Source organism: Manis javanica, chromosome 15, assembly GCF_040802235.1.
Source record: "Manis javanica isolate MJ-LG chromosome 15, MJ_LKY, whole genome shotgun sequence".
Classification (NCBI taxonomy): Eukaryota; Metazoa; Chordata; class Mammalia; order Pholidota; family Manidae; genus Manis; species Manis javanica.
Window position 1 is genome coordinate 22,141,156 of NC_133170.1, and position 144,179 is coordinate 22,285,334.

At 38.5% G+C, this 144,179-nt stretch overlaps 5 protein-coding genes and 1 pseudogene across 9 annotated transcripts in view; 4 read left to right on the plus strand and 2 right to left on the minus strand.

Annotated features, from left to right (window-relative positions):
- The window catches only part of LOC108383397 (NKG2-A/NKG2-B type II integral membrane protein-like), a 5,060-nt gene extending 383 nt beyond the window's left edge, over positions 1–4,677 (plus strand). The window contains exons 2-6 of the mRNA XM_017639866.3: positions 361–459; positions 911–967; positions 1,494–1,645; positions 3,648–3,748; positions 4,058–4,677. Of these exons, the coding sequence (XP_017495355.3) occupies positions 361–459; positions 911–967; positions 1,494–1,645; positions 3,648–3,748; positions 4,058–4,175 (527 nt within the window). The 3' untranslated portion in view covers positions 4,176–4,677. The remainder of the gene's footprint in view (positions 1–360; positions 460–910; positions 968–1,493; positions 1,646–3,647; positions 3,749–4,057) is intronic.
- A 17,142-nt stretch (positions 4,678–21,819) lies between these two features.
- Positions 21,820–34,955, plus strand: KLRK1 (killer cell lectin like receptor K1). Its single transcript, XM_073223436.1, has 7 exons — positions 21,820–22,161; positions 24,591–24,689; positions 28,987–29,079; positions 29,259–29,294; positions 29,672–29,823; positions 30,123–30,226; positions 34,838–34,955. Exons 2-7 carry the CDS (start codon positions 24,593–24,595, stop codon positions 34,953–34,955), a joined length of 600 nt encoding a protein of 199 aa, XP_073079537.1. The 5' UTR covers positions 21,820–22,161; positions 24,591–24,592.
- LOC118970607 (hepatoma-derived growth factor-related protein 3 pseudogene) lies at positions 28,005–32,326 on the minus strand (annotated as a pseudogene).
- On the minus strand, positions 32,229–96,505 carry LOC140846565 (uncharacterized). Of its 4 annotated transcripts, none has more exons than XM_073223434.1 (7): positions 95,500–96,503; positions 85,534–85,737; positions 49,174–49,283; positions 48,455–48,543; positions 46,809–46,922; positions 44,832–44,945; positions 32,229–32,485 (listed from the first exon to the last, which is right to left on the minus strand). In XM_073223434.1, exons 1-7 carry the CDS (start codon positions 95,724–95,726, stop codon positions 32,339–32,341), a joined length of 1,005 nt encoding a protein of 334 aa, XP_073079535.1. In that variant the 5' UTR covers positions 95,727–96,503; the 3' UTR covers positions 32,229–32,338. The 4 variants fall into 4 exon arrangements, with proteins under 4 accessions (XP_073079535.1, XP_073079536.1, XP_073079534.1 ...); XM_073223435.1 differs by lacking the exon at positions 32,229–32,485 and adding an exon at positions 39,151–40,305 and having other exon boundaries at positions 95,500–96,505; XM_073223433.1 differs by lacking the exon at positions 32,229–32,485 and adding an exon at positions 39,151–40,288 and having other exon boundaries at positions 85,534–85,734.
- LOC118972356 (lysine-specific demethylase 4D-like) lies at positions 51,569–73,431 on the plus strand. Its single transcript, XM_073223431.1, has 2 exons — positions 51,569–51,699; positions 71,362–73,431. Exon 2 carries the CDS (start codon positions 71,689–71,691, stop codon positions 73,258–73,260), a length of 1,572 nt encoding a protein of 523 aa, XP_073079532.1. The 5' UTR covers positions 51,569–51,699; positions 71,362–71,688; the 3' UTR covers positions 73,261–73,431.
- A 30,912-nt stretch (positions 96,506–127,417) lies between the features above and the next one.
- Positions 127,418–138,930, plus strand: LOC140846450 (killer cell lectin-like receptor subfamily F member 1). 2 transcript variants are annotated; one of them, XM_073222808.1, is made up of 6 exons: positions 127,418–127,599; positions 131,322–131,420; positions 132,132–132,287; positions 135,799–135,938; positions 136,331–136,443; positions 138,406–138,930. In XM_073222808.1, the coding sequence occupies exons 1-6, from the start codon at positions 127,515–127,517 to the stop codon at positions 138,512–138,514; spliced, it is 702 nt and encodes a 233-aa protein (XP_073078909.1). In that variant the 5' UTR covers positions 127,418–127,514; the 3' UTR covers positions 138,515–138,930. The 2 variants fall into 2 exon arrangements, with proteins under 2 accessions (XP_073078909.1, XP_073078910.1); XM_073222809.1 differs by lacking the exon at positions 131,322–131,420.
- Positions 138,931–144,179: the final 5,249 nt, after the last annotated feature.

A 144,179-nucleotide genomic window follows, 5' to 3' on the forward strand; every position in this document is an offset into this window, starting at 1 on the left:
TGCAATATAACTGTTCTGGGGTGGGCACTGGGGTGCAGAGGTGTGGGGAAAGAGTAGAGAATAAGCTCACGTATTTTTCATGTTTGAGGATCAGAGCTTGAGTTTGGGATACAGTATTCTAATAGGAAATCGGAGGACTAATTTGATTCAGCATTTGTTGGAAATTGTAGCCTTTAACCAACAACTCATGGAGCATCATAGGCACTGAAATAGTACTGGGATGTTCTCAGAAAAGATTACAACGGTAGAGTCTAAGCTTATGCATATGATTCCCTGTGCGTGTGGGTTCTTCTGTGAGGAACTGTCTAAACAATTGTCTCCTTCTGTCCTTTCTCAGTGTTTCCATTTGTCTCCCTGCAGATGTGCCATCATCTCCAGAGAAGGTCATTGCTGGGACTCTGGGAATTGTCTGCCTTGTCTTGATGTCCACTCTATTAACAATGATTGCTGTTACTTCCTGTAAGCAAATTTTTCAATGATTTAAGGGAACTTTTTACTTAATAATTGTCAATGCCTCTAAACATTTCATAATATTGCAGAATACAACTCCTATGTAAATGGATGCATTTTGGAATTTGTCCAGGTATAAATAACATGATTGTACAGAGTGTTATATGTATTTTCAGATTTCCTAACTCAAAGATAACTTTTGGGAGAGACCTTATGAGTGATACAAATTAATTCTTGAGATTGTCTAAACCAAATCTTGTGTAAGATGGAGAAATCTGGTCCTTTAGGCTTTTGAAATATTTTCCCCCTAATTCTCTATTAATTTTTCTTGGTAGTATCAAATTCATTGCAGATTATTCTAATCTTAAACCTTTATTAAATTTCACACTAAGAAACTAAAATTATTATGATTTATTTAGTCCATTATTAATGTTTTGTTGGTATTACTTTAATTTTCTAGCTACTACTGATATCCCGGAGCGGAACAGTTCAGCCCTGAAAACAAGGATCCAGACAGGTGCTTCCTGAGGCTCCAAGTTCTGATATTAGTACAGTTTCCATTTTGTCTCCATCTCATGCTGGGCAAAAACCTATGAGAGTAGATTTTTTTGTGGGGAAATGAATTACAAAATCTTGTAATATATGTTCATCTACAATGATTATAGGAGAGTGTTCCCTTTTATAAAACAATATGAAATAATGTTCTTTTAAAATCACCAAACCCATTGTTGCCATTGGCTACTTTTCTTCCTACTATAGTATGATTTCAGCTAAGTTTACCACTCTAAGTGGTTTTGTTCTGTAACTCTCAGGACATGTGCAGATGGATATTTTTGTTTGTGCGTTACTTTATGTGGGCACATAAATTAGGGGATGGGAAGCTGACCCTTCTCTGTCAGTGGGAGGGTGTGTTTGTTTTATATGTAGCAGCCTGTGAAGGTGCAGAGATGAGCATATATGCTTATAATGATGCAAATATGTAAGTTAAACCTCATTTTTTTATGCAAATTGTTTTAAGATAATGTCTCATAATTTCTCTTCAGCATCTCATTGTGGTCGTTGCCCAAAGGAGTGGTTAATATATTCGAGTAATTGCTATTACATTAGTATTGAAAGAAAAACATGGGAGGAGAGTTTGATGGCCTGTGCTTCTAAGAAATCTCACTTGCTTTATATAGATAATGAAGAAGAAATGGTAAGATTTTGAATGTTTTCTATACGTTATTAAAGGCTTATTTAGGTCAATATTATATTGTAGAATTCATCCCTATTTTGTTACATACTTGTAGTTTATTTTGAAGTCTGTTACTATTTCATTCTCTGACTCGGATACTTTATTAATATTCTCATTTGATAATTTCCAGTTCCTGCTTTTCACAGATAACCATGCTCTATAAGGGCTTTTTGTTTAAAATAAACATTGCTCTTAATTTTATTACATTCCAGGGAACTGAACACACCATGATTGTGCAGACTGATCCCAAGTGACTAGGACCATGTGCTTACATATCAGGTCACGGAGCGGGGTGCCCAGCCCAGCAGGGTGCTCCTGGGTTTGCTCTCATCTCTATGAGGGGACCTCTCTTCCCTCCTTTTCACCCACTGTCCTGACTTCTGATATTACAGAATCTCTGCTCGTTTTTGAACTTCATACACATGGAATCACACAGTGTACATTTTTGCTCCTGTCTTTTTTCAGACCCATATGATACGTTTGCAGGTCATCCATATTCTTGCTATTTTCTGTAGTTTGTTAGCCTTCACTGCTGAGCTATGTGAACATAACACTCAAAATTCACTCTAAACAATCAGAGTCTCCTGTGAGCTACGTGTCTCATGCCCTCAGGGACAAAAAGGCCTCCTGGTCCAGTACTTTAGTCCAGGAGTCCCCTTTGCTGTCCCATCTCCACCCCCATCCTGGTGTGTTTGGTGGGGGGAGGGGAATTACTGCCTCTGGCTGCTTATTGTCAGCAGGTTGCCTGAGGAATCACCCTTGCAAGGACTGCCTGGTGTTTCTGGACAGGCTCCCTCCACAGGGAGCAGGAATGGCTTAGCTGAGCCAGTTCCTATTGCTACTTGGGTGGTGGGAAGTGGCAGGCCCGGTCACTTTCTTCTGCTGGGTGGGGGACGTAAGAGGCCCTGTCACTCTGCTGTTCCCTAATGCTGAGATCCCAAGTCACTGCACCTTTCTCTTTCCACCTGTCAGAGTTCTCCTTTACTTGTGTCTGTCATTAGTTCCAGCATTTATAGTTGTACTTAGGGAGAAGCAGCAGAGAGAAGTGAGTCGATGACAGCTTGTCTAGACCACTGGATTCCCCCAATACAGAGACAGATCAACTAGGGTCTTCTAGTTAAAGACTGGGTCAGACCCAGAAAACCAAATGTTTGGCTTCCATGTCATTTATTTCCTCAACTGCAACCTCTTCATTTCCTTCTAAAACCCAAATTCTGAGAAACACAGTAGAAAAATTACACTGATTTAATCATAGTATCTAGAGAAATGCATGTCTGGAAACTTATTTAAATCCTTGCTGTTAGCTTTGTCAATGTCGTTAACAATTAAATTATGTGAACAGGATTTCTCCTTATTAACGTAAGAAAAATGGAACTACTAAGTATACATGTTTGAGTTAACTTCATATACATGTGAAAGTTTTTGGCAACCTGAAAACTTTATGTATCTTTAGTGTCAGATTAGTATCTAATAGTTTTATTACATCTGCAAATAAAGGTTCCTATAGAAGAATGCACTTCTTGCATTAAAAAAAATTTTTTTTATTACGGTATCATTGATATACAATTTTATGAATGTTTCACATGAGCAAAATTGTGGTTACTACATTTACCCATATTATCAAGTGCCCCCCACATCCCATTGCAGTCACTGTCCATGAGTGTAGTAAGATGCTATAGAGTCACTACTTGTCTTCTGTGTGGTACACTCACAAAGAATGTGACTCCCCTACATTATGTGTGTTAATCATAATGCCCCTTAATTCCCTTCTCCCTCCTCTCCCCCTCACCCTCCGCACCCCCTTCCCTTTGGTAACTGCTAGTCCCTTCTTGGTGTCCATAAGTTTGCTGCTGTTTTGTTCCTTCAGTTTTGCTTTGTTGTTATACTCCACAAATGTACACTACTTGCATTTTTAAAGAAAGATAAAAGCTTTCATAATGACTATTTCTTTATTTTGGTATAGAAATTAATGAATTCCTTATCACTTATATCGTGGATTGGAGTCTTTCGTAAAAGCAGTGATCATCCGTGGATGTCAATAAATGGCTCAACTTCCAAACTAAAGTAAGCCTTTTGAATTATGCTTAGAGGAAGAAAAATATAAAACAGAAAAATTTAGAATAATAATAATATTACTAAATTTGTTTTAGTTGAATTAGGGAAGTGAAGAATGGTGTTAAAAGTTTATGAAATGGTGATATAAATATTAAAGAATGGATACTTTTTTCCTAATAAGCAACTCTTCCTAATACTATATGAAAACATCATTATCCATTTTCGAAATATTCTTTTGCTTCAGTTACATGGAAAATGCTATTGTTTCATGTATTGCCCATGCAATGTAACAGAATTATGCATGTTTATCCATTATAGAATAAAAGAATCATCATCTGGGAGACATAAATGTGCTTTGTTACACTCACGTGGCCCTCAATCAGATATCTGTGCATCTCCAAATGCATATATTTGCAAGCAGAAGCTTCAGGATTAAAACATCTGATTTTGGATCCCGTTAGGCAACCTTCTATTTCATGAAATGGAAATAACCTCATGTTTGTATAACTCTTAAAATGAACTGTAGTACTTGTTCTAATAATGAACAGTTTTTGAAAAGAATTTATTGAAATACCATATACACACCAAAAATACAGATGTCATTGCTTTTCTGTCTGGCTTATTTTTTACTCAGTATTTTATCTGTGGAATTCAAGTTCTTTCAAAGAATGCATGTTGTGTGAGTCCATTTATATGAAGTAAGAAGCACAGGCTCATTACAGAGACAGAAGGTGGACAGTAGCTGCCACAGTCTGAGGGGAGGTGGGAAGAGGCCATGACGACTGATGGGTGTTCCTTTGGGGTGATGAATCTCTTAGATTATGATAGGAGTGATGGGTCGACTCTATGAATATACTAAAATCTACTGATTTGTACAACTTAAGTGCATGCATTTTATGCTGTCTAAATTCCACCTCAATAAAGCTAAAAAAGAAAAACTCCTCGGATTATGTTTAGGACTGCATTTAATCTTCATTTGTAAAGATTAGTCATCTTTATAGTATGTACTCTTCCAATCAATACCATGCTTTATCATTCCATTAACTAGGTTTGCCTTAACTTCTATTATAGTTTATATTTTTCTACAGACAAAATATGGGTATTTTTACCTTACAGAAATATGGGTACTAGGTTTTCTTTAATTTCTATTATATTTTGTGGTTTTTTTCTATTGAAGTCTTACAGATTTGTAGGTATTTCAATTATGTTTTGTAAATAGCCCTCTTAAAGTTTTAGTAATTTTGCTGCTGTAAGCAGAAATACAATTGATGTGTACATGTTGATCTTATACCTAATGACTTCACTCATTTTATGCATTGATTCTATCATTTCTATTCTGTCACATATATATATCCTTCTCATTTTTTTTATAAACACCTATTTCATCTGGAAATAATCACTATTTCTTCTTTCAAGATGAAACTACTTTTTTCTTGACTTATTTTCACTGGCCAACATTTTATTTCCAATGTTGAATACAAGTCACAGTACACGTTTTATATGAATCCTTCCCTCTTTTATAGGAAAATAGTTCATTATTTCATCTTTAAGAATGTGGTCTGTTTTAAGGTTTTTTCCATTGCACCTTTCTCATATTAAAGCAATTCCATAATATTCCTATTTTTAATAGATGGTATGATCAAATGATGTTACATTTTTATTGTATTTCCATCAATTGGAATAAGAAATGTTTTCTCTTCTAATGTTTATGAAATAAATTACCTTTATTTCTTTCAAATATAAGCCAATCTTGCATTTCTGAAATAAACTACAATGCTCATTCTATACTGTCCTTTTTGAAAAATCAGCACATATACTATATTTAGAGTAAAATGTTTTTCTTCATCATGCTCACAGGGGTTAGACTGAGTTTTCTATATAGCTATGTACTTGAGAAGCTGTTATTAAGGCTATATTGGGAAGCATTTCTCTTCTTCTGCTAGCTAGGAGCCTTTGCTAAAGGTACAGGCATGCCTTGTTTTATTGAGTTGCACTTTATTATGCTTCACAGATACAGTGCTTTTCTAAAGTTGAAGGTTTGGGGCAACCCTGCCTCGAGAAAGTCTATTGGTGCCATTTTCCAACAGCATTTGCCCACTTTGGTCTCTGTGTCATATTTTAGTAATCCTCACAACATCTCAACTCTTTCATTATTACCATACTGGTTATGGTGAATTGTGATCAGTGATCTTTGATGTTACTATTGTGATTGTTTTGGGGTGCCATGAATCACACACATGTAAGGCAGTGACCTTAATCGATAAGCATTGTATGCGATCTGACTGCTCTCTGACCCCCATTTCTCCCTGTCCTCAGTCCTTCCTAGTCCCTGAGATACACATGGTAAAATCAGACCAATTAGTGCCTCACTGCAGGCCTCTAAGCGTTCAGGTGAAGGGAAGAGTTAGCAGATGAGGCAACCTTCATTGTGGTCTTATTGCTTTGCTATATTTGATCCCTTGATTACTAGTACAAATACATATGTTAAAATGTGAAACTTTATCATTAATATTGTATCTGCTTAATATGCATTTATATCTATGTACACATAATTTATTTCCTTCTACTCTTCTTTCTGCAAATCCAAGTATTCCCTAGAATAAAGGTTTGTTGTTTAGAAGATCCTTAAATGTTTCCTTTAGGTAGTCAGTTGGTAATTAATTCTGTCTATTAAAAATAATTCTTAGGGAAAATGAATTCACTTTGCCATCAAATTAAAATGATATTTACACTTGTCATTAACTTCCAACTTATTCACCTCTCTTAAAGGATCACATCTCTCTTGAAGGTCACTTGCCCTTCAAGAATGTAGGTAAATTAAGACATTTTCAAAAACTACTAAAAACCTCCATCATCAGCAGGCTTATGGTGCAAGAAATGCTAATGGAAAGAAATTCTTTGGGTTTAGGGTCATAGGATCAGATGGAAAATTGGCTAGTTGTGAAGGAAAGGAGCACGAAATATTGTAAATATCTGGGTAATTACAAAAGACTATTTCTGTTAGTTTCTTTAGAATATGCATGACAATTCAAAGCAAAAATAACATTGTTTTCTTGTGTTTAAAATGCAGGTAAGATGTAATTAATACCTATGAATGATACAAAAATAGAAAGGGGAGGAGATAAATGAAGCTGTGTCGTACAGGTTTTCTTTAATTGTCCCAAATTAATTGTAACTAGACTGTGGAAAGTTAAGAGCCTATATTAAAGTCTTTAAAATAACCACTATAGAGAAAGGATTAAAGATGGCAGCATGAGAGGTGAGACAGAGGCCTCCTCCCAAAACCACATATAATATGAAAATACAATTAATACAACTAATCCTGAATGAGCAACAGGAAAGAAGGCTGTGCCAGACTGCATACATCTGAAGAAAAGAATAGACCTCACAGAACAGGGTAATGTAGCAAAGCCATGATCTGGTGGGACCCAAGCCCTTCCTCCACCTCAGCTCACCCACGGGAGGAAGAGAAACGGAGTGTGGAGGGAGTGGAGGCCTGGAACTGCTGAACACCCAGCCCTGGAGATCTGCTCTGGGAGCATGAACCTACATCGCATGATCCTCTGGTGATTAGTAGAGTTGGAAAGCTAAGACAGGCAGAACACTTGGAGAGACTGATATTCCAGTTGCTTGTAGAAAACAGGGATCCATATCTGGATGCTCCAGGACAAAAGAAAGGCAGTCTGAGAGATTTCCTAACAGCAAGAGGGCTGCTAAAGGGGCAAGAATCACACAGAAATTACTGCTCAGGAGAAAGGACAGGTGGACAAAATTGTCTGGGTGTACTCTGCCCAGCAGGTTGGGAACTTGCAGGAGCTTAAGCCGATCCATCCCCCTGATGGCTGTGCAGCTCCAAGGCCCCCCCACCATGATACACAGCCTGCTGCACCTTCCTCCTGGCCAGCCTGCATCTGGCTTGCAAAGCTGGCAGCCCCCGCTCTGGTGTCAGGTGAGTCAGCGGGAAGCCCCATCTATGACAGCTACAAACTCAAAGCATAGAGGCTTATACCTGTGTGTTCGGCCTACTGGTTCTGGCAGTAGAGACAGGCATAGCAGCCGGAAAGCAGGAAACAGCTCTTTCCTCCACCCAGGCATCAGCACTGCTCCCCTGAGACCCCCTGACATCACTGCAGGGGCTGAGCACCTTCAGAGAGTAGAGTTTCTGGGCTCTAGAGGGTGCCACATACAAAGATGAAACATCAAGGAATCTGGTTCAAACCAAAATCCCACGAACACCAGAAAAAGGGTCAACTGAAACTGAACTCATCAATATTCCTGAAAGAGATTTCAAAATAAAAATAATAAACATGCTCATGGAGGTACAGAAAAATATTCAAGAACTCAGAGACGAATTCTAGAAGGAAATCCAATCATTATGGAGTACAGTATCAGAAACAAAACATACAATGGAGGGATTTAAAGGTAGATTAGATATAGCACAGGAGATGGTAAATGGAATAGAAATTAGAGAAGAGGAATACAAAGAAGCTGAGGCACAGGGAGAAAAAAGGATCTCTAGGAATGAAAGAATATTGAGAGAACTGTGTGGCCAATCCAAGAGGAACAATATTTATATTATAGGGGTACCAGAAGAAGAAGAGAAAAAGAGATAGAAAGTGTCTTTGAGGAGGCAAATGTTGAAAACTACCCCAATCTGGGGAAGGACATAGTCTTTCAGACCACAGATGTGCACAGATCTCCCAACACAAGGGACCCAAGGAAGACAACACCAAGATATAAAATAATTAAAAGGGCAAAGATCAAGGATAAGAACAGACTATTACAACAGCCAGAGACAGAAAAAAGATCACATACAAAGGAAAACCCATCAGGCTATCATCAGACTTCTCAGCAGAAACCTTACAGGCCAGAAGGGAGTGGCATGATATATTTAATGCAATGAAGCAGAAGGGCCTTGAACCAAGAATACTCTTCTCGGAAAGATTATCATTTAGATTTGAAGGAGGGATTAAACAATTTCCAGATAAGCAAAAGCTGAGAGAATTTATCCCACAAACTGTCTCTACAGTGTATTTTGGAGGGACTGCTATAAATGGAAGTGTTCCTAAGGTTGAATAGCTGTCACCAGAGGTAATAAAACCACAGTAAAAAAGTAGAGCAGCTAATTACTAAGTAAATGCAAAATTAAATAAACTAACCCCAAAGTCAATCAAGGGATAGACAAAGAGTACAGAATATGAAATCTAATATATAAAAAATCAAGGAGGAAGTAAAAGGAGGAGAAAAAAAAAGAACTTTTAGATTGTGTTTGTAATAGTGTATTAAATGAATTAAGTTAGACTACTGGATAGTAAGGAAGTTACCCTTGAACCTTTGGTAACCATGAATCTAAAGCCTGCAATGGCAATAAGTACATATGTATCAATAATCACTCTAAATGTAAATGGTCTGAATGCACCAGTGAAAAGACATAGAGTCACTGAATGGATAAAAATACAAAACCCATCTATATGCTGCCTATAAGAGACTCACTTCAAACCCAAATACATACACAGACTAAAAGTGAAGGGATAAAAAAAGATATTTCATGCAACTAATAGGGAGAAAAAATCAGGAGTTGCAGTACTTGCACCAGACAAAATAGGCTTCAAAACAAAGAAAGTCACAAGAGACAAAGAAGGACATTACATAATGATAAAGGGGTCAATCCAACATGAAGATATAACCATTATAAATATCTATCCACCCAACACAGGAGCACCTACATATGTGAGACAAATACAAACAGACTTGAAAGGGAAAATAGAATACAATGCATTCATTCTAGGAGACTTCAACACTCCACTCACTCCCAAGTACAGATCAACCAGACAGAGACAAAGTAAGGAGACAGAGGCACTAAACAACACATTAGAACTGATGGGTCTAACAGATATCTACAGAACTTTACACCCTAAAGCGGCAGGATACACTTTCTTCTCAAGTGTACATGGAACATTTTCAAGAGTAGATCATATGCTAGGCCATAAAAAGAGCCTCAGTAAATTCAAAAAGACTGAAATTGTACCAACCAGCTTCTCAGACCACAAAGGTATGAAACTAGAAATAAATTTAGTGAAGAAAATGAAAAATACCACAAACACATGGGGGCTTCACAAAATGCTCCTAAATAACCAATGGATCAATGACCAAATCAAAACCAAGATCAAGCATATATGGAGATAAATGACAATAATAATTCAACACCGCAAAATCTGTGGGATGCAGTGAAGGCTGTGCTAAGAGGGAAGTATATTGCAATACAGGCCTACCTTAGGAAAGAAGAACAATCCCATATGAACAGTCTAAACTCACAACTAATGGAACTAGAAAAAGAACAAATGAGGCCCAAAGTCAGTAGAAGGAGAGACATAATAAAGATTAGAGCAGAAATAAATAAAATTGAGAAGAATAAAACAACAGAAAGTATGATGAAAGCAGGACCTGATTCTTCGAGAAAATAAACAAAATAGATAAACCCCTAGCCAGACTTATCAAGAGAAAAAGAGAGTCTACACACATAAACAGAATAAAAAATGAGAAAGGAAAAATCACTACAGACACCACAGAATACAAAGAATTAATAGAGAATACTATGAAAAATTATATGCCAACAAACTGGATAACCTAGAAGAAATGGACAACTTTCTAGAAAAATACAACCTTCCAAGGCTGACCCAGGAAGAAACAGAAAATCTGAATAGGCCAATTACCAGCAACAAAATTGAACTGGTAATCGAAAAACTACCCAAGAGCAAAACCCCAGGACCAGATGTCTTTATCCCTGAATTTCATCAAACATTTAGTGAAGACCTAATATCCATCTTCCTTAAAAGTTTCAAAAATGTAGAAGAGGAGGGAATACTTCCAAACTTGTTCTAAGGCCAGCATCACTCTAATACCAAAACCAGGCAAAGACACCACAAAAAAAGAAAATTACGGACCAATATCCCTGATGAACATACATGCAAAAATAGTCCACAAAATATTAGCAAGCCGAATTAAAAAATACATCAAAAAGATCATCCATCATAATCAAGTAGGATTTATTCCTGGGATGCAAGGATGGTACAATATTAGAAAATTCATCAACATCATCTACCACATCAACAAAAAGTAGGACAAAAAACACATGATCATCTCCATAGATGCCAAAAAAGCATTTAATAAAATTGAACATCCATTCATGATAAAAACTCTCAAAAAAATGGGTATAGAGGGCAAGTACCTCAACATAATAAAGGCCATATATATGACAAACCCACAGCCAACATCAGACTTAACAGCCAGAAGCTGAAAGCCTTTCCTTTAACATCGGGAACAAGACAAGGATGCCCACTTTCCCCACTTTTATTCAACATAGTACTGGAGGTCCAAGCCACAGCAATCAGACAACACAAATAAATAAAAGGCATCCAGATTGGTAAAGAAGAAGTTAGACTGTCACTGTTTGCAGATGACATGATACTGTACATAAAAAACCCTAAAGACTCCACTTCAAAACTACTAGATCTAATATCTGAATTCAGCAAAGTTGCAGGGTACAAAATTAATACACAGAAATCTGTTAAATTCCTATACACTAATGACGAACTAGCAGAAAGAGAAATCAGAAAAACAGTTCCATTCACAATTGCATCACAAAAAATAAAATATCTAAGAATAAATCTAATGAACAAAGTGAAAGACCTATACTGTGAAAACTACAAGACACTCATGAGATAAATTAAAGAAGATGCCAATAAATGGAAACACATCCCATGCTCTTGGATAGGAAGAATTAATATTGTTAAAATGGCCATCCTGCCTAAAGCAATCTACACATTCAATGCAGTCCCTATTAAAATACCAGCAGGATTCTTCAATGAACTAGACAAAATACTTCTGAAATTCAAATGGAACCACAAAAGACCCTGAATAGCCAAAGCAATCCTGAGAAGGAAGAATAACCTGGGGGATTATGCTCCCCAACTTCAAGCTCTACTACAAAGCCATAGTAATCAATACAATTTGGTACTAGCACAAGAACAGAATGATAGATAAATGGAACAGACTAGACAGTCCAGATATTAACCCAAGCATATAATGTCAATGAATATATGATAAAGGAGCCATGGACATACAACGGGGAAATGACAGCCTCTTCAACAACTGGTGTTGGAAAAACTAGACAGCTACATGCAAAAGAATGAAACCGGATTACTGTCTAATCCCATACACAAAAGTAAACTCTAAATGGATCAAAGATCTGAATGTAAGTCATGAAACCATAAAACTCTTAGAAGAAAACATAGGCAAAAATCTCCTGAATATAAACATGAGCAACTTTTTCCTGAACGCATCTTCTTGAGCAAGGGAAGCAAAAGCAAAAATGAACAAATGGGACTATATAAAGTTAAAAAGCTTCTGTACAGAAAAGGACACCATCAGTAGAACAAAAAGGCATCCTACAATATGGGAGAATATATTAGTAAACGACATATCTGACAGAACTCACATGCCTCAACAACCAAACAGCAAACAACCCAATTAAAAAATGGGTGAAAGATATGAATAGACAATTCTCCAAAGAGGAAATTCAGATGGCCAATGGGCACATGAAAAGATGCTCCACATCACTAATTATCAGGGAAATGCAAATAAAAACCACAATGATATCACCTCATACCAGTTAGGATGGCCATCATCAAAAAGACTAGCACAAATGCTGGTGAGGATTTGGAGAAAGGAGAACTCTCCTACATTGCTGTTGCGAATGTAAGCTAGTTCAACCATTGTGGAAAGCAATATGGAGGTTCCTCAAAAAACTAAAAATAGAAATACCATTTGACCCAGAAATTCCACTCCTAGGAATTTATCCAAAGAATACAAGTTCTCAGATTCAAAAAGACATGTGCACTTCTATGTTCATTGCAGAACTATTTACAATAGCAGTATGGAATAGCTGTAGTAGAGCAGATATGGAAGCAATCTAAGTGTCCATCAGTAGATGAATGGATAAAGAAGCTGTGGTACATATACACAATGGAACACTATTCAGTCATAAGAAAGAAACAAATCCTACCATTTGCAACAACACGGATGGAGCTGGATGATATGCTCAGTGAAATAAGCCAGGCAGAGAAAGCCAAGTACCAAATGATATCCCTCATTTGTGGAGTGTAACAATGAAGCAAAAGTGAAGGAACAAAACAGCAGCAGACTCAGACTCCCAAAAAGCAACTAGTGGTTACCAAAGTGGAGGGATGGGGGAGGGTGGGTGGAGAGGGAGGGAGAAAGGGATTGAGGGGTATTATGATTAGCACACATGGTGCTGGGGGGATTATGTGGAAGACAGTGTTGCACTGACACAGCAAATAGTGACTCTGTGCCATCTTACTACACTGATGGGCAGTGGCTGCAATGGGGTCTGGTAGGGGGACTTGATAATGTGGTGAATGTAATAACCACATGGGTTTTCATGTGATACCTTCATAAGAGTGTATATTTATAATTCCTTAATAAAAATAAACATCAAAAATAAGAAAAAGAAGTAAACCATTTCTCTAGTCGCCTTTGTAATTATTTTTAAAATCTATTGAAACAATCCTGTGTTAGGTATGTATGTTATCTCCAGTTTATCACTAAATGACCATGCCAATATTTAATACTGATAATATGAAAAACAGGGACAAACATCTCACACATATGGTTTTTATTTTTTCTTCATTACAATAATTTCCTTAAGGTAAATTCTGTGGAATTGGGAGTCTTGGGTTTAAAAAGATAATTATTGCTTTGACTTGTGTCATATTGCTAGTTGTCTTCCTACTGGTTTGTAAAAATTTCCATTGCTGCTAGATTAAGTGGCATTTTAATTTTTCTGGAGACTTTTGAGAATTGGATTTTATAAATTTTTGTTTTTATTGTTTCAACTTTTGTGTTTTTCAAGACTAATAAAATAGAGGATCTTTAAAAATTGAAAAAAGAAATTAAATTATAAATCAAAATAAAATTTAAAATTAGATTATACATAAAGTCATTTAAAGGGCAAATATAGAAAAAATAAAAACAGAAATAGGAAATATAAGATCAGCTTAAGTGGAGAACATAATCAGTGGTTCTGTAACATCTCCCTATGTTGACAGACAGTAACTGCACTAGTTGAGGTGAGGATTTAATAATGTGGGTAACTGCAGAATCACTGTGTTGAATATTTGAAGCCAATATAATATTGTATATCAAGTACTTCAATTTAAAAATACACGTAAAAAAAGATCAGCTTAAAGGTAACAAGTAATAAGTGGATTTGGTAGCTTAGGATCATTGTCAGCATGAAATTAAATACTTTCATTAAATTCTTTAATTTCTTCAAAGATCATTTAGGCTATGTGACCTTTGTTTGAACTTTGAAAAAATAAAAATCGATAGATTTTGCCCTGTTTTTATGACTCTGAGAGCAAGGAACTCTGGAATGTGATTTTTGGTACTGAAGATACCAGGTTGTATGCTAAGTGTGATGAAGACAGTATGTTCCCCAGTTATGACCACCTGCGGGAGTTATAGAAATCTCAGAAGGCAGAAAGTATCAGACCTACATACCCTGTCCAGCTACATGATTCCTCCCACAATTTCAATATTGCCAGATATAAGCTACTTCACAAGTTATCTGAATTAATTAAACAATTAATGAAAATGCTATTTTAAGATAGAAAAACATTGCTCGAATTTAAGCACCAACATTATATGAATAGACAAATAAGAATCACCATATTTTTGAAGGAAAATTGACCAATTCTGTGATTAGGAGAACTAAATCTAAACAGGAAATTAATTGATCAAAGATAAGATACCCAAATGAAAGTACTCAGACTTCTTGGGGTGATCTTGGAAAACAGTGGCTTTTGTGTATATGGTTAAATCTGTCTTCTTCTTAACTGTTACTACTCTAGCATAAAAACAACTAGAACATCTAGCTTGGTAATGATGAAGTATTTGATTCTGAATTCCTCTCTCCTGCAGAGATATTGAGTATATATAAATAACAAATAGAAAAATAAGAAACAGTGTTGAGGATGGGAAATATCCTTGAAACCATCAGGAAGATTTATATTTTGTGATGATTGAGGGCAAAATATAAATATGAAACTGTAAGTATAATATAATTATGAGCTATAAATAGAAAATAGAAACAAAAGAACTTTTGAGTCATTTAAATCAAAATCAGTGGAGTGGTTAGAAAATAGATTAGAATCATTTAGGGAGAAAATGAATTGAAAGAACTAATAGAAGAAAAGAGAAAAGGAGATAGAAAGTATAAAAGATATAAAGACATGAAGGCTAAAATTTCCAGATGGGAAAAGTAGCCAAAATAAGGATGTGCAACAATAGAAGCCCACAGCTGATTGTGTTCAGGATCAATGATGCTTTGATACTCAGGATCAAGTACAATTCATCGCTACCAGAAAAAATATTTTAATAAACATCTGGCTGCATCATAGTAAAACTTTCTAATCACAGTATCTTTAAATCTACCACAAATAGGATAATTGCCCCAATAACACAAGAGTATTCCCTATTTTGTAAATCCGGTAATCGTTTCATCTTACTTGAATTAGCAGCAGCATTAGATACAGTGGATTTGGCATTCCTCTGAGAAACTTTTTTTCATTTAGCACCCAAGGCAGTGCACTAGCCTGTGGTTTTTATTTCCTACCTGATCACTACTGGGCTTACACTATAATGCCCGCATTTTAGGCCATCATTCCCTTCCCTAAGCTGTTTACTCTTGTATCCTCTGGTTAGTGGTATCAGTATCATTTCATTCAGAAAAATCCAGAAACATGTACAACATTCTTATACTTTTCCTTTCCCTATAAGAATTAGAACACATTAAATAGATTAGAATAATTTCATCTACTATTGGATTAATGTCTTCAACTGTGTCAGTTTATCTCCTTAATTAGTGTGATCTTCACCATTCCTGACATCACAGTTCTAAGTAAAAACATCATTTGCCTGAAAAACCATTTGCTGACTGTCTGTGGCCTTTAACTATGGTGCTTGATTGTTCTTTATCTCCACTGATATAAAATCCATTGTCCTCTGAGCAGGTTAAATTGTCTATCCAACTCATGGAAATCTGGCCTGTTTTTTTTATTTTGAGCTAGTATCTATTGAGGGTCTCTTTTGTGTGGCCAGCATATTGTTTGACAATGAATATACATAGTTGAATGAATTATAAAGCAAAATCCCTGTCATCTGATTGTTCACAATCTAAGGCCTAGACATAAGCATCTGGTTTTTAAATTAATATATAATTTGCTGTGTTAACACAATTAACAGTTTTATAGAAGATAGAAACATGACAATTTTGCAATAGATTGCCTATATTGGTGATGAGAAAATGGTGTTAGGGAAGGTGATCTAGATTAGGTGAATTAGGGCAGAATATTTTTTTTAAACATGTTAGATATCATGATGAATGGGTTTAAAACACCAGGAACTGAAGACAGAAATGTCAAAGACATAGAAGAAAAGAACAATAAAACTAATAAAGAGAGTTATATGCAGTCCAGTACTGTTGGTTTTAGGTGGGGCTATTCATAGCTGAAGATGAGGATAAAGCTTGACACATTCTGGAATGACAAGTAATGGGTATGAGTAAGAAGACAAAGATTCATAATCTGAGCTACGTTGTTTAACACTCCTCAAAGGGATTTTATTAACTATGTGGTACTATTCAAGCAACGTAGTTTAAATTACGTCATATGTTTCTATCTTCTATAAAACCAGTAATTGTGTTAACCATTGCAAATTATGTATTAACATAAAACCAGATGTGTATGTCTAGCCTTTAGATTGTGAACAATCAGATGACAGGGGTTTTGGTTTATAACTTATTGAACTATGTATATTCATTGCCAAACAATATGCTGGCCACCCAGAAAAGATCCTCGGTAAATACTAACTCAAAAAAAAAAACCCCACAGAAAACAGTCTTTCTGAAAATATCAGCAATTTCCTGTTTATTTAATTATGCCCTTTTATTAATATATTTTGTTAATTTTGAGTAAAATAAGGGAGAGAAAATTAATGCAGCATAAAAAGGCTCCAGATGATTGGGTAAAAGCAGAGGAACATGTCAGTGGTTATTGTCATACTCTCCAAGAGAGTAATGCTAAGAATTGTAGTTTAAACTACATGCATTTTTTTATTCCTGTGTGTGTAAGTAAATCTACTGGGGATAAAGGAAGATGTTATAAGTCAGTTAGAATCTGAGCACTTGCTACTAGGTACATAATCATAAAAATAATAATAATAACAATAAAAAGATGTTTTTTATTTCTTTGGGAGACCTTGGTTCCCCCAGATCTGCAACTAATGAGCCTTTTTCCTTAGGAAAGGTGCTGTCTTATCCTTAGATCTCTTTTCCTAGGCACTCAGATTAAGTCCTGTCCAAATTTTATGGCATCTATAAAATTCTAGGATTCTTTAACACTTAAAGTATTAAAGTAAACACAAACTCCATTTGAATACAAGATGAAGAAGCTGTAAATGGCATCTTTTTCTCATAAATGTGGAGATTACCATTGTAGGAGAAAAATGTAAAGTTGAATGGCAAAGAAATAAGCAAAGAAAAATAACCAGGATTCTAATAGAAATACGAAGTCATCTGACTTGTAAATCATGCATATGATTTACTTGAGAGCAATTTTGAAAAGGGCTATTATTTACATGACTGTTTATTCCCAAATTCTAGGGTAATAGTAAAGGGAAAAAAAACTTTTCTGTTCTACTATATCATATAGATTGATTATAAAAAAACAAAAAAATGAAATCTCATGACTTGGGCCAAGTTAACATAGTGAAAATATTCCTTTGCGAAAGGAATGACATCTCAGAAGAACTGCTTATTTTGAGCATTATAGTAAGTTTCAACCGAGATGGAGGTCGTTTATCCATTATTAGCTTAGGAAACAGAACTAAGCAGTATTAGTTAGTTGCCAGAATGGGGAGCTGCTCCCCCTGTCCCCACTGAAGTGTGCGTTTATGAAACATCTTCCTTGTGTTCATCCGATGCCAGTGTACTATTTGACATGTGTGCCTCACCCAGCACATACTACCTGGATGAATGTTCTGGATAAATATTTCTTCAAGTCTATTTGTGGAGTTTTTACTTTTATATTGCTCACCATTTCCCTTCTGCTTCAATATGTCCATGCCTGTCTAGACTCAGCCCTGTTTCTCCTGTTCCTCTTACTTCCTCTCTTCTGTGAATTTTAGCATTTGTCTTTTTGACATGTCTTTTATCAATTCGAACACATTTATAGAATGTCAAGACTGCCGAAGTGTCACTTCATCATAACCGCACATCGTATGCTTTCATTTCTGGGCAACTGTCCAGTACACACCTCTGACCACATCCAGTTTTGAAGCTACAGCTTGAAGTGAGCATCCTGCCGAGAGGACTGTTTTTCACCACAGAGTCGCTTTGTGGCCCCACCACCGCCTCCCCTCTGGTACACCGTGGGAGCCAGCCTGCATCTCACGGGCCAAGACGGTCAGCGGATTGGGCTGTGGTGGTTACCCTCATTTAACAGAAGTAATTCCTAAATAGTGTGTGGAAGGGGTGGTGGTTGTTCTCAAACGACTTGAATCCAAGCTGTCGGCAAAGTACTGCAACTTCATTTCTCCAATAGTTTTAAGCGGTCACGTAAATACGTCCATATGAATACATGTATTTTTGTAGTCAAATTTTCACTTCTGCGTAAATTCATTTCTGTTGGTTTTATTCCATTTATTAGAAACATGTTTTCTGAAAATTATCACATCCTTTTGCAACTTCACGCATCACCAGGACATCAGTAGTGGTTACAAATCAGCAATAAATGTCCCATCATGACAGATGCAGAGTGACGGGTATGCTCAGCATGGAGAAAGACACTGGGATTTCTTAAACATATTATTTCTTTATAGAAGCTAGTATTTTTTTAACTCCTACTCCCTTTACTTTTTTAATGCGTTATCCTGGACTGATCTTAGAATTCGCCTCTTTAAGAACCTTTTCCTCACTCTGTTGGTTTATTTAGGAGTCCCTGTATATGATGCCGTAACTTCTTCCCATATGTAGCTTATAATGGTATTTATTTCAAGAAACGGTATTGCAGGTATGTTTTTATGACTTCCCCGCAGGGCTGTGAGTTCGTATTTGAAAAAAATGAGATGAGCAGAATATTCAGATGCTTTGTTTCTCCCTATTTCTTTCTCTTTTTCTCAATCTTAAATTTAAGACGCACAAAATCTCAATTAAATGTACAGCTACTAACACAAACATGACACTTCAGGCAAGTGTGATTTAGAAATCCTCATAAAGAGCCCACATTTAAGCATCCATTCATTTCCTTTTATAAGCCAAATTATTTATGAAAATGTGGTTGTAAGAAAATAATCAGCTCACATTTCTTGTACATAGGTCTAGTTTTACTATGTATAATAGTCAGTGGAAAATGGTGACTAGCTGAAAGGATATTGGTATAACAATGTCAGAAGGTAGCAGTATTCTTTTTTAATCTTCAATTTCTTTATAGTCACTTTTCTTGTTTATTCTTGAACTTGTTCATTTTCTAACACCTATACTAAAATGTAAACTCCATGAGGGCATGAAGTTTTGTCTGGACTTTTTACTTCAACATTCTAAAGGCCTGGAAAGCACTGAGCAAATAGTTGGCACTAAAAAAATGTGTGTTGAGTAAACTTCTTGATTGACCACTTGAAACGTAGGACCTTCTATAATTTGCTGTTTTTCTTTCCTTAGTTTAACTTTAAGAATTTTGAGTTTAGCTTCTGCACAGCAAAGGAAACCCTCAACAAAACAAAAAGGCAACCTACCTTATGGGAGAATATATTTGTAAAAGATAATACATCTGATATGGGGTTAATATCCAAAATGTATAAAGAACTCACATAACTCAACACCAAAAGACAAAAAATCCAATTAAAAAATGGGCAGAGTACCTGAATAGACATTTTACCAAAGACATACAGATGGCCAACAGAAACATGAAAAAATGCTCAACATCATTTATCATTAGGGAAATGTAAGTGAAAAACACAATGAGGTATCACCTCATAGTTAAAATGGCTACTAATTCAAAAGACAAGAAATAACAATCATTGGTGAGGATGTGGAGAAAAAGGAACCCCCTCCTGTACTGATGGTGGGAATGTAAATTGGTCCAGCCAGTGTGGAAAACAATATGGAGGTTCTTCAAAAACTAAAGATGAAAAGTACCATATGACCCAGCAAAGAACACAATATTACTAATTCAAAAAGATATATGCACACCTATGATCACTGCAGCATAATTTACAGTAGTTAAGATGTGGAAGCAACCCATGTGCCCATTGATAGAATGAATGAAGATGTGGTACATATACACAATGAAATATTATTCAGCTTTAATAAAGAAGGAAATCTTGCCTCTTGTGACAACATGGATGGACCTAGATGGTATCATACTAAGTGAAATAAACCAAGCAGAGAAAGACAAATGGCTTATGATTTCATTTATGTATGGAATCTAAAAACAAAACAAACAAAAACAGACCAATAAATACTGACAATAGATGGTTGATTACCATACGGAGGTGGGTGGGGGAATGGGTAAAATTGGTGAAGGGGATAAAAAGGCACAAACTGCAGATTGTAAAACAAGTTAATCATAGGAATGGCAGTATGACATGGGAAATATAACTAGTAATATTGTCACATCTTGGAATGGTGACAGGGGGCACCTATGTTACTATAGACCATCTAGTAATGTATATAATCATCAAGTCATTGTGTTGTACATCTGAAACCAATGTAATACTGTATATCAATTTTGTTCCAACAAGAAAATATAAGTAATTAACTAATTAATTAAAAAAATGAATTTTGAGTTTGATAACTATTCCTTAAAATTTGGCCTTATTATCTTATTCTATATTTTACCTCAATCTGAATAAATGGATATAAATAACATGTATACTGAACTGGTGTTGCTAATTGGTGTCAACTCTCATAATACTTATTTTATGCACACAGAGGGGTGTATTTAAGTTCCTAATTCTTCTGCATATGATGTATATGGAGTAGAAATCCAACTGTATGTATTTATATTGATGTAAGAAATTTCCCAGCACTGATTATTTATAAGTATTTCCTTTCCTACTATATCTTTAATGCCACTTCATATATTTTTTTTCATCTCTGCATGTGACTTTCTCTTACCTGTATCTTTTATTTCTTTCAATTTGTCTGATTTGTCTAGGGTCTCTCATCACTTTGTTTTAATTAACACAGCTTTAGCAAAGATCTTAATATCTAGTAGGGCTAAGTCCCCACTTTTTCTTCTTATTTCATAGTGATAGGACTATATGGCTCTTGCAATTTAATTAATATTTGGGTTTGTACTTTGCAAGTTTCGCAGCAAAACCTGGGATATTAATTGGAATTGAGTCTCTAAAATGTTTTAGAATTGACAAATTTATGGATCCAGTAGTCTTGTCCAAATTTAGTTCTTTTAAAAAAATTCCTACAAAATTATACAATAAGTCATATAGATCTGGTCTATTTCTGTTAGATTTATTTGTAAGTGCCTTATAATCTTTCTATTATGGTTGCTAATGGTATATTAAAATGCTTTTTTATTTATTATTGATCTTTAAGATAACAGATTTTGCAACTCAATGCTACATTTGGTTATATTAATATTATTTGTTAACTGGGTATTCAATTATTTTTTATTTTCTATGCAGATAAACAGATCATCATGAAAAACATTTTTTTAAGGCCTTATCACTTTAATTTCCTCTGGTAGTCTTAAAAGACCTGAAGAATCTCCACAATGATATTGGAAAGAAGTGATTTTTAGTGATGGTTTTCCAGTTATGATTTTCTAAAAGACTACTATTATCTTGAAATTAAGGATGATATTTATATAGATCCTAATATGTATGCTAAAGTTTGTTTTTATTATGAAAAGGTGTTGAATTATGTATGAGAGGAATATAGTGATGTTCACAAGGAAAAAGGAGAAAAGGACCCTATTTAGGAGCAGAGATGGATCTGAGACAACCACGTATATCATAAATGAAATAATACTGATCACAAATCAATAATTATTTAAGCTAAGCATATGATGCTTAATCATGTATTTTAATTTATTTCATCAAAACGAATTTTTCTGTGTAGTGAAAAGGCAGAAGTACTGTGGTTTGTGTTAACGCTTCTTCAACAGGAAGATGAGATTAGAGCATTTATCATATCTTTCTCAGGGACCAAAATTGACTGGGCATCTCTAGTTTCAATCTTAAATTGGGAACTCAAGACATGTCTGAATTTTCTGGTTTTGTAGGGGGCTTTATCCACAAGATCAGGACCTTCCTTCTCTGATCAGGTGTGTATCTATGTGTGTGTGTGTTTTTGACAACTGTTATTCAAGAAATGAGAAACTCTTGAATCAAGTTTCAATCTTAAGAAAGTTCCTAAAAATATTCACACTATAAGGTAATTCTAATTGCTTCTTTGGTGTCTGGGTAGAATTGCTGAGGGCCAGGGGTGCTTATTACTTTTGGGCTATACTCTCATTTTGTTCAGTGACAGGTAAATAAGAAATACTTAGTGAAGGATAAGAAGTTATGTTGTAAGATAGAGCGTTATCTCTAAACAAAACTAGAAGAATGAATCTTTACATTGGAATTAGAGACTTGAATTTCAATTTCAATTTTCTCACAAGTCTTCTGCTCTTGTGCAAGGGCACTTACCTTCTGTGATAAACTTTACTTGCAAAATAAAAGAAATTATATCCATTGCTTCTATCACGATCAAATATGAGAATGCTTTTATTATTTGTAATCTAAGCACTATGCATATTTGTTAAATAGCTATTTCTTATCTGAGCTCTGCTAGACACTGTAATATATTACTATGTAAAATGTAAGATGATATATGTTGCTATATAAACAAATGTGAAATTATTTTTCTTAATGATGATGATGATATGGACCGAAGTTGATTAAATATACTAGGACAAAATTCAACAAAAAATTTGTATATTTACCCAAATTTACATTGCAAAGAGAGTAATTCTCACCAAATAAAACAACTGTAAATAGAAAAATGTGTTGTCATTCAATATTAGTGATGGAAAATATTTTTGACCAAGTATCTTAATGTAGGTGAATTAAAACACCCATTATATTTTTTGATATAATTTTTTATAACCAAGAGAAATACAAAAATAATTTGCCTGGTTTTAAATGAGTTATTTACATTCTTTCCTTTTTTATATATGTATGGGGGAAAATTTTCTGTATTCTCACTTTTCTAATAAAAATATATCATCTCACCATAAGGAAAGAAAACAGAAAAGTAAATGCCTAATCTAATATTTTTCAGGAATCCTTTGTAAAATGAAGACTTTTCATCTGTGGGGTAGACGAGCAGTCATAGTTGTATGATGGGACTGGTTGAGATCAGTGGGCTCATCACAGCACGGGTGTGCACTTTCCACGGGTGTGTGTAGTGTGGCCTGTGTACTGTGTGAAGACACCCAGAATTTGTTATAAACATATAAAGCATAGGAAAGCAATCTACCCTGATTCACTTCTGTTCATTTCATGCTATGTTGGTGTTATATTTTAAACCAAGTCTTCAAAAATTTGAAAACTTTTTGCCCCCTTCATTTCATTAACCACATAAAACCTGTCACAATTTAGGCAGTCTGCAATAGCAACTGCATAAGGATTTGGAGTTAGAAGAATTGAATTTTAATCAAACTTTCACCAGTCTCTAGTTTTGACATCTGGAACAATACACAGTCTCTATGCACTTAAGTATCCTCTTCGGTCAAGTAAAGAGAAAAAACATGCTGTTATTTACTTCAGTGGATTTCTATGGTATTCTAATCTAGTGACATATATTTGAAAGTGATTGTTAAATCACAAATTTATAAATAACTCAACGCTGGCAGCATTAAATAAAATATGTGATTTTGCCACCTATAAGATTCAATTTTTTTATCCATAAAAAAATACCCACCCTCCTCACATTTTCAATAATTAGATTACATATTGTATGTACAGAAAAAGCTTTAGTTTAATTTTAGGTATAAAAGCTAATTAGTATTAACATTTCATTTGTAAAAAGTTTTAAAATTTTCAGTAATAATTATTACAAGAGCAAAAATGATTTCTACTTATTTCATTCAGAAGCAAGATTCTTTGTCTTTATCCTAAAAAAATTTTAGACCCTGTTTTATCATTTTTATGTCCTTCACTATAAAGAAAATTAATATATTAGTGTTTACTAAATGCTTACTACATGATTACTATTGATACTAAAGGCATATTATTAATGTTACATTTTAAAATACCCATATCAGGTTGTATTGATGTTGTTTGTCTTTCTCACTTTCTTTTGCAATTTGTGAAGTAATTAACTTGGTAAATGTGGCTTTATGAATTAAACACATATCTAACTCCCTAGGCCCATGACTTTTTGACTTTTCAGTGTTTTTATTTTAATGTTAGATTTCATTATATTTTCTACATAAGAAATTTTCTACATAAAATATATTTTCTATATAAAATAAGAATTAACTTTTTTAATAGTATATAGGATCTTGCTAAAGCTATTTTGCCATAGAATACTTTTATTTATGTTACAAAGCATAAAACTTTTAATAAAGAAGTAATATAAGACAAAAGGAAACTGATATTATACTTTAAAAGGGGTAGGAATAGAAATGGCAAGTTAATTGTAAAAATGTATGACCCAAGTGTCAGGAAGTCCATGATCAGATTGGCTTGAATTGTTTTCCTCCAGAGATGACGGAATCCAACAAATATAACTTTGAACTGGTAAATCAGGGTACTTCTACACGATGGCGCAAGGGAAGAACTACAAAAGAATGTGGAGAAAACTGTAAGTCCTGTATTCCATTGTCTTCTCTCAGTACACCCAGGTGAAGCTCAGAAACTGTGTGATTAAGTCAGTGATGAACATTCCGTTTATTTTAGCTCAATGAGGAAAACAGAAATGAGGTGCTCTTGAATACAATATTGGAATATGTAACACTATTGGTAGAAACCTGAATTTAGGATCTTTTCATGCCCTAAATATGATGAGACTATCATAATAATGACAATTGGGAGAGCAGTTTCTAAGTGATCACTGAACAAATAATTCTGAGGAATAAATAGAAATGGAATGCAGAAGACAAAAGCTATCCTCCAGAATTATGTCCTTAGGCGGTGTGGGTGCGGGTGACTCAGTTGCTATTCACAGAACTGTTCCTGAATGGAGTAAAGAAGATATGCCCTCGGTCTTTCAACAAGCCAGAATATCACTGAAATGAGAGCTTGCAATAGCTCACATAAAAAGAAACAGATTACTCTCATGTGGGCTCTTGGTTCCACCATGAATTTTGTTTAAATGTTAAGAAAGAAGTGATTATCAAATAATACCATTTTATAAGAGTTAATTCTAAGAATGAAAATGTGCCATGGGTAATAATCACAGTGGAAAGTTTTGGTCATAGACATAATGTTGAGAAGGGTTTGATAACAACCAATACGAATTCTTAGTTAAAAGGAACTTAATTTTTAAACCTCTAAAATATAAATACTGCCTTTTAGATATGTGTACATATGTATAAAATATATGTGTATATATATTCAAAAGCTATCATGCTTATTATAAATGCCAGCAGCATTTTTATCATAGTTAGAAAAAGCAAAAATTTTACAGTCATTATTGTTGAATAATATTGGTTGTTTTGCTGGTGCTAGCCAACATGTATAACCAAAAAAAGGAAAAGAGTTAATGATAAAAAAGTAGAATAGGTAAATTAACATTATTTACAAAAGAAATGTGATTTAAATATTTTTCAAGCCCTCAAAAGCTTCACACACAAATATTGCAAAAAATAAGGAAATGTTACACATGGACTTGACTGAAAATAAGATGATAAAATTAGTTGTCTTACTAACTACAAAAACAAGAAAAATGTGATGAAAGAAAAATGCCATACTTACAAGACCAAAAATCACCAAAAAAAGAAATAAACCTTTAATGAAAAACTCTAGAAATAATCTCCAATAACCTAAGCAATCCTGAGAAAGAACAAAGCTGGAAGCATTGCAATTCCTGATTTCAAACTTGGTTTAAATGTTATAGTAGTAAAAAAAGGATATTGGTGAAAATTGGACACACAGATCAATGGAATGGATCCAAGAGCCCAGAAGAAAACCCATTCATAGACGTCCAGCTGATATTTGGCAAGGGAGCCAAGAAGACTCAAAGGAGGGATGGACAGTCTCCTCAATAGATGATGATGGGAAAATTGGATAACCAGGCAAAGAATGAAATTGGACCCCAATCTTGCACCACTAACAAAAATTAACTTGAAAGGGATTAAAGACTTGAATGTAAGACCTGAAACTATACAACTTTCAGAAGAAAATACAGAGGGGAAGCTCATTGACATTGATCTTGGTAACAATGGTTTTGGAAATGACACCCAAACGACAAGCAACAAAAGCAAAAATAAGCGAGATTACATCAAACTAAAAAGCTTCTGCACAGCAAAATAAAAAGCTAACCTATGGAATGGGAGAAAATATTTGCAAACCATCTTTCTTATAAGGAGTTAATATCCAAAATATATTAGGTACTCATACAACTCAATAGCAAAAAAATAAAAAATCTGATTTTCAAATGGACAAAAGACTTGAATAGACATTTCTCTAAAGAAGAGATATTTGTAATTATTATACAAATAGCCAAGAAGTACATGAAAAGATGCTCAACATCACTAATCTATAGGGAAATTCAAGTCAAAAGCACAGTGAATTATCACCTCATACTTGTTAGAATGGCTGGCATAAAAGAAATAAGAGAACTGTTGGTGAGGATGTGGAACCCTGTGTACTGTTGGTGAGAATATAAATTGAAAACAGTGTAGAGGTTCCTCAAAAAATTAAAAATAGAGCTGCCATATGATTCAGCAATCCAACTTCTGGGCAGTAAATGAAATCATTATTTCAAAGAGATATCTGCATTATTCACAATAGCCAAGACATGAAACAATCTAAGTGCCCATCAATGGATGAACAAATAGATCAAGAAAATGTGCTATACATGTATATATATATATGTGTATGAATATTATTCAGCCATAAAGAAAGAAGGAAGTTCTGCCTTTGTGACAACATGCATGGACCTTAAGGGCATTATGCGAAGTGAAACAACTCAGCGAGAGAAAGACAAATACTGTATGTTCTTATGTGTGGATTCTACAAAAAGGCAAACTCAAAGAAATCGAGTAGAATGGCAGTTTTCAGGGCCTGGGGAGTGGGGGAGTAGAGAGATGCAGGTTAAAGGGCACAAACTTCCATCTATAAGATGATTAAGTTCTGAGGATCTAATGCACAGCCATGGTGCCTATAATTAGCAATACTTTATTATGTACTTGAAAGTTGTTAAGAGCAAATCTTAGAAGTTATCACCACACAGGACGAAAAGTAATTATATGATGAGATGGAGGCCAATAATCTTATTGTGATAATAATTTCTCAATATATGTGTGTATGACATAATCATGTTACATACTTAAACTTACACGTTATATGTCAATAAACCTGGAAAGAGAAGTCTTGACCAGTGGGGAGAAAAACTCTAGAAATAAATGTATGAAAGTTGCATTGATGAACATAAAGTAAGACATGCATAAAGGAAACAGACATAATTCAAGGATAAAAGACATTTTAAAGATGTAAATTATCTCTATTTAATATGATTTTATTGAAAGATCAATGTACCATATATTAAAGTGGCAGGTTCTTGAAAAGCTTATTTTGAAGTTCCTAAGGCACATAATAAAGTGTAATGATAGCCAAATTATTCTAAATATAAAATGTAATATAATATTATGGCAATTATCAAATACTCAAGCATATTATAAAACTAAGGAAACTTTGCATACAGTTTGAATGGAATGACAGATTAAAGAATATAGGAATAAACACAGATACAGGAATGTATCATATCAGAATGGAGGTTTTCATATCAATGAGAACACATTGATCAATTCAGTGAATAATGTTAGAAAATTCAGTGCTCATTTGGAAAAGAAATTTTAAAAATTTGAATTCCTACATTACAAACATAAACACATAAACATACACACACACACACACACACAAATACCAAATAGACCAAATAAAAAAGAAAACCATGTAACATGATGGACCAGGTATGTAATTTATTTTATAAACTCAGAATAATAAAGGCATTTTCATTCATATCAAGAAAAAACATAATTCATAAAGAAAAGTTTGATCAACTCTAGTGAAAAACAAACAAGCTACTTAAAATAAAAAAGAGAAGTCCCAGGGAAAAAAATAAAAACATTATTTAACCACAGTGAGAGATGCTCAGTCTCATTCATAACAGGAAATATAAGCATTAAAAAATAATACTGCCTATCAGTTTATACATTTAAGAAATGTGAATAATATTTAGCGTGGAGGAAAGTACGGAAAAACATGATTTTAAATATATTTTGGGGGCTACATAACAGTATAGACTCTTCGGATTGAAATTTTCAATCATTACAAAAATTCTAAATGAAATGTCCTTTGATTCAGCAATTACCCTTTCAGGAATTTTTCCTAGAAAGGTACTCAAAAATATGCACAGGTGTGTGTGAAATGTTATTCATATCATTATGTCTTAATAGCAAAAACTAAGAAACAAATATGCATTGGGAAAAATTAAGTCAGTTAATAGATTTTGTTTATATACTCATTAGCCACAATGCAAGCAGCTACTTATAAAAATTTGACTTTATGGAATATGATATGCAATAATCACTAAGATAGTTTCTTAAATGAAAGACTTCACAGAATAGTTTGTATAGGTTCTTAAATATGTCTTTTTAAAAGATGGCTCACAGGAACTGTCCATATTTATTGTTGGACCTGCATGGAAATTAAAAAATATGTAGTCATAATTTCCTCTAGAGGTGGGCTGGGGAACTTTTAGAGTGGATAGGAGGGAATATTGTATTATTATACTCTTTTGTGTTAATCATTTATAAAGTACTTATGTTGCCGGTTTTGAAAAAAACACATATTACTTCCTATGTCCTGTTCCTATTAAACATGAAGATATTGGAACCCTAAACCTTCTTCTCTCATTTTTCTTTTTCCTTTGACAGCATCTGCATTTTTCCTTGCCCGGTCCATTGCTATAGCTTTGGGGATCCGTTTCATGGTAATGGTAATGATATGCAGTGCCATGATCATAAATTGTAAGTGATAACAGAGAAGTAGAAAGCAGTATTCTCGATCGAATGACAGCAATGCATAAAAAAGCACAGAAACATAAGCTAGCAATATTGAATGTGTCCTTTGCTGTTAATCTAGAGACTTGTCAGCTACTTTTGGCCTGTACAATATTAACTTTTAATAATTATGATTATTTTAATAGCATTTTTCAACCAAGGAGCTCCAATTTCTTTGAAAGGTAAGCGAAGGTTTTCTAATATTTTGCAGCACAAGTTGCATGCTTCTATACATACTTGGGCATAGGTATGTATCCAATGGTGTTAACAAGAGCCTGTATGAGAAAGTGATTAGGTCTTGTCCCTAATTCACTGTAGCTTTATTTTGCATTTTTTAACAATGAAGGAGTACTTATAAAAATTAGAGGGTGCTTAGTTTGTCATCTCTCTTCATATATATATGTGTGTGTGTGTAGAGATAGGCCATTAAGTATGACCATAAAGGTTTAATTATGTGGATTTTAGAGTTGGAATAAAAAAGGTACTTAGCTTGTCCGTAACAAAATCTGCTATACTTTTCAGAGCTGTGCAGGATTAATAACATATTCTCCCTTTCTAGAAAGTTACTGTGGCCCATGTCCTCAAAACTGGCTATGTTATAGAAAGAACTGCTACCAGTTTTTTAATGAAAGCAAAAGTTGGTACCAGAGTCAAGCTTCATGTATGTCTCAAAATTCCAGTCTCCTGAAGATATACAGTAGAGAGGACCAGGTGGAGTATTTGTTTTAAGTCCCCTTCCTATATTTAGTCCTAGCATATGAGGCAACTCACTGGAATGTGAACCTGAAGTATAAGAAAGCACCAAGACTCAGATACACTAACCCCAAATCTTTCTGCATTAAAAGACAGCACAGAAATTCCACGTACTGTGCATGTGTTGTTTAAGTCAGAATTATGCTAGAGGACAGAGAATGCATTCCAATCATAAGCATGGAAAAAAATGATTAAATAAGTATGGTCTTATATTTATTACAATTCTAAGCACTGATCTTATTTGTGGTTTCGAGCAGGATTTCTTTAAATTGGTGAAATCATATCATTGGATGGGACTAGTAAAAGTTCCAACAAATGGAACCTGGCAATGGGAAGACGGCTCCATTCTTTCACCTAGCCAGTAAGTCTCTGTACCAATAAGTCTCTATTTGTAGATTTAAGGCATTCTTATGATTATTCAACCATCACACTTTCCTTCATGCAATGCCAGGATGTTCCCACATCCTAATAGATTCAGAAAAAATCTCTTAAAGCCTAAATACAGATTGTGGAGCTGAGCAGCCTATACCGATACTAATGAGTAACATGGTCATGTCCTAAGTACTGTGCAAGATACTAGGCCGATTTTACAGATGAGGAGACTAAAGCAGAGGAGTTAAGTTCTTGAAGTTATATATTTTCTTGGAAGCTATCACCAAATTTACTGAGATATAATGGATATCCAATGAACATTCAATAAATAGATATGCACATATTTAAAGCATACAAATTTTCTTGTTAACAATTTTAGCTTTAATATATGAATTACATTAATACCTCACATTACATATATGAAGCCAAATTACACTTAGTTGTTTACAACCTCAAATCTTATTCCCAGTACACATTCCAATAAATTTATTCTGTAAAACCATACATTTTTTTTGTTTTTGATTTTTTTTTTACAGTAAACTTTTCAGCTACAAACCTCAAATACACGAAAAGATGTTCCCAGGACAAGCATAACAGGATTGATCAAACCCAAACTGACTGAAAGTGTTCTCACAATATAAGCTGGCATAAAAATAAATAAAATTCTCTATTATCACAAGAGCAACAATAATGTACACATAATAATAGTGTGTGGATGAATATTAACTATTCTAGTCCTAGTTCCAAACGAAAACAATTGTTCACTTTAAAAGTCAATGCCTTTTGTGGTTTTCCATAGGGCGGCTGCTGAATCCAGCTTTCAAATGTAAAGAACCCACCTTGTGTGATCAACTCAAATTGTATTGGCATTGGGGGGAAAAATAAACCATTGTCTTTATTTTGGAGTAACACAAAAAGACTCACTAACTTCACATGTAGAAACCGAGTTTATGTATGTAACAACATGAATTTTGAGAAGTATATGCTGCCAACTAGCTATTTCTAATAGGGAAGGTATTTTTACAGTATGATCAAACTACACATGGCCTCAAAACTGAAGGGCAATTTTAATTTTATCTTCAATACGCCAACATTACATATCCAGGAATTGGTTCCTGGGTTCTGTCATGGAGAGGGTGTCCCTGAAGCATTATGAGGGGGCGTTTAAAAAATGCTAATTTATATTTGACTGAGTGTTTGGTGATGGTGGAGCGAAGGCAGGAGAATGAAGAACATAACTGCCTTGATAAAAGGATCCTAGACAGGGAGAAGTCTGTGCAAAAATCTTGGTACTTCTTAGTGGTTAAGGGCAACCTCATGCAACCAAGTAACATGAAATTAAATCAATAACCTTAAAAAAGGCTAAAATGTCTTTTTCCCCCAAAACACAACAGAGAGGAATGTGAATAATGTACATACAAACCGGGGTTCTGTCAATGACAAGATGTTGGTTCTTACCGAGTCCAAGAACATCAGACAAGCAAACGTGCAGCCCTCTCGGGGTTCCCCTTGCCGCGCAGCGCTCATCACGGTGGTCGGGCCCCTTCACGCTCCGCCGCGGGTCGGGGGCTGCGCTCCGCGTCGTGTCGGCGTCTCCGCCCCCGGAGCTGCTCATTCCCCTCTTCCCTGCGGTCCTTGTCGTCTTCATCTCCGGGCGAGTCCCGGGAGTGGTCAGAGGGCTTGTTTGAGGAGCGTGACTCTGTCCCTTCGGAACCAGCTTCCCCGTTCCTTCCCTTGCCGTTTCCGTCTCCTGGTCTGTCACCTCCGTCCTCACCGCCTGCCTCGGCCCGTCTCCACCTGCTCCCTCCGTTTCTGAAGAGCTCTGGTGCCGAGGGGCCTGGGATCCAGGAAACTGTACTCCCGGGATATTCTCTATTTCCCGCAGTCCTGCATTAAATCCTTGCCGTTTGTTTGACTTTCCAAACTTGCCTTTGTGTTCCTTATATGGAAAAAGGTCTTTGGGACCTAGAACTGCAGGTGCACGGGTGCCAAGAAGAGGGGGTCCTTGTTTGCTGGAGGCCTCACAGCCCCTCCGGGAGTTCCTCAGTCCGGGCGGCCGGTGCGGGCAGCCCTGCATCTCGGCGAGGCCAGGCCGCCCGCCTCAGTGCTCGCGCGGCCGTTCCGACGAGGGCGGGGCGGCGAGGCGGCTGCGGCGGGGGCGCTGCGGGCCCGGCGGCAGGGGAAGGGCGCTCGCCCGCCCCAGGTCTGCACAGGCGCGCCGCCGCCGCTGGCCTCCTCCGGATTCCTCCTAAAGCATACAATTGGTTACATTTTGACAAATATATACAGCCATGAAAGCATTCATAGCATCAAAACATTTAACATATTTGTCATCTGTAAAACTTTCCCTTTGTACCTTTGTAATCCACCCTTCACACCGCTTCCTACCCAGTCTTTCTGCTCCCGGGCAACTAACCTGCTTTCTGTCACTATAGGCTAGTTTGCAATTTCCAGAATTTAATATAAATGGAGCCCTCCAGTAGGTACTGTTTTCATGTATGGATTTTTTCACGCAGCACGATTATTTTGAGATTCTGTGACCTCATAACATGTATGAAGAGTTAATTTCTTTTTTACTTTTGAGTTATTCCACTTCTGGGTATAGCTCAATTTGTTTATTCTTTCACCTGTTCTTGGATATTCATTTGGGTAGTTCCCACTTGTCGACTATTAAAAATAAAACTACTTGCTATGAATATTTGTGTAGCAGGCTTTGTACAAACATAGGCTTTCCTTTTCTTACATAAATATCTAGGAGTGGAATGACTGAATTGTATGATAGGTATATGTTTAACTTTCTGAATACCTGCCAAAGCATTATAGTTGGGCCCTGTTGCATTCCCCCTAGCAATGTGTGAGCCTTCTAGTTGCTCCACACCCTGGAGGTCAACACTTGTTACAGCGCATCTCTTACATCTTAGCCATTCTAATAGATACGTAGTAGGATCTCATTGTGGTTTTGATTTGCATTTCCCCAAAGACTAATGACTTTTTTGTGTACTTATTCACCATTTATTTTTCAACTTTCTATTTTCATTGATTTCTGCTCTGATCTTTATTTACTTTCTTCTTGCCTAGGGTTAACTTTTCTTTTTCCAGTTTCTTATGGTGAAAGCTGATACACTGATTTGAAATCTTTTTTTTTTTCTAATGGAAGCATTCATGCTATGAATATATGAGCTGATTTGGCAACATACCCACATATTTTGAGATATTGTGATTTCATTTTTATTTAGTTGAAAATGGTTCTAAATTCCCTTTTGCATTATTCTTTGATTCATGGGTTATTCAGATGTGCATTACTTAGTTTCCAACTTTGGGGAATGTTCCAGAGTTCTTTCTGTTATTGATTTCCAATTAAGCTCCATCTTGATCCAAGAACATATTTTGTATTAACTTGAATACATTTAAATTTATTGAGATTAGTTTTATGGACCAGATGATATATCTTTGGAAATGTCCTATGGGCCCTTAAATGGTTTATTCTCTGGAAATACTTATAAGATTTTGTATCACTTTATCTCAATATTTTCCCTGCAAGTGCAAAATTCATTCTGGAAGCAAAACAAGTAACATACTACATTTCTGTTTATGCATGCAATACACATTTGTTAAGTGTTAACTCCAGTTGCAGGAACAATGCAGAGATGATTACAGAGATGAGTAGGACACAGCTCCCTCAAAAGCTTCACGCTTCAGTTAGAGACACAGTTATAAACAAATGAATAGAGAATCCAGTGTAATCAGAGCTCTGGCAGAAATGTGATGCTAGTGGTATGGGAAACAGACACAGTAGTTGAAGGAACCCATGAAAAAAAGTGAGACTTTTAGAAATGAATCTCTAATATGCACAGATTGAGACTAAGAGCAGTTACTAAAAATCCCTTAATTTTTTTTCTCCTACTGTGGCTAGGGTTTCTGCATGGACAGTTCATTCTCTTGTCATTTTAAATACAATACTATCAGACCATGGTCTTTTTTGATGTAGCCTTATCATTCTTTCCTCAGCCTTCTATTTCCCACCTGTTCTGGGAGAAAACAAATCACCACGCATTACATTTAATCATACAACTACAAGATCCCAGGGTAAAATAGATATACAGATGTAACTGTCTCTACATAGGTTGCCTAAACACACACACATGCTTATGTGTGTGTACATATGTATATATATATGTAAGAGGATTTCACAATTTGTTTTTATTTCCTTACCAAGTTAAAGTGCATATATCTGAAGAGGATTGTTTATTTTGTAGTTGACTTCTTAATTGAGTTCTGACTTCATTTTTTGTATCTAAGTATTGCTTTAAATTTTTTTAAAAACTTTCATTTCACTCAGGTACATATATGTAAAGATTTGGGCTTTGTAAATTGATGAACTTCTAATATATAAGAAAACAGTGGCACATAATTTGTAATAGAAAGTAACCTGTACTTTTATCTAAGTATTTTGCATATCTATGAATTATGAAAGGCCTGTCATGGTACTAAAATCTCCTGAAATATTATTTCAGTGCCTATGTTTAAATAATATTATTTCATTTTTATATTTCCACATTAGTAAAGTCATGAATGTACTTTGTTTTTCTCTTTAATCTAGATTAACAATAATTGAAATGGAGAATGGAACCTGTGCAGTGTATGGCTCAAGTTTTAAAGGTTATACAGAAAACTGTTTAGCTCCAAACACATATATCTGCATGCAGAGGACTGTGTAAAGCTTATGATCTATGAAGTATAAAAGATTCAAAGACACAAAAGCCATTCTCTGAAGTTTCCCCATGAAGAAAACTTCCAGAATATCACCAATAGTTAAACAATTATTTTTCTATCTACAATGTGCCACAAAAAATACACATGCAAGGAAAAAACTCAAAATAGAAATACTATTTGACCCAGGAATTCCACTCCTAGAAATTTACCCTAAGAATGCAGCAGTCCAGTTTGAAAAAGACATATGCACCCGTTTATCGCAGCACTGTTTACAATAGCCAAGAAATGGAAGCAGCCTAAGTGTCCACCAGTAGATGAATGAATAAAGATGGCGTGGTACATGTACACAATGGAATATTATTCAACCATAAGAAGAAAACAAATCCTATTTGCAACAACATGGATGGAGATAGAGGGTATTATGCTCAGTGAAATAAGCCAGGCGGAGAAAGACAAGCACCAAATGATCTCACTCATCTGTGGAGTATAAGAACAAAGAAAAAACTGAAATAACAAAACAGCAGCAGAATCACAGAACCCAAGAATGGACTAACAGTTACCAAAGGGAAAGGGACTGGGGAGGATGGGTGGGAAGGGAGGGATAAGGTGGGGGAAGAAAGGGAGCCTTACGGTTAGCATGTATAATGTGGGGGGGGGGCATGGGGAGGGCTGTGCAACACAGAGAAGATAAGTAGTGACTCTACAGCAGCTTACTAAGCTGATGGACAGTGACTGTAATGGGATATGTGGGGGGGACTTGGTGATAGGGGGAGTCTAGTAACCATAATGTTCCTCATGTAATTGTAATGATACCAAAAAAAAGTATTGACAGCCTTTAAAAAAAAAATTGCAAGGAATAAAAGGCAACAATTAGAGACTATCTTCTATAACAATGTTTGGTTTAATTTTTCCATATTTTGAGTAGTGAACAGATTCATTTTTAAATGTAAAGAACTGCTGATGTTACCCAGGGTCGAACTAAATTTTAAACCATAATTTTATTACATACACACAAATTAAATTTACAAGCCTTTTTGAACTTTCAAACTTGAAACTTTTGAAAATTAAGGGAGTTTAAGGCTGACTGAAGGGTCTATGAGGGTTCACTAAACTTGCTATTTTTGAAACTCTTCAAAATAAAAGTTGAAAAATCAGCAAATACACCCTTGAAATTTCAAAATGACACTATCAGTTTAACATAGCACCTGACAGGTTTGGCAGGAATTAAATTACTCCTTGCAATAAGAATATGGCACTGACTGCTAGAAAACAAAAAGTACAGGCATACCTGACTTTATTGTGCTTCACCTTATCGTACTTCACAGATTACTGCTTTTTTACGAGTTGAATGTTTGTGGCAATTGTGCTTTGAATGAGTCTACTGATGCCATCTTTCCAACAGCATTTGCTCACTTCATGTTTCTGTGTTATATTTTGGTCATTCTTGCAATATTTCAAACTTTTTCATTATGATTCTATTCGCTGTGGTGGTCTGGGATCAGCGATTATAATTTGCTGGAAGCTCAGATGGTGATTAGCATGTTTCAGTAATAAAATAATTTTTTGAATAAGGTATGTACCTTGTATTTTTAGACATAGTGCTATCCCAAACTTAACAGACTACACTATGGTGTAAACATAACTTTCATATGCACTGGAAAACCAAAAAATTCGCCAGACTCACTTTACTGCAGTGGTCTGGAGCCAAACTTGCAATATCTCCAAGGTTCTCCTGCAAAGAATCGAGTTTGGGGAGGACTTACAAAGCTTCTAAGGGGAAAAGAGCACCTGAGTTGAAACCTGTAGAGTGGCTCAAAGTTTTCTGGTCAAATTAGTAGGAGAGCAGAACTTTTAGCAAATGGAACAACACTTGGAAATGTGCAGAAGTTGGAAGGGTCTGTGACAATAAAGAAAGCTACTTTGATCAGAGCAGAATGATAGAGAAGACAAGCAGCAAAAGAAGCCGAGAGACAAGCAGAAGCTAAATCATGCAAGGCTTTGCAAAACCTATTAATAATTCTGGATTTTATTCTAAGCGCAGTTAACATTTGTGTGTTATGAAGGGCATGAAGAACTGGGCTGAACAGGATTTTAGGGGGAAATTAGTCCAAAATGCCATAAGGAAATTTTTTTTATATTTCACATAGTCAATCAAGGGCTGAGGACTCTATTGGCCCAAATTAGTTCTTAAATGATTATGTGAAGCTGTAGGAGGCAACACCAGAATTAACAAACCTAACATTTAGTCACATAACTTTAAATAAGAGTTTATTATTAATTATTTAAGGCATAGAAGCATGCAAATGAGCCCATATATTTGCTTTGAAAGAATAAAGCAACATTAATTGGCCTATGCTTCTGTTTCTGGAATTAAGGGGCAATACTCTGATATTAGTTTCCAAAGAAAGTCACAAAAACAGTGCTATTAATATTCCTGTATAATATATTACATTTAGGGAAAACATTGCTAAACCAACAGGATGGTAAGACTCTGTAGAATCTTAGAATTCGGTGGAAATGGGAATCTCAAGTGAAAAAACAACCACAGAAACAGGTTTTCATTCTGAGGATTTATTAAAAAAAAACATGGATCCTTGGTTTGTTTGAATTGCTGTCACAGAGCACGGAAAACACAACGGTAAAGCCTGAAGGCCACCTGACCTAAAGGATTAAAGACAAGTTATCTTTCTAAAACTGGGACCCTTAAAGTCCACAGTCTCATGTTAGCCGTAACAAATAAAACCTATACTTTAGGAAATAGTAGCAAGGACCCCTGCTGGGGAAGCAAACCAGGATATGGCACTGCAAAATATGCCTCTGACAGAAAAATTACTTAGAGCTAAAAACAACAAGCAGCTTGAAAGAACTATCTTAAAGGTAACTGCACCTCATGCTCCCTGCCTATTATTCACAAACCCAAGACACTGAAACAACCTAAGTGTCCATCAGCAGATGAGTGGGAAGAGACAGATGATTGATGATAGATAGATAGATAGATAGATAGATAGATAGATAGATAGATAGATAGATAGATAGATATAGAATGAAATACTGTTCAGTCAAAAGAAGGAAAGAAATCCTGCCCCTTGTGACAACATGGACCAACCTGGAGGACACTGTGTTAAGTGAAAAAAACTGGACATAGTTAGACAAATACTATACAATCTCACTTTATGTGGAATCTAAAAAAGCTTAATAATTCATAGAAACAGAGAGCATTGAATGGTGGTTGCCAGGGGCTCAGGGGGTGGGGTCACAAGGTACAAACCTGCAGTTATAAAATGAGTAAGTTCTGGGGATCTCCTGTACTGCATGGTAACTCGGTTAACACACTGGACTGGGTGCTTGAAAGTTGGTCAGAGAGTAAATCTGAAATGCTCTCACCACAATGAAAAACTGGTAACTATGTGAGGTAATGGATGTGTTAATAACCTTATTACTGTGGTAATCATGTCGCACCCAATATATCTGTGTATCAAAACACATTGTACACCTTAAACTTACATAGTGTTATATGTCAATTATATCCCAAGAAACTAGGGGAGGGGGGAAACCACTTAAAAAGAAAAAGCTGCAGCAAACACGGGAAAAGTTCTCTCTAGCCTCCTCTTCCCTTCTGCCTAATGGCAGGATATAGATTCTCCTTTTGCTGGAGACACCATCAGCCCAGAGATGCGCATCAGAAGGACCTGCAAACAAACCCTACGCCTTACTTCCCTCCCATGTATTTACCTTCCCCCAGTTTGCCACCCCTGGAAGCTTGCTATCGCTATCACTTCTCTACAAATGTACTGTTCTTTGTAAAGATGCTCTATAAACTGCACTTCTAAGCTGCCTCTGAGTTACACCTCATTTAAGGGATTTCCCTGGGTGATATGCACTGCATGAGTCAATAAACTGTTTTGCTCTTGCTAATCTGTCTTCTTTGCTAAGGAGCCCCACTGGAAACCTAAGATGGGCCACCTGACCTAAACGATTAAACACAAGTTATCTTTCTAAAACTGGGACCCTTAAAGTCTACAGTCTCATGTTAGATGTAACATCTATACTTCAGGAAATAGTAGCAAGGACCCCTGCTCTAGTCTTGCCTTGATGAGATGGAAGAGAAAATAAAAATCTCCACTGAGCATTTATAACCACAAATAAGCCCCCATTTTAGTGTACAGCCAAAAGCCTGCCTCACAGTCAAGTCCAAAAGTATTGCATTCAAAAATTTATTTAAAATAGTTCAAGGTGAAAAATGGTCAGCCTTTTAACAATACTACTTTCTAAAGGAACGCAACTTCAAGCTGTTTTTTGCAGTGTGGAGAAATAACCTTCTAAATTTCTTGACCACAAAGATAATTACTGAGAGGGATAGAGGTGGGGAGAAAGAGAGAGAAGGATATAGCAATTATGATATACAGTAATTTTTTATACTACTTTTTTAGGCCTTTTATACATAGAAATTATGTCAAGATAAAAAACCAAAACAAATGAAAAAAAAAAAAACCCATGCGTCATCTTAAAGTCTTTCTCTTACCTACTGTATCCACTACGTCAGTAAATCTGATAGGCAGGCATATGTACATGTACAATAGATAGGTATCAGCATGGTCATTTCTTACTCCCTGCGTTACTATCAGGCCTGCTGCTATTGACCTGCAGAAGATTTATTTTTCTTAAATACTTTTCTTCTACCTTCATCTTCGTATATGTATACTATATGCATATAACTGCATATATGCTGCACATACAATAATTTTGGCAGTTATTTTTGCTTGTCATTTTCAAAGTGAAATACCATTAAATTCTGCCTTCTATTATTTCTGTTAAAAAGCTAACTGCTTCATTTATTACTGTTCTCTTTGGCTACTATTACTGTTTTCTCTTCACTTTTGTTTCCAGTATTTTGACAATGATATCTCTTGGTATGGTTTTGTTTCTGTTGATGTTGGCCTATGTTGTCCAAGTTTCATTTTGTTTGTTTTGTTTGGACTTTTTGTGGTCCCATTCTTTCTCTGCCCTTATCCTACAATTCCAGTTCCACATTTGCCCTGTTGGGTATGGAACATATTTTATTCATCCATTTATCTATTTTAATTTTTCTACCTTCTGTTGTCTTACGTGCTTCTGTTCATGTATTTTTATACTGACTGGTCTTGGAGTTCACCAATACTACCTTTTTTGGTTTCAACCTCCTCATTACCCTACCCACTGAGTTCTTAGTTTCAGATATTATAGCTTTTCTGTTTTGGAATGTCCATTTGGTGGTCTTTGGAGATTCAAATTTTCTGGTGAAATTCTTGACGCATTGTAGTTTCAGGCCAAAGGGTGTTCCCAGTCCAGGGTGTGTTCCCTATGAAACCAGTGAAACTGAAATAAGTCAAAGGAAAGGGTCGGTTGAGAGGAAGGCTTTTATCATTTGTAGTTGCTCGAATTTTTGAGCCAGGCCTGGCCCCATCCTGTGTCCTCCCGGCCACCACTCAAGCCAGGCACACTCTCTACTTCCTGCCGCCCTTTCCTGTAGGGACCCCATGGGCGGGTCCTTGGTGACTGGCAGACGCCAGCCAGACTAATTACATACCAGGAATGGAGGGGAGAAGAGAATGGCTGTTTTCTCTCCACCCCTTGCCCCGGATGGATGGGAGGCTCTGTGATGGTAGACACCTACTGATAAGCAAATGGACTAAGGACAGGCGGGAGATTCTGCAAATTCTGCCATTTACCCCATACATATCTTAATTACATTTATCTTGTCTATGCTTCTCTATAAGGGTTAACACACGAATCATAGTTAACTTGAAAGTCCTGGTCTGGTAACCCCATAAATAAATTGTGTACCTGAATTGTGTATGTGCACATGTTGTTCTTGAGTATTAATATTTTCTTGCCTTTCTACAAGTCTTGTAACCTTTTTTCTGTTGTATGTCAGATAATGAATGTAAAGGAAGCATAGAGGTCCAACAGAAGTTGTCTCCCAGCAGCAAGGGTTCCCTCTTTAAGTTATTTTTGAAGTGGGATTGGGGGTAGATGAGATCAGTCCAACGAGGGAATTAGACGGATTCATAATTTTGGTATCACTAAGTTACCCCAGCCCTGTAATATGAGAAATGCTGTTCTTCCCTGAGTTATTTCCACTTTCATTGCATCTTACTACACACAGCATCAAAGTATGGAAAATGTCTTGAGGGCAGTACCAGCCCTGTATTTAAGATCCCACCATTCTCCAGTTTGGTCATTTTTTTCCCTTGGTGAACAAGTTTTCTGTCCTGAAGGCCTGGCCTTCTGCCAAGGGACAAACTCAGTTTCTTAGCTTCTAGCTCTTCCCAGCGACAGCCACAGCCCCCAGGTATGACTGGGCTGTGATCTCCACTGTCAGTTTGCTACTCTATCCACAGCTTTCATATACTGCTTTATACTCCCTTCTTCTGGCTAGTCTGTTACCCAAAAACCAGAAAATTTTAAGAGTTTTTTTTTTCTCAGACTTTTTTTGACTGTGCTTCATACTCAAAGTTATTTTAATTCAGAATTTCTTAAGTGGCTGGTGGTAAACATGACAATTTTGAGGACCTTCAAATCTCTGTAGTTACTCGAGTCCATATAACCACTAAAAGCTTTGTATTTCTCTTTCTCTGCCTTGACCAAGCACTGATCCACAAAAACAAAGACAAAAAAAACTGGCAGTGATCTTACGACACTGATGGACAGTGACTGCAATGGGGTATAGGGGGGACCCCATAATATGGGTGAGTGTAGTAACATAATCTATCTAATCTGAACATATTGTCTTCTTATAGTTACAATAGCCATTACTTTGCAATTATCTGGCCATGTTTTATATGTAGGCATTTATTATTACCACTTTTAAACCCTGGAATTTGAGCTAGAAGAGAAAATACATTCCATTAAATGCTGAATTTGCTATATTTATTAGTTGTATATTTAAAATCCATCGTATTTTGGTATACTTGTAGAGAAGTGGAAATATAGCTTTCCCAGTTTCTAACAATGCAAATGTTGAATATATTAAGTATCATCAAAAATTTAATATTAAGTCTGGAATTGGGATGGTAACAAGTCTTTACTACTGGCTATCATCTCTGTGACCTCAGGCTATTTCAAAGTATTCCATTTTCACTGAAGTTTCCTATATTTCCTTTATACATTGATGTTTTGGTAAACATGTTGTTCTGTAGATATAGTACAATAAAATTATTGTTAATCATCAATAGCAATTCATCCTCTCCTGGAAAAGTTTAGCTTATTCCTTCCAGAGTAAAGATCAGAATCTTTTATATAAGTAAATAAAGGCAATCATTTTCAAAGATCAAGATTTGAATATATCAATGAGAATCAAAGCAATTTGAAAAGGTCTCATGAAATATGTACTATAATTCCTGAAAAAAGGTGTGCATTTACTCTTTCAAATGCAGGAATTAGAAATTAATATGCAATCACTTAGAATACTAGGCAAATCTGAAGTTTTAATATAAACACAGAGCTCAATGTTAAGACACCACGTCTGCTTGCGTATTTTACCTAGATTTCATAGTAGAAATCATTTTTAAGTTGGATTCTATAAAGATTTGACATTAATATACTTTACTTGATGTAGGAAGGAAAAGAAGGGGAGGAAGGAAACAATCCTTTTATTGAATATTTCATGTACCAGACACTTTCCACATGTTTCAATTTATCAATTGATGTATTTTCACAACCCCCTTATGGACCCCACAAGCTATAGATGATGGAACAGAAACTGAATCACAGCATGTTTATTTAACAAGACTACGATCTCCCCAGTGGCAGAGCCAAGACATAAATCCAGGCAATTTAGCTTTAGAGTCTTGTTATTAATTAACTTCCAAACTGTGGAAGTTTAAACAGGCAAACCAGGATATTGGTATTTCGGTATTTTTCAAAGTCTTGCTAAACTGTCTTCTACACACATGATGATCTACCTGATCATGTTGGGAACCACAAAGGGAATCACAGGGATATGCTTGTAGGAATGAAAAGAAAAATTGATAAATAAGAATTGGGACTAGAAAGGGAAAGTATCAATCGTAAAGCACAAAACAAAAAAGAAACATGGAGACGGGTGACTAATAAATATAGTGAATCAGCTCCTTTGTCTGGAAATGATAGAATGGGAAGTTTAATCAGTTTTGTAAATTGATGTAAACATTTTTTGCAATAGCTTCAGTTGTATATATGTGTGTACTGTACCTACAGGTGTTTGAATGTTTAAATTAGAATGTTAGATTGGAAAGACATAATCTTGAAAGACATAGCTCATCAAAGCAGCACCTTAAAATTTCTGATATTCAAAATCATCTCTTTACTGCTGCAGAATTATAACTAAATTTCATTAATGTGTTCACTATTCACTACAGTACAACATAGGCACCAGGTATACATATATTAGTTCTATAATTCAGAATTATTGCATTGTTTCAAACCTTCAGCCACTACTGCATCTATAATCTGATAATCAGTGGTTAACTGTATATATAATTAATTGTAGACAATTGTTATCACTCTCCCAGGAGTGCTTTATAAGGACGTGAAAACTTTTTCAAACATATTAGTAGGAGAATTCTATTATTAATATTTGAACCATTTATTTTGGCTAACTTTATCATTAGTTGACAGAAGTTTCTTCTCCCCATCTTCTCCATTCAATTATTGATGGTTTGATTTCACAGTGTATGAGGAAGTCTGTAAATGCTTCTAGGCCATGATCAAATATTTGTGAATCTGAGTTGAGGTATATCATCACAATGCAATGGATCTTAAATGACACTGTGTATTATAATTTCATGGAATTCTATTTTAGAATGCAATTTTATATCTCCCACTTCCAGATAGCCTAATAAAATCCTCTTGAGTTGAGGTCTGGAAATCCTTTTCTGAAAAGTGTGTAGTGGATTGAATAGTGTCCCCCAAATTCACATCTACTCAGAGCCTCAGAATGTGACCTTGTTTGGAAACCGGTTATTTGTGGATTTTATTCAGGAAAGGATTATGATGCAATCATACTGGATTGGGCTCTAAATTCATTAATATCATTTTAGGAGGAAAAATGGGTACATAGAGGTGCAGAGAAGGCAATGTGAAGTTGGAAGTACAGCCGTGCATGGTGCCGAGGAGTGCCAGCTATCTATGGCTTCAGGCAATTTAAGACTATCTTCCATTTTCACTGAGGTTTACTATATTTCCTTCTACATTAGCATTTTGAGAAACAAGTTCTATATAGTGTATACAGTATAACAAAATTGTTAATCATCAATAACCATTTTCTCCCTGGAAATGTTTATCTAGCTCCTTCAAGAAAAGGATCTTCCAGAAGGAACCAACTCTAGCAATACCTTGATTGTAAAGTTCTAAATTGGGAGAGAATAAATTTTTGCTGTTTTAAGCCACCCAGTTTATGGTAATTTGCTGTGACAGCCCTAGCAAACGAATACAAAGTACATTGGGTGACTCCTAGAGAAGCAGAGGGCACACAGTAAGAATACATCATTATGCGCATGCCTTGGAGTCAGTCAAGCCACATGAACATGAAAACAACAAATCTGATATGTACTCACTTTGTAATCATGTGCCAGTTTATCTATTCAATTACAATTTAATAAAAGTGACAAATTATAATACCTCATTCACAGAACTGCTGGCGACCTAAAGAATAGCAAAATGTTTGGCTTAGGACAGTAATTTTTACTCCCTTCTGTCCATCAATCCTGTCTTTTCCTGCTTGATGTATTGTGCATGTCTTATGAAATCTAACATCTGTCCATAGTGACACTAAATATTTAGTTTTGGCAATATTTACATTGCCTTTCCTCCAGAAAGTAGTATCATTCTAGACTGACAATTAAAAATAGCAGGGGACTTACTTGTGGAAGGTAAGATCTGTGCCATCCAGTCAAATTCGTTTTAGTTGTTTGATGTTGTAGTATAAGCGGATTTTTACTTTTCTTGATGTGTATCACACTACATCTTTGAGAATTCTGTAAAAAGTAAGAGGAAAATAAATCATAAAGTAAAACTTCCCTGAAGGAAGAGGAATATGATGGTTTGAGTATATGTATTTTATTTTTAAACTTCCCTTTGGATTTTCTGTTCCTATTAGATCAAAAGAATCTGGAGGGTTTAGCCTAGACTCTTTAGCCATTGGCAGGATGTCAATAGTGAATGATTCATTTATTCACCAAGCAATTTTTTTTAGTCTTCATTGTATTCCAGGCATTTTCTCAGGTTATGGGTTATAAATGTGAGCAGAAGTCTTATAGCTGTACTCACCTGAGTCAGGCACTGAAAAATAGGATGACATATGTTGAGCATATGCAATAAATGGTGGCATGTGCTACAAGAACAGAAATACAGGATCAAAGGAGAAGAACTAGCAGGGGAGTTTAGACGGTCTTGGTGAACTGAAAATGCTTTCCAAGGGGATTGTTTAATATTCTAAAACCTTCAAAAGTAGGATACATTAAGCAAGAGAGGATGGTTTGAGGAAAGAGGTGGAAGAGATAAGTGAAAGCAGTATCAGGAACATTCTTTCTTCTTTGATTTTTAAAAATTAGATATAAAAATCTTAAGCAGTACAGGAATTAAGCTATCTCATGCCAAACTCTGATGAGAATTATAATTAAAATATTTTTCTTCTTCCAATTTGAATTCTAGCAGTCCTCTACTTTCCTAGAATACCAGCATTAACCTACATCAGTCTTTTCCCCAAGTCTTTTTCCCTCTTTTTTAACAGTGCAGTTCTTGGTTCAAATGAAATCTTACACAGAAGCCCGTAAAAAAGGCTGAGCTGTTCCCTCTGAAAGTGGAGGCGGACACCCCCACTGGAATGTCTCATGTGTCAGATTCAACATGTTCCAAACAGAACTCATCATCTCTCTCCTCTCCACCTAACCATGCCCATCTTTGCTGCCACATCTAATCAGTCACTTCACCTGGTCAATTCTACTTCCTTGATAGCTTTATAAGCATCTGTTCACTTCTCTCAACTCCAACTGCTATTATGCAAGATTCTCACAATTTTGTGCAAGGATTAATATAGCAGCCTCCACAATAAGTTCTTTCTAATCCAACCTCCATATGTCTGCCAGAGTAATCTTTCTAAAATGCAAATCCAATCTTACCCATCTCCTGCTGAAATCAACTAGCTCCACATATCCTTTAGAAAAGAGTTCAAACTCCTGCGGCCCTGGTTTATGAACCTCTCCTAATGCTCTGACCTGTTCTTGCCTCCCCAGTTTCACCTTAGTTACTATTATGGGTAAAATTCAAAGTTTAAAGGTATGTACTATGCACCCTATTTAATCCTTATAACTATCATTGAGTTAGACATCCTTTTCTTCCACTGTATAAATGGAGACTCAGGGAAGTCTTAGTCTATGGGGACTCACAGAACTTAGGTAAACTGCCCTAGGTTACATAAAATGTACTGACAGACTGTATCAACCAGCACCTAGAAAGGAGTCTGGGAGCAAGAGACGAGGAGAGATAAAGATGGCCTCACTGTATCAGTGGGTTCTTTGTAGGCCATGACTACACCTGAATCATCTTTGATTTTTTGACACTTAACAAACACTGACTAAAAATTTGCTGAACAAATAAAGTAGTGAATGAAGATCAATTTGATGTGTATTATTAGGCATGTCTGAAGTATTTGCAAGGAATTTCTAACAAAACCAGGAAACTTAAAGGATGTCACAAAAAAAATCACATTTATAGATCTGTAAGTGCTCTAGTATCTAGACATGGCAAGGATGATTTCTAATGTAAGATATTGAAATAAAACGCATTTTTTTGTTTAGCAGAAGATGAAGAAAGATGTAAATATTTAACTGTGATTTTACCTTCCTGGCCTGCTCTTCAGCTCTTTCTTTTTTAATTTTTTCCAGTTCTGCAAGTAGAGCTGCAGTACCATCATCATCACTCTCCTCTTCAAAATCTTCATCTTCATCTTCCTCCTAAAAAAGAACAATGAATGCACCAGGAGACTGGAGCGAAATGAACACTATCACTTTTTCCATAAAAATTGCATTTGCCAAATCTTTCAGCAGGATTAATTTTCCCACTGGGGAAGATAAATGTACCTGAATATGACTAAAATCACCAACCAACAAAAAAAGAAAACCCCACAAACATGCCTATGACTACTTACTGAAATGTCACCCCTGATGTGTTTGAGAGATTGTAACAGCAAATAGCATAACAAAGTATCTTTCAAATTCACATGGTCAAAAGAGCTCTTAAATATGAAAACACAGGTGACCTTCGAACCACATGGGCATTAGAGGTGCCAACCCCTCACATGGTCAAAAATCGGTGTAACTTTTGACTCCCCCAAAACTAATTGCTTACTGTTGATGAGAAACCTTACCAGTAACATAAACAGTTGATTAACACATACTTTGTATGTTATGTGTACTATATACTGTATTCTTACAATAAAGTTAGAGGAAAGAAAATGTTTTTTCAAATTGTCACAAATGTCCAAAAAACTGTCCAATACATTTACTTAAAAAATCCACATAAAAAACATAAACTCCATTGAAATGGCCCCATGCAGTTCAGACCTGTGCTGGTTAAGGGTCAACTATATTTCTAGAATCAGAAAAGGGTAACTTCACACTGATACACAGTACACATGTACAGAGGGTATCACCCTGAGGATTAAATCATTATATGTAGCTCAAAACTACTTTAAGTAGGAAGTAAGGATAATGAGAGTGCAAGAAAGGGTGCTAAATTCTCAGAACAATTTCAAATGAACAATCTAATTAAATTTCACTTAAAATTCGGTTCCCTTTATTTAATTACAGTGTTAAGTATTTAATTCAATTTGTCAACCTTAGAATTTTGATATATGTACTTAGTTGGATGTTACCCATGAAAGGTCACTCAGATTTCTCCACTGTATGTAGAACACTGCAAATTAATTATAGAGTCCCATTGAAATTTTAATGTTAATTGAAACGCTAATCCTAAAAACCCTTTCACACAGATCACTTCCTTCCCAAAGCACAGAGGGAGCCATTAAGTAGCCTGCACATCTGGAAGGGACACCTTTGGTATCTAATGTGCAAAGATGCCTGGGTTCAACTCTAAGGGATGCTGTTGATAGAAAGCCCAGTATGAAGAATGCCCCCTGGAGGCATATGACATAGCAGTCAATCTCCAGGGCTTAATATGGGGAATTACTTTTTAGGAGAGCATACATACATACCCTTGAAGAGCTTACTTCCCTATTTGGCTCTCCAGAGATCAAACTTGTTACTGAAGTTGCATCAACCACACAATAATACTTTTTGTTTTAAAATCAGCTGTAAAGTTTACCATTGAAGACAGGGCCACATGTGAACAGCAGTAAGTAAAAATACACACGTCACTTCTTAAAGCCAAAAGAATACAAGTATTTCAGAAAGCATGATAAATAAAATAAAAATGGTTAAAAAAAAAAAAGAAGAAGAAGAAGATGAATGGAGGAAGCGAAACACACGTCTGTTAGAGGGTCATCCGCATGGAGGTTGGCGGCTGGGATCTGGTCTAACCGAGGCTTCTTGGACACTAAAGAGGAGGATGTACGCTCCGGGAAAACACAAACATTATTCAGCTTACTGAAACAAATACTGCATTTCTTGTAACATTTTAGGGACCTGTGGGCACCAAAAGCTTAGATTACAAGCACTGTGATAGCAGAGACCACAGCCAGATGCCTGGCAAACAAGCCTCTGGCAACTGTTTGCTGAGTGAATTAAAGTACTGATTTTAATATGGGAACTGCAGTCTCCATCAGGAAATTTAGGAAATAGTTTACATATCCTGGAAAAATAGAAGAGATACTATAACCGATGCCCACCAATGACTAGTGACAAAAGCAGGAGAAACCTCACAGACAGAAACCACGGGGCTTCAAAAAGTAAACAGTCAAAACTTGATCTGAACTGAAATACTGGCTGCTAAGTATCCCCAGATCATCCTGTTCCTTCTAAAAGAGAAGCATTAAAGGACAGAACTGGAATCAACTTCATCATCATCTCTAATCTAATCATTTAAGAAAGTGTTACCAGTATTTTAAGGGAAACAACATCTTAAGCTGTTTACATCAGTATTTTAAAGCAAACAAACAAAAACTTCAATCTGTTCCAATTAGCAAATGAAAGAAAAACTACCATCTATGTGATTTTATAAGTCCAGTGTCTGGGGTAGTGTCAGTACCTCGAGTCGGACGATCCCTGTTTTTTTTCTCCTGCAGCAGCGCTCTCTCCTCTAGCTCCCTCCTGAAGTCACGGTTCCGAACCTCTTCAGGGGCATCCTGAGTGGTTTGTCTAACGTCCAAACAAACCAGGGCAAAAATGTTACTAAAAAAACACATGGCTGTAGCAATGGAACACAATCCACAAAAAGGAGTTTGGTTCCTAAGTTCCTCAAGAGTAACAGAGAGAACTGGACAAGATCACTATGATAATCTGAAGGTCACTAACAGGATCCGTGTGGTTTCCAGTATCTCAAAAAGCCCAAGCAAATCACGTATTTTCCTACAATAATGTTGTAGACTGACTAAAATATTTTTACTTTTTATTAGTATGGCAACTCAGGGCTCTTTACTGTAACACTTTTAATCCCTTATTGATTAGTGCTAATAGTGCACGGTCCCTCTGAGGTAATATATTAGTTATTATTAAATTCACACAGGGAAAGTTCCAATTAATAGGAATTTCTACATAAGGAATATCTGGTAGCATTCCACAATCATACAGCATAATTTTTGTGTTAGACAACTCTATTGCATTCCACTCCTATGAAAATAGATACGTGACAGAACCCAAACATACTACTTAATGATCGTGTCATTCAACACTTTTGGCCTTGCCTTGGGAACAAGAAAAAGTCTTCATTACCTGTATTTGATCTTTGTAGGAGAAGGCAGGTCTCTACTTGAATGCTGCTTTGAGAGTTGGCTCAAATCACCTTCTACTTTTCCTCTTCCGCCTTTGCAGCTTCAAAAGTTGGCCTAGCTGCTCTCGTCATCTTTTACACTTTGAGGAAAAATAGTATCAAGTTATTCCCAATATGATAGAATTTCATTATATAAAGTATTGACAAATATCCAACTTGTGAAATCATTTCCAAAACTCTTTCACCAAATTTTACTTTCATCTCAAAACAAAAGCTCTCAAGAAAACAAATAATGAGTCTCAGGAACACAACTTCTTAAGCAGTTTTTAATTAATGCAAACAATTCTGTCACGCAGATGAGCTTGTTTCTTGTTCTCCTTCTGGCTCTGTGGCCCTGGGCAAGTTACCTAATGTAAGTTCCTGTGGAATGGGGATATTCCTAATGGGATTACCGTAAGAATTATTTGACTTGACATATCAAAGCCTTGTAAAATTCAGTACCACCATGACTGAGTTTTAAAAATTCTCAACTCAACCTTACTCTCCACCAGATTACCTGAAGTTTGCACCTCATACAACAGAAAACAGGCTACAAAAAAAAAAAAATTACTTTGAAAATCCCTGGACAAAGTTACTGTGTTGGAGAAAAACGTGCTAAATTTCAGTGACAGTTACATAGGCAAAATTCTCCAACAACTTTTTGTTGATGCAATTTTCTACAGCAACCATAGTAATAAAAATTACACTGAATGTCCAAAAGACAGGAACCTCACCCTAAATGATTCTGATAACCAAAAGTCTTCATGGTACTTCTGGGTTGGAGCAGCCAAAAGTGTACCGCCCAGCAGATATGGCTCCCCAAACCGGTCAAATGTTGGAAAAGCAAGTGTCTGGGGAAGCTGGGGGAACTGGTTTACTTCTCCAGATTTTCAGAACAGGAACGGGCATGTATCCAGAGAGGGAGACACTGGGTTTTCTACCCCAGGGACACCACTGCCCCCCACGGCCCCCTCACCGGCGAATAATCAATCATCACTCTCACCTCGGGGCAGGGAGCCTTCGGGCTGTCCCCAGGAGTTGCTGACTCCTCCCCCAGGCCCGAGCCGCTGTGGGGCGAGGCCGGCGAACCCCGCTTAGCCGCGCGCACATCTGCCTTCCCGCGGCGCTGCGCCCGACAGCCGCCGGGCTCCACCGCTGCCCGCAGCTCCCGAGCATCCTTCGCCGCCAAGCCCGAACCCACCGCCCTTTCCGCCCCACGTGGACAAGGAAGACAATTCAGCAGCGATCTCTGCAACCTCAGACACTATGACGACTCGCCTCTCCCAGAAACCCCTGCGTCAAAGCCCAAGACCCTGAAGCAAACCTGGGCTCTTCGAACGCACGTCATAGACAGGCAGCCACCAATCCGCGGAAGCCAAACTGTACGTTGGCATGACGACGGCATGGGGCGGAGCCTAGGCATTCGAGTGGATGGGCGTTTGAAACCAGTGATTCAGAGTAGACAGACTCTAAGCACGGTTGTGTACCTTAGAGGAGCAAGTGCTTAAGGTCTCTCCCGTCTTTTCCTTCCCTGACACCCTCCTAGACTCTTTCGTGGACGGAAAGCTCCGGGTAGCCGACTCCACATCCCGGCTGGCCACAGAGGCCGTCCACATCACCGACTAGCAACAGAGAGCATAGAAAAGGATTGCACCCAACTGACAGATCCACCGGCTCCTGCTTCGTTTTTGCTGAGCTAGACCCAGCGAGCCTAGAGAGTTGGGCTACGGAATAACTAGTATTTTCACTTACTTGGATTTAAAGAAAGAACAAATATACACGGGGGCAACCACGATCTTTATAAAGGTATCATTCCTGCAAAAATATTAGTCTTCAAAGGTTGTATTCGTATTGTTGGTTAAAAGTTTTATTTTTAAAAAAAGCCTAAATTCTAGTGGGAGGGGAGGTGTCACTATTGGAGATTCTTTTATTAACGCGACAGGGAGCACCTAGACCGGTGCGCCCAACTGCCAGGAGCACGAGATGCCATTATTGTATGATGGCTACTCAGGCGTTAAGGTGAACTTTTAGAGTAAGACAGTGAACGGGAGGGTTGGGTCGGGAGAGAATCACCAATCGTTCTCCCATGCCCAAAAGAGCACTTTGGAAGCAGAGATCTTGTTTGCTTAGTTTATCTTAGTGTTTCATCAGTCTTTGGCCACAGTAGATACTCAATTTAAGTATTTGTTAAACAAATGAAATTTCAAATTCAACTCTTCCAATTTGGTTTCAAATGTAAAGACCTCATAAAACTGAACGTTACACAGATTTTCTCCCAGAACTCTTCCTTTGAAACTTTTAATGAAAAAAAGGGGGTAGGAGTTGAGGTAGAAAAGCCTTTTCTCTTATAAAGTTCAAGATGAAATCTCAATTTTTCTTACCAAAGGTATTCCTCCCCTAGGCTTACACATCTCAGTAAAGGACACTACCAGCGTGCTAGTTACTCAAACCAAAACTTAAGGCTCCTGCTTAAACTGTTTATCCTTCACACTTGACAAGTCTTGCCAATTCTACTTTTAAAATATACTCTAAATTGCATTCCAAGGCCATAACCCTTGTCCAAGCCTTCATTTTCCACCTGGATTGTAGTTGCCCCCCTAACACATCTTCCTGCTTCCACTTTTGTCCTAAAGTCAATATAGCAGTGAGACTGATCTTTAAAAGTTATGAATCAGGTCATGTTGCTTCTCTGCATAAAAATCTACTGAATTTAGAATAAAAAATCAAATTCCTTAATGTGACCATGAGAGCCCGTGGGTTCTTGTTCCTGACTATCTCTGACTTCACTTCCAATCAATCACTCTTACATACTAAGCCCTAGCTACAGCCAGCTGAGCATTTCTGTTTCACAAACAAGGAAAGATTCCACTGTGCTGTCTTTGCTCTGCTGCCAGTGTCCCATGAGAACAGATCACTATCCTTCAAGTCTCAGCTCAGATGTCACCTCCATGAGTTTTTCCCTCGTATCTACATTTTTACCTCCAAAACAAAAATGCCGTCGCATCACCCTTTATTATTTTTTCGTAGTACTAAACAATCCTGAACTTACTCTGTTCATTGTTTACTGCCATTTTTCTTGTCTGAGAGGAAGCATAGCAGAGTCACTAAGAGAAAGAGCTCTACAGCCTGACTCTCTTGGTTTGAAATTCCAGCTCTGCCCTCTGCTAGCTCTGTGACCTTAGGCAGGTTATTTTCCTTTTCTGTGCCCTCAGTTTCCTCATGTACAGAATGAAGATAATTCTAGTTTCTACCTTACAATGCTGTATTAATTAAATGAATACTTATAAAATACTTAAAACTCTCAACAAACAATACTTGCTAAATAAATGTTACTGTTATTATTATTAACATTATTTTATTATTATTGTCTATCTTCCTGTATTAGAACATAAGTTCCAGGAAAACAGGAAACTTGTCTCTTTGTTCACCTGTGTATCTTCCGCATATAGAATAGTATGTGGCACATAATAGGTGCTGAGTAAGTATTTGTTGAATGAATGAATGACTGATGTACTATGAAGTGGAGAAATGAAGTAATAATGACAAGGTGCTGACACCATTACAGAAAACACCCTTGGTTTTTGTTCCAGTGGCCTTTATCAGCTCTGAATTAATGACCCTGATTCATTTAACATCTAGCCCACCACCTAATCTTTTGATAACCAACCATGATTAAATAACCACTCCTGTAATTTCATTAACAGCAACGTATCATCAGTCCATGAAATTTAAAGCTTTGACTTAATGGTCTGAAAATATTAATAAGAAATAAGAAACTTAAAGTGTTAATAAGTATTAAGTAAAAAGTTTATGTAAGTGATTTTACATACAAAAGCTTTTGGCTTAAATGTTTTGAAAGTATTAGAAAAAGAAACTAAAATTAAGTTTACTAAAAACTTAAAATTCATCCTATCAGCTGCCTTTGCTGGCAAAAATCTTATATAACCTCCCAAGAATGCTCATTTTAAACCCATTAATACAATAATCTATTTGAGCTCTTAATTCTCCTGACTTCTCTGGGAAAAGAAGCTCTTCAACAAGGACTACTTATCTCCCCCAGGCAAACCTACCAAGATGCCTCTGAGTTTGCCCAAACCCTCAGTTTTCCCTGTGTGGTGACCCCAAACCCTCTCCTCTGTTCTCTGGGTTCCAAGTTCTCTGGCTTTCCTAGTAACTGGCATCCTGCTGTATTTCCTGTCTTTCATTGTCTGTGAATCCATCCCCTTCAGATCATTCTTACCAGCTTTTGGATATGCTGTAGTATATCTTAGCCTTAAAAAATGCTCCTTCAAAAAGAAAAAAAGAAAAAAAAATTTAGCCTAAACATGCCTACAAGGGAAGCTTCACAAAAGAGAATGAATAAATCATTAGGCAACTGTCAAAAAAAATGCTCCTTCATTTTAATATGACATTACTATTTTAATCAATGTAAAAAGGATGTTTTATATAATAGCTGTGATTACAAAACTGATTATTCTTATGGCAGGATGTAGGAATTCCAGCTTCAGTGCTTATACAAACACTATGTACAGTTGAATTAAACATCCAAAAGAAGAAAAAACTATAGGAATTTAAAAAGGAAATTTAAGAGACTATTTGTTCAACCTAGGATTTGTAAAGACCTTTCAATCAAGGCAAGACACCTAAGAGCTATAAGAGAAATAACTTAAAAATTTTATCTATATAAAAACTTAATTTTATGGCAGAAGATGCCCCAAATTAAGTCAAAAGATAAATATTCAATTAGCAGGTAAATGCTGTTATGCCTATAACATATAAAACTTTACTACTACTAGTACTATTACTAATAGTAATACACATAACAAATACAGCCCAGTAAAAAAATAGGCAAAGAATATAAAGAAGCCATCCAGAAATAGCAATTCCAAATAGACAACAAACATAAGACATTCAACTTTCATTATGAAAATGAAAATAAACTAACAATGAATTATCACATTACAGCATCAAATTGACAATAATTCTTTTAAATTAATAATATTATTGAATGGGATTGGGAGAAAGGGGGATAGAGTCAGACAGTGGGGAGGCATTGGCCCCCCATCCCCCTTACAGTAAAAGTCAAAAGACTCACACTAACCTATAAGACTCTCCCCTGTCTAGTTGACCTCCTGTGTTGTTCGTGTCTCTCTTGGTGTTGTCTGAACACAGTTCCTGTCTGAGGGTCTTTGCACTAAGCCATTTCCACAGCCAAGAATATACTCTTACCTGTCTTACTCAAGTCTTTGTTCAAATCAGGTCAACCAACCATAACAGCCCTATTTAAAGTTTCAGCCATCCTCTACCTTGGTCCCCAACCTCCTGCACTGCTTATCTCCCTTAACCTGTTCTACTTTTCTTTTCTGTGTAGCACATATCATCCATGATCCTGTATACTATGATCCTTATTCAATCCTACATAAATTTGTTTTATTATTTCTTTCTCTGTCCCATACAGAATATAAACTCTACAAATGCAAGAATCTTTGTATTGTCCAGTGATGTAAGCCAAGCATCTGTGACAGTTGCCTGGCACCAATAGGTGCCCATAATGGTTTTCAAATGAGTGAATGAGTGAATGAACGAGTTTAACAGGAAAAAGTCACCTTTTTATGTAAAAAGTTATTGTCTTAATCTTTTATATTATAAAGGAAATGAATAATTAACATTCTCCTAGTCTGAAATTCAGATTGCAGTGAAGATATACCCAGACACAGAAAGATAATTTCTTTTCAGGAAAGAATCTCTAATGAAAGTCTTGTGATTATTAGCCTCTATACATACCATCAAAATTCTAATTCAGCCAGCCCCACCCTGAATCCAGTCACAACTCTAATTTAATCCACTTCCCTCCTCTTCTAATTGAACCACTTTCTCCAATTCTGGTAAACCCTTTCATTACAAAGTTACCAGCCCACAAAATGTGAACATTTTGGTTGAGGCTTTTAGTAAGAAAATGGAGGAAAAAAAACTCAATGCTCACAAGTTAGAAATTACACTTAAAGTAGTATAAATGATAGCATCTGTTCTATTTTTAACCTAAAAATGATTAATTTTCTAATATAAAAAGCTGGTACTTTAATCTATTTTGATAAGTGATAATGATAGAAAAATGAAGTAGCTTGCCTTCTACCAACAAATCTCTATTTTAATTGAAGATACTTTGGGAACCAGAGAGATGATTTCCTGGGAACAGCCTCAAAATGAAATTTGCTTGTCATCCAGGCTAGATTACTAGATAATATTATAATTTAACCACCTCTTACCCAATCCAAGCACAAAGCTACCTATCACTTGCTGGCCACTCCATTATTACTAAGACATTTAAAAGCAAGCATATAAAAAAAAACAGTTAAAATGAAAGAACTAAATATAGAAAATAAAGGGATAGAAAAAGACGTACCAAGCAAATACTAAAAAAACAAGAAAAAACTATGTGTAGCAAATTAATTATCAAAAGTATTCTTTTAGTAGCATTAACAAGGACATTTGTGGGGCATCTTATTGCATTCCAAAGAAAAATCTAGGAAAACATTAAAATCATGAACATGTATGTAACTAACTGGTCTGGAATAATTTGAAGCAATAATAAAGAATTAAAAGGTCAAACAGACAAATCTGTCATGATGGGAAATTTTTTTAATGGCAATCTCTCCCAGATTAAACAAATTAACAACATTGATGCACTGTGTGCATAGCTATGTATGCTTACTGTATTTATATTTGCATATATATTTATGTCACATTTATATATGTATATAAAATCCTTCAACTAAGAGAAATTCACATTCTTTTAAAAAATGTTGGACATTCATAAAATTAACTGTAAAGCCCCCAAATAAATTTCAATAAATGCCTACGTACTCATTTCTAAATGATACATAGTCTAATTTTTGAACTTTATATAAATGTTCAAAATATTTATGTAAATAAATCGTATGCTTTCTTTTATGTTTTGCTTTTATATAACTGTTGTATACTATATAGAATTTAATTGGGTAAAAATACACAGTATACTGGGCTGTTTATACTCTGCACCCTGATTCCCAACACCAAGCTACCCCCATGAGGACATCTGGGCCCAACAGCTTGGGAGGAAGAATGATTATTTATTAACTTAAAAACCATTTCTAGTTTATTCCAGAGTTGTTACTTTTTTCAATGATGTCAATTAAATTTTAAAATTTAGGTTCCTTTTAATATCATGTATTTTCCTAAAATACTGTTACTGTACCTTTTTTCTTATTCCTGCGTTTTCACTTATTCCTACCACATATGCTTTTTTTCCCTCTTGACTAGCTTTGCTTTTGCAGGGGTCTATTTTTTTGAATCTATTTACCATTAAGCTTTTACAAATACTAACCAATTCATTAATTTCTAATCTTAATGTCATTTATTCCTTCCACCAGCTTTTCTTAGATTTATATTTTTTCTAATTCTACAATAAAGTGCTCAATTAAAACAAAATACACAGTATAATTTATTCTAATAATTATGTTTCCAGTATGGTGATATTACAAATAATGACACTAGTACATTTTTGTAAACGTGTAGAGGTGCACGGGTATACATTTCATTTATATATCCCATCAGCGGGTTGAGTTCTCCTTGTTCTGTAATCTCACCACACTTGATATTGTCCAACTTTTCAATTCTAGGTAATCTGGTGGGTTTATAGTGATACCTTACGGAGGTCTTAGTTTGCTTTTCCTTCATTGCCTATCAGTTTATTTATGTTTATTGTACACTTGAATTTCTTCTTTTGTTGGATATCTGTTTAAGTCTTTCTACTGAATTATCTTTTTAGATTGATTTCTATGAGTTCTTAATACTTTGGGCACCTGTTCTCTGTCACTTATTTGTGCTACATATATATTTTCTACTTCTTGGTTTTTCTTTTTGGTATATTTTGATCTACAAAACCATTAATATTAGGGTAATTCAGTTTATCAGTCTTTTCCTTTTTGCTTAGTGCATGGTATTTCTTAAGAAATTCTTGCCTACTTTGAGGTTACATTGGTATTGTCAGATACTACCTTCTGAAGGGTTTATAGTCATGCCTTTCACAGGCCCATCAGAAATTCGTTCTATGTGTGGTGTGCTAGAGGCTCTTGGAATAATCCTGTGAAGCAAGCCTGGCCTTGTCCCTCTCTTCTGAGTGCTGGGCTCTTCTTGGCCCTTTGCGCTTAAATATAAAATCTTAAATGTCATGTTTTACAAAATTACTTTTGGGATTTTGATTGGGATAACTGAATCTCAATTTAAGAAGAAATTGACAGTTCTACAATATTGAGTCTTCAAATTACTAACAGGTTATGTCTTTCCATTTATTTAGGTATTCTTCAATTGCTTCTAAGTAAATTTATATTATTATTTCCATAGAAATCTTATAAATTTTTGTTAGCTTTAGCCTTAGGTGCTGCTCAATTTTTAATGCTTTAATAAGTGGCCTCTTTCTTAAATTGACTGTCCAATTGTTTGTTGCTTATATATGTAAGTATAATTTTTTTAAATATTCTATTTTAAATGCAGAGACCTTGCTAAACCCTCTTATTAATTAAAATAGTTAACTCAGAACTTCGGATTTTTTAGGTAGACAGTCATATCTATGAATAAGGATAGCTTTCTCTCTCCTTCCCAGTCTTTTTCCCACTCCTGTTTTCCCCTTGCTGCCTTATGTCAGGGCATCCGGTGAGATCATAGGCTTCCTTGTCTTCTTCCTGATCTTAGCAGGAAAGCTCTCAAATTTTCATTGTTCAGTATTTTTACTGAAGGTTTTGGGTCAGTGTATTTTATTAAATTAAAATCCCCCCCCACACACACACAATTTTTAGTTCGCTAAATGGATAATGAATTTTATCAAACACTTCTCGGCATCTAATGAGATTCTCTTTTAGTCTGTTTGTGTGTATTATTATATTAACTGCCAACTAACCTTTCAATCCTGAAATAAACCCATCTTGATCATGATGAATATATTGCAGGAATCTGTTTCCTCAGATTCTATTTAGGACTTTTGCACCTATTTTCCTAAATGAGATGGGCCCATTATTTTCCTTTCTCATAGTATCTTTGAGACTTCTTTAATAAAGTTTATATTATAGAACATGTTGGAAAATACTTTCTCTTCTATGAGAAAATTCGCCTAAGCTTGGAAGTACTTCTTCCTCAAATGTTTGGTAAAATTTGCTGGGCCTAGGTTTTCTTTGTTTAGAGAGTTTCGACTAGTACTTTAGTTTCCTTGATGGTTATAGATATACTCAGTGTTCTATTTTTTCTTTAGTCAGTTTTGCTGTTGTTTTCTTTTTTCACCTGAATTTTAAAATATATTGGCTTAAACTTGTCACACTATACTTACTAAGTTTTTGTTTACATGTGCAGCATCTGTAGTGATGACTGCTTTATCTTTTCTGGTATTAGTGTGACTTTGATCTCTGGTCTTTCCCATTTTCACCAGAAGTTTGTCAAATTTGACTTTTCAAAAAGCCAACTTTTACTTTTGTTCCTCTCTATTTCATCAATCCTGTTATTATTTTTATTATTTTCATTCTACTTTCTTTGCTGTATTCTTTTTCTAACTTCTAGAGAAGTCACATGCTTAATTCATTTAATTTTCCAGCCTCCAATCTTTTAGATATTTATTTAAGCCTATAAATCTCTTTTACTATTACTTACCAACATCTTGCAGGTTTCAGATCATAGAATATTCACTCTCAGTTAAGTATTTCCTAATTTCCATTTTTACTTCTTTCTAGTTAAAGTTTTTAGAATGCATTTTTAATTTTACAAAATTGGGGATTTTTCCAATTATCTTTTTAAAGGTAATTTATAACTTTGTTTAGTGGTCAAAGAACCTGCTTTCTAACCTCTTACATTTGTTAAAACTTGTTTTATGGTCAATTATAGTCAATTTTGTAAAATTTATGAAGTACTTGAAAAAATTCAATTCTGCAGTACATAAATTCAATATATGTCCATTAGGTCAATCTTTATATTGCATTGCTCAAATATTCTATGTTGTTTTTCAACATAGTGCAGTCGTGATTTACGTCTGATTTCCCTTGGTCCCTGTTAGTCTCAAAAGTGTGTCTTAAGGTGATAATTGATAGGATGTAACTTAATGTTAAAGTTTAGAGCCACTCTTGTTAAAGTTCGAAATGAAATGAGGGTATAATTTCTACTAAGTCAACATTCAACATTTTACTGGAGATTATATCTAATCATATAAGACTGCCATTCCTGCCCAGCTACAGAAAGAAATAAAGAAAAAGAATAAGGCCTATGACTACTGGAAAAGAAGAGGTAATAATTTTTATATTTTTTTCAGAAAATATCTATATGAAAACCTTTGAATCAATGGTCAAGCTAGCAAACTAATAGGAAATAAGTATAAGGTTTGGAAAGAGATATAAGATCAATAAATAGTAAAATTAGTAGAAAAAGTGTTCATTTACAAAGCACTCAAAAATTATAAAATTCCTAAGAATGTACCTAAAGAAACATACATCTTTATGGGCAAAATTCTGAAACTTTATAAATACATATAAAATCTGAACAAATGGAAGAATATACCAATTAATTGATGGGCATGCCCAATATGGGAGCTATGTCTACCCCCAAATTTATTTTAACTTCATGCAATTTCAATTCAGATCAACAGGATTTTTATGGAACCTAACAAATTTATTCTAAAAATGAATACTGACATTTAGCTCTACTAATTCTAAATATGAAGACATGGGGACTTGCCTCACCAAGTATCAATACTAGTGTAAAGCTACAATAATTAAAACTATAGTTTTGGCACAGAAATGGGCAAATTAGTGGATTTAAATGGAGAGTCTAGAAAGAGATCCATGCTTATATTTGAATTTGGGATATAAGACTGGAGTTTTCCAACTCGGTGGTAGACAATTAGATCATACCAAAAATCCTAACAACCATACAGATCCTTACCTCCCAACAACAATACAATTCTAAATGGGTGAAACAATAAAGACAAAATACAAAGAAAAAAATGAAAATGAATCTTTGTGTCTTCATGGAAGAGTGGATTACTTAAACAGGAAGGGAACAAATCGCAATGGAAAAGATGAATAAATGATTATGCTTTAATTTTCAAAATAATTAAGACACCATAAATTATTTGCTACAGTAGAATAATTAGTACCCCAAATATTTAAAAAATTTTATAATCAGAAAAAAACAATTTAACTGAAAAAATGCGTGAAGTATATAACTAGTAATTTACAAAACTAAAACCCATAATAGGCCATTAAATCTATGAAAAAGCACATCACCAGGAAACAGGCAACATATTAATATAAAAGGAGATAAATTATTTTGCCAATCCAATCATCAACTAAAAATTTGACATCAAGTACATCTGGGGGTGTGGAGAAAGAAACTCTCCTCTGCTAGTTAATATGTTAATTAGGAAAATCACTAGGTAAAGCAACGTGACATTGAATAACAATATACAAAATGTAATTTGTATTATTTCTACAGTACCTAAAATATATGGTAGTATAATTTCTATACCACATAAAAATTATGCTTAGGAAGATCTACCATAGGTAAATTATCACACATAATTACAAGGACAGATATAAAAAGTTTTTAATGCAGCATTATTTATGGTAGAACACTGGTACTAATCTAAATACTCCCCAATAGAGAAATACATCAATAAAATATATTCTTATGACAGACTATGTATGTAGGTATATATAGGTATATATAAATATATCTTGAATCTGTTAGTGTTGAATTTAAAAATTGTACAAGTGTTAGCACATTTGGTATAAAACCATTTATATAAAATAAAAATAGATGCATAAAACAATACTCTGTATTAGTATATAATGCACATGCACACAAAAACATCCACAGAAAATGCACTAAATCCACGTTGCTAGGGAGGAGAAAGAAATTAGGATTTGGAGTTTGAATCTGAAAGGGACTTCACTTGAAGTATTTATTTCTTCTATTTAAAAGTACTTGCTGCAGGGACAAGACCCTTCAGGACGTCTATTCTCACTAGTTCTATTAAACATTACACTGGAGCTTCTAGTCAGGGCTGTTAGGCAACAAAAAGAAATAAAAGGCATCCAAATTAGGAAGGATAAAACTGTATTGATACATGAAATGATTTGATGTAGAGAAAATCTTAAGGAACCATGAAAAAACTATTAGACCTAATAAACAAGTTCAGTAAGGTTGCAGGATACAAGATCACTATTCAAAAATCAATTGCTTTCTATACACAATGAAAATTCTGCAAAGTTAATTCCATTCACAATAGCATCAAAAGAATAAATGTTTAGGAATAAACAAAAAAGTACACTTCTACTGTAGAAATTACAATACACTGTTAAAGAAGAGCTAAATAAATGGAAAAGCATTCCATATTCATGGATCAGAAGGCTTAATATTAAGATGGCAATACACACCAAACTGATCTATGGGTTCAGTGTAATCTCTATTTTCCCTCTGACTCCCCACCCCTAACCCCCAGATATTAAAAGCTGATCTTAAAATTGATATGTAAACATAAAGGACCCAGAACAACCATAACAGTCTTAAAAAATAATTTTAAAATGTGGATGACTCACACTTTTCTGTTTCAAAACTTTAATATACAAAACTATACAAAGCTACAATAAGACACTGGTATAAGGATAACTATGTAGTTGAATAGAATAGAATTGAGAATCTGAAATAAACCCTTATATTTGTGGGCAATTGATTTTAACAAAGGTTTCAAGATAACAGTGAAAGAATAGTCCTTTCAATGAATGTTGCTGAAACAATGCATATCTACCGACAGAAGAATTTGGATCTCTACCTCATGCCATTCACAAAAATGAAGTCAAATTGGTTATAGTCCCAAATGTAAGCTAAAACCAGAAAACTCTTAGAAGAAAACACAGGAGTATATCTACATGACCTTCAGCTAGGCAATAATTTCTTAGATAAAACATCAAGAGCACAAGCAATAAAGAAAACTGATAAATTGGACTTGATCAAAATTTAAAACTTGTGCACTTCAAAAGACATAAGAAAGTGAAAAGATTACCCACAGACTGAGAGAAAATATTTGCAAATCACATATTCAACAAAGGACTTGTAACCAGGACATATAAAGACTTCTTGCAACTCAAGAAGACAAATAACTCAAAAAAATGAGCAAAGTATTGGAATGGAAATTTCTTCAAAACATATATATGGCCAAAAAACATACGGAAAATGCTCAGCATCATTAGTCATTAAGGAAATGCAAATCAAAACCATAAGACTTCATGCTGACTAGAAGTGCTATAAAAAGAAAAAGACAAAAAGAGAAGTGTTCGTGAGGACATTGAAAAATTGGAACCCTCATATATATTTGCTGGTGGAAATCTAAAATGTTGCAGGCACTTTGGGAAAATGCATAACAGTTTCTCAAAACGTTAAACACAGGGTTGCACAATTCCATTCCTAGGTATCTACACAGGAATAAATGTCCACTTAGAGATTTGTACATGAATGTTCATAACAGTATCATTCATAATAGCCAAAAGAAAAGCTAAGAAGGAACACAACTGTGTCCACAGACTCCAAAAGGCTTAGGACTTCATGGCACTGGCTACGTCTGGATGTGGAAGGAGGCTAAGGAAGATTTGTTGAAAGTCCAAGAAGCAGTTGGAGCCTCAGACTCCCTCGCATTCTCTCGTAGCAGGATAAACTGCTCCTCTCTCATCTTGGTGGAAAACCAAGTTTCATTTCCTAGAGCAAGTGGAAAGGTAGTCTCTGAACTGAGAATTTCCAGAAACCATTGGCAGTGTAGTTGTCATCGGGAAAACAAACTGATTTGGTGAGTTTCACAAGTTGGATATTGGTAATTTCAGGATCTTTTTCCATGTGGTGGGGAAGCCAGGCCTGTCCCTTCCCGGAAGAAGATTGGAAGATCCTTCACTGTTGCATATGACCAGCTCTTAGAGGTGCCAGTGTCAGCGTTTCACCCAGGACACAGCCCAGCCAGATCACCATTCAGGGAAGCATCATCCCCAAACCTATCCAAACACCCAGTTTTGAATCAGCTTCATTTTGTGCTATACTCATATATGAACCAACTACTAAGGATCATCACACATTTGAGGAAAGCTTTACAGGTGAAAGATAGAAAACAAAATGAAAAAAAATGTAAAAATAAATTTCAAAGAAACAGACCATGCAGGGGAAAAAAACACTTCAAAGCCATTGACATTTTAGTATTTTCAGAAAGATTAAAGAAGTGCACCTGTGAAACAACAGGACAATAAGACTGGGGGGAAAAAAGGGTGGGGGAAGGTACACATACACAAAAAAAGCTAAGGGATCAGAAATGACCTGTTGGAAATTAAAATTTTGATAGGGGAAATGAAAAAGACACAGTTGAAGGAGCTTGGGGAAGTAAAGATGAGGGCATTTTTCAAAAGAGAGAGTGTAATGATAAAGGGATAGCAAAGTGGGAGAAGAAAAGACAAAAATTAAGGTCCAATCCATGAGGTCCAATATCCAAGTAACAAGAGTTAACGTGCATAGGAAAAATGTAGAGGAAGTCATCAAAGAAGTAACTTAAAAAATGTCTTAAAACCAAAGCACCTGAACTTTGAGACTGAAAAAATTTAAGAACACTGGGACAGCGAAGAGCTTCTATAAACAGAGAAAACACACCACAAACACATCATACATAGAGGCTTGTGGACCAGTTTCATCTTCCTTATTCCGCACACCATACACACAAGACAATAAAACAAATAAATAAAATAAACCAGTTAAAATGAAAGGTATAATTAAAATCAGAATTAAAGGTAAAATTCATGTATAAAAAGGAAAAAACATGAGGTAATACTTATCTGCCTCTGGACAGGGAAGTAACTTACTGAATATGAAACACATGAAAGACATCACAAAGGAAAAGATAAACAGCACCACAAGACATTGAAATATACATCAAGAACATTTGAAATGAAATAGAATTAGTTATAAACTAAATGGCAAACTGGGAAAAACCTATGAGCTTATATAACAAAGGGCTTATTTTAATATGTAAAGTATTCGTATGAGCAATACTTATATTGTTGATTATGTAAAATAATGTGAAATATGCATATAAGTAATATGTAAAATGTTTGTATAAGTAGATGAGAAAAATGGGTAAAAGATATGAACCAATACATACAATGAAATCCAGTGGCTGATAACCATGAAAGAAAAAATAGCACCCTTCACGGTAACCCAAGAAAGGTAAATTAAAACTTGAGCTACACTTTTTCACTTACCAAATTAGGAAAGCTTCCCCCCCCCGCCCCGCCAACCCAAGTGAGGTTACTCAGTGGTGAGAATATGAAATGACATATTCTTTCTGAAAAGTTATGGCAATATGTGTTAGGATCTTAACAATATTTAAATACTAAAATGCAGTAATTCCATTCCTAATAACCAGTCTAAGGAATTTCATTCATTCAACCAATATTTTACTGTACACACTGTTTTAGGTAGTGAAATACAGGATAAATATAAGTGATTAGTAATAGTCATGGAAAAGTAAAAACAAAATAACTGTCCAATAAGAGGGGGAAATTGAGACATTTGCCTTAATAAAATAGAATTTATTCAGCCACTAAATATTATGGCTATAAATTATTCTCAATCAATGGTTAAGTATTTGTTGAACAATTTAGATATTGTCGGCAGAGACAGTGGCCAAAGCCTGAGGCATTTTGTAAAACAACCCCCATTTGAGATAATAGAATTGAAATATGTATGCAGCATGAAAGACGAAAAGGCTTTCCTGCTATCCTGAAATTGGTGTGCAATCTGGACACTGGCTGAAGTGAAAGGGACTTTTAAATTCATTCACTTCACTCCTCACCTTCTCTAGCTGAAAACATTCCCCCCACCCACCCATACACATACACACAATAAAGGTTGGAGGAATTTTTTTAAAAGACACAGAGGAAAGACTGTAATTTCCAGAGATTCATTAAGTTTAAGAGACCAGCTATTATTTTTTAATCATTCTGATAAGACAATACCTTTCCGCCATTGTAAGAACTGTCAAGTTTCCTTAGATAAAGAATTTCTGTGTTACTGTGGATACCATGGATAAGGATATAATGTGTATCTGCAGTGAAAGTGTATTTATTGATTCTCAACCTGTAGCCCAGCTTGAAAGAAGCAAGCAGGCAGTCTCATGGTTACAGCAAGCAGCTGGGATCACAGAGAAGTGACACATTTGGCTGGAATACTGAAGGATGACTGTCTTTGTACCTGGCAAATTCTGAGCAGTTTTGTTTTGAGTGCAGTTATATTATTATATGCAATATGTACTTACATATGTTATATATACTAATTATTATATATATATTTGTATTATAACATTTGTTGCTCAATAGCTGAAGACTTATATACAGACACACACACACACACACACACAATAGATATGAAAGCCATGCCTCATTCTTCCTAGAATCCTTAGAAATGCACAAAGGAAATAATTTAGCTTATAAAACAGATACAAAGTGCTCAACTCAAAGATTATTTCAACTGTATATTCAGTATTTCAGTAAGAAATGAGGTCTTGTGTAATATTCAGTCAGCATTTATTATTTCTTAAGGGAAAGGCCCTTAGCATGGTATTTAAGCTATTGATATTTAGCTCTCCTTCTAAATTGTTCATTCTTCCCATTTCTTTAGAGCAAGTTTTCAAATAGAATGGAAAATTTGATTACATGTTCCCAAGAAATATTTGAAGAATTTATAAAATATCATTATAGAAGAATTTTTTAGGATTATAAAATTAGGGTGAGTAGGGAGCCTATGACATGATACTATCACAAGGCGATCCCGGCGCAAAGCAGTCAAGGTCTGGCTTGGGTGGTGACAGCTAAGTAGGAGAGGAAAGCAAACTGGGTCCTTGGGGTCTTATCCAGGGAAGGTAAGGAGCACAGAAGCCTCCTGTGCTGTGCAAGTGTTCTTGGGGTCTCCCAGTAGACAATCTTAGGCTCCCCTGACAGCCACTGCCTATAGGCTGGGCAGGGAGATGTAATGGTTGATGAAGGTGAGTAGGATAACTGTTTTACCATTTGTAGAAATAGACATCTAAAGGAGGAAATTAGTTTCAGAAGAAAGATGATCAATTTGTACTAAACAAGTTAATTTCAGGGGCTTAGTGTACCTGCCTAAGATAAAGAAGGAAAGCAGAAGCTTAGGAGAAAGTCAGTATTAAGGAAAGCTATAACAATAAGTAATACTTGTAAGGAAAGTACAGTACTAAAGAAAGCTATCAACATAAATAGGGAATTTAAAGGGAGAAAGAAAAAGAATTTAGAAGAGAGTTGTTCCTTGTGTCTGTGTGTGGCAAGGAAAGGAAGTGGAACTAAGGAGGAAGAGGAAGAACCAGGCAGTTAAGAGCAGCGTCAGGGAGGTCAGAGGCCTTTAGGAGCAAGAAGGTGTCTGTGAACCAAGGATGTGCAGAGATCAAGTGTAGCCCCTGGAGCGGCATTTGGGAGGAAACAGCTCGATGATTTGTAGCCATCAGTTTAGGCGGAGAAGTGGGGGCAGAAGCAGAAGGTGAGAGAGGGGAGGAAATGCGTTTGTGGATGCAAACTATTTTCATGTATGTTTTCAACATGGTTGGTGAAATGAAGGTGGGGGGGAAGATGGTAGCTTAAATCAGGAGAGACTGATAACTGATGATTCAAGAGAGACAAAGATGACTGTAATATTTAATTGATTGCCTCCTGGAATAAGGGGGAGGTGTTGATTTAAGAAATTTAACAGTAGAGATAGTCATGGAGAGAACAGATAAAGTTCTAGAGATGGAGAGCACAAGCTGTTAAATTAAATACACATTTTTCTATTTTCATTTTCTACTCCACTGATTGGGGGTAATAATAGGCCAACTTCATAAACTAGCTGTGAGGTTTCAGTGAGATATTATATAGAAAGTGCTTAATAAAGGGCCTGGCAAAGTGAAGTGCTAAGAAAAGGTGACTGCTGTTCATATTATATAAGGTATAAATTATAGGCGCTAAACAAGAACTACAAGAGGTGGAAGAAGAGACGGTGCTTTATTGGGTCAGTAAGGGAAGATATGGGATCAAGTGGATGTACTTGAGAAAGGATGGAATTTAAAGACAAAGATGGAAGGGAAATATGGGAGAAATAATGGTGAAAGAGGACGGCAGTTTACAGTTGTAAAAGGGAAAATTTGAAGTCATCAATAAGACAGTTAAAAGATCTCCTTGTGGAGTTACCAATAAGGTATAGGGGGTGTTACTATTTTACTCTGTGGCAGGCAAGCTGATCTTTTGAAGTCTTATTGGGGAGACTGCAGGGCAAAAACGCCTAGACCTCTAAAGGGAATGGGGTTCCCTCCTCCTGGAGCTCCTCCTCACCCCATTTCCTTGGCCTGCCTGACTTTCATCTCCCCATGGCTCTGTGCAGACCCCAGTACCAATGGTGTTTTGTGCACTGACAACGGTGCTGTCTTTACTCCACTACTTTCCCTCCCATCCTGGCAGCTTTCCCAGGGAAATCTTTCCATTCCTAAGGCCCTGAAATTTGTATTATCTTCACACCCCATGAAACCTGGATCTGCTCTTGGTTTCTGACAAATTTTCAGAGAATTTGTCCAGAACCAGTAACTCACAAATTCCCAATAATTCTGTAATGTGACTCCAGGTGGATTCGGAATCTCTAGGAAGTCTCCTCTGATTTCATACACCAACTTAAGATAGGCATAGGCATGTTTCTCCTCTTAACAGGTGTGTCTTTTATTCCGAGGTCTCTCATTCCTTTGGGGCTGCTTTCTGGGGCAAAGGAAAGGCTTGCTCTCTGTGACCCTTGCTCGTGGCTTTTGTAAGACTATCAAACCAATCCTTGCTGCAGACCTGAGCTCTAGTCTCTGTAACTCTGGCTGTGGAAGGAAACCATTTGTTTGACCTTACAAGTTTTTGTTATTTTTAAAATACGATTTCAGATTTGTTGAGGGTTGGCAGTCCTTTCCCTTTTCTATTTTCTTATAAGAAATCTCAGAAAAAAATTCAGGCAAAACACCAATGTTTTCTGGGCTAACACTGAAAAGGATGCCATTACTAGAACAAGGAAGAGTAGTTCAATTGGAAGAGCTGGTTGGATAGCTGATTGGATTCAGTTGTGATTAGGGATGATGGGATTGGGGTGGGGCTGATTTGATTAGAATCTTGAAGAGACTTATAAATCCTGATCAGCAGTATGTTTCATTTGGAGAGGTTTTCTTGAGAAGAGAGTGTATGTTTTCTTGAGAAAAAATAATCCCTAATTTTATCCTGAACTACCAGAAGAGACCTCACTGAAAAGATCATATATTTAAGCTCAGCCTTGAAGGGGTAGGGGAGCTGCCCATGTGTAAAGAGCATCAGGTAGGAGGAGGAGTGCAGGCTCTTCTGAGACACAGCCAGGAAGAGAAAGCCAGGGGAAGGGGTGATGGCGGCCCAGACCATGCAGGGACGTTCAGAACATTTGGAGGAGTCTATGAAGGATGCAGTAAGCATGTTCAAAGTTTAGGTAAAAACAGAGTATTTGTAGAGTTCAGGAAAAACTAGGAAATTAGAAGAAAGGACCACTTGAGATCGTGTTAATGAGTTTGCTGATGTATCTGTTTTTCTACCTTAAACAAGACAACGTTTCTCTTGTTTCACTGTTAAGGATACTTGCTATTTGTTTTTACATTGAAACACTTTATTTTACTGTAGAAATTTTTCTGAATGGTTTTCAAGTAAAAAGTTTTCAAATCATGAATGAATGTTCAATTTTGTGAAATCCTTTATTGGTACTTATATGATGATGTTATTTTTTCATTTCCTTCATTAATATTCTAATTATGTCATTAGATCTTGTGATGTTGAATCATACTTGCATTCCTGAGATGCAGTCTATATGGTCATGATGTATCATTCTTTTAGCAAATTGCTTTATTGGTTAGATAATATTATATTTAGCAAGCTTTCATTTATGCTTTATTTTCTGTTGTCTTTTTCCAGTTCTGCTATAAGTATAGCCTCATCTGAGTAGCTTTACAACCTTTTCTATAGCATGAAAGATTTGTATAATCAGTTGTTTTCTTAAAAATTTGCTAGGTTCACCTATAAATGCTGTGTCTCAGGGTTTTTTTGGGGTCATACTTTGATCCAGATTCTTATTTGGGACATTTGAGCTTTCTTGTTTTCTCTTGAATTCATTTTCGGTATGTTTCCTCTCTAGAAAATTGTCTTCTTATCTGTTGAAAATGTTGATGTCGGATGCTCATAAGATTCTCTTGAGATTTAGAAAAATTCTCTACTATATTACTAAATCTGTGCACTGTTTAATTCCTAGTATTGTTTATTTCTACTTTCTATCCTTTCTTATCAGTTATGCTCATGGTTCGTTGCATTTCTTAGTCTCTTCAAATGACATTTTTGGCCATTATCCTTCTGTTTTGTATGTATTATTTTTCATTAATTTCATCTTTATTCTTTCTTATTTCTTTACTCCTCCTTCTTCCATTTCCTAGCTTCTTCAATCAAATGTTTAGTTCATTTATTTTCATTCTTCCTTTTTCTTTTAATACAATGAAATATGTCTTAGTCTTCAGTGCTTCTCACTCTAAACTGTTTTTAAATAAACATATGGAAATTTGTAAAATCATAACAGCGGATGAATGATAACAATTAGCTATTCTGATGGCTGTGTAACCAGCACCCAGATTCCAAACAAAATATTAACGTTTCTCCAGAGACCCCCTCGTGCTGCCACTCACAACCTCTTTCCCAAAGGTAACCACTGCTCTGACTTTTAACACAGATTACTTTACCTCCTTCTTTATATACACTTACATAAAAAGATGAAATTTCATGTAAAATTGGAATAATGGATCTGATATTCTTTTAGGTCTGGATAATATTGCCCAGTATCATGTTTGCAAAATTATCCCTATATGCTCATGTAATTTGCAGTGCTCTATTGTATTCCACTGTAGGACTGTACCACAATGCATTTGTCCATTCTACTGTTGATGGGCATTTGGGTTGTCTTCAGTATTTGCTACTAGAAATAATATTGTTATGAGCATTATTGGAGGTGACTTTCCATGCACAGCTGTACAGATTACCTAGACATGTGGTAACAGTTGAATCACAGCACCTGCATATGTCCTATCTTACACATGCATAAGTTCAATTTTAGTAGATACTGACCAAATAGTTTCCCAAAGTGTGATTTCCATTCCCTCTATGAGGTATGAAAATTCCCATTGTGCTACATCAACACCACATCCTATATTGTCAATCTTATAAAATTTTAGCCTTTCTTTGAGTGTGGGATAACATCCCATGGTGGGATCCCATGCTATTTTATTTGTAGCTCCTGAATAACTTTCTCCAAACATTAATGTTCAAGCTTTTGTATTCTTTTTTCTAGGTTTTTGTTTTAAACAGTGTCCCAGAGACAGTACATTTGGAACACCATACACCCAGGACCGGGTGAGTCAGGAGGCCTCAGAGAACAAACCCCAGTGCCAGCTGAGGAAGGTCACAGAGCTGTACGTTCAGCCTCCTGTATCAGCTTCTGCCCAGAGGGCAGTCTGCTGGTGAAGACAGCAAGCCCAAAAAACGATCATTTGCATCAAAGTCCACGGGTAGTTCCTGCTGACTCAAAGACACTCAAACTAATTTTGGAATAACAGCATTTTCCACCATCCTCATCTAGCCAGACCATAGCTGAAGACTTGAGAGTTTGTTCTTCGTTATGGAAGCTATGAAGTCTCAGGCAAACTGTACCCAGAACCCAAGGTGTAGAATCATGACCTTCTACCCAACTGAAGAAGAGTTTAATGATTTTGAGAAATATATTATTTATATGGAATCTCAAGGTGCACACCGAGCAGGTGTGGCCAAGATAATCCCCCCCAAGGGGTGGGAAGCCAGGAAGACCTATGATGACATCAGTGACATCCTAATCCCCACTCCCCTCCAGCAGGCTGTCTCGGGCGGGGCTGGTGTGTTCACTCAATACTCCAAGAAGACGAAGGCCATGACGGTCGGGGAGTATGGCTACCTCGCGACCAGTGCTAAATATCAGGCACCACTGCACTCAGATATTGACGATTTGGAGCGAAAATTCTGGAAAACACGCCTCTATAGTTCACCGATCTATGGCGCTGACGTCAACGGCTCCTTATTTGATAAAAACACTAAGCCGTGGAACCTCAGACACCTGGGAACCATTCAGGACCTGCTGGAGCAGGAGTGTGGGGTGGTCATCGAAGGTGTCAACACGCCCTACCTGTACTTTGGCATGTGGAAGACCACATTCGCATGGCACACAGAGGACATGGACTTGTACAGTATCAACTTTGTGCACTTCGGGGAGCCCAAAACGTGGTACACGGTGCCCCCAGAGCATGGCTGGCGACTTGAACGCCTGGCCAAAGAGCTCTTTCCGGCCAGTGCCCACAGCTGCAGGGCCTTCCTGCGGCACAAGGTGGCCCTCATGTCGCCCACTGTCCTCAGGGACAACAGGATCCCCTTCAGTCGGGTCACGCAAGAGGCTGGCGAATTCATAGTGACATTTCCCTATGGCTACCACGCTGGCTTCAACCACAGCTTCAACTGCGCAGAGGCCATCAACTTCGCCATGCCGCGCTGGATTGATTATGGCAAAGCGGCCTCTCAGTGCAGCTGCGGGGAGGCCAGGGTCAGCTTTCCAATGGATGTGTTCGTGCGCACCCTGCAGCCCGAGCGCTATGAGCTCTGGAAGCACGGGCAGGACCAGGTGGTGGTGAACCATGATGCGCCCATAGCCGCGGACAGCCAGGAGCCAGGCACCTGGAAGGAGTTGTGGGCGACCGGAAGAGCCACGCTGGGCCTCCGGGACCTGCCGCCCCACCGCTCACTGAGCCCTGCCAGGCAGGTGGCTGTAGGGCGAGGGGGCCATCGCCATGCCCCTAGGCTGCCCACGTCTCGGCGCCGCGTGTGGGCCTCCGATCCTACCTCTGCAGCTCAGGGAAGGGACGCCGCTTGTCACTCCCCAGAGCACAGCTCAGCCGTGCTGACAACCTCGGGCCCATCTGACCTAGGTCTCCACCCAACTAGCAGGCGTGGTCCTGGCCGTCGTCCTCGGGAGCAGGGCACTCAGGAGCTGACTGACGAGGGCCCGGCCAAGAAGCGCCTCTTGCTGAGCACAGCATGCGCAGCTCAGGATCCTGATGCTCAGGCCCTGTCTTCGGATGGACCCTCACTGGACAACGCTGCACCGCCAAGCCCTGCGTCCCCGCATTCTGCTCAGGCTTCCGGGTGCTGCTGTCCCCCTGCACCCTAAACCCAGGGGACGGTTTTGGTAGCCCGCTACTCTGACGCGTGGAGGCTCCCTAAGACTGGGCCCGTGTACACCTCAGAGCCTTCCCAACATGCGGTGCTGCCACGGGACCTGCTGAGTCCGCAGTATTTACGACATACAGCTTATTCTTCCTCCAAGACACCATTACCTCTTTCAACACTGATGATTTCTCTGCTGCCAATGAGGATTCATGCACTGGATCCTTGTCTCTGCAAATGAGGCCCACAGACACGGCCAAAGCCTGATCTGCACCTAAACCCCCATTCTCTCGGCCAGCTCTGGGTGCTGCTGCGATTTGGATGAATCCTGGACTTTGGTTCCCCTCTGATCTCTTCCCTTCCCTCTTTTCCTCTCCTCCCCACTTTCTTAGAAGACTGGGCCCTTTTGACCAGTTAGGTCTGTAGAGGCTCAGAAAATAATTATGTTTCTGAGTCATTGGTGCCTTTAAAATGTATCACCAGTATTTTTTTCAAAAATACATTAAAGGTAACCAAAATGTTAAAATCTGATTTTATTTCTAATATTGTCTATTCAGCCAATTGAAGAATGAAGGTTATTCTTTTCTGTACTCTTTTTAATAGTTATATCAAAACATTTCAAACAAAACATTTTGATGGGATGGTTATATTGTGTGATGTTGGTGAATGATTTGGGGGGGATGCTTGTTGGGTCCTGGCTGGCTGGCTGGGAGGGGGGATTTGGTTTGCCAGCCATATCTTAAGGATGACTTGGCGGAAACCACCTGGGCAACTGTGTACGTGGCTGGGCAGTGCAACCCAAGTTGCCAGGAGAGATGAGCAAGCACAGAACAAAAGAGCCACTGTCTTTGCTCTGAGTCTCCACTTCCTTTTCAACACTATATATTTCACATGGTTAATTCACTGATTCATCCCAATAAGCAAGTCCACTACTAAACGAACATGACAACACCAATTGGCAACATGTGCTGTGAAGAAGTAAAGGGGATGGGAAGACAGAGCAGAACGGGCAGGGCTGGCTTTCTGCAGGTGGCCAGGGAAAGCGTCATGGAGCAGGAGACCTTCCGGAGACCCAGTCGGCAAGTAGGAAGGACCAGAGCTGACTCTCACTTAAAGGAAACAGCAAGTATAATAGACCTCATGTGGAACTTGAAGTTTTTGTTTCCTTGGGTATAGAAAGGAAGCTCATTTGTGTCTGGGGCAGAGGAAGAGGGAGGGAGGCAGGGTCTGAGGTATACAAGCGCTTGTGGTTCATGTGAAATATCTGAATTTTCTCAACTTGAAATGAGAAGACATTGGAAATTTAGAACAGCACTTGACATGAAGTGATTTACACATTTAAACAATCATCTTACTTCTGTGGACAAGGTGGTCGCAGGAGTAATAGAACATCTTAAGGAATATCAGTGAGAGTTACTTACACTTAAGGATAAGTATTGAAATGCACTGAAGTGGACAGCTCAGAATCAACTTTGGATATGAAAATTTCTCCAAGGAAATTATTTTTAGTGTGTTCGAGGCTAGAAAACATAACCCTCCCATTAATGCAAGCTTGATTTAAGAGCTAATCTCCAATTTTTTGATCAAGCATTTGTCATTTTAAATCTTGCACTAAGAAAACAAAACCTCCCGAACTTTGCTCTGCCATTCACAGCCTAGATGGAATCACCTCGGCTTTGCAGAGGGTTCCAAAGAGTTGCTGTGAGGCAGAAAGGGGCCAAGTGTGAAACACTGATCTGGGGATTGCAGGCCACCAATTTTATCTGACCGTTAGATGAAAAACTTGGGATCCAGAGAGGCAATAAGGAGAAAGTGATGGGTCAACTATTTGCATCAGGTTGGTTTAAATTAAGAAATATGAGTGTAGCTTCCCAGCAGACAAAGCGATCAATCATCAGGCTGACAATGTTGTAACCTGCAAGAGAGGCAAGAGTGACCACGCTTGCAGAAGGGCCGGGGGTGAGCCGCCACAGGCTGCCAGGGTCCCGGCACTGCTCCCCACACTCACCCTCCTGAGGAGTGGACGCCCATACCCAAACAACTGCCTGCTCCACACCCCTGAAAGGCTGCATAGCTTATTCCTGGGGCAAGAAGGGGCCCTAGCTCAGGACCCACTTTGCAAATGAGGAGACTGAACCCAGCTCAGAACTGTCACTTCTATCAGACGGTACAACCTTTGCCCTGAAAGGCAGCTCCAGCAATTTCACTGGACTAAGCATCACCTTCCAGATGAGCAAAGGCAGGAGCAGGCACACCCACTGTGCAAGATTCCCACAGGTCCGTGCAGGCCTGGCCCAGCTCCAGACCTCACCTGTGGCACTCCTGCGGCCATCTGCAGACCCAGGTTCAGGGCATGGGGTCAGAGGCACTTGGGCAGCAGACTCCCGGCCCAGCTCAATGCCTTTCCCTGGGCCCACACATCTTTCCTAGAGCCCCCAGCCTACCATACACTCGGTTCGTTCTTTCTGCAATGCTATTCAGCTGCAAGAGAGAGAAGATTGCATGGGCCCACAGCCAGGGATTGGTGACTCAGAGGTGCCCATTCCAGGAGACAGTCTCTTGTCTTATGCCATGTTAGACACCCAGGGCCAGACCCTGGCATCTGCCAGCAGCCCACCCTCACAGAATGGAAAGCTCTTCCACCCTCACCTCTGTTGTGTAGGGTTTACGTGACACTCGTTCACTATTTTTTTCTGCAGGACCATCTGCTCTGCAGACACTGGGGATGGGTTACAGGCCCATCTTCTGGGGAACCCTGTGAAAGCCACCTTACAGGTTGGCAGAGTTGATGGGAAATCAAGATGTAGGTATATGCTTTCCACAAGAGATTTTAGAGGTAAGGACTCAAGAATGTTGAATGTTCTATACGGAAAGATATTCCATGCAAATAGAAGCCCAGAGTGGCCTGGGGTAGCTATACTAGACAAAATGACATTAAGTAAAAGCTTTTATAAAGGAGAAACCAAAACATTGTATGTTCGTGATGGGGTCGACTGATTGAGAAAACAAATGTTACAAACACATTCCCCAAACATCAGCACTCCAAAACTTACGAGGCTAACTATGATGGCATTTAGAGAGAAACAGAAGGCTCGACAATAAAGTCTGGAGACTTAAATATCCTACTTTCAATAATGGATAGAACAGCTAGACAAAAATATAAGGAAACAGAGATGGGAACAGAGAACTTCAACAACACAATAAACCAACTGTATGGAATTGATATGCAGACACTCCACATGACATAGCCAAATGCACATTTTTCTCCAGGGAAAGTGAAATTTCTTCAAGATAGATTACATGAAAGGCCACAAAACAAGTCTTAAAATTTAAAACAATGGAACTCATTCAACAATGAAATGGAAAAGAGAAAAACTGCATAAATCTTGGAACTGCACTGAAGAATTCAATAGAGAGCTTCAACAACAAACTTGACCAAGAAGTAAACTAGAAGATCGTGAATCTGAAATTATCTGGTCATAGGAGCAAAAAGAAAAAGGAATAAAAAAGTGTGAGGAAAGCCTACAAGACTTAGGTGAAATCAACAAAAGAAACAATATATGCACTATGGGAAACATAGAAGACAGGAAAGAGAAAGGGACATAAAGTGAATTTAAAGCAATAGTAGCTAAGCCTCCCAAACACGGAGAATTCAGAAATGGACATCCAGACACATGAGGCCCAACTGACCCAGATAAGGTGAAGCCATGAAGGGCCACACAGAGACACATGAAATTTAATTGTAAAAAGTCAAAGACAGTAAATGCTGTGAGCCACTGCCACTGATGCCCGTGGCAGAGCTGCAGGGCCTGCCCTCCCCTGGCACCTCCCTCCTCTCCTGCTCTCACTCCTCTGGAGCCAGGACTGCAGCAAGGAGTGTGGTGACACCCCTTTCTGTCCTTCGCTTCCGCTCTGGGCGGCCCACGATGCTGAGCTGCCCCGGCTCCAGCCTGAGATGAATGCTGAGGCAAAGGCCCAGTTCAGCATCCTCCTGGCTACCAACTACTACAGTGGTGCTCACTATAAACAATACCCATCCAGCGCAAGCAACGTTTATTCCTACTGTGAGTGCCGTGAAAAGAAGACAGAAAACTCCACCATGAGGAAGGTGTAATTCAAGAAAACAGTGTTTTATAGGCTGCAGTACATTCCTAATAAGTACTTTAAAGGCAACATGGTGACCAAAGAGAAATTCTAGGATGCCAAGCAGGTGTAGAGAGCATTTCCAAGATAATTAATGTCTTAAATGAAAAGGGATGCAACTACATTCTTGAAAAATATGACGACCATATTACAATAGAAATAAAAGCTGTTCCCAAGGGCTCTGTTATTCCCCAAGGAAATGCTCTTTGTAGTGGAAAACACAGGTCCAGAGTGTTGCTGGCCTGCTACTTGGTTAACCTCAAAGGCACAGACACAGTGGCGGGAAATGCTGTGATTAAAAAATACTTTGGAACAAAAGATCCTTTCTCAGGTTATTCTGTTCCAGCAACAGAACACAGTACCATAGCAGCTTGGGGGAAAGACCAGGAAAAAGATATTTTGAACATTAGTAACACAGCTTTCATCAGTGCCTGTATCTGTCCTCAGATACAGCTGAGACATTTTTTAATGCCTGTGAGAAAATATGGGGTGAAGATCTAAAGACGTTTAATACTATCAACAAGTACAGTGGCACCACTAATAATCAGCCCTCTGTGTGGGTAAAATTATAATATTTCCATAATATCTCACCAGCTTTACTGTATTTGCATATCCTCAGTGGTGGAGAGTTCATCGCCATATCAATGGTAATTACCTGAGCAACTAAGGGCTTATCTGAACCTGAACATTTAGGGAGAGGTCCTTGCTTGCTTGCTTGCTTTTGCCAGAGCAGGAGAGATGGCCCTGGACTGCAGTTTGTAAGCAATAAATGGATTTTAAACTTTATTTCTCCCTTTAACTGATTTCAGTTTTAGAGGTATTTTGCCCCAGGATTTCATCTCCCTGGACTTACATCTGGCGATAATGAATGGCCACTGGTGGGTGCCTGAGAAGAGGCCACCCAAACCTCCTCAGGTTGCTGCCTAAAATGCTTCTGCAGGATAAGCCTCCAGAGGCCACAGTGTCCCAAAGGAGACCACAGAGCCCAAGACTGTCCAACAGGAAGAGACCACAGCCCGCGACTATCCCACAGGAAGGAAACAGAGCCCACAACCATCCCACAGGAGCAGCCCACGGAGGCCATGACCATCCATCCCACAGGAGCGCATGGAGCCCACAACCGTCCCACAGGAAGAGATGGGACCGGAGCCCACGGAGCCCATGATGGTCCCTCACAGACAGACAACAGTGCCAGAGGCTGTCCCACAGACCCAGACACCCCACAGCCTTTTCCTGTTCCCATTCCTTGTCCCAGCTCTCTTCATGTTACCATTGCTGCTCTTGTGCATCAGGTGCTGCAAGAAGGTGAGGGAGCCGCACCCACACAGCCCTGTGCCCAAATTCTCCAGCACCCCTCAGGCACCCAGACTCCTGCCCGCCCCAGGATCCTGCTCTAAGGTCACCTGGCCAGATGTTTAGGTACAGGTGCTGCCCTCCCATCCCTGGGCCCACACAGCCTGGATGCTGAGGAGCTCTGTACCTCAGGCTTGCCTCAAGGACGTGGCCTGTGAGATGCCCTGGCCACTGAGGAGAAGTGACCCAGGCTCTGAGACGGGGCTGCCTCCCAGAGGCCAGTGTTCTGAGGGACTCAGGTGGACAAAATCTGGGGAGAGACCTCTATTGTGGAGGGAAAGAGACCCTGAAGGGGCAAAAATGGCCCCAAAGTACAGTCAGGTGCCCCAGGATTCCTCTCCTCTGGGGCAGCTGTGCCTGTAAAACCAACAAGGTCTCTGCCCATCACTAGAGCCTTGTCATTCCTCCCCAGTCACTACGCAGGGCCAGGTTGTGCAGGACCCCGTGCTGGGCATGGGGGACAGACATGAAGCGGCCGCATTCCTGCCACAGCAGCTCCAGGTCTGGTGTCCCGACTGGCCTTGGTCTCAGGGTCCTGAGGGTAAAATGTAACCTTCGTGGCGTGTGGGAAGGGCCCTGCCTGAGCAGAGCAGTAAGAAAGGCCAGAGGCTGGCCCAGGGAAGGGTGAGCACTGAGGCTTGGCTAGCTGGGCTCCCAAGGACACATGCCGGAGAGCTGCAGGAGGAAGGACCCCCGGTGGTGTGAGAGGACAGCCCCAGCAAGAAGCCTGCAGGTCCCAGATCTCCAAAGTAGGGGTGCTGAGGACAGGAAGCCAGGGTGCTGGGCGGACTTCCCTGAGGGCTGTGCACTGGGGGGTGCTTCAGGGTGTGAGAGCGGAGGGGAGAGAAGAGAAGGAAGGGAAGGGGAGGGTCTCTTGTCTTCATAAGATGTAAAGAATGCTGATGAAAACCACCCCGTGGGACACGTGTGCCAGGACCAGACACCCCAGCCTGAATGTCTCCCCAGGGACCGACAGGGGGGTGTGGACTCAGCTCAGGCAGGTGGGGCCAGCTGGCCACAGACCCACATGAAGCAAGCACTCAGATGGACACCCAGAGCCCTATTCTGTCCCTCTGCTGCAGAGCAGGGTCCCCCGTCGTGTGCATGGCTGAGCCAGAGCCCTCCAAACCCCTTCCGGTCTGTTTATCTCTTCATCTTTCTGTCTTCCAGAAACTGCCACCAAAAACAGACAAGGTAGGTCATGTTTTGTTGTGATGGCATCAGAGCCTGATGGGCACAGTGGTCTTCAAAAGGAGACCTCCTGCAGCCTGGGGATATTTCACCATCAGTCCACCTATCACTGCCTGGGCGGAGGGCTGGCAGAAGAGGGTGACAGAGGGGCAGATAGAGGGCCAGGGTGGATCCCCCCCCTGGGATAATGTGGAACTCACAGTGTCACCCAGAGGACACCCTTCTCATGCTCCCATCAGAGCCTGCCCAAGGGCCTCTGTCACTGAATTAGCACCTTGGGGGCCTGTTTCAACAACTGCTATGATTTCCCTAAAACAAAGGGGCTTTTGTCACCGCCACATCTGCTTTTCAGGGCAAACTGGACCTGTGGGGTGACAGTTCAGACCTGCACCCAGACGCCCCTGACATGCCCGTCAGCCCAGGAACAAGGAAAGTGGGGCACAGGATGCTCCCCCTGGGCCAGGGCCTTTGCTCTTTGCCCCTGCCCACTGCCCTCAGGGACTGTTGGTCAGAGGGCCCTGTGCAGGCCAACATATTAAAGACTAGGAACAACAAATGCTGGCAAGGATGTGGAGAAAGGGGAACCCTCCTACACTGCTGGTAGGAATGTGAACTAGTTCAACCATTGTGGAAAGCAGTATGGAGATTCCTCAAAAAACTAAAAATAGAAATACCATTTGACCCAGGAATTTCACACCTAGGAATTTACCCTAAGAATGCAGGAGCCCAGTTTGAAAAAAACAGAAGCACCCCTATGTTTATCGCAGCACTATTTATAATAGCCAAGAAATGGAAGCAACCTAAGTGTCCATCAGTAGATGAATGGATAAAGAAGATATGGTACATATACACAATGGAATATTATTCAGCCATAAGAAGAAAACAAATCCTACCATTTGCAACAACATGGATGGAGCTAGAGGGTATTATGCTCAGTGAAATAAGCCAGGTGGAGAAAGACAAGCACCAAATGATTTCACTCATCTGTGGAGTATAAGAACAAAGAAAAAACTGAAGGAACAAAACAGCAGCAGAATCACAGAACCCAAGAATGGACCAACAGTTACCAAAGGGAAAGGGACTGGGGAGGATGGGTGGAAAGGGAGGGTAAGTGTGGGGTGGGACAACAAAGGAGGCATTATGTTTAGCATGTATAATGGGGTGGGCAGGCACGGGGAGGGCTGTGCAACACAGAGAAGACAAGTAATGATTCTACAGCATCTTAATACGCTGATGAACAGTGACTGAAGGGTTTGTCAGGGGACTTGGTGATGGGGGAGTCTAGTAAACAAAATGTTCCTCATGTAATTGTAGACTGATACCTAAATGAATGAATGAATGAAGGAAGGAAGGAAGGAAGGAAGGAGGTAAAAATACATAATGAGAAAAAGTATCTTCAGTAAATCATGTTGGTTATACTGGACAGAGCTACACGCAAAACATGGACCACTTCCCTAAAGCATATAAAAACAAACTCAACGTGAATTAAAGACTTAAATGTAGGACCTGAAACAAAATTTCCAGAAGAAAACATAGGCAGCAAGCTCTTTGACTCTGGCCTTGGCAATATTTTTTTGATCTTCCTCCTCAGTCAAGCACAACAAAGGCTAAAACAAACACATGGGACCTACATCAAACTAAAATGCTCTGTACAGCGAAGGAAACCATTAACCATACAGAAGAATAACCTACTGAATGGGAAATGTTCGACACAACATATTCAATATAGGGTTAACATACAAAACATACAAAGTACTCATACAACTCACCATCAAAAAGGCAATCCAATTAAAAAAATGGACAAAGAACCTGAATAGGCATTTTTCCAAAAAAGACATACAGATAAGCCAACAGACACATGCAAAGATTCTCAGTATCACTAACCATCAGGAAAATGCAAATCAAAACCACAATGAGATCTCAATTCAAATGTTAGAATGGCAAGTTCAAACTGAAGACAAAAAATAACAACTGTTGGCAAGGATGTAGAGAGAAGGAAACCCTCATACACTATTGCTGGGAATGTGAACTGGTGTCATCCACTATGGGAAACAGTACATGGGTTCCTTCAACAATTAAAAATAATGTAATACCATATAGTCCAGCAATTCTGCTTTAGGAGTTTACCCAAGGAAAATGAAAATACTTATCTGAAAAGACATGTGTATCTCTATGTTCATTGCAGCATTATTTACAATAGGCAAGATACAGACAGAAGCAGCCTAAATGTCCATAGATACACGAATGGATAAAGATGTGTAACACACACACACACACACACACACACACACACACACACACACACACGTGTGGCATATTACTCAGCCATAAGAAAATAAATCCTGCCATGTAGGCCATCAACAATCTAAGTCGCCTTTGGAGCACGTGCCATTGACAGGAGGTGCTGTGAAGGGTCCTTGACGTCTGTGGCCTTCTTCCCGGTAAAACACAACTCCAAGTAATCACAAGAGAAACATCAGATTAATTCCAACTGGAGAAAAATTCTACAAAATTGATGGTGAAGAACCACAAAAATAGAAAAGATCATTCAAAACAAAGAATGTCTCAGAAACTCTAGCAAAGAGTGTCCTAGGGAGATGAGATCACTAAATGTAATGAGGTATCCTGAGTGGGATCTTAGGGGAGAAAGGGCACAACTAGGGAAATCTGAGAAAAAGAATGGATGGTGGATGGTTACAAGGCAGCAACACTGTTTCCTTAATTGTAACAAGGAACTATAATGACGTGGGAGTGGAAGTGGTCTGAGCAACTGTGAAATCCTGCACTACCTTTGCAAATTTTCTGTAAACCTGGAACTGTCTTAAAAGAAAAATGTGTTAAGTAACACTTTTCATATTTTAACACATAGTATTTCTAAACTACTAGAAATTACTATTAATTTTGATTGTCACCTAGTTCTACTGTTTTGTTTCTTAAAGATAGTGTTTATGACACAGAGAACTAAATAACCCAGGAAGATACAAAATTTCCAAACAACTATGCTACAGTTTTCATTTTCAGTGGATAATGCATGTGCATATTTACTTGTATATTATGTTACTTGGGAGGGTTTTTTAAGTTGTTTCACTGGTATGGCTGTGTGCGGGTCACTCCCAAAAAGTCATGTCATCATAAATGTATGTAGAGATTCAGACACTGTCATGTCTATTTCACCACATGGTTGAACATTCAAAAGATTGCTGTAGGAACAAAAAATAAAATGCCTCAGTGTGACTGGCTCACATGTATTCCAAGAATACTTGTACATTTCAGCAGTAATGGAACAGAATAAAAATCTCTAACTCAAATATTCAGATTACAGTTATGAGAACAGAAGGTATGACCATTAAGAGATTCAATGTTTTGTCTTGATATTTTCTGATCAGAAAATGTCTAAAAAGTATTCAAACATCATGTCCCAGGTGATAGTGAGCAAACAGTGACAAAATCAAAGAATTACAGGTGTCCAACTATACTCCAAGTGATGGTAGATGTTGCTATGTTGTGTGCCAGACATGATACTTAAGAGATCACACAGAATTATTCAAAGCTAAAATGCTGGTATGCTCCCCAATTTACTGCAACTTACATGTTGATAGAATTCCTTTAGCTAATGATGTAGGTAAAGATAAAAACTGATCTGTTCTTCTGTGCTTACAATTCAAAAGGACTACATAATGCACCTAAGAAATCAGGTTAGAACCAAAATACAACTGAATATAAAAAGCTAATACTTTTCATACACTTCTGATTGCACAAGAGAAGTAGCCCAGCATGAGTATGTCAGAGGACAAGGTATGTTCATGTAACAACACTGCCATCACCACAGACGCTGTACTGACTGCACTGAAAGCAAAGAAAACATGGACAGGGTACATGGACAGGGTGTACCTGCAGTAATTATTAGTAAATAGTAAAAGGATAATGCTGACAGAAAAACACTCATGGTCACAGTTATTACACATGAGCAACTATGGAGTTTGCATTAAAGTCAGAAGCCATTACTCCTCTACTGTCATCACGCCCAATTTGTATCTTTTTCGGTTGATCATTTGAAGACACAAACGATGATAAGCTTAAGAACATTACACAACGGATAAACAGGTTTTGTGAATTGAATCACCAGATGGGACATTTTCAGCTTTGTCCTTGAAAGTACTTTAAGTATATACTTACAAACACCCAATGGTCATAAAGATCAAATGCATCAGCCATCGCCCAATGCAAAATATACATTGAACAGATACTAAAAGTGTACATGTATGTAAGCATATGTGAATCAAGAGCACACATTTTAAAATTCAAATAGTATAAGTTGAAAATAATATGGAATCGAAAACCAAACTGAAAATACACAATACCGACATCAGAAGCATCTCGGTGCATAGGGACAGCACCTTTTTAGGCAGTTATCATGATGGGATGATACTGCAAACCAAGTGGAGAGTGTTCATGAGGCCCTCCAACAAAACATCCTGACTTTATGTAAAGACGCCTACCTTTAGAAGGCCTCCCTCCCAACCTTGCTTACAACTCAAGTGAGGAGGTAATTTTTATATTGGAGGAATGGAAAGCTTTTAACAGGACACAGGATACTTGGATTTAGAAATAAACGGAAAGTAGAGAAGTGACAAATGAAAAACCTCCCACTAAACATATCAATTCTTAATACAAAGAGGATCATAACCAACAGCAAGGAGACTACAGATACCATCATGTTATTGCTTGAATGGAATCATACAAAATTCAACTAAATGCCATCAGATTTGCATTTTTAACAGGCAAAAAATGCATGTGCAATGAAGGTATCTCATTGTCAAAGCAGTCGTGATCTTGGTTCTTCACTATTCTGAAGGTTTATGTTCTCAGGTATTCCATTCTCAGTGGTTTCCAGCAGTACGCAATGGTCGGTATTTTAAGAACAACCACTGGGTTTTGATCATCTCAATCTAACTGAGGATGTTATATTACACTCAAAAAAATTGGGTAGCAACCTGGGTTCATCAGCTTTTAATAATACTAATCACACTGGAATCCAGGAGGAAATGTTTAATGAGCCAGTATTTTTCAGTATTTCATATTGTCACCACATTATTAGAAAGATAAGCATATTTTAAAGACATTACAGATCACTTATCTTCTTTGAAAGCCAGGAAAGTGAAATTATAATGAATTCTGCATTTCAGAAACTTAGAATATTAAAGCCTAAGATAATGTATTTTACTACAACCTCTCTTGGTCCATAGTTTCTCAAACACTTTCACATTATAGCAAATATCAACTATCAAAAATTAATCAAGCCGTGTACAGACTACTCAAATTTGCCTTTTCACTGGGGGTTCCTATGTCCAGGCCAGGGACACCCCACGCCCCCACCCTAAACATCTGTAAGTCCCAGTATCATGTGTGTCCGCTACATGACTGTCCTTCTTTCCCTCCCTCTGCAGCTCTGCAGGGACTTCTCCCACAAAACCATCCTCAGTCCCTAATGAACACAACAGCACCCTGGGAGTCTGACCCACTGAGCCCCTTCCCTACGGAACCTGCCAGAAAACAGAAGAACTTTCACCTGCTGTGAAAGTCTCCTTACCTGAAGACGTAGAGAGTCAGCCACGGGGGATGGCACAGAAGGGAAGGCTCTGGTCTGCAGCTGAAGGTCAAAGGCCTGGAGAAGCGGCGGCCCAGCCTCCTCCTCTGCATTCGGGGCACAAAGGGGGTGTGCTCACAGGGACCCTGCCGCACGCTGTACCGCCCCGGAGCCAAGGCCCTGCAGGCGCCTCCACGCTGGGTCCTTCTGAAATGAAGAGAAAGCCCTGAAGGAAGGTGCCATGCGCTCTACCTGCCTCACAAAGACTGGATTTTTGCTCCCCGTCCTGGCCACAGGGGAACCGCAGGACTCCAGACATCACTTTGGTTGTCCATGGGCGCCCCCTGCCGGCAGTCAAGGTCAGCGCAGCATTATAGGAGGGAAAAACAGAACCACCTCTTCTAAAAACATCCTTTCTGCAACTAGCAAAACTTGCAGTCAACACACAGTGTGAGTTCTACGAACCCTCATCAACATCCAGGCAAGAAGTTTTTTAGAATCCAAAACAGTGTATGTAATGAAAATATTGATGCCTAAAAATGATGACAGTGCTGATCAAATGTTACTACTACCACCACTGCTACTAATGAAAACAAAATTAGCAACATGGGAGGTTAGAGTGCATACTCCCATATTCAGTCAGCACCTGTGCCCTGAGTACTCGGCTGCACCAGGGCAGGAAGACCCAACAAGGCCCCTGCCTGCAGGAGCTCCCGGGGGAAGTCACGGGGGAAGATGGACAAAAGCCACAAAAACACCACCATGTGGATGAGAAGAGCAAGTGCTCTGTAGGGGAACAGCAGAGCACCGCGTCCCGAGCTCCACTAGGTGGAGCTGAGCAGGCTAAGCTGAGGTGCCATTCTGATTGTAGCGGTGGGACAAGCAGCAGCCCTGCACAAATCCCAGTGAGTTAGCCTGGCAGGAGGCACAACCTGCAGACACATGGAGACAGAGGCAGTTTTGCCAGAGTGGAGGTGACAAGGAGGAGGCTGGCAGGGGGGCAGGGGAGCAGGGGCAGGAGGGGTGGGCCGGGGCCTGGTGTGGTACCACAGCATGAACAACCAACCGCTGCTGCTGTGGGACTTCTCCCCAAACTCAGTGGCTCAACCAACATTTACCCTCCCAGTTTCAGTGGACCAGGAATCTGGCAGCTCTCAGCCAGGAGCTCCCGCTAGACTCTCGGGAGCTGGGGCTGCAGGCCAAACCCAGACAGGACCTGGTTCCCTCAGCGCCCGAGCTCATGCGGGGGTGTAAGCAGGGGTGAGTCTGGAAGGGGGGCCTGTGTTCTTCTGTCTGTTCGGCTCCCTCAGTGCTTGGCCACGAGGGCCTGTATATCAGTTCTTAACATGGAGGCTTGGTCCCATGAGAGGGAAGGACAGAGAACACGGGTCAGGGTGAGTGGGTAGGACAGCAGTCACATTTTATGACCAGATCTTTCAAGTGGCGCACGGTCACATGTATTGCAAGGCCCAAAGCTAGAACAAAAGTTCGTGCCAGCTCCAGTCCAGAGACAGAGCAGGCTCACGCCACAGCTCTCACCACTGCAGCTCACGTGCCAAAACAAGTAACCCACCAGCCCCGCTTCAGAGCCAGGGCCCCTCCCAGTCACCTCTCCTGTGACACACGAGGCTCAGCACAGGCACCTACACAACAGGCCCCTGCAGCAGCTGCAGACCCAGACCCAGAGCAGGCTCAGTACACAGCTTCCACGCAGGCTCCAGGGCCAGGACCCCCGCCCACAGCAGCTCAGCAGCAGCCCAGCCCCTGGGGCAGCAGGGGGTGCAGGCGCAGCACCAGGGCAGCCTCCTCCTCCGTGTTCTCATCGGACAGACACCACAGGCTTACTCCATTTCGTCTTACAATGTGCACCTCACATGACATTTAACTCTCGGATTCTGGTACACTGTCCCTTTCAGCGGCAGGAAGTACAGGCACAGTGTTGCTCCACCAACAGCACTAGCCAGTTCCAGAGCATCATCATCAGGGGCAAATCCTGTCCTTATGAATCAGGAACTCCTCGCTCCCCGCCATTGTCCCTGGCAACCACCGATCGTCCTCCTGTCTCCACTGATTTCGCTCTTCCAGATTGTTCGGAAAAGTGGAATCATACAGTATGTGGCCTTTGGTGTCTGGCCATAAAAGCTATGGGGACAGTAAGTTAAAAATCCTTTCATTTTTAATACAAATAACAGATTTCACTAAGAAAGATCCCTGATGGATCAAAGAGGAATGATAGAAAATGAAGCCCCAATATTAAATTAAGATTTCATTAACCTGGAATAAGGACCGCTTTTCTATGTATGAAACGGGAGTCAGAAAACGAAAGGGAAATGTCTGGGTTAGTGAAACACCTTTAAAGGCTTTTATTTTCCTGCATATACAATGTTTAAATTTTCCTCATGTAAGTATTAAAATTAAAATCAGAAATGTTTCCACTGATTTCTAATATGTTATGCTTAGTTTTTTTAACTTTATAGCAGTTAATTTTAATTTAGTGAAATAATGATTTAAAAGTAAGAATAAGAAAAGATACATTCTTTCTACTAAAATCATACCAGCAAATAACAAATGATATGGATCATTCCAGGCGTTTGCCTTTAAATGCACTCATGCCTGATGAGTGTATGTATGTGTGCGCGATGGGGGTGAGGGAATGTGCTCTTCCACCCTGAGGCCCCACAGGTGACACATGCAGTCAGTCTTGTTCCACTCGCTCCTTCCCAGGGGACACATCCATTTACCCAGCAGTCCCACTGTTAACTCTTGAGCCATTTCCAATGTTTCACTCATAATTACAGGGCGGGTACACCTGCGTCCATCCACCTCTGTACTTTTCACTCTGGTCACTATGAGGGGAACACCAGGAACACAACTTATACACACTTTTTAAGGTGTTGGCTCAGTTTCAACCTTGTTTGGGAAACAGGGCCCACAGCCACACTGCCACTGAGACTCAAGGAGGGGAGGTGGCCACGCCAGGAGTGAGGCCATCAGGGCACCTGGAGGGACCTGTGGAGCAGGGAAGAACCTGCCCAGTCCCCTCCTGCAGGACCTCTCAGAGGTACCCTGCTCCATGTCTTAGAAAACACCTCACCCAGGCCCCTTCCCATGACACAGCCCAGTCATGCCCTGGCCGTAGCCCAGGCCACTCCAGGCCCTTCTGCTCATACCTCAGCTTCTAAGCACAGCAGCCAGGTCCTGCTTCCAGGCCAGTGGAAGGTGCAGGCCAGCCCCCTGCTTGCTTCCCAGCACCTGGCTTAGGCCCCCTTCTCTCAGGAAGGAACCTGGAAGGGCAGGTCAGTAATTATACATATGACCTTTAATGTATTCATGCAGGTGATGGCTCTGAGCTGCAATGACAAGGACCCCTTGAGCTTGAGGGAGCAAAAGAGCCCTTAACAAAGCACATCAGGAGCTCACGGAACCTGCGGGATGAACAGAGCATCACCCAGAGGCTCAGCACGGGGCACAGCCCCTAAAGAGTCTGCAGCTCTTCCAGCAGTGACCCCTCTGCTGTATTTGTCAGCCTACAATCACAGGAAACACAAAGATAAAAAAGGAACACATGCTGGAGAAAACAAACAACTTCCAAGTAAACAGTGTCTACAAAGAGTAATTGTCAACTAGCCTCTGAGAATAGCCTGCCAAGTGTTTCTATGCAATTTCAGATGGGTTTTGCTTGAAATGTGGTTTGGACTACTCTGAGCCGAGAAGTTAATTAAGGCAATAAACCCAGACAGGGAAGCAAATAACCACAAATGCTGTGTCTCCTATACATCAGGCCAAGGAACAGGGGCTTTATTTACTACATCATTTCATCTCAACATGATTAATTTGACCTTACCACCTTTGTACATAAGTAAAAAATTACTTCAGAATCACTAAACAGAAATGCAAAGATGTCACTATTCCTAGAATTCCTGCCACCATCACCCAACTCTTTTTTGTTCAGCACTTTTTTCATATGAATAGAAGCAGCTCTAAAAGCTACTGTTATTTCAAATAGAGCCACTCACATCCAAACACCAAAATGCACTGGAACTTCACCTCCACCTTTAAAGCAGAGAGGGGAGCAGTTTCCCAGCAACCTAGCTGGCCTGCCACCTCAGCAAGCCAGAGACCACTGGCCCACTCAGATGTCCCCAAAAGATGACTCCCTTGCCTGTGACTACACATGCTCTCTGGAGACCCAGCAGGGCCACCAAGGCAATATGAGGGCGCAGACACAAACTGGGCCTGCACCTGCACCGGCTCCGGCAGACCAGCCAGGGGGCGCCCTGTGGGGCCTTGGAACCCCCTGTACCATAGGCAACCACCCCAGGAGAGCAGCCGCAGGGCAGAGCACCCCGAGGGCCCCAGCCCACACCTGTTGGAGCTCCAGTCCGCCATCCAAACCCACCAGGCACATGCAGTCTACCCAGGTAACACTCCCTCCCAAGGCCACTCCTTCAAGACTGGGAAAGGCAGCTAATTCACAGAAACAGAGGAAATCAAGAAGGGGAGGAGACAGAAGAATATGCTTATGACAGAACAAGACAAAGCAGGAGAAAAAGCCTAGAGGAAATGGCGTTAAGCCATATATGTGATGCAGAGTCCACGGTGATGGTGACTAAGATACTCAAGAAACCTGAAGGGAGAGTGGACGAGCTTGGTGAGAACTTCAACAAAGAGACAGGAAATAGGAAAAACAACCAATCAAAGCCAAAGAGGAAAGTAACAGAGAAGGAAACTACATTGGAGGAAATCAGTGGCAGATCAGAGGGGGCAGTGGTGCAGCAGCCGGAGGACAGGGTGGAGGGGAGGACGCACGCTGGCCGCAGACAGGAAAGGCGATCTCATGGCACGAGGACAGCCTCAGTGACCTCGACCAGAACATCAAGCCCACCGACATCCACATGACAGGAGTCCTGGAAGGAGAAGAGACAGAAACTCATGTGAAGAAAGAATAGCTGAAAACCTCCTGACCTGGGAAAGGAAACAGACGTGTAGGCCCAGCAATCACAGACAACCCCCAAACAAGAGAAACCCAAGGAGGCCACAGCAAGACCTGAGAATGAAAATGTGTGAAAGTTTCAACACAGAGTCAAAGGCAGCAAGAGAAAAGATGCTGGTGACCCGCGAGGGGAACCCCATCATGCTCTCTGATAGGAGCTCCAGTCAAGGACCCTCTAGCCAGGAAGGTCACCCAGACCTGAAGAAGAGATCAAGAGTCTCCCAGAAAAACCAAGTTGAACAAGTTCACCAGCAGTGAAATGAAACTTTAAATAAAGTTAAATGGACTTGTTTAAACACAAAAGGAAAAGAGGTGTTCTGGAACACTATCACGGGATACTAATTTCACTCTCCAGACCAATCACAATGCAAAGGTAGTAAAACAGTAACTTGAAAGCTAGGATGAAGGTAAAAAGACAAAACTAGTAAGATTCAATTTATTTTAAAAATTTGTTAAGGGAATCATCACGAATACATGCTATCATATGCATGAAGCATGGAGAAGGGAGAGTAAAAACTTAATACCACCAGAATGCATCTGAAATTAATTTCACATAGGCTGCTGTACACTTAGGATATTATAGGTGAACCTCAAGGTATCCACAAGCTAAAAACTTAGAGCTGATACAGAGAAAATAAAGAATCCAGGTGCGATACTAAAAAAATCTATACTCATCACCAAGAGAGTAATGAACAAAGACTACAAAAAAATAAAACAATTCACAAAGTGAAAATAAGGATGGAGCTATCAATAATCACTATAAATATAAGAATCTAAAGGCTCCAATCAAAAGACACTGGGTGACTGATTGGATGAAAAAACAAGACCATCTGTATGCTACCAGCAAGAGATTCACTTCATTTAAGGACACAAACAGACTAAAAGTGAAGGAACGGGAAAAGATAATCCTATACAAGTGAAACTAAAAAAAAAAAGATGGGAAGCAATACTACTATCAAGACATACAACAAACAGAGAATGCATTACATAACAATAAAGCCATCAATGTAGCAAGAAGACAGAAACTATAAATATCTACACACCCAACAGTGCCTAAACATATAAAACAAATATGAACAAACATAAAGGGAGAAAAACAGTGTAATGCAATAAGAGCAGGGAATTTATAACACCCTACAGATGGACATCAAAGAATTGACCATGTATACAGAAAACTGAAAATGAAACAGGAGCTTTGAACAAGTTATTACACTAGATGGACTTAACAAACATATACACAAGAATCCATCCCCAAACAAACAATACATATTTTTAAATGTGCACTTTCCAAGAGATATCACACATCAGGCAGAAACCAAATCTCAATAAACTTGAGTCAAATCCTATAAAGCATCTTTTCCAACCACAGTGGAAGATAAGCTGGTAATCAGTTACAGGAAAAAACTAGAAAAAAACACATACATGAAGGCGAAACAGCATGATGCTAAACAACCAATGCTGCAACAGGTACATCTAAGAGGAAAACCAAAAATACCTGAAAACTGAATAGATAGAAAAAGAACAGATGAAAATCTTTAGGACACAGCAAAAGCCCTTCTGAGAGAGACATTTCTAGCAATACAAGTCTACCTCCTGAAACAAGAAAAATTTCAAATAGGCAGTCTAAAATTACCTCTAAAGGCATTAGAAAAAGAACAAAGCACCAAGTGAGAAGAAAATAATAAAGGCAGGAGGATTAAATGATGTATAGTATTACAAAAATATTTTTAAAAGTTTCTCCTTCAGAGAGACAAAAATGATAAATTTCTAGTGAGACTCATTAGAAAAAGACAGAACACTCAAACACAATCAGTGCTGAAAAAGATGACATTAAAATATAAACTATGTGAATACAAAGGATTAAAATACATTACTAGGAAAAATTACACACCAATAAATTGGGCAACCTAGAAGAAATGGATAGGCTCCTAGAAACCAACACTTTCCCAAGTCTGAAGTAGGACGAAATAGAAAATCTGAACAGATTGATTATTCATAACAAAAATGAATTGGTAATAATAAAAAAAAAACTCCAAAGAAAAAAGCCCACCACGAAATGACTTCACAACTCAACTCTATGAAACATGCACAGAAAAGGGCTGATATATATACTCAAAAATGTGAGGAATAAAGCATGTCCAAATTCATTCTACAAGGCCAGCATTACACTGACATCAAAACCAAGAAGAAAAGAAACACTAGAAAAATAGAAAATTACAGCCCAATAGCCCTGATGAACATAGATGCAACAATATTCAACAAGCACGAGCAGATGGAATTCAAAAATGCACTGAAAGGATCACTGACCTCAACCAAGTGGGATGTTTTCCAAGGAAGCAATGATGGATCAGTTAACAAATTACTCGATGAGATACACCAGATTACAAAAGGGTGGAAACTCTATGATCATCTTGAAACATGCAGAAAAAAGCATTTGGCAAAATTCAACATCAACTCATGATAAATAAATAAGTCTAAAAACAAAGTGGGTTGAGAGGGAACATGACTCAATATTTTAAGGAAATACAGGACTAACCCACAGCCAAAATTATAATGGTGAAAAGCAGAAAATGTTTCCTATAGGATCAGGAACAGAACAAGGATGTCCACTCTCAACACTTCTTCAACACAGTACCTCAAGTCCCAGCCACAGCAATCAGAAAGAAAAAGAAGTCAGACAAGAATTAGAAAAAAAGTTCCCCAAACTGGTAAGGAGGAAGTAAAACTGCCATGTGCAGATGGGACGACACTCTATCTAGAAAACACTAACAAATCCAACAAAAACGATTAAAACTAAGCATTGAATTCAGTAAACTGCAGGATACAAAATGAATATACAGAAATATATAAAAAAACAAATTTGCAGAAAGAGAATGTAAGAAAACAATCACACTTGCAGTTGTAGCAAAAGCAGTAAGAGATGTGGAGGATGTTTAACCAAGGAGGTGAAAGAGCTGTACTCTGAAGATGCTAAGATACTGAGGCAAGAAACTGAAGGTGACAAGTTAATGGAAAGCATCTCATGCTTATGGTTTGCAAGAATTAAAATGGATGATATTAACGTTAAAATAAAAATTAGTAGTATTGTTAAAACTACCTGCAGCTCTGGGAGAAAATTGCAAGTTGATGCAGCCACCATGGAAAGCAGGATGGAGGTTTCTCAGAGAACAGCTGTGTTCTCTGTAATGCTATGGGATGAACCCTGGGAAGGGCACTGAATGGTGGCTTGCTGAGGATGCTAAAAGGAGTTATCTACCTGCCTTGTGTGACCCTGGAGCTAGAGAGCAGCAGATGTTTGCAGAAATGGGTCAAGTAGAACTTTCATGAGTTGAGTTCAGAGAGATGAAGTTGTTCCCTGTGGAGACCTTGCAGGGAAAACAAAAATTAAGAGGGTGAACCTGACCCACTGGGCTTCTCCACTAAGAAGGGTCAGTCCCCGCTAGCAGATAGCTTCTTTTCGGAGGCAGGGAGGGTGGGTCACAGGGGAAGCCCTGATTTGCAGGCAACCTGCCTCGTGGAAGTGGGTGGGAAGGATGCTCTCACCTGTGACTATTCATGCTCCAGGGGCTTCCCTGCTGAGCTCAATCTCCCCAGCAGCCTGCCCCAAAGTCTCCCCACCTGACTTCTCTGTTAGGCGGTTGTGGTGAGCCAGCTGCCTTCCTCAAGTTCTCCTAGTGCACACGCACCCAGAGACACACACTGTGCCAGGCCGCACAACGCTCTAACACACACACACACCACACGTGCAAGAGCTACGACACACACAGACACATCGACCCCGGACACCACGGCGACGCACTCACCAGGGGGCCAGGCCGCTGCCACGCAGCCGCAGGGGCCTTGACACACCCCCTGAACTCCTGTGCACTAACCCGTTTGTGAGCACAGAAGGCCCACGGCCCCTACGGATGCACCCTCCCAGCACCCATGCCCGCGTGCCCACAGACCAGACACCCGAACCTGCAGTCAGAGCATCTGGCGTGCCTGGGAAGCTCCCGGATAAGACCTGGTCACCTTCCTGGCTGGGTAGGTGCATGCGCTGCCCATGGCTTTCCAACGCCCACGCACAGCTTTCCACTTTCCTCCCAGGGCCCATGCAACACCCCCTAACTCCCTGATCAAAAAGTCAACGTGGCGATGCATGCGTGAGAACGAAGGAGCGAAGGAGCCGGGTCCCTGGCAAGAGGGCCTCTGGTGGCGGCGGCAGGGGGCTAAAGGGGTCTGGCAGCGGAGAGCGCTGGGAGTCAGTGAGCGTTTGCGAAGGCAGCGAAGGTCAGCGTCAGTGGGAAGAAGGCATTGCACGGCGGTGGTGGCGGCAGGCGTCCGGGGCGGGTGTCAGCGGGAGGCACCGGCTGGCGGGGCCAGGCGGGAGGCGGGCTCCGAAGATCGTGGCTGCGCTTTGGTGTTAGGAAGGGGCGTCGGAGGCCCTTGGCTTTGGCTGGCGGGGGCTGGGCGTCGGTTGCGGGCGGACTCCGTCCCCTTACGACGCTGCGCCCCTGCACCCCGGAACTGACACCAAAGCGATACCGCCAGCCGCCGCCGCCAACCTCAGAGATCTCCGCGCAGACACCCGCGCCTCCCGCAGCTGCAGACGCCACGGCCCACGATGGAGCGCAGCCCGTCCACGCGGCGGCCCACTGCAGACCCCGCTCCCCGCCGCCTCGCCCTCGCCTCTGGCTGCACCACCTGCCGACGGCAGCCTCGGAGGTCCGCCCCGCGCACAGACACCCGCACCTCCCAAAGCTGCAGACGCCACGCCCCATGATGAAAAGCAACCCTTTCACGCGGCGGCCCAGTGCAGACCCCGCTCCCCGCCCCCGCCTCTCGGGGCGCACCTGCAGACGGCGGGCTGGACTCCGCCCCGGCGGCAGACCCCGCAGCGAGGCGCCCCAGCCTGCAGCCTCCCGCACGGAGACCTTCCCCGCCCGACCCCTCCCGTACCCGGCGCCGCCCGCCCCCTGGGGGTGGCCACTTACCGTGAGCTGCCGCTGCGAGCACAGGCCTGCGTGAGGAAGAGGGCGCCGGTCCCTGGCGAGGGAGGCCCCTGGAGCCGGCGGGAGGAGGCCGCGGGCGGTCGCTGTTGGAGGGCGCCTGGGCTTTGGCGACCGACGGCGGCGTCAGCTGGGCGGGAGACACCGGCGGGCGGGCGCAGGCGGGAAGCTTCCTCTGCTGCAGCTGGCCGCGTACTTTTGGAAAGAAGCATGGCGGGCACCGGAAGCGGGCGGTGCTGGCCGGCAGGACGCTGCCCCGCCCCAGAGCGACGGAGAGCAGGCGCAGCAGGCGCAGCAACCCCACACTTCCCTCTCGGTGCAGCATCCCTGTGAAATCAAAGATAAGAAAACTAAAATGAACCGAGGAGGAGTTCATCTAGAGGATAGAGAATTAAGGGGCAGGTGCTGTGAGAGTTAAAGAGAATAACTTTTCAGATTGCATGTACGGGAATGTTTAGTAATCTTCAGAACTGCCATCAAGTAAATGAAATTAGGCATGGAAAAGTGATCTTGAGAAAAGTCATTTCTGGTAATTAAATAATCTTTTCTAAAATTCTTCGAGACGTACCAATAAAGATAGAGAGCCCCTTCTAATTACTCATGGTTTCACACCTGTGCGTCTACGAAAGCAATTCAGTTTGGCAGTGTGACCCTATGGAGTGTTAGAATATTTCAGGGTATCACTGAACTGACCCATCACAAACTCACTATCATTCCCCTCTGATGCCCGTGCCAAAGCACACATGGTCTTATGTTCTGAATCCTGGTAAAAAATCATTAGTATCTGTCCAGTTCTAGAGAAAAAGCCCTTATTTTACTTGTCTCTCCCCTTAGAACCTGATTATTTGTTTAATTACACTGTTCTATATATTCCATAAACTTCTTTCCAGTTCATTCAAGTTGTGGCCCCCACAGCCCTGGGCTATGGTCCAGGTTGCAGACCTCTCTGACCTGCAGTACCCAAAGCTTCTAAATGCTCATTTCCCTCTCCTTTGTCTCTTAACCTTCAGTCTGTTTTTTACAATGAAACAGCCAGTATGATCTTCACCATTCTATATATCTGATGGTGACGTTCTCTTGCTCCAAAAAACTTCAGTGATTTCTTGCTCTTTGGGAGGAGCTCAAGGTCCCTTCTCCTTGTTCTTATCTCTGAAGCTTCATACCTCACTGGTCACCTACCTCGGATTGTTAACTCCTTGACATACCAAATATTTTCTCTTCTCCAGCTAGCCATGCTCTCTTCAGCTTGTGAGACAGTGTCCTCTTTGTGTAAGATGCACTTTGTAAGAATAGAAATAAGTTAGCATAAGCATAGCCATCTTAAAAGCCTAGAAGCCATTTTCTGAGTATGTGACTTAGAAAGAAAAACTGGAACTGGGTAAGGCCTTGAAAAACAAGCTAATCATGAACACCAGATGGTGGGCAGCTGTGGCCTTTAGTCAGCTAACCTTGGTCAGCTAATCCTACATACCAAGCTTATCGTGCAGAACCTCCCTGACAATTGAGGAGTGGTCTTATCTTGCTCCTGCCTAACCCCAGGATGTATGTCTTGCAAGAATAATGTGCAGCTGTGGAAAATTACTATGAGTTAAGTGTTTTGAAAATGCTATATAAACCCTTGGCTTTGAGTGCTCGGGGTCCTTGTTGAGACCCGCTGCGTCGGGCTGACATTGGACCCCAGCTAGCTGGCAGAATAAAGACTTTGCTTGAATTTACATCTCTATGCCTGTGTAGTTTGTTCTCTGGAGAAGCCTCGGAAGCCCGGACCCTAACACACTTATTCTCCCCACCTCACTCCTGCCTTACCTGACCTTGCTCGTGCTCATTGCTCAGGGTCCCATCCACTGTGCCATCCTTGAAAGAAGCCTCAACCGTCCTTTTCTCTCAGGTCTGATTAAGTGCCCCTTTTCTGCGTTCTGATCACAGCCATGTTTAGCTGTCTTCTTCACCAGACTGAAGCTCTGTAGGAACACAGGTCATGTATTTCTTATTTAGGATTGTGAAGAAACAAACAGAAGAACAAAACCCACAAAAACAACAGTGAAACGCCGTGAGGGGCTCATCTAGCATTCAATAAACATTTGTTGAAGTAAAATTAAACTTCATGTATTCTGCCTTTCCATGCAATAGTAAATATGCCAAATGCTAAGTTAAATGCATCTATCACTTCCCTGCTAGCCTGGGATTGGCTGAGACTTTGTTACTTGTCAGTATGTCTCAGAACATAAAATTTATCAGGCTCACTGTTGTGTGCTAGACAAATACATACTGAGTGCTGGTACATACTAGGCATTAAAGAATAATTGCTTTCCAAGGAGCAATACAAAAGAACATTTTTTCATTAGCTTATTACTAGGAGCACAAGAATAATCAAACCTTTACAAAAAATAATATTCTTAAGTAATTTGTCAGAATACAGTTTTTAATTTCCCCAGTAAAGTTGCACTTGTCAGCCCAGGTTTCTGTATTTGAGGCCTCTTTATAATATGCTGGGAGAACAAATGGACTGTAATAATAACAATTTCATTTTTATAATTGGTGTTGTGCTTTCACCTAGCAGACCATTACAATATCAATTGGCTATTAAATAAATGTATTGTCCAAACACACTTTACATTAGAATTATGAACAAAGCCTCGGTATTCTCACATTTCAGGCCTACATTCTTGCCGCATTTTGAGGTCATGGACCACTGTGTTGGATTTTCTTTATTCTTGAATGTGGCTCCTTGAAATGTCAGATTCTAAGTTATTTGTTTTTCTTTTTGTTAGCAATCTTCTTAAAAATGGAAATATAAAGTGAACATGAAATACCAGAAAACAAGATATCTTTTGATCATTAAGTTCAGTTTTTTAAGCTTTTTTAAAGTGTAATACACATAAGCATACACTTCTAAAATGAGTTAGTATTCTCAATGTGTTTTCACAGCCTTTACATAATTGTGTAAAAGCCATCAAAATCATGAAGCAGAACTTCATCATCGCACCTAAGACCCACCTTGTTCTAGTCACTAATCCACCACTCCCAAGGTTAACCACTATCCTGACTTTTAAACACAATAGATCTGTTTTGTTTGTTTTAACCTTAACATAAATGAAATCATACAGCATGAACTTGTTTGTGTCTATTTCTTTCCCACTCAAATTGTGTTAATGAGACATCTGTACTGTTACATGCAGTTGTAGATTATTGTCATGGCTGTGCAGTATTCCATTATTTGCACGTAGTACTGATGCCGGGGTTCTTGTTCGCAAGCAGAAGAACGAGCTTCACAAACAGTCAAGGTAGGAGAGCAAGGTACAGGCCTTTATTTAGAGATAAAGTGAAAGGACAAAGCTCCCGGCTCATGCCAGGAGGGGACAAGAGAGTCCGTAGTGGTGCGTTGTCTAGGGGGTTTTATAGGCAGCTGAGGATTTTTCGAGAACATGAAAAAAAACTTAGGAGTGTGGCCTTGTTAAGTGGTCTCTGAATATTTAGAATTAACTTAACACAAGCAACTTCCCCTGATGATTTCTCCCTGAGATACCAGCATCTTGGTCTGGGGGCATATGAAACAAGGCCACCTGCTCAGCCTCCAAGGTGGGCTGAGGCATTGTTTGCTAAAGAGTTAAGTGAAGAATTTCTAACGTCTTAACTTCTTGGGTATTAAAATGCAATCTTATCTTTAAGGTGGAATCCTTCCTGCCTTTTACTGTGTTGTTAATGCCTGGGCTTACTTGCTAAATTAGTTGCCCAGCTTGTAAAATCACTTCATCAGATCTGAAGGAGGAAAGACAGCACATAGGCCCGGGCCTTTTAGTATGCTGAAGTGAACCTTACACATGATTATAAGTGATTAGCATAATAAAACATGTGCTACTCTTCTTTATCTGGGGAATATTAACTGATTTCACTGAAGAATGATTCTAGAGCTCAATGTTTAACATAGAGTTTTAGCAGGGGTGGGGAGGCGCTTTCGTTGCATGTAGTTACATTGCTCTTACTGCAAATATCCTGCCCTGCCCCCTCCAGAGGCCCTCACCCTACTCTGACTACATCCACGGTCCCTGTCTCAGTACAATTTATTTTCCCATTATATTGATAGACATTTTAGGAATTATCAGTTTGGGCTATTATAAATAGTTCTATTTTGAACATATATGTATTTCTGTTAAGCGTATACCCCAGAGTGGAATTTCTGGATCATGGGATATGCATATATTTAACTGTGGTACATAGAGTTAAACACTTTTCAAAGAGGCATTACCAATCTGCTCACCTGCAGGCAGTATATGAGAGTCTGGTTTCTCCACATGCTTCTCAACACTTGCTATTATATTGTTATTATTCTTATTGATATTATTAGTATACTTATATAAACCTCAGCCATCCTGCAATGTAGTGGCATAGGTATATGTTGTTCTAACTTGTATTTCTCTGATGATTAAGTTACTAAAGTGCCTTTTATATGTTACTGGCCATTTGGGTGCCCTTTTTTTGGGATGTGTCTGTTCAGATGTTAGGGTCCGGGCTTCCGAGGCTTCTCCAGAGAACAAGCTACACAGGCATAGAGATGTAAATTCAAGCAAAGTCTTTATTCAGCCAGCTAGCTGGGGTCCAATGTCAGCCCGACGCAGCGGGTCTCAACAAGGACCCGGAGCACTCAGAGCCAAGGGTTTATATAGCATTTTCAAAGCACTTAACTCATAGTAATTTTCCACAACTATACATTATTCTTGCAAGACATACATCCTGGGGTTAAGCAAGGGCAGGATAAGACTACTCCTCAATGGTTAGGGAGGTTCTGCACGATAAGCTTGGTATGTAAGATTAACTGACCAAGGGTCACAGCTGCCCACCACCCGGTGCTCATGATTAACTTGTTTTTCAAGGCCTTACCCAGTTCCAGTTTTTCTTTCTAAGTCACATACTCAGAAAATGGCTTCTAGGCCTTTAAGATGGCTATGCTTATGCTAACCTATTTCTATTCTTACATTCCCCTCTTCTTCTTGTATTTCTTTTAATCATGAAATTAGGGGTCATTTGTTTGGTTAATACTCTGATAGTTCTGTTTTAACACTATGATTTGCATGGTGCTAATGTGTTCTTTGATAAAGGTAACACATGGAGTGACTCTGGTTTGGCAGGCTTACTACTTGTTAGAATAAGCTGGGGTGGTACTGATTACTTCTGTTTTGTTGCAGAGGGAGGTGTAAGTTTTAGGAACTTTCTTAATGCAGGTTCTTTGCCTACTTACAGAGGATAAAGTGAGTCTTGGTCTTTGTCTCATTTTCTCTTCTACAGATAGGGACTCTAGCTGCTGCTAGGGAAAAGGGGCGATGACCGCTCTGGCTGCTTCGTGCTGAGAAGGGGGCGCAGTAAAGGGTGCAACTAGGTCTCTATCACTGGTTAGTTGAGAGGGCCTCAGAAGGCTGGCGCTTCTATTCTGGGTTTTATTTTTATTACTATTTGCAGTTTTGTGGCTTTTAGGCAAGATAAAACAAATTGTGTTATTAGGTTATGTAGCAACATTTGGAGTTGGATTTTCTATTTTGGAAGGAGGCTGCTGTTACTGAAACAATACTTTTCTCTAAAATTACTTTCATTTTTATTAGAAGTAACTAGGTTAAGAAAATAATTAACAGCTGGCTTGATCATTTGCACAAGTACAGCAAGAAGAGCAATTAATTACACAGGCTTTTTTAAATATGCTTTGCTGGAACTTTTTGTAAGGAATTTTAGATTGAACTTTTAAAGGCTTTTTGAGGCTAGACAGCTAAGTTAGACTTGCTATCAGGCTTTGCCTGTAGTACTTGTAGATTTGGATGAATTCTTCTCTTTTCGAGGTTTTTGCACCTGCTAGGAAGTGACTTTCTTTATTTATTTGGTAAGGCTGCTGGGAACTCTGTAAGCAAGGTACTAGGCCAGTTCTTTAAAGGGGCTTTGTTGGCTTTATAAAGTTAATTTTAGTTCTTTAAAGTTGTTCACATTTGAGTCTATGTAAATGTTTCTCAGGTATGACATTTTAGTCAAAGCTCTGGTAGTATAACTAGTGTTTTTAAGTAGTCTTTTCACAAGGAAAGCAGATTTTTATTGAACTCGTGCAAATAAACATACTGCTATGGAATACAAAAACAGTTACTGAAAGTTTTTAAACTCTGGAGGGATTAGGTAGAGGGAAGGATGTTTTAATTCTGCTCATAAAGATAGTTATTTACTAAACTGCTGTCAGTTTAAGAGAACAAGGTTAAAACACTTTATCAGCAACATTTGAAACAAAAAGACATAAAATCATTTTCTTTAGTTTATGTAATCTTATGTAACTAATACTTGTTTTGTTGAAATTTAGTTTTTTACTAGTTTAGGGATAATACTATAAATGACAAAAGACTTACAAATGACAATGGTTAAAGATCTGGTGAGAGCTTACTGTAAGATAGTTGACATAAGGAAATTCTGATATTTCTGTAATACAAAACATTCAGTAACAAAGTTTAGCATTATTTTTTTTGACACTGCTTTCCTTGTGTATATATATATATATATATATATATATATATATATCAGATAAATAAGCTAAATTAGTCAAATACTTTTTCTAATGAGAAAAAATTCTTCTGACATGTTTTAGGGGATTTCTGGAAAATATCAGAGTTAACTAGAGGTAAAAGCACTTTTTTGAACTTAGCGTAAGTGTCTAAGACTAGATACAAAAAAAGCAGAGAAAGTGCTTAAGTTTGCAGGTCTTCTCTGAAAGCTTTAAGAATGTTTTACTCTTTAATAGTAGATATAAGCTGCTATGCAAATTCTATTAAAAGCTCTAAGATCATTTGCATTAAAAAATATGGAGAGTTTCCCATGTTTTTTAAAACATACAGCATATAAATTAAACAAGAAGACTTGGTGGTTGTCAAAAAAAAATTTATTATAACTTTTTTCAAAAGTGGTCACACGTTTGTCTATTTAAACTTTTACAGTGAAACGTGTTTTTCTGGGAGAAACATAATCTTGTTTAGATTTTACAGTTTAATTTTTAAGAATAAATTTTGGTTTGTTAACTAAGTGCATTTAATTAGCTGAAAAAAGCTTTGTTACTATTCTGTTTAGGAGGATAAATTAAGAAAACAAATAATTAGTAACAACTTTAATCATTTGTTGGTTAGAGATTTTTCTACTTATAAAAATATATGGAATAAATAATTCAATTTCTCAGGTTGAAGGGTCCCCACCAGTAAGATGGCAAACTTCCGGCTTCTCTTCCGGGGGGGGGGGGGGGGGGGGGGGCTCAGTTCCCGCCGGCGCCACCTGAAGCCCAATCACCTCTCGCCCTCCTCCCAATCCCAGCACCTAGCCAACAGCCACCAGCCCCGTAGAAGTGACACCTCAATCAATTCATGCCCCCTCCTATACAACCCAGCACCTTTCCCTAATAAAGCGGAACTCTCCGGTGAATTGCTGCTATGTGTCGCTCCTTTCCTTTCATTGGTGCCGAAACCCGGGAGACGGGACACCCCAACTGGGCCCCGTCTTCCCCCGACACCAGCAGCAGCTTGCCCTCGTCCTCTTTTTCCGGCGCTGGTTCATCACACTCACCACTCCTCTCTGGCCTTTAGGTAAGTTTTCCCCCCGGAGTGGGCCACTCTTCCCCGAGCTATCGCAGTGCCATTGACCGTGATCCTCCGGCAAGGCCCTGACGCTCGGGGATGAGGAGGGAACGCTCCCCGCCTCAGGCCTTCACGGCTGCGGCGGACCCTCTGGCCCCTCCTCCAAAAGCCATAAATCCCCGCCTCAAGCCTTTACGGCTGCGGCGGATGCTCAGGCCTCTCCTCCGACAGTCAAACGCATTCACCATCCCTTCCATCAGTGCTGAAAGTTTTTAAGCAAAATTTCCCCGGGGTGGGCCACTCTTCCCCGAGCTATCGCAGTGCCATTGACCGTCATCGTCCCGCAAGGCACTGACGCTCAGGGATGAGGAGGGAACTCTCCCCGCCTCAGGCCTTCACGGCTGCGGCGGACCCTCAGGCCCCTCCCCAAACAGCCATAAATCGCCGCCTCAAGCCTTTACGGCTGCGGCGGACGCTCAGGCCCCTCCTCAGACAGTCATAAATCCCCGCCTCAGGCCTTCACGGCTGCGGCCGACTCTCAGGCACCCCCTCCAACAGCCATAAACGAGGTGACTCCTTTGTGGATGAGAACGCTCCCTTTCCCCCCCTCCTCCTTCTGTTCCGTCTGCCGAAAACGCCTAGCGCTAGGTACCTCGAGACTCCGGCACTCTGCCTTCTTAGGGAAGTCTGGGTGACGACCCACACTTTCCAAGAAATTCCGACTCGTATATGAGTTTCCGCAGACCACCAAGGATCATCGGGGACGCCCTTTGTCTCCTTGTGGTCTGCTTCCAGTCCGAGGATCTCCGTTTGTCTTCCCCTGTTTGTCTCCTTCTCTGTCCTTTAGCCATGGGAGCCTCCTCATCCCTCCCTGAAAGTTCACCTCTTGAATGCCTGCTTAAGTATCTGGCTACCCTCTCCCTGATGCCTGATATAAAACCAAAACTTCTCCGTAAATATTGCTCCCAAGATTGGCCGACATACCCCCTAGACAATAAAAACCAATGGCCTGCAGGGGGAACTCTTGATCCTAACATCACTCGCGATCTTTTTAACTACTGCCAGCGCCTGAAAAAATGGAAGGAGATTCCCTATATGGAAGCTTTCCGCCTCCTCCTCTCCCCGCCCCCTCCCAAGTTCTCCTAGCCTGCAAGCCGCCACCCCCGCAGAAGCCTCCTGTTCACTCCCTTCCCCTTCTTCTCCTACAACAGCCCTTCTCCCTTCCTCCCCAACCATCTCCTCCCCCATCTAACCTCCTCCACCTTCATTCCCTGCAGATTAAGCCTGAGCCTTTCAGCCCCCCTTTAACTAGGTCCCAGGGGACTCCTCCGTCTTTGCCCTCATCACCTGTTTCTCCCCTGTTAGGGACCGCCTTTATCTTCTCACATGTTTGTAGGGAGAATGGGAAAGCACCTTCCCCCATGTCTGAATGCAGCATGAGAAAGCACAGCTAGAGAACAACCGGTGCAGTCCTTAGAAGTTATCTGTCCACAAAAACATATCTTGCCAAGACTCCTCACTCTGAAAATAGGGAGACCTTGAAGATGTGTAGAAACACTGCCCCTGCTTCTAGCTATGCCCTTCCCCCACTTGCCGATGTGGCAGAAATAGAAAACAACGCATTCCATAAGCAATTAACTGGAGCCCTGCTGTAGCTCAGTAGAGCATGGGACTCTTAACCTCAGAGTCATGAGTTCAAGCCCAACTAAAGCAGCAGAGGCAAGCAGCTGGGCTGCTAGCTGGCGACATGTGGGTCCGATTCTATCTTTCTTTATTTTCTTTGCCCCCCTTCTGCACTTCAGGACCTGCTCGACTAGGCACGGCTAGACCGCATCACTCCCCCACAGACTGAGCCAGAACCCTTCAGTCCCCCTCAGACTCAGTCCCAAGAGCCTCCCAAAATTATCGCCCCCCTCCGGGAGGTAGCAAAATCCGAAGGCATCGTGCGCGTTCATGTCCCTTTCTCCTTAAGAGATTTAGCCTAACTAGAGAAACGCCTAAGTTCCTTTTCCACTGATCCCATGACATACATCAGGGAGTTTCAATAGACCCTCCAGTCTTACAGCCTCACACATCATGACATTTTCATGCTCCTGGCCAATACTCTCCTCCCTGAAGAGCGTAGACGAGTTTAGGACTTCGCCCAAATGCAGGCTACTGAAACCCACAGGACTGACCCCACCTATCCCCCTGGCCCCACTGCTGTCCCCGAACAAGACCCACACTGAAATTATAACACCGCCATGAGTCTCCGCTCTCGAGATATTTTTGCCTCCTGCTTAATAGCAGGTCTGAAAAAGGGCAGCTTGTAAAGTAGTCAATTTTCAAAAGCTCCAAGACATAATTCAAAAGAGAGATGAAATCCCCTCCGAGATCTTAGACAGACTCACTCAAGCCCTATTACAGTATACCAGCCTGGACCCAGAAACACCTGAAGGAAGACATGTCCTTATGACATACTTCCTAGCTCAAGGCTACCCCGACATTAAAGCTAAACTCAAAAAGTTAGAACAGGGCCCCGCTACCCCACAGACTGAGATCCTAACAGTGGCCTTTAAAGTCTTCCATAAGCGGGAAGAGGAGAAAGAATGCCATAAACAAAAGGCTGATCAGGCCAATTTCCAGATGTTGGCCCAGCTGATAAAACCACAACCTGGGCGCCTCTCTACAAACAAGCCCCCCCAAGAGCTTGTTTCAAGTGCAGAAAAGAGGGACATTGGTCAAGGGCGTGCCCCTCCCCCAGATCTCCTACCACCCCATGCCCCAGATGCCACAAAAAGGGCCACTGTGGGTCTGATTGCCCAACCACCCGAAGGGGAGGCTGGACGAACAACCCCCATCCTAATCCCGCCGTAGTGGGGCTGGCAGAAGAAGATTGATGGGGCCCGGGGGCTTCTCGCCCGACCATTTCCATCACCAAACAGGAGCCCAGGGTTACTTTAACAGTAGACGGTCACCCCATCTCCTTCCTCCTAGATACAGGAGCCACCTTCTCAGTCTTGTGAGAATACCGGGGCCTTACCACACCAGCCATTACTCCTATAGTCAGAGTAGGAGGTAAACAGATTTTCCCATTAAACCCCCCACCCACCCTTTTATGCACAATCCAAGACAATCCCATACCTTTCTCCCACTCCTTCCTGGTTATGCCCCAGTGTCCCATCCCTTTACTAGGATGAGACATCCTTTCCCTCCTCCACGTTTCCATAACTATATCCACTCCCACAGCCCCCAGTACTCCCTTTCTGATGGCCCTCATAGCCGACGACCCCCCTCTACCCAATGAAAGCTCCGGTTCTGCCCTCATACACCCTGTAAATCCCAAAGTTTGGGACATTACAAGCCCCTCCGTGGCCCTATGTCCCCCTGCCTCTATCAAATTACATGACCCCTCTCAGTATATCTGTCAGGCCCAATACCCCCTAACCACTTCAGCCCTCATAGGCCTCCAACCCATCATTCAAGCAGACCCACTCACTCCCCATTTAATACCCCCATATTAGCTGTTAAAAAAACCAACGGATCTTTCCGCCTTGTCCAAGACCTTCGCCTCATCAACATAGCCATTGTCCCTATCCATCCCTTAGTTCCAAATCCATACAGCCTCAGCATCCCACTTCTCAGTCCTAGATCTCAAAGACCCATTTTTCTATCCCTCTAGACCCCTGCTCCCAAGATTTTTTCATCTTCACCTGGACGGACCCATACACAAGACATTCTAAACAACTCACTTGGTCTGTTTTGCCACAAAGCTTCCGAGATAGTCCCCATATTTTTAGACAGGTCCTAGCTCAGGACCTCAAACAGTTTCATCATGATCACTCCAAGTCCACCTTATAATACATAGACAATCTTCTACTCTGCAGTCTCTCGTGGGAACAGTCTCAACTTGACACTGCCTCCCTACTTAACCTTCTAGCTTCCAGAAGTTACTGAGTATCCCCCGTCAAAGCTCAAATCTCTTCCCCTCCTATCACTTACCTCAGATTCCTTCTATCTCAACAAAGAAAGTCCATTACCTTAGACAGAAAATGGCTCCTCTCTGACCTGCCCATTCCCAAAACCAAGACAAAAATCCTTTCCTTTCTAGGCCCTTTCTAAGCCTAGCTAGATATTTTAGAACATAGATCCCTAACTTCTCCCTGCACCCTGTTGGCAAGACCCCTATACAACCTCAGCAAGAGCCCCCCTAAAAAACCATTATCCTCCTCACCCCGACACTCCTTCATTAAGCTCTGTCAAGCCCTTGTGGAAGCCCCAGCTCTCCATCTTCCTGATTTGTCGAAGCCCTTCTCATTATACATTCATGAGAGTTCCAGTCAAGCTCTAAGAGTCCTAGGCCAATATTATGGCCCATCCTTTGCCCCCCAGTAGCTTATCTCTCCAAGCAATTAGACCCCACAGTTCGGGGATGAGCCCCCTGCCTACGAGCATTAGCCGCTAGACAGCTCTTGCAGGAAGAAGCTCATAAACTGACATTCAGGGCGCCCCTTACCATTCTGTCCCCACATCACCTAAAAGATCTCTTAACCTACAAAAGTTTACAGACTCTCCCTCCCTCCAGACTCCTGACCTTACTGTCCTCTTTCCTCCAAAATCCCGTTCACCCCCTTTGCCATCCATACCCGAATCATGACTTTTTCCTCCTTTACTGCTCTCTCGCCTTTTTTTCCTCATTCCTATTGTCTTCCCCACCACCCCAGCCTCCTTTGTATGGCGATTCAAAGTCAGAGAGACTTACACACAGCATCAAACAAAAGTTACTGCCCTCATTGCCACACCAGACTGCCCTCTGAAAAGCTGCTCTGAGCCTTTATACCTCCACTTTCCTCCCTCCACCGAAGTGTTCACTAGCAGCTACCCTTATTCTCCCTACCTCTGCTTCCTCTATGACCAAAAACAAGCCTATTGCAGGCGATGGCCAGATACCTACGGGAGATGTCCCTACTAGTCTTGCGCCATTCACTACATGAGTAACTTCCAGTACCCACAGTATTACTCCTCCAACCGTTTCATGAAATATCCCAACAGCTCATTCTCCTTATCAATCCCAGATCCCTGGGACTGTCAATGGGCTGCCAGAGTCACAGCCTCAGTTTACTACGGGGAGTCCTCGACCCCCCACAGTACCCTTCATATCTCTCGAAAGTATGTTCCCTCTCATTCCCAGATCTCTCAAGTTGCATCAGATAGCAGACATTCCGAAAAAGTCATTATCCAAACTCTTGATAGCGCCTCTTCATCTTCTTATCCCCACCCCTCTTCCCATTTCTCCTACTCTTCATTACAGCTCATTCAGGACACCACCATCTTTCTCAACCACACCCTTAACACAGCCAATTGTTTCTTGTGCGCATCACTACAGCGCCCACTGCTGGCTGCCATGCCCCTTAATATTTCCAACTACTCCTTCCATGCAGAAAGACAACCCCTCTGCCCCCTGGCAGACATACCCCTATGGGAATCAGAATACGCAGATAATCTCACCATCCGCCACTGTGTAGGCCCAACTCCACCCCCCTCCAGCGCACTTCACTGCCTCTCTATCTACACCCCTACCTCCAGCTCTAAGACTTTTACGCAACCGGGACACTTATTTTAGTGTAATAGCAGTCTTTTCAACTCACTGCCTCTCAACTCCGATACACCCTGCATTCTCGTCACACTAATCCCACAGTTAACACTTTACAGCATGGCAGAATTTCTTGAGCTCCAATCTCCCTTGCCCTCGTGCACAAAAAGAGCTGCTTTCCTTCCCATCATGGTCAGTAACTCTTTGATCACCTCAGCCATTGGGGCAGGGTTTTTGGGAGAAGCCTTGGGTCACTCTCTATAGGCAGTTAGAGATCTCAATGCCAAACTTGAGGAAGCCCTGACATCCACTGCCGATTCTCTAGCCTCTCTCCAAAGACAGGTCACTTCGCTAGCTAAAGTCACCCTTCAAAACCGGTGGGCCCTAGATCTGCTTACAGCCGAGAAGGGCGGCACCTGCGTCTTCCTCTGGGAAGAGTGCTGCTATTACATCAACGAATCTGGCATTGTAGAAACTGACATTACCAAACTCACCGACCTTGCCTCCAGTCTCCACTCTGCTTCCAATTCCAACCCATTCTCGTCAATACTAACAAACCCCCTCCTCACCTAGCTCTGGCCCATTGCAGGCCCCATAATAATCATTCTTCTCGCCTGTCTCTTCTTACCCTGTATAATAAAGTTCATCAAATGCCAAGTCGGAAAAATCTCTAATCAAGCTTTCAACCAGCTTTTACTCAGGAACTACCAGCTTCTGGCCACAGAAGATCCCTCACCCTCACGTGACCTCCTCACCACACGCTGAGATGGACCCCTCTCTCCACTGGAAACTGTTCCTGGAAACAATAGCCGCAGATGCCTGGCTCCTGACACCCATATCCTCTTGGCCAACCTATGGTTACAGGGAACCTTCATTGATTTCCAAACCTGAAGAAGTCCACATCTACTCGTCCTTACTGCGGGGAGTCCTATCAACCCTTTCCTCCCAATCCTCAAGCCCTCACTCCCTTTTCCGCCCCTGTTCAGCAGGAAGCAGCCAGAGAGAAAGCAACGTCCACAAACCCATAGAGGAGAAAGGGGGGAATGAAGGGTCCCCACCAGTAAGATGGCAAACTTCCGGCTTCTCTTCGGGGTCCTCAGTTCCCTCCGGCGCCACCTGAAGCCCAATCACCTCTCGCCCCCCTCCCAATCCCAGCACCTAGCCAACAGCCAACAGCCCCGTAGAAGTGACACCTCAATCAATTCATGCCCCCTCCTATATAACCCAGCACCTTTCCCTAATAAAGCGGAACTCTCCGGTGAATTGCTGCTATGTGTCGCTCCTTTCCTTTCACAGGTTATGCAATTATTTTTAATAACAAAATATTTCAAAGGCAAATAAAGGTTATACAGTTATTAACAAACTTTAGCTCTTAGTCTTTTTAATATTACGATTTTTTTCTTTTTTTTTAATATTCTGGCAACTCACTGAGACTTTAAGCATGAGAAACTGATCTTTTAACATTAAGAGCAGACTAACAGTTAAAGAAAACTGTTTAACTGGAAACGAGATTCTGATTTTGCTGTGCACTTGATATCAAGACTTACTTGCTTTAATTTTACTAGGCATGACTATATCTGTAAGAATATAGTAATTTATTCTTCATTTCCCCCATGGTCCCAAGCATATAAGCCGGTGAGAATTATGCCTGGGCTTGCTTGCGTCTTGACTGGGTTTATCTCACTTTATCTCTAAACATCTTGACTTTCCCCCTAAAGCAACAGGCTGAGCGGATTTTCTACGCTGTTTTCTCTCTTTAAATAAATAGCTGTACTTTAGAACAAAGTTACTTTCTTTTATCACAAAACACATTCTTTAGCATGCAGAAGATTTTTCATTCTTTATACTTTTTCTTATTAAAACATACATCTTTTAGCATAGAGAAATGTTTTCTTAATTACTTTAAGTAGTTTTAATTAAAACTTAAAACTATTAGAAACTTTAATTTCTAGTGAACACTGAGAAGTAGGCTATTGTAAATTGTTAAACTAACATTCTTTAGATTGACAAATTTATGAACACATTTTATAATTTCTGTAACTATGAGCTTTACAGCACAATTTCTCACTAAACATAGAGTATATCTTCTTAGCAAAACTTTAAGGTTTTAGGTTACTACAAAGATTCTCAGGCAGTAGGTAGGTATACACACTGTAACACAATTAAAAAGGTGTTTACTTGCTACACTCATTTAGTTCACTCATTTGTAACAACTATTCTAGATTACTTACAAGACTTTTACTGAATATTAGACAAAGCTAAGCCTTTAAGCATTTTATTCTTAAAAGATTTAGCAGATAACATGACTTAAATAACTTCAAGTAAATTTAGGCAGCTGATAACTACAAGGACATGCTCGCTTCAGGCAAACTCAAATTAGCATTAATGCTTAACACTTTTTATCAGGTTTTCTGGAAGTTTTAGAATACTTAATTTTCATAAGCGCTTGTCTTTAAATTAATTTCATTAATACTATCAGGAGGTAGAAAGATATATTTATTTACACACTTAGGGGGTCGTTTGAGTCTGTCTCATGGTGAGAAAGAAGGAAAAAGAATATGAGGGAGACAAAGGCGAAGGATGAAGATGCTACTTCAAACAAGATAACTGTTGTATGTGCTTGTGAACGAGTGCCTGTCGTTGCACAGTTTTCTTTCCACGGGGGACGCGAATTTATCTGGGATTCGCGGCTGTGACTTTTTTATCTTGTCACAGGAGTCGTTTAGCGGCGGGCGCTCTAATGGCTCTTAATTGCCCGACCCGTGCCCACGGGGAATGATGTAGTGGCAGAAAGGAGGAACGGAGAGAGCAGGAGAACTTTAGAACAAGGAAACTTAAAATGAGAAGCACAAAAAAATATAAACCGAAACCAAAACACAGTAAAACAGTCAATGATAACACCAAGCACACACACCACATCTGATCGTACTCGTTCGGACCGGTCTTTCTCTCACTCTGGTGCGCACTACACTCACTACTTTCAGGGTCTTCAAAAACTCTCGTAATTCTCCTAAAGGGCATCCACTCGGACTGCCGCAGGGTGACGAGCTCAATCTTTTCCTCCTCGGGCGCCAGTTTTCTGCTGATCAGATTTGCCTCCTTAAGGCAGAGTCACTCGGACCCTAGGGCCAGGATTGGTTACCTGGGCTTTTACCCAGGGTCGCCTAACCTGGGGGCTGGGACTACCAGCCCGGACTTCCTCACTCGGGACCACTAACCCGAGACCATACACGGGATGGCGACTCCCGCTTTATAATGGATTTATGCAGTCTCGAGGGGGCGACCCTCGAATTACACTGCCCTGTCAGGACAATTAGACCTTGTCTCCAGCTGTCCTTTGTTCTCAGGGAAGCTGCTCGTATCCCGGACGAGCCCCCAAATGTTAGGGTCCGGGCTTCCGAGGCTTCTCCAGAGAACAAGCTACACAGGCATAGAGATGTAAATTCAAGCAAAGTCTTTATTCAGCCAGCTAGTTGGGGTCCAATGTCAGCCCGATGCAGCGGGTCTCAACAAGGACCCGGAGCACTCAGAGCCAAGGGTTTATATAGCGTTTTCAAAGCACTTAACTCATAGTAATTTTCCACAACTATACATTATTCTTGCAAGACATACATCCTGGGGTTAAGCAAGGGCAGGATAAGACTACTCCTCAATGGTTAGGGAGGTTCTGCATGATAAGCTTGGTATGTAAGATTAACTGACCAAGGGTCACAGCTGCCCACCACCCGGTGCTCATAATTAACTTGTTTTTCAAGGCCTTACCCAGTTCCAGTTTTTCTTTCTAAGTCACATACTCAGAAAATGGTTTCTAGGCCTTTAAGATGGCTATGCTTATGCTAACCTATTTCTATTCTTACACAGGTCCTCTGCCCATCTTTTGCTAGTTTTAATGTCCTTTCCAAATAGACTTGTGGAGGCTCTTTATCTTTTGTTGGATTTACATATTGCAAATATGTTTTTCTACCCTTTGGATTTCTTTTTTTTCCCCTCTTAGTGGTATATTTTGATAAATAGAATTTCTTAAGGAAAAAATAGACCAAGTAACTGGACTTTTTATTATTATGGTTAGTGTGAAGATTAATTTCCATAAGCTGCACCTTAAAATAAAATATTTTGAAAGCTATTTCTACAAAGTAACAAGTATTTGGACTTCAGACCTATTTTGGTCCCTGGATCTTATGTATGGCATGATCTTAGACAAAGCATTAATTTCTTCTTGCTTTTATTTATGCATTGTAAAATAGACAAAAGAAAAAAATATATGTATTTCCTCTACTGAATGCAAAATAAAATAAAATATATAATGATAGTGAAATGTCTTTGTAAACTGCAAAGAACAACATAAGTCAAAGACAATGATAAAAAGAACTGTGATTTTCCCATCATAGGCACAAGAGATCTATGTGCCCTAACTTATGTCATGACCTTCAGTCAGTGTTCAGCTTGCAGAAAATAATTAATAGATTGGCAAACCAGAGTACATTTCATCAATCTGTAGGTACCTGTAATATTGTTAATTTGAATGGAATCTCTTTAATCATAAGATCAATCAGTTATCTTCTGCATAATCAAATACACTTAAATTTCATAGTAGTCTATGGTTCTTGTTTGGATTGATCACTTAAAGCCCTGTGTCCTAGAGCCCATCAATCCATACATGAGCCAGAGCCATGTGAACTAGGAAACAATTTGACTGTAAAGTATTGCCATTTTACAGAATCATATTTTTCAAATATTTAATATATTTATGAAACTATATGTCTGTTCATTTAGTTGTCCTGTACATTCAATGAACACTTACTAAGAATTTAAATTAATATTAGTCAGGATAAGCTGGATGATGCTTCATAAAAAGCAACTGCAACCTTTTAGTAGCTTAAAACATCAAAGTGATTTTTTGCTCATGCTATGCTACATCTCTGTCTCAAGTGCGTTGCCATCTCTTGATTCATGTTTTTCTCACTCTCAAGCCGAGCTGAAGGGCCAGCCACCATTTAGAGCATTGTTAGCTGTGGAAATGATAATGTTCTGAGGAGTCTCTTTTCAGAGATGATCCATCCAAAATATGATATAGGTCTTTTTGTTCAACACTTGCTGACCGTAAGTAGAAACACCATTCTACCCACACAAAAGAGGGCTAACAAATATAAACTTGCGTGGCTGAAGGGTGGAGAGCTGGAATATCTGGTGAGCAGAAGTAATGACGGTTTGTACTGTCCTGTACATACCAAAGAGTGGCTGGAGAACCAAAACGAAAAAAGGCATGGCCTGTGTCTCTACAGTGACAAACAGAAAGTACACCCTACTGAGATGTGTGCAGTAATAGTTTGGCGGCTACACAAAGGAAAGCATGATAAACTCTTTTTTGATGAGTTTGGAAAGACTTAAAGAAAGAGGGAAATAATGATCTGTGTCTTGAAGCATAAATAAGAGTTCAAAAGGAAAAATGAATTGGGGTGGCTAATTGTTAAAGATTGTATCAATGAGGGTATTTTATTGTTAGGAAGCAGGAAGTAGAGTGAATTACTGTTACTTCTTCTGGGTCTGCATGCTCATGGTACTCTATCTCAGGGTTTGAGTTTTTCACAGGTACACAGAATTTGTGGCCAAGTAAGGTGTGATAGAAGATAGTAAATATTAACTGGAAAAAGAAATGAGGAATTGTTCTTATACAACATTTTTATTGGCTTTTGTTAAAACTTTTCTTGTTGCGAAATGCCCATCTCTATGAAAATGCATTTGAATGGGTTTGCCCACCGTAATCTACTTCAAAGACCAGTGAGTACATATATAGTGCAACAAACATTGGGAAACAAGACTTCACACAGTATTTTGTTTGTGGTATGTTTAGAGATTGATGTTTATGTTCATCATAACAAATGTTAAGTCCATAAAAGCTAATTGTAAATAATAATTACAATTTGTATTGTAGTAACATTTCCTATGAAAAGAATTATAGTACATGTCAGGGAATCCATAAGTAGGCTTCTTCCTGGAGGTAAAAACCAAACTTACAAGTTTGCTTCAGTATATTAGGTAAGAAAAAAACAATGGATATGTAACAGAAGAGTGCAGTGTGTTGACTGTGATTTTGCGTTAAGCTGATCATGTAGAAATTTCCCATTTGGATTAAAATTGTGAATCCACAGCTACGGAAAAATTTTAAAGGATAATTATTTTTTAAAAATTATTGAATTGCCTTTAGAATTGAAGGCCATGAGTAGAGTCCTTATCTTACATTCTGTTTTAGTCCTTAAGATCCAGTTACCAGCCACTAACAGTCATCTTCATTCCTTAGGAAAGACTAGACTTTTCTATTTAGCAACCAATCCAGGAAATTGATTTCAGCACACTAACCACATCTTCCTTCTCTGTGTCATGCTTGTATGCTTTTGATCCTGAAAAGAAGTAAATGTAGCCTAAAAAATCAACATTGAAATTGTGGTTACTGAAAATGACTTGCAAATATATAAATGGGAGGATTTGTGATGTAACTTTTCTTAGGTGGCACCAAAGGGGAACTGAGAATTTGTCAGGTGGCAGTTAGCTTGTCTGAATAGCTCTCCCTGAGCTCTAAAACCAACACTCCCAACTTCTCAAGCATCTCTTGGCATTCCCTCTGTCCTAGCCAGGGTCTGCCTTCTCTGGAGGCCACCCAACAGGTCAGGCAAGCTCAGCTATGCTTGGTGCTTCTGTCCAGTCTATTTTCCTCCAGGAAACACCCTCCCCTTTTCTCTCCATAGTCAAACCTGTAGCCATTCTTTAAAACTCAGCTGAAGTCCTACCATAAAATCTTCAACTATGAATGCTGGTTCTCATCTTTCTCAGTTATTGGGAAGACTACTACACATTTCATATCAAATATAGATTGTCCTGCTTTCTAGTAATTTCGTCTTTGTTGGATGGAGGGGTATTTCCCAAAGTTATTAACCATTCCACCAGAGCAGAGACCGTATCTGCAAGTGTCTTTGAATTTCTAAGAGTCCGGCTCTGTGCTATATACTCAGGAAGAATGGATTGACTGGTTCAAAAGATTCTATTTAATGTATTCAACCAGTTCAATTTAATTTTCTTAGCTGTGTATTAAATTTCAGGAGTTAGGTGATGCAGGGGGGAAAGGCACTGGGAAAGTTGAGAGTATGTGCATTTTAAAGATGAAAACGGTGAGTTTAACTGGCTGACTTTATGAAGTAGTGGACTAATGGATTGAAGCTATACTTCTAGAACTTTCCATATGTAAAGAGAGAACCACGGTGGCAGAACTTTTATAGTTACTCTTTCTAGCAGTTAATCTGGTTACCTAAATTTATAAAGGACACAGAACCTTATGAAAAAATAAGAACCAGGGACTCCTATTTGGAAATCCATTTTCTGTTATCTTAAAGCAGAGCCCAGGTTTCATGTTATAATTTTCACAAAGAAAGTTTTTGGTGGAAACACTCACCATTTAATCCCACAATAGCATCTATGCAGCCATTGACTCCTGAGAATTCCTCTTTAGTATTCTTTTTCTTGTTGTTGTTATCATTAATCTATAATTACATTGATAATCTATATATATAATTATATAGATAATCTATAATCTATAACTACATGAAGAACATTATGTTTACTAGGCTCCCCCCTTCACCAAGTCCCCCCCAACAAACCCCATTACAATCACTGTCCATTAGTGTAGTACGATGTTGTAGAATCACTACTTGTCTTCTCTGTGTTGCATATCCCTCCCTATGCTTCCCCCACATTATACATGCTAATCATAAGGCCCCCTTTCTTTTTCCCTACCCTTATCCCCCCCTTCCCACCCCTCCTGCCCAGTCCCTTTCCCTTTGGTAACCGTTAGCCCATTCTTGGGTTCTGTGATTCTGCTGCTCTTTTGTTACTTCAGTTTTTTTCTTTGTTCTTATACTCCACATATGAGTGAAATCATTTGGTACTTGTCTTTCTCCACCTGGCTTATTTCACTGAGCATAATACCCTCTAGATCAATCCATGTTGTTGCAAATGGTAGGATTTGTTTTTTTCTTATGGCTGAGTAATATTCCATTGTGTATATGCACCACCTCTTCTTTATCCATTCATCTACTGATGGACATTTAGGTTGCTTCCATTTCTTGACTATTGTAAATAGTGCTGCGATAAACATAGGGGTGCATCTATCTTTTTTAAAGTGGAGTGCTGCATTCTTAGGGTAAATTCCTAGGAGTGGAATTCCTGGATCAAATGGTATTTCTATTTTGAGCTTTTTGAGGAACCTCCGTACTGCTTTCCACAATGGTTTAACTAATTTACATTCCCACCAACAGCATAGGAGAGTTCCCCTTTCTCCGCAACCTCACCAACATTTCTTGTTTGTCTTTTGGATGGTGGCAATCCTTGCTGGTGTGAGGTGATATCTCATTGTGGTTTTAATTTGCATTTCTCTAATGACAAGCAACGTGGAACATCTTTTCATGTGTCTGTTGGCCGTATGAATTTCTTCTTTGGAGAACTGTCTATTCAGCTCCTCTGCCCATTTTTTAATTGGATTATTTGCTTTTTGTTTGTTTAGGTGCGTGAGCTCTTTATATATTTTTTATGTCAACCCTTTATTGGATCTGTCATTTATGAATATATTCTCCCATACTGTAGGGTACCTTTTTGTTCTATTGATGGTGTCCTTTGCTGTGCAGAAGCTTTTCAGCTTGATATAGTCCCACTTGTTCATTTTTGCTTTTGTTTCCCTTGCCCAGGGAGATATGTTCATGAAGACGTCACTTATGTTTATGTCTAAGAGATTTTTGCCTATGTTTTTTTCTAAGAGTTTTATGGTTTCATGACTTACATTCAGGTCTTTGATCCATTTCGAATATACTTTTGTGTATGGGGTTAGACAGTGATCCAGTTTCATTCTCTTACATGTAGCTGTCCAGTTTTGCCAGTTCCATCTGTTGAAGAGACTGTCATTTCCCCATTGTATGTCCATGGCTCCTTTATCATATATTAATTGGTCATATATGTTTGGGTTAATGTCTGGAGTCTCTCTTCTGTTCCACTGGTCTGTGGGTCTGTTCTTGTGGCAGTACCAAATTGTCTTGATTACTGTGGCTTTGTAGTAGAGCTTGAAGTTGGGGAACATAATCCCCCCTACTGTATCCTTCCTCAGGATTGCTTTGGCTATTTGGGGTCTTTGGTGGTTCCGTATGAATTTTTGAACTATTTGTTCAGTTTGTTGAAGAATGCTGATGGTAATTTGATAGGGATCGCATTGAATCTGTAGATTGCTTTGAGCAGGATGGCTATTTTGACAATATTAATTCTTCCTAGCTAAGAGCATGGGATGAGTTTCCATTTGTTAGTGTCCTCTTTAATTTCTCTTAAGAGTTTCTTGTAGTTTTTCAGGGTGTAGGTCTTTCACTTCCTTGGTTAGGTTTATTCCTAGGTATTTTATTATTTTTGATGCAGTTGTGAATGGAATTGTTTTCCTAATTTCTCTTTCTGTTAGTTCATTGTTAGTGTAAAGGAAAGCCACAGATTTCTATGTATTAATTTTGTATCCTACAACTTTGCTGAATTCCAGTATCAGTTCTATTAGTTTTGGAGTGGAGTCTTTAAGGTTTTTTATGTACAATGTCATGTCATGTGCAAATACTGACAGTTTGACTTTTTCTTTACCAATATGGATTCCTTGTATTCATTGTTCTTTTTTAGGAGGAAGATGAAGATGAAAATTTTGAAGAGGAGAGTGATGATGATGGTACTGCAGCTCTACTTGCAGAACTGGAAAAAATTAAAAAAGAAAGAGCTGAAGAGCAGGCCAGGAAGGTAAAATCACAGTTAAATATTTACATCTTTCTCCATCTTCTACTAAACAAAAAATGCATTTTATTTCAGTATCTTACATTAGAAATCATCCTTGCCATGTCTAGATACTATAGCACTTACAGATCTATAAATGTGATTTTTTTTGTGACATCCTTTAAGTTTCCTGGTTTTGTTAGAAATTCCTTGCAAATACTTCAGCCATGCCTAATAATACACATCAAATTGATCTTCATTCACTTACTTGTTTATTTGTTCAGCAGATGTTTAGTCAGTGTCTGTTAAGTGTCAAAAGAATCAAAGATGATTCAGGTGTAGTCATGGCCTACAAAGAACCCACTGATACAGTGAGGCCATCTTTATCTCTCCTCGTCTCTTGCTCCCAGACTCCTTTCTAGGTGCTGGTTGATACAGTCTGTCAGTACATTTTATGTAACCTAGGGCAGTTTACCTAAGTTCTGCGAGTCCCCATAGACTAAGACTTCTCTGAGTCTCCTTTTATACAGTGGAAGAAAAGGATGTCTAACTCAATGATAGTTATAAGGATTAAATAGGGTGCATAGTACATACCTTTAAACTTTGAATTTTACCCATAATAGTAACTAAGGTGAAACTGGGGAGGCAAGAACAGGTCAGAGCATTAGGAGAGGTTCATAAACCAGGGCTGCAGGAGTTTGAACTCTTTTCTAAAGGATATGTGGAGCTAGTTGATTTCAGCGGGAGATGGGTAAGATTGGATTTGCATTTTAGAAAGATTACTCTGGCAGACATATGGAGGTTGGATTAGAAAGAATTTATTGTGGAGGCTGTTATATTAATCCTCACACAAAATTGTGAGAATCTTGCATAATAGCAGTTGGAGTTGAGAGAAATAAACAGATGCTAATAAAGCTCTCAAGGAAGTAGAATTGACCAGATAAAGTGACTGATTAGACGTAGCAGCAAAGATGGGTGTTAGGGTCCGGGCTTCTGAGGCTTCTCCAGAGAACAAACTACACAGGCATAGAGATGTAAATACAGGCAAAGTCTTTATTCAGCCAGCAAGCTGGGGTCGACAGCACCTCCCCTGACACGCAGGCCGAGTCCGAGCTGCCGACCCCCAGGCAACTTTAGGTATTGCTTATATAGGATTTTCACAGCATTACACCGAAGCCCGTGCATTTCTACAACCAATAATTTTAAAACACATTCTATATTGTAATCTTTCAGGAAACACTCCAGCTGCTTGACCGCTTCAATTGTTATCTCTTGCTTACCCAAGCATGTCTATGTGACTTATCACGGATCACGCCGCCAGGCTGTTGCCCACTTCTAGTTATCTAACTTAAAGCAGGCGCATTTCTAAGCTTAGCCTCGGGTTGTTTATTCAAAACTGGATGGCCCATGCTGAGAACAAAGCACACAGGCAGTTAGGTTAAATGTTATTAGTCCTCTTTCCTGACTCTTGATGCCCTCTGCCCTCCTTTACAATGGGCATGTTTAGGTGGAGAGGAGAGAGATGATGAGTTCTGTTTAGAACATGTTGAATCTGACACATGAGACATTCTGTTGGGGGTGTCTGCCTCCACTTTCAGAGGGAACAGCTCAGCCTTTTTTATGGGCTTCTGTGTAAGATTTCATTTGAGCCAACAACCTCACTGTTAAAAAAGAGGGAAAAAGACGTGGGGAAAAGACTGATGTAGGTTAGTGCAGGTATTCTAGGAAAGTAGAGGACTGCTAGAATTCAAATTGGAGGAAGAAAAATATTTTAATTATGATTCTCATCAGAGTTTGGCATAAGATAGCTTAATTCCTGTACTGCTTAAAATTTTTATATCTAATTTTTAAAAATCAATGAAGTAAGAATGTTCCTGATACTGCTTTCACACTTATCTCTTCCATCTCCTTCCTCAAACCATCCTCTCTTGCTTAATGTATCCTACTTTTGAAGGTTTTAGAATATTAAACAATCCCCTTGGAAAGCATTTTCAGTTCACCAAGACCTGCTAAACTCCCCTGCTAGTTCTTCTCCTTTGATCCTGTATTTCTGTTCTTGTAGCACATGCCACCATTTATTGCATATGCTCAACTTATGTCATCCTATTTTTCAGCGCCTGACTCAGGTGAGTACAGCTATAAGACTTCTGCTCACATTTATAACCCATAACCTGAGAAAATACCTGGAATACAATGAAGACTAAAAAAAATTGCTTAGTGATAAATGAATCATTAGGTATTGACATCCTGCCTATGGCTAAAGAGTCTAGGCTAAACCCTCCTGATTATTTTGATCTAATAGGAACAGAAAATCCAAAGGGAAGTTTAAAAATAAAATGCATATACTCAAACCATCATATTCCTCTTCCTTCAGGGAAGTTCTACTTTCTAATTTGTTTTCCTCTTTCTGGAGAATTGTCAAAGATGTAGTGTGATACACATCAAGAAAAGTTAAAATCAGCTTATACTACAACATCAAACAACTAAAACGAATTTGGATGGCTCAGATCTTACGTTCCACAAGTAAGTCTCCTGCTATTTTTTATTGTCCGTCTAGAATAATATTACTTTCTGCCATAACTAAATATTTAGTGTTACTGTGGACAGATGTTAGATTTCATAAGACATATACACAATACATCAAGCAGGAAAAGACAGGATTGATGGAAAGAAGGGAGTAAAAAGTAATTACTGTCCTAAGCCAAACATTTTGCTATTCTTTAGGTTGCCAACAGTTCTGTGAATGAGGTATTATAATTTGTCACTTTTATTAAAATGTAATTGAATAGATAAACTGGCACGTGATTACAAAGTGAGTACATATCAGATTTGTCGTTTTCATGTTCATGTGGCTTGACTGACTCCAAGGCATGCACATAATGATGTACTCTTACTGTGTGCCCTCTGCTTCTCTAGGACTCACCCAATGTACTTTGTATTCATTTGCTAGGACTGTCACAGCAAATTACCATAAACTGGGTGGCTTAAAATAGCAAAAATTTATTCTCTCCCAATTTAGAAGTTTACATTCAAGGTATTGCTAGAGTTGGTTCCTTCTGGAAGATCCTTTTCTTGAAGGAGCTAGATAAATATTTCCAGGGAGAAAATGGTTATTGATGATTAACAATTTTGTTATACTGTATACACTATATAGAACTTGTTTCTCAAAATGCTAGTGAAAATGGAAGATAGTCTTAAATTGCCTGAAGCCATAGATAGCTGGCACTCCTCGGCACCATGCACGGCTGTACTTCCAACTTCACATTGCCTTCTCTGCGCCTCTATGTACCCATTCTTCCTCCTAAAATGATATTAATGGATTTAGAGCCCAATCCAGTATGATTGCATCATATTCCTTTCCTGAATAAAATCCACAAATAACCGGTTTCCAAACAAGGTCACATTCTGAGGCTCTGAGTAGATGTGAATTTGGGGGACACTATTCAATCCACTACACACTTTTCAGAAAAGGATTTCCAGACCTCAACTCAAGAGGATTTTATTAGGCTATCTGGAAGTGGGAGATATAAAATTGCATTCTAAAATAGAATTCCATGAAATTATAATACACAGTGTCGTTTAAGATCCATTGCATTGTGATGATATACCTCAACTCAGATTCACAAATATTTGATCATGGCCTAGAAGTATTTCCAGACTTCCTCATACATTGTGAAATCAAACCATCAATAATTCAATGGAGAAGATGGGGAAAAGAAACTTCTGTCAACTAGTGATGAAGTTAGCCAAAATAAATGGTTCAACTATTAACAATAAAATTCTCCTACTAATATGTTTGAAAAAGTCTTCACGTCCTTATAAAGCACTCCTGGGAGAGTGATAACAATTGTCTACAGCTAATTATATATACAGTTAACCACTGATTATCAGATTATAGATGCAGTAGTAACTGAAGGTTTGAAACAATGCAATAATTCTGAATTACAGAACTAATGTCTGTATACCTGGTGCCTATGTTGTACTGTAGTGAATAGTGAACACATTTATGAAATTTAGTTATAATTCTGCAGCAGTAAAGAGATGATTTTGAATATCAGAAATTTTAAGGTGCTGCTTTGATGAGCTATGTCTTACAAGATCATGTCTTTCCAATCTAACATTCTAATTTAAATATTCATTTCAAACACCTATAGATACAGTACACACATATACAGAACTGAAGATATTGTAAAAAATGTTTACATCAATCTATAAAACTGATGAAACTTCCCATTCTATCATTTCCAGACAAAGGAGCTGATTCACTATATTTATTAGTCACCCGTCTCCATGTTTCCTTTGTTTTGTGCTTTACGATTGATACTTTCCCTTTCCAGTCCCAATTCTTATTTATCAATTTTTCTTTTCATTTCCTACAAGCATATTCCTGTGATTCCCTTTGTGGTTCCCAACATGATCAGGTAGATCATCATGTGTGTAGAAGCCAGTTTAGGAAGACTTTGAAAAATACCGAAATACCAATATCCTGGTTTGCCTGTTTAAACTTCCACAGTTTGGAAGTTAATTAATAACAAGACTCTAAAGCTAAATTGCCTGGATTTATGTCTTGGCTCTGCCACTGGGGTGATCTTAATCTTGTTACATAAACATACCGTGTTTCAGTTTCGGTTCCATCATCTATAGCTAGAACCTACTTCATTGGGGGGTTGTGAAAATACATCAATTGATAAATTGAAACATGTGGAAAGTGTCTGGTACATGAAATACTCAATAAAAGGATTATTTCCTTCCTCCCCTTCTTTCTCTTCCTACATCAAGTAAAGTATATTAATGTCAAATAAATCTTTATAGGATCCAACTTAAAAATGATTTCTACTATGAAATCTTCTAGGTAAAATATGCAAGCAGGCATGGTGTCTTAACATGAGCTCTGTGTTCATATTAAAACTTCAGATTTGCCTAGTATTCTAAGTGATTGCATATTAATTTCTAATTCCTGCATTTGACAGAGTAAATGCACACCTTCTTTCAAGAATTGTGGTACATATTTCATGAGACCTTTTCAAATTGCTTTGATTCTCATTGATATATTCAAGTCTTGATCTTTGAAAATGATTGCGTATATTTACTAATATAAAGGATTCTAATCTTTACTCTGGAAGGAATAAGCTAAACTTTTCTGAGAGGATGAATTGCTATTGCTGATTAACAACAATTTTATTGTACTATATCTACAGTAGAAAATGTTTTCCAAAAATCAATGTATAAAGGAAATATAGGAAACTCCAGTGAAAATAGAAGATACTTTGAAATAGCCTGAGGTCACAGAGATGACAGCCAGTAGTAAAGACTTGTTACCATCCCAATTCCAGACTTAATATTAAATTTTGGATGATACTTAATGTATTTAACATTTGCATTGTTAGTGAAAATAGAAGATACTTTGAAATAGCCTGAGGTCACAGAGATGACAGCCAGTAGTAAAGACTTGTTACCATCCCAATTCCAGACTTAATATTAAATTTTGGATGATACTTAATGTATTTAACATTTGCATTGTTAGAAACTGGGAAAGCTATATTTCCACTTCTTTACAAGTATACCAAAATACGATGGATTTTAAATATGCAACTGGTAAATACAGCAAATTCCGCATTTAATGGAATGTATTTTCTCTTCTAGCTCAAATTCCAGGGTTTAAAAGTGGTAATAATAAATGCCTACATATAAAACATGGCCAGATAATTGCAAAGTAATGTCTATTGTAACTATCAGAAAACGATATGTTCGGATTACATAGAATACACCAGAAAGATAAAAAATGAACACCTGAGATTTCCCAGTGTTTTGATGTCAATGATGTGAAATATTTTTGTAGCTAAAAATAGATGTTCTTAAACATTAAAATCTATATATTGTCTTTTAACTTTTATTTCATTATAGTAACAGGACAATAAACAATTTAGTAGTAACACAGACACTGCAAAGAAAATAAGGAATCTGAAGGAACACCTTTGGGACAGAGTATTCAATAAACCCTTTCATTACTGGTATTAAATAAATCCAGTTTAAAGATATTCAAATCTTCCAATACTTTCAAAATAAATTTTGTCACTATAATTTCATATTCTTGTTTAGGTTTATATAAAATACCTCTCTTTGCCTCTTTATGGTCATCTATGAGAGGAATGAATGGTCAAAGTAGGAAGATAAAATTGCCTGACAAAGTGAATCCCAAAGAAAGATTTTTTTTTTTGTCGTAGAAAATAATGGTTTCAAAGTGAGAATAGAGAACCAAGAGATATTAAACTTTGTTAGCCAGAGAAGATGCAAAGAGTGTGCAAATGGCTAGTCACCAGTGGAGTGGAATCAATGGACAGAATTTCATTTAAAAACAAAGAATTTTTCCTTGTCATTGTCCAGGCAGTGAGCTTTAAGTGGTGGAGTTGTACAAATCAAGCCGCTGTGTCTGTCTTCATGGAGCTTGCAAACTAGAGAGGAGGACAAACATTGATAAGGTGATACATTAATAAGTACACAAGACAAATAAGTTCTTAGAAAGGGGGGAAAAGTTATCAGATTATACAAAGAACTTGATCTGGACTGAAAAGTTAGTGTAGACCTTCCTGATAGAGTAATATTTATGGAGAGATCTGAGAAATTAATAATTTTATTAACAAGAGAGGGAAGGGATTAAGGAGATGAGAGTATTTCAGAGAAGAACACAACCAATCAAGCAGCTTGTGGAAAGGTCTTGTGTTGGAAGGAAGTTCAGGGTGGCTGGATCCCAGAGCTGGAGGGGGAAAATGATCTGGTACAATCCAGCGGGGGGAAGAAACTGGAAATATGGAACTGAAAACTGAGAAAGACCTTGACTTTTTCAGGATTTTCTCAGTCCTTAAACTCATACAAACTGACGTAAGATAAATAGAACAGAATCCATATCCTTTTACAATCACAAATAGGTTTGCAAAGCTGTCAGACATTTTTCCAGCCTGGGGCAAATAAACCTTTGAAGCTTAAATCTGTCAAAGGGAGAAATAAAGTGAGGAAAACCTGTTTATAGCCTACAATCAGTCATCCACTCTGCTCACCCAAGTCTCTCACAACCCAGCTGCGAAAAGGGACCCCACCCAACCTCTCCAGTCCAGATATGTCCTCATCCCCCTTGTAATCACCTCTTGATATGGAGTGGACTACTTCTCTCCACCCCTTGGAAACACCTATTGATATGGAGATGCACTAAGGCCCAGTGAGAGATTTTGGAAATATTGCAATTTTACCCACAATAAGTAAAGTCAATTCTATAGGTATGAGCTGATTGCTAAACTTTCTTCTCTGTAAAATGTCAAATACAGGGTTGTGTGAGAAACCATGACAACAGATAAAATATTCTGTAACTCTGTGAATGGTGATGCTAGTAGAAGCAGGTGGAAAAGTCAAATTCATTCCTAAAATAAGATTATTCCTATGCAGATGAAGCACTATCCTATCCAAAATGGAAGGGGATTAAGTAATAGATCTTCTTGCAGGTGGGTGGCTGGTTTCCCTCAGAAACTGCTGTTTTGGTCTCTGCTGGTTAGGCATTCAGCAGAGGTTTTGCAAAATCTGCCTTAATGAGGGAGGACCCTATGGAGCATCTACACAGCTTCCATCCTTCTTGTCTTGGGCAATTTTATAGGTGCCCATTTAATAAGTTCCAGAACAGCTTGGGAAAGAGGCTGACTGACATCCACAGGTTAGACCAGTTTGTCCATCCAGCTATTGATAAACGCACCAGAAAGTTGAAGACTCATGGTGGGAAAAATGTACAGGAAGCAGTAACCCAAATAATGCTACTGTAACTATGATAATATCAAATATAAGCACAAAGTCACTACCAAATATAAGAGGATGACTATACAAGATAGCCTTAGTTTGCCCCTCCAGCTTTGATGCCCACCTTCATCTCACTTTTTGCCCTGGGAGACTGTGATGACAGTTTTGCCCAGTGGCCTCCACTTGCCCTTGGCCAGCTGGTGCTCAGCAGGAACACAGAGGGATGAGCTAGGAGTCAGGGCCAATGGTCCTGGGCCCCTTCCTGGGAGGCCAGGATCGGCTGTGCTTCCTTCAGGGGCGCCTGCTCTGTTCTGCAGTCTGACCTCCGTCTTCTGCCTCACTCGGGAAGTCTCATGGCTGAAGGCTTTGAGTTTCCATTCTAGATTTGCTAAGATGCCAGAGATTTGGAATTTATTTGCCAACTTTTTGAACTACTTCATCTCAATTTATGATATTAACATATCCAGAATTGTATTACTCTTCTTTGTGTGGGTTCAGTGGAACTTTTGAGAATGATAGGGAACTTCCCAAATTGAATTTTAAAGATGGTTGCACACCTCTCTACATATATGCTAAATTCAATCATACCCTTGCAATGGGTGATTTTCATGGTATGTAAATTAGCTTTCACTAAAGCTAAGAGAAAAAAAAATCTCAACTATTTTCTCAGCATCATGAATGATATCGTTCTTAAATTAGTCCTGGAATGTTTTTTTTTTTTTTTTTTAGGATGTCTTTAGAATGCTCAAAATTGCCAGTATTTTTTTCTTCAAATGATATTACTAAATTATTAGCATATTTTGGAATCAGTATAGTTGTTTTAGGATCAGGAAATAATTTAATTCTTAGGTAACGGCAAGCTAGTATATAAAATCAAGTATCAATATTTTAGGGTGTGTAATTGAAAGGTCATGTATTTATGCTAAACCAAAAAGCAGCTGTATATCATTGAGCTCAGTTCTATTAGAGGAATACAATAGTTCACTCCCCTGACTTTTAAAAACTTATCAAGAAAAAGCTTTAAAAGAACCAAATATGATACTAAATTCAATATGTGGTGGACATTTGAGAAATTAGGTGTTATCGAGGTCATGGGAAATGAATTTAAAAATAAAAAATGTTTCCTGTGAGGTTTTCACCAATAGATGAAACCGTGAACCCTTGTGTGTCCCTGAGCAGACAATCTGGGGACAATCTTATCAACAGTTTTATTATTCTTTTCTTATTATATATTATACTTTAAAAATAAAATATATACATATATAAACACACATTCACTCACACTGAAGATGCAAGATGAAGAAAGATATATGACATTGAATGTAGAGTTGAGGAAAAGGATTTCCATCCAAACAACCCAACTTAAATTAAAAGGTATGAAATTTAGTTTTTTATCCAATTAATCCAATTGGTATGGGCTAATCTGGGTATGGATTTAATATGCGCTAATATTAATATGGATAATAATGTGGATAGTAGCTTCCCATGTTCTGCTCTTTTCTGTTCTTGGATAGTTTTATTTCTTTTGTGCTTCCCTCTCTCTGTCTCTCTCTAGCCTCTCTGTATCTGTCTGTCTCGCATTTATCAAAGTGGGACTAACAGTTATTTCTTTTAAAATAATATTTTGTCTCATATAATTCTTCAAAGATACTCTCAGGAAATACATGCATTCTATTAAAAGTAGTAATTTAAAAAATGAATATTTTGTGCCAGTCATCCACCTCCATATTATTCATAAAATACAGCATTTTTAAATGCCAACTTTTAATTCCCCTGGTTAAAAACTTTAAAATATGTTTCTCACTAGGTGAAAAAATTTGTTTTAGAAAAGAGAGATAATAACTTGAAAGACCACAAAACGCACCAGTTACTCTGTGTGAACATTTTTTCACACTCTGTTGGCAGATGTGACTTGGAAACCAAAATGTGTTTGGTGCAGAGAAGATGTTCAGGAAGCCACAAATAGCAAGTTTAAGTAAATAGCAAAATTAAACTCCTAGTAATTTAGGTGGCATATGCCAATAGTTACCTTTTACTAATGGATCCTTTGCTAATATGTGATAAAGCTTGGGGTGAGAAATGTATGTTATATTTTAATCTAATTGACAATTTAAGCCTTGTCATTATATACAGGGTTTTACTTAACTTTGTGATGAAATATTTGTATCCTTGTTCTCCTATTTTGGTGCTCATGATAATAAGAAATTACATTTTTGCCATATATACAAAGTTTCAGAATCATTATAGAAATAGTATCACTAATAATATGTGTTATATATATCCCATTGGCCTTGCACAAATTGTTGTAAAATTACTTGAAATAATTCCTCTCTCTGTGGTTATGCCATTAGCTAATGCCCAGTTAGGGACCTTTAATATTTTCTTGTTATTTTTAGAGATACCTTTTTTCCATCTTGGCTTAACTTATCTTTTTCATATGTGTAAGCATACATATTATGCAATTATATATTATGCATCTTATACAATATAATTATAGTTATTTTACAATTTTTTAAAGTCAAACCTATACAGCAAGGTACTTCCAGAGACCTCCACATCCCATAAATCCAGCTCCCATCCTATATTTTTGCTGTGATTTTTATTATCTCTTTGCTTCTGCCAACTCTGGACTTAGTTTGATTTTCTTTTTCTAGTCCCTTGACATGTAAAGTTAGGTTGTTTATCTGAGATCTTCCTTCTTATATTAATGTAGGTAATCATGACTATAAACTTCCTTCCTATAAGGGAATTTCCTGCATCCCATAAGTTTAGGTATGCTGTGTTTCCATGTTTGTTTAAGATTTTTTAAAAAAAATTTACCCTTTGATTTCTTCTTTGATCCATCAGCTGTTCAGGAATATGTGGTTTAATTTGACATATTTGTGAATTTTCTGCTTTTCCCACTGTCTTGATTTCAGGTTTCTTACTATTGTTGCTGGGAAAATACTTGGTATGATTTCAATCTTCTTAAATTTACTGAGAGTAGTTCTATGTCCTAACATGTATCCTGGAGAACGTTCCATGTGCATTGGGGAAGAATGTGTATTTTGCTGAGGTTGGATGGGATGCTGTGTATGCTTGTTAGGTCCGTTCAGTCTAGTATAGTTCAAGTCCAAAGTTTTCCTATTGATTTTCTGTTTGGATGATGTATCCATTGTTGAATGTGGGGTACGGAAGCCCCCTGCTATTATGGCATTGGTTGTCTACGTCTCCCTTCAGATCTTTTAATATTTGCTTAAGGTATTTAGGTGTTTCAATGCTGGGTACTATATTTATGATTGTTATATGTTCATGATAAATTAACCCCTCTAGCATTATACGATGACCTTTTCTGTCACTTGCTACAGTTTGACTTAAAGTCTGACTTAAAGATTTATACTTTCATCTGATACGACTGCAGCTACCTCTGCTTTCCTTTAGTTTCCATTTGCATCAAATATTTTTTTCCATTCCTTCTCTTTGAGCCTGTGTGAGTTCTTAAAGTTGAAGTGAGTTTCTTGTAGGCAGCACGTAGCTGGGTTTTGTTTTTCTTTAATCCATATAGCCACTTTATGTCATTGGAATACTGAACCCATTTTCATTTGGAAAGTTCTTCATAGTATGTACTGGTTACTAACAGTATAATGAGGATTTTTGTATGGGTAGTCATAAGAGTGATTGTTTTCAGTTTTTTAAAAACTATTTTTTTATGGTAAAGGCTTATGTCTTAACCTTATAAATTAAATTATACTCATTTGTACAAGAGAGAATACAGTCTAATGAAAATGCTATTTTCTCCTTAATTCTGAACCTTAATATGCCTCAAATTCACACTGTGAAGGTCGCCCATGTTGCTTGAGAGAAATAATTGAGCCTGAGATGAATATGAATAGGCTTCCAATTGTTTTCTGATAACTATTTGCTTGATTTAAAAATAAGTAAATAAATGGCATTTTGTTACATGTTATTATTGAATTCTTGGAGTTTACTAGTTATTACTGCTAATAATTAAAAATATTCAAAAATAATCTGGGAAATGCAGGGTATTCATTAATGAAATTCTGATAAATCTTATTTTACTATTTTTGTCAATATTATAAGAGAAAAACTATATCAGTTCTCTGAAATACTGCTGTGTATGGTTCATTATGCTTCTTTTTGCCTGGGTTTGACAACTTTAAATGTCATTTCTCTATTCCCACAGGTTTCAAGGGTATTTGGAATATGAATTTCAGTATTAATAATTCAATTTATTGACTGAACAATAAAATGATCACAGTTATGAGAGTGATTTCTCATCAATAACTACGATTCATTTGCAAAAATTATCTTTGATAAGGACACAATCTATTATGCAAAATATAGATGTCATTTATTCAGTATAAACTACTTATATAATTCTATAAATCTAAGTCCTCTTCATTGAGATAGAGAAAAATAACATATATACTTGAGGTAATGCTTTAGACTATTTACTTTCTGTCTAATGATATCAGTTTATTGATTAGTAACCATCAGGGAGGGTACACTATTATCTTGAACCTAGCAGCACAAGTATATGAAAATTAAAACTGCCACTCTTAAGTAGTTTACCATCTAATGAGAAGCTGAAGCATCATTATTCCTTGGGTTGGAAAGGATTTTAGGATTTTTTAAAGATTAAAATAGCAAGTACCAGAAGTTATATTTAGTTTGGATTTATATTACATCTTCAGTAAATGAAATAAGTCAAATGACTTGTGAATATTATGTTAAAGCATAAGATTAATTATAAATATTTTTTGAATACATATGTATAGTACACAATATATGTGTGTATGCTTAGGGAATTATTAGGTGTATAGATAAAAAATTTTTTTCTATTGGTCAGTTATGTCAAGTGTTAGCAATTTCTTAAGATTCAATGTACTATATATCATAGCTTCTGACCACCCAGAATATTATCATTATTAAATAAAATAAATAGGTACTTTTCTATTTATTTAAGGTTTATACTTTTGATTGCCTAATATCCTTTGAAATTTGAAGCCAATATTATATACAATCCTATCATTACAATTGCTGTCACTTTTTGAAAATATACTTTTCTAAACTAATTCATGTGATTAATCTCTCAGACTGTTCTGTGATGTTGCACTGGTATAAAATCTTGCTGGGAATATCTGGAACAGTAAATGCTATTCTGGTTCTGACTTTGATCTCTCTGACTTTGTTGGGTAAGTTAAAAGATCTTAAATAAGAATATGAAAAGATGTTTTCTCTTTTTCTCATGACTCTTCATATTCATTCATTCTTTATTATTATATTAACAAAAATTTAATAAGGAGTTATTATGTATAAAGCAGTAGTATATTATACTCCATAGTAATGTATTTAACAGCTAGTCAAATTAGATAAGTGTTTTCTCTTCAAGTGGCATATGGTCTCATAGGAGGGAAAGTTGAGTGTGTGTGTGTGTGTGTGTGTGTGTGGTATGGTGTATTTGGAAACCATATATTCAGATTTCTTAGATAATTGTGAATAGGTAGAATTATGTTATTTTCCTTAAAAATGTTGATATATTTTATCTAAGAATGCATTTAGTTTATTTTTGTTTTATCTATCAAATATTGATTGCTATTATACCCCAAATATTATTACAAATTCCCAAAATTGGGAACTTTGCTTTACTTTCTTTATATCACCAGTTCTCAGGACAATAGCTGGCACAGAATGGACCCTCAACAAATATGTGTTCTATAAATGAATTAATTGTATAATATTTGAAATTATCTTTAATTAAATAAACAGGAAAATTTAAAGAAACTTTCTACTTACTTCTTCAGTTATTTCTTATAATAATAATCAGAATTATTCCAGAGAAATTGTCTTTGGGACTTTGCGTAGAGAAGATATTTACCCAATCTTAAAATAATCTTGTTTTCAAGTTTCTCAGGGAGTGTTGCTGAAATGTCAAAAAGGAAATGATTCAAATATCACCCAGCATGATGATATTGGAAATCTGAAAATGAACAATGACACAAGAAGAAATATAAATGATAAGGATGCAGGTCACTGTGTTTCAAGAGCTACAAATTATGCAGGTATCTTTCAAGTCTTGGCCTATAGTAGTTTAAATCTTAAGACTTCCTAAATTTGAAAAATCCTATTGAAAAATCAATAGATTAAATTAATAAGTACAATATGACATAAATCTACTTTTCACTCAAAACTTGATTCATATTCAAAATTTTTTTTGTGGTGGGAGGAGAGCTGTAAGACAGAATGTAACAAATAGGCTTTTTCCTCCATGAATTTAAAATCAAGTTGAGACATATAACTACTGAAAGTTAATTCTGATTATAAGGCAGTATGTAAATAGTTATTTTTTTCTGTCTCTAGCTTATTTATCCTTTTTTTGAAATGAAAAATAGATAAAAGTAGTTATCTAGCAAACTATTCGTGATGTTAAGCTTAAAATTTCCAAACATACAGAATTTTGGGAAACTGTACATTCTACTTTTTTTTTAGTTTAACTTTTCAACACAACTTCTTTGAGCTTTCAACATTTATTTTAAATCATGGTATGTGAAGAAGGTAAAGATTAATTTATTTTATACTTGTGTATCAAAAGATTTTTCTCTAATCCACAAGTTTATGTTGTCCCCCTTTATCACATATAAAAATGTCATATATATTTGGTGTACTTTAATGACACTCTTTTCTGCTAGATTATCTGTTCTATGTGTAAAAGTCCCAAGCTAACTGAAATTTTATAATTTTATTACATAAAATTTTATACTCTGACTACCTAATTCCTCATTATGCTGGGTATTGTAATAGAACCTTTTCAGAGGTAAGAAAGCTTTGATAGGTAAATGTGAAATCATGTAGATACCATTGAACATTCGTTAAAGTCAGACTAATACTGTATAAAACTATAAGACATTAATTTACTATATTTTTTCTTCTTTTTAAATTGAGGTAATATTTACAAACATAAAGTTAACCATCTAAAATTTAATCAGTGATGTTAGGGCATTCAAATGTGCAACCACCATCTGTCTGCTTCCAAAGCATTTTCATCACCCAAAAAAGAAATCCCACACCCAATAAGCAATTATTTCCTATTCTCCTTCCCTCTGGCCTTTGGCAACCACTCATCTGCTTTCTGTATCTATGCCTATTCTGTATTTCCATATAATGAAATCATACCATATTTGACCCTTTTTGTCTTCTTTTTTTTGACTTCATATGTTTTTCAAGTTCACATTGTAACATATATCAGCAGTCTATTTATTTATTTATTTTTTTTAGGACATATATTCCATTATGTGTATGTGTGTGTATGTATATATATCACAATTTCTTTAAGATAGCAATAATAGCCAAAGTGTTCTACAGATTCAAAGAAATACCTATTAAAATCCCAATGGCCTTTTTTGCAGAAACGGACAAGGTGACACTAAAAATTTTATGGAACTGCAAGGGATCCTGAATAGCAAAACAATCTTGCAAGAGAGTAAATTGGGAAGATTCACATTCTCTAATGTTAAAATTTACTACAAATCACCAGTAATCAAAACCATGTGGCACTGGCTTTCAGACAGACATGACACATCAATGAAATAAAACCGAGGTTCTAAATTAATCCCATACACCTATGGGCAAATGATTTTTTGACAAGGGTGCCAAAACATTCAATGTGGAATGTACAGTCTTTTCAACAATGGGCCTGGATCAACTGGATATTCACAGGCAAAGAATGAATTTGGACATGTAGCTCATATGATATAAAAAGATTAATTCAAAATGAATCAAAAACCTGTGTAACAGCTCAATTATACAATTATTACATGGAAAAACAGATGTAGATCTTCATAACCTTGGATTAGCCAATTATTTCAAATGTTATATCAAAAGCACAGGTGGAAAAAGAAAAAAACATAGAATGAACAGCTTCAAAATAAGGAATTTGTGAGGGGTAAAATTCCTCAAGGGAGGAACAACCTAAGACAGGCACAGTCGCAGGGAGGCCATCAGGTGAGAAATTGGGGATCAACAGAGGTGAGGCTTAGAACCTCACCCCCCCTGCTTTGAGAGAAATCTTCTGCATCCGTGGATGTTTTATTGCCCTTGTCTAGCTTGGATTAACATTTAGTCTACAGGCACACACCTGATCATCTAAATTTGCTCTCTTACAGCACTAAACTATGTTTTCTACCTTTATCTTGCATCTACCTACCACTTCAGCATTTTATTAAAAAAAAAATAATAATAATAATAATAATAAGGGAGAAATGTGGGATTCACATATAAATCAAGTATAAAAATCAAACGAATATTCATATTTGACCTGATTGTTTATAGCTCATAATGTGTGATCAAAACTGAAAGTTTCTGTGATGACTGCCCTTGTACTGTTCACCATGTAAGAACTTATTCACTATGTAAGAATTTGTTCACCATGTAAGAACTTGTTTGTTATGCTTCAGAAGATTGGAGACTGACGAGAATTAGGCTTGGGGTGGATTAATGATTGTACATTGAGCATTGAGTCCCCTATACAGAATTTTATTGTTGTTAACAACCATTTGATCAATAAATATGAGAGATGCCTTCTCAAAAAAAAAAAAGAATCAATGCTTTAAAATAAGTAAAATGATTTAAATCCAAGTTAACATAGTTAACTAGATAGTGCAGTGAGATTCACAGTGGCTAAGTAGAAATCTCTGCTTTCTAAAAGAAACACTAAACCAACTAAGTTACAGAAATTGTGATGTTAAATAAAAAGGACCTTGAGTTTGCTGAACTTTGTAAGGATGGCACAGAAAAAACGTTAATAAATGGAAAATTACCCTAAAAAAAAGAAAGGAATTTGTTCTTCAAAGGACAGTGTCAAAAATAGAAAAGACAACACATACAATGAGAAAAATGTTGCAAATCATGTATCAAGTAGGTCTTTAGTATCTTAAGATTATATTAAGAACTCTCAATAAAAAAGGAGATTTTAATGGTCACAAGTTTGAATGGTTATATGGACCTACATTTATATTTTACGTACACTTCCCTTTTCCTCATTATTATGGCAGACATCTCAGATATTTTTAGTTTAAGAAGACCTCAATTTCATTTTAATTTAAGAAGTCAAAGGACTTGATGAACTTACAATTATAAAGAGGCTGAAAGAATACTCTTAATCTCAATATTATTTAATATCAAAAGACTATATTAAAGAAATTTAGACACATAAAACAAGGAGATTCTAAAATTTCATATGGATATATAAGCAAATGGCATAGATAATATTTTATTTAATCTCTCAAATAGTATTAATGTAATATATAGCTTCACTGGTTCTTATTTTAGTAATTATATTAGATCCTGGCATGAAACAAAATTTATGTCTAGGGTTTGCTTCATCTCACTAAATTGATTCTTAATTCCCATGAATTAGCAATTCTATTTTGGATAACTTGTGAGTCTGAACATCTTTTTATGAGTGATTTCATTATAGCTCCACACTTACTCATATAACCCATAAGTATTTTCATTGTCAATGTTCAAAGAAACATATGTAACTTAATATCCTTTGTTTCCATCATTTACCTATAGGGTTCTGCCCATCAGATTGGATCAAACATAAAGGAAAGTGTTATTGGTTCTCTAAGGAGATGAAGAATTGGAGTGACAGTTATGGATATTGTTTGGGAAGAAACTCTCATCTACTAATCCTTCAGGACCAATTTGAAATGGTAAGTAGTTTAGTATCATGGTTATGGCATTAGCCTCTTTGCTGTTAAAAGTGACTTTCCTCTTGTTTTTTCCTACCCTTCCATTAAATATCATTTATCTTGATTATGAGGTTTTGGCACCCTGTTAAATTTTGTGCTCAAAGCCAATTGTTTGCTTGACATATGGTGGTCCTGGTCTAAAAACTTGTATTCAGTTTGCAAGTAATATATGTGTATGTTTATGTATATGATATATGAGGTATTATATAATGTGTGTAAATAAGATATGAATTGATCAGTATTGAATCTTCATTCAGAGTCCTGGCTGCACAATAAAATTCTAAAATCTTACTTGGTACGTCTGAATTATTAAAATATTCTGTTCATCTATTTAATTTTCACTCACTTTTTAGGCTTTTATTCAGAGAAACCTAAAACAATCAAACTATGTGTGGATTGGACTTAACTTTACTTCCCTGAAGACGACATGGACTTGGGTGGATGGTTCTCCATTAGATTCAAAGATGTGAGTCTTTTTTAATATGCAATCTGATTTGTTGCCTATTTGTAGAACTTATCTTCATAAGGCACCTCCAAGTCTATAAGAATCAATTCTGAAATAGTTTTTGGTACTAAAATTTGAAAAGATGAAAATTAATGTTCACTGGGGTAGTGATGGATATTTTGACTTGGTTTTTAAAGTAAAAGGATTTGGAAACAATAAAGGTTGTGCATTTGATGTTTAAAGGCTACTCACACCATATATGGAAAGGTGGACTCAACCAACGTAGCCTTCTGTTTTCAAAGTGCTCAGTGCTTACCCAAACCACTTTTGTGATTAAAAAAGAAAAACCCATGTACAATTTTTTGTATTGCATGATTATCATAATATTAATGAAGAAAAAAGAAGTACAAGACAAAACAAAATAATTCAAAATTCTCATAGCAATTGCAAGAGATTATTGGAGAGTTGAAACATCTCAACATCTTTGTGTGCTTATATTAATTTTTAAAAATATTTAATTAGAAACACAAATAGTAAAACCAGTAAATTCACATCTTATCCCTATGTTCGTAGTTGCATAATGATCTCCAAAGATGTCCATATCCTCTCCCCAAATCCTGTGAATATGTTACCTTACATGGCAAAAGAGACTTCATGGGTGTAATTCAATTAGCAATATTGAGATAGAAAATACTATGCTGGCTTATCTGGCTGGGCCAAGTCATTACAAGAGTCCTTATAAGAGGGAATAAGTAAGGGAAGTCAGAGAAGGAGGTGTGATGGCAAACACAGAGTCCATGTGATGTGACCCTGGCCCAGGGAATGCAGGGGCCTCTGAAGCCGGAAGACTGATGACTGGACTTCTCCCTAGTGCTCACTGAAGGCACCTCTGCAGACACTTGATTTTGGTCCTATAAGACCAGTTTTGTGTTTCTAATATCAAGAACTATAAGATAACAAATTTGTCTTGCTTGAAGCCACTGAGTTTGTGTTAATTCACTATAACAGTGATAAGAAAATAATATAGTATGGTAACCAACTTAACGATACCACTGTGTTATTTCCCTTTGCTATTACTTCATCAATAAATAGTACTTATTTTTTTTTCTCACTGCACTAAATTAATCAATCTAAGGGAGTCAACTAAAGACATTATTTGGGTTGGAGAACAAAATTATGGGTGTGTCCTGAGGGTTGAGTCGTATCACTGAACATTACCTGATAGACGACTGTGAAGATGATAACCTCAGTCTTTTTCCTTACACCACATACACTCAACACTAATTTTAGTGTTGATTTTAACTCTACACCATGCCTAGGGATTTTTGTACAAAATATGTTCAGTACAAAATTCAGATATAATCTTGGGTGTGGTGTATTTTCTTCTGTAAAAATTCAGTACTTACTTGCCCCCTATTAATTTGGAAGCTTTAATGATCATGTGCATCTTTTCCATGATTCTTTCTTGAACTTTTTCCAATAAATCACTGATGCTGCAGTATTTTATAGCTAACTTTATTATTTCATTTAACATTTGCCTCATGGATAAACAATACAATAAATGCACAATTTATTAAAGGCTTCCAGTGTCAATTTGCATACTGAGTTCTTTACAAACATCTATAAAATCTCTATAACAATATCATAAGGTAAATATTATTTTTTTTACAATTAGATACGAGAAGCCAAGAAAGGTTTAATGAACTGTTCTATGTGACATCAACTAATTTTTTAATCTAATGACCACATGGGACACTAGAACAGGTATATGGACACATACTTATTTTTCACTCAGTCATTTGCAAACAGACTCTCTGGGAAACATGTGCCAGTCACAGAGATATTGCAATGTTTAGTGAATCAACACATTTGAAAAGCCTTGAAATTTGAATTACCTTTTTATTGAGGAGAGTGTTACCTGGAAACACAAATGGATGTCTTCAGCAATAATGAGTATTATTATATTTTTCCTTTCTTCTGCAGATTCTTCATAAAAGGACCAGCTAAAGAAAACAGCTGTGCTTCCACCAAGGAAAACAAAATTTACTCTGAAGCCTGCAACAGCGTTTTCAGATGGATTTGCCAATATTAGGATTAAAAAAAAATTGGTAGTGAAATAATCAGTCATCAGAGTCTTTTGTTTACTAGTTTCTAATAATAATCTTAAGGAGTAAGAATTCAAAACTGCAATTAAACATTCAAATCTCATCTCTGTTTTCCTTCCATCATCTACATTGGTCCTAAGCTCTGAGTAGCCCACATTGATAGCTTAAGACAGCCTTCCAATTTTTATGTGAACCCATACATTTATATGCAGGACTTTCCTTCATTTTTAAATTTTACAGAAAGTGTGATCAAATAATGTCTGCATTTCTGTATTTCATGTTTTTATTAACAATATCCTATGTAAATTTTATGTAGTTTTGAGTTGCGCTACAGTGTGGATTTATATACGTTTTTTATTCCTTTACTGATAAGCATTAACTTTGTTTCCAGGTTTTTGCTACTATAAACCATGTTTGCAATAAATATTCTAAATATTTTCTTAAATAGTAGCACTTTCATTTCTATGCTATAAACCTTAAAACTGGAAATTCTGGGTAAAACGTGTTAATATGTTCTTTGCTTTAGATTTTATACAACTTTTATCTAAATTTAGAGGCTATCACAAATTTCTAAGAAGTATGGTACAGAAAAAAGAACTTAACCTTTTTCCTGACCCTCTTAAGAATTGGCTGCCAATCTGATGCATTTCATTACAAAATTCAGGTCTCATTCCTACACAAGACACTTGCCTAATTAATCTCAGTACAATCATCCAAATCAACAAATTAACATTGACGCAATACTACCATCTAATTCTCAGGCTCCCTTAAAAGTTGCCCATTTTCAAAATAAAGTTCTTTAGAGTAAAATACCATCTTCTGCATTTAATACTATGTCTCTCTAGTCTTCCATCTGGAAGAGCTCCTTAGCCTTCCTTAACATTTGTGACCTTGACACTTTTGAATACTACAAGATGGTTATTCTGTAAAATGGTCTTCAGTTTGAATGCATCTATTTCTCGTGGTTAGCTCAGGTTAGGCCTCCTTAGCAGGAACAGCAGAGAAGATGGAGTAGAGCTTTGTTCGTCTCACCGCAACCTTTCAGAGTGGGACACACTTTTATTTCTTCCATTATTGGTGATAGTCACTTTGTTTACATGATTAATGTAGTGTCTACCAGTCTTCACTGTAAAGTTACGCTTTTTCTTTTGTAATTAATAATAAATTAATAAAATTAATAAATTAATAAATAATTTGGGGGGAGGGACCTTAAGGCGAGTGCGGCCTTGATATTCCCTTCAGTTTGAACAAGCTTCTTTCTTTCTGACTGTGTATCTCTGACCTCCCCTTTGTCAGAGCATTTACTTTAGAAAACTTATGGTAGGAAATTCTTTCTCTGCCCCTTTGTGATGTAAATCAGTTAAAAAGCCTTTTAAAGATTTTACAGCCTAGAGATAATGTTTCTCAAGGACCTGGCAGCCATCTCTTTGAAATGTAATTATCAAGAAAAAATAGCACCTCTATTTCTCATTTTTTATGGGAGGGCAGGAGCCTGACCAGTGAGTACTTACTCCAAGTTGTAAAACCACCTCTTATCATAAAGATCTGAATAGTTCAATTTTCCTTCGGTTAAACTACTTAGCAAATATAGATGGTGTATGATGTCCCCCTCTCGTCAGTTTTGAAGGACCCTACTGCCCTCTGTTTCAGCCGATTTTAGTTCAGACTGAGCCCTGGTGCATCTCCCCTTTGCAAGAGCCTTGAATACTCTGCCTTTCCTGTGTGACATTGTCTGCTGCAATTTTTTGCTTTGACAGCAGGTACTTTTAAATTCTGTAAATATCCCATTCATCATCAAAATTTCAATGTAACTCAGTATTGTGGACTCCCATTTTCACATTTTGTTCAGTGGGTTATAGTCTCCTATTCTGATGGTCAAGTTTTTCCCAACCTAGTTATGAGAGTCACCTTCAGGGTGACATCTGTGTAAGATAAATTCCAATAAATTTCGACGGAAGCAAGCAGGGGAAGAGAGGCAACAAAGGGCCAGGTAGTTTATTTGAATGCCACCCGGGTGATGTTCCACGGTCTGAAACACAGGCCAGGGAAGTCATCCCCAGCAGGGCAGGCAGCAAGTTTTTAAAGAAGGCAGGGGGAGGGAGAGCAAAGGTGTACAGTGGTGCGAGGATTGGCTCGTCTAGGGTACGTGGGGGTCCCTCATTGGCCTTTAGCCAGGTACTGGAAAGTTACCACTACTCTTTTAGCTTGGGGGAAGGGCTCTAGTTGGGAGTGTTATCCGATCAGGCTCTGGAATGTTGTCAGACCGGAACCTGTTGGTCTCTTTGCCTCCTTTGGTGAGGCCTGAGCTTGTCCATCAGGCTCACCCCTTCCCCTGATGCCTGCAGCCTAACAATCTGTATCATTAATCTCCACAATTCTTTGCTGGTTTGTAGTTTTTTAGAAAATGGTAATAACTTCAGCAGAATGCCAGTAACCATTTTTGCTAATGTTTGAACTAGACTTTATATTCTAGCTTGATTCATAAGCATTAATAAAATGATTAACCGAGATGAAAATAAACATACAAAACTCTATTTGTCCAACAAGTTGTTTCTCTTTGTATCTCTTAAAATGTTAGCTTTTATTTTCTGTCTCCCCATCTAGAATTAAGCTCCATGTGGGCAATAGTTTTTTTCCTGTTTGGATTGTAGGATCTGAAGAATCAAAAGTTAGCATAAGTACAGCCATCTTAAGGCCTAAATACCACCCCCTAACCCAAAAGAAGGAAAATCATTAGAATCTTGAAAAACAAGTTAGTTAGCCTGTGTCAATTGTAGTGACCTTTAGTTAGCCAACCGTAAATCAGTTAATCATACATGCCTAGCTTATCTTGCTAGAACCACCCTAGACATTCCGAAGGTGATCTCATCTAACCAGACCCCAGGATGTGGCGCCAGCAAAAGATTTATGAGCCTATAGAAAAAAACCCTGTATTGTAATTATGGAAAATTTTACCCCTTTTGAAAATGCTATAAAACCTTCTGGCTTTGTGTGCTCTGGGTCCTTGTTGAGACCCGCTGCGACGGGCTGACTTGGACCCCAACTAGTTGGCTTCCGAATAAATTCCTCTTGCTTGTTGCATCAAGAAACGTCTTTGGTGAGTGATTTGGGGTGGCGCCTTCCTCAGGGGAATCCAACAGGATCCCTGTTGTGTTTTTTTATTTAAAGCTGTGCCTGACACTTAATAGGTGCTCAATAAATATTGATTGAATAAAATTTGATATGTGCTGCGAAAAAAAAATTGTGTGATACTTTTGAGAATATAAGGTAGGGGGATTTGATGTCACTGAATTTAGCTTGTACTTGTTTATGTGACAAATGACTTATTATCTGAAGTGAGTAGAATTGGGTAGAAAAAAGAAGAAATCTTTGCCCCAGATAAGTCACTCATAGGTGCAAAAGCCTTTCAGATTTAGTGAGTATGTTATGCTTTTTAAATATACAAGGAAAGTTAGAGTTATTGAAAGCCAAAAAAGGAAAAGCTGGATCTGAGAATTTTGAGATGTCTTATGCGTCATGTATTTGTAGTTATTTTTTTCAGCAGCAATTAAAGCCAATAAAAGGCTTTAATTAGCAGAGTAAATCGGTCAGCTTTGAGTTTTGGAAACATAACCCCGGCTGTCATGTGGGAAAGGAACACGAGGAAGTGGGTTCTTAAGGTAAATGTAGGTGACTATTGAGCAAGAGATGTCGGGCTAGAAGGAAAGCTTCGGAGATAAAGAGAAATGAATTGAAATGCAAACATTAATGGGACTTTTTTTTTTGAGGTACATACAATAAAATGCACAAATCTGAGTGTACAGCTTGATGAAGTTTGACGTGTATACTCTCATGTAACCATCGCCCAGACCAAGATATCAAACATTCTCACTAATTTTTCCTTCACTTATTTCACCCATGCCCCCTCCTTTGCTCTGGCAACCACCACTCTGCTGGGACTTGTTGACTGACAGAAAATGATAATGAGGAAGAAAGCAATGTTAAGGACAGTGCCAGATTTCTTGTTATGCAGCTATTGGATGGTGTCTCCATCTAGTGCACTGATGAGGGCTATATTTTGGAGGAAAGATTCTAAATTAAATTTTAGATATATTCAGATGAAGATGCAACTGAGATGTTGAAGTGGTGTAGGCAGGTAGGTAGGAAATTTGGAATTCAGGGGAAGTTTCACTGTTCCATATGTAAACTTGGAATGCTTTAAAGTAGATGTTGACCGAAAATGGTAAAGGAGATTGCCTTGGGCAGCGTACAAAGAAAGAAGAGAAGGCCTCGGACTAGAGGAAGGCTGACATATACGGCAGTGACTAAAGAGTGGACTGAAATCAGAGATAGCAAAGAAGTCAGAGTGAATTCAGTGCCACAGAATACTTGGAAGACAGTATTTGAAGAGGATAAAATAGAAAAGAAATGTTAACTTGCTAGAGAGGACATGTGAGATGTTAACTAAAGCAAGGCCACAGGACACAGCAATACAGATCAGAGCTGATTTGGTGAAAGCTGCTTAAGTGGGGTGATAGATTACAAAGAGATCTGAGAGGCTGAGAGGATATATTCTCCTGAACTTAAAGAACGGTCCTGAGTCAAAAAAGGGACATTCTAGCTCAAACTCAAATCTGAGAAATATAGAACACACAAATGAACATAAAGCGATCTTTATAATACAATGGATTCACTTGGTAGGGCTGCCACAGCAAAGTAGTGCAAACAGAGTGGTTTAAAACAGAAATTTATTGTCTCACAGCTCTGGAGGCTGGAAGTCAAAGACCAAGGTGTTGGCTGGTCATGCTCCCTTAGGCTGCTCCTGGAGAGAAACTTTGCTTCTGGGGATAGCTGAATAGGTGATTGGCATTCCTTGGCTAACAGCTACATCACTCCTGCAACAGGGTCATCTGTTCCCTGAGTGTCCTCACATGGTCTTCCCTTGGTGAAGGTCCCTCACTGAATCCAAATTTCCCCTGTTGTAAGGACACTAGTCATGAGGAGATTAGGGGCCATCCTAATGATCTCATTTTAACTATTACATTTGCCACGACTCTATTTCCAAATAAGGTCACATTCTGAGGTACTGGGGATTATGACTTGAACATATCTTTTTTGAGAACATAATTCAACCCATAACAGAGAAGAAGAGTTTTATTACATCTATATAAGACTAAGAGGTTACAAAAATTACTACTACCACGTGGGATAGAATTAATAGTTTTTCATGTTAAATGCATAGAAATAATTATTAAATTAAATTCATGGAATTATGAAATGGTTCTTCATGAGCTTTCAGGTCTGTAGCACCAGGAGGTTAATGCTGGTTACATGTCCGCACTGTCTGTGACTCCTGGTTTCCAGGAATTCTCTCCCATGCTGCTGCAGCATGGATGATCACAAATGTAAACCTAACCTAAAATATGAAGGAAAATGTGAACAATAATTTTCTAGACATATGAAATTTGTCATTCACAATTTTGTAGTGTAAGTGTACAGCAACGCATCTTCTAACCATGTCTTCATTGAATTACTTAAAATATAATCCCTACCTTCCTATAAAAAATTTTAGGGAAATCACACTCATGAATTTAGATATAAGAATATTAAAAAAGAAATATCAGAATGAATCTGTAAGTCCGGGGAGAGGAAATCACAGGGCAAAATACCTCT

Coding starts and splice junctions, on each gene's coding strand:
- LOC140846450 (XM_073222808.1), top strand. CDS start 127,515: ATGCAAGATGAAGAAAGATATATGACATTGAATGTAGAGTTGAGGAAA. Junction 131,421..132,131: donor GATCTCTCTGACTTTGTTGG/GTAAGTTAAAAG, acceptor CTTGTTTTCAAG/TTTCTCAGGGAGTGTTGCTG. Junction 132,288..135,798: donor AAGAGCTACAAATTATGCAG/GTATCTTTCAAG, acceptor ATTTACCTATAG/GGTTCTGCCCATCAGATTGG.
- LOC140846565 (XM_073223432.1), bottom strand. CDS start 95,726: ATGCTTCTTTCCAAAAGTACGCGGCCAGCTGCAGCAGAGGAAGCTTCC. Junction 85,738..95,499: donor GCTCGCAGCGGCAGCTCACG/GTAAGTGGCCAC, acceptor TCTTCATTTCAG/AAGGACCCAGCGTGGAGGCG. Junction 48,544..49,173: donor CAGGGATCGTCCGACTCGAG/GTACTGACACTA, acceptor GTGTTTTCCCGG/AGCGTACATCCTCCTCTTTA.
- LOC118972356 (XM_073223431.1), top strand. CDS start 71,689: ATGGAAGCTATGAAGTCTCAGGCAAACTGTACCCAGAACCCAAGGTGT.
- KLRK1 (XM_073223436.1), top strand. CDS start 24,593: ATGACGGAATCCAACAAATATAACTTTGAACTGGTAAATCAGGGTACT. Junction 29,295..29,671: donor AGCTCCAATTTCTTTGAAAG/GTAAGCGAAGGT, acceptor CTCCCTTTCTAG/AAAGTTACTGTGGCCCATGT. Junction 29,824..30,122: donor TATACAGTAGAGAGGACCAG/GTGGAGTATTTG, acceptor GGTTTCGAGCAG/GATTTCTTTAAATTGGTGAA.